This window comes from Gymnogyps californianus, chromosome 1 (assembly GCF_018139145.2).
Source record: "Gymnogyps californianus isolate 813 chromosome 1, ASM1813914v2, whole genome shotgun sequence".
NCBI classification, from domain to species: Eukaryota; Metazoa; Chordata; class Aves; order Accipitriformes; family Cathartidae; genus Gymnogyps; species Gymnogyps californianus.
Window position 1 is genome coordinate 1,169,519 of NC_059471.1, and position 140,725 is coordinate 1,310,243.

Consider the following 140,725-nt stretch of genomic DNA (forward strand, 5'->3'; position numbering starts at 1 on the left):
ACAACCTCAGCATCGCCGGCAGCAACCTGAGCGTGCTGCACCGCGCTGCCTTCGCTGCCCGCCCGCTGCCAGACCTCCGCCTGCTCCGCTTGCGCCACGACAACATCCAAACCATCGAGGACATGGCCCTGCAAGGGTTGCCCGCCCTGCGTACCCTCGACCTGAGCCACAACCCGCTGCTCTCGGTGGCCGCCGGCGCTTTCGCCGGCGTGCCGCTGCTGCGTACGCTGCAGCTGAACCAGGCGCTGCTGGCCGCCCCGTTGGAGGAGCAACTCACCTTGGCCCTGCGCAACCTCAGCCTGCGGCGCTTGGAGCTGGCGGGCAACGCGCTGCGGGCGCTGCCGGCCACCCTGCTGCCCGCCGGCCTGGAGGAGCTGGACCTGCGTAACAACTCGCTGCAGCGGCTGGTGGCCGCCGAGCTGCGGAGCCTGGAAGCGCCGGGGTTGCGGGGGCTGCGGCTCACGCTGGGGGCCAACCCGCTGAGTTGCGACTGCGCCCTGCGCCCGTTCCTCGCCTGGCTGCGCACCGCCGCCGCCCGCGTGCCCGACGCCCGCAGCCTGCACTGCGCCGGGCCGCCCCTGCTACGCGGGGCCACCCTGCTGCACCTGCGGCCCGAGGGGCTGGCCTGCGCGGCCGCCGAGGGCGGCGAGCCCGGTCGGCTGGAGACGGCCTCTTACGTCTTCTTCGGCATCGTGTTGGCCCTCATCGGCATCGTCTTCCTCATGGTGCTCTACCTGAACCGCCGCGGCATCAAGCGCTGGCTCCACAACCTCCGCGAGGCTTGTCGCGACCAGATGGAGGGCTACCACTACCGCTACGAGCAGGACGCCGATCCCCGCTGTACCAGCGCCGTCGGCACCCCCGGCCTCTGACGGCACCCTCGGCATCCCACCCTCGCCCCTCCGGCATCTGCCCGCCATGCCGCCCCTCGACGCCTCCGCTCCTGACATCCACCTCGCCCCAGCCCCAGCCCCGTCCCCTTGCCATGGCACCGCCGAAAATTAGTTTTTGAGGACGAGCCGGCCTCAGGGATGGGTGCTGGGGTGCTTCAGAGTGGGGTGCACCCTCCCTGGAGGGCTCTGGACTGGCTCTCCCTGCCCGTGCCCTAATCAACCCTGTAGCGCTGATTCCCGCAGGGGACCAGGCTGGATCCGTTCCCCCCATCCCAGCGCCCACGGGCAGGGGGAAGCGCATCCGGATCGGCCCCGCGGGATGCCGGCACGCGCAGCCCCGATGCTCCCGGGAGGATTACGAGCTGCTTCCCGCGCCTCCTCTCCAGCGGCGGGTTTCTTCGGCGGACTGCGGGATGCCAGGCTGCCGGCGGGGCTCGGCACCGCACGCACGTGAGTGTTTGCTTCGCACATCCCGGGAAGCAGCAGGCAATACCTGAAACTGTCCTCCTGGATGTTCCTGGAGCCTGGACTTGACTTTGACCGTGTACAGCTCTCTTTCCTATTAGATTTCTATTTGACAGATGCAAAACTTAACTTGATTTCTTTTTCTTTTTTTCCTTTTTTTTTTTTCTCCAAACACAGAGGAAAACACACCATCCGGCCGCTCCCCCCGAGAAGCGATGTGCTTTTCCCAGCCCTTTTATCCATTTGGTTTTGTTCGATGACATTTCCAGCTCTTTCCAGGCACAAAACGATGCAGCTGTGTAGGAAACGCCTCCGCCGGCTGCGTGCATGTTCCCCAGGGCACGCAGGGGTAGCCCTTTTCTGACTCTAAAATATATCCTAGACTAGGCTGTCTCAGCACTTTGTAATTTAAAACGAGCAAAGCAAAAGCTCTCGACCTAGTTCACCCGCCCGTGTTTGCTTTAGAACCGTGCCTGTTACTATATACTAGAGCAAATATATTGAAAGCTGCATCCACTCTATCGTCTATTTTCTATAAAGCTTCTTGCAATGATTTCCGAATATCCCCTTGGCTGAGGCGATGTTACTGCGGTTGGTTTGCCGGAGGAAGGCAGCTGTGGGCTCCTCTGTAGTTTTGCTGGTGCTTAGAAACTTTTCCTGGACTGGGTTGGTGGCCAGGGATGCAGAGAGGTTTTGCACAGCTTGTGCAGAGAGCTCAGGCTCTGCCGGTCCTGATCCTTCCCTGGTAGTGGGGACAGGGGCTCAGGAAAATTATCCAGGTAATAGGTTTCTAAAGGAGTTTTTATCCCCTGGGTGTTTTGGTACCTAATTCGTGAGACACCGGAGTGCTGAGCATCTACAGATGCGGAGAGAGGCAGCGCGGGGCTGCGACTCGCAGCATTTCCCGAAATGAAGCTGTAGCTTTTGCAATGTGGCATCTTAAAATGCTGAATTTCAGTGCCGGGCTGAAAACTTCAGTGTTGCGTTTTGATATGTCTGTGTTTGCCTTTCTCTGTACTGGGAGGCTGACACGGGTGAGCCGGGCAGGGGTGAGGACGGGGGCTGCATCCTCGCTGCCCCGCAGCCGTGCTGGGACCAGCGCCGGTGTTTGCCCGGTGCTTTGGGATCCTTGATGCGGGGAGCAGCAGGTACCCAGCATGTTGGGTTTGTAAATAAGAGTTTTGTGGGATTTATCGTCCCCTGAGCCTGCGCATGTGTGCGTACTCAGCTCCTGCACTGGGTGGAAAGCTCTGCTGGGGGAAAGCCCAGTTATTTCCATCCCAGGCGTGCCCGGAGGCCCCGGGAAGGATGCGACCTGCTGCAAGGTCCTTTGCATTTTACCCCTTTGCTTTTTCTCCCGTTGCATTTTCCCCCTTTGCATTTCCTCCCCTTGCAAGCCCGGTATCGAGGTGGGCAAGCCGGGAAAGGAGAGCTGGTGCAGAGCCATGCGTCTGGGCTGTATTCAGGTAGGGATATGGCACTGGGAGTCAAAATGAGTTTCCTGGGTGCTCTGGTCTGGTCCTGCTGAGCAAGGAGCTGGTTCCCCACCGGAGCCGGGTCCTGGCTCTGTCCCGGTTCCCAGGGAAGCCCCAGAGACCCCCACGGCTCAGCTCATCAGAGATGAGTTGCTCCGGCAGAAACTTCTTGTCTTTCAGGGACCTTTTCCTGAGGTTTTCTCCCCATCCTAGGAGCTTGTGGGCTCCAGCCCCACCTCGCCACCCCATGCCATGAGTTACCGGGCAGGTTTATGGGAGAGAAATCTCAGCCTGCCCCTCACCCTCCTCCAATTTCCCACCTCCTCCCTCCATTTCCCACCCCCGTGCAGCCAAAACGCAGCCCCCGAGCATGAGAAAGGGCAACGGGGTGGATTTGCACATCTGGCAGCCACATCTGGCAGAGCACGCCATGCCGGGAGCGAATGCTGCTGAGCATCCCGGGTCGTTCCGGGCTGCGACTCCACCGGAGCAGCATCGATTTGTGGGGACGATGCTGGGAAGTCCTGGCGAGATTTAACATCTTGCAGCGAGGAGGAGAAGTGCCTGGAGGGCTTTGCGGGCAGATGGGTGGTTGTTGGACCAGGGAACACAGCATCTGCCTGGCAGTGGCCGCCGGTGCCTGGCGATAGATAATGGGAAGGAAATCATCTCCGGGCAGACAGAAAAGCGGCCAAACACATCCTGGTCCCGAATCCCTTTGGCAAAGGGGGCGGCCGGCATGGGCAGCTGGTTGTTCCGGCTTTCCTGAGGCCAAAGGGAGGGATGCAGTGACTTTTGGTCCCCAGGGATGAGGACACTCCTCCTTTCGCAACCGAGCAGTGGGACATTCAGAGCACCGTGCTCCCCATCTTCGGTGGGTGCACCGAGACCCCGGGGTGCGTGCGCTGACCCCCTCCGGGGAGGCAAAGCCCCGTCAGCCCGGCGAAGGTGACGTGCGAGCGGTCAGATGTGGGTGGCTGGGTAGATAACCAGCTGTAGGAGCGTAATTCTTGCGGCTTGTTAACGTTAATATTATTCTGTACAGCGCATACCCCATGCATAACAAATCAGCAGGATTAGGGAACCTCTGGATTAGTGAAACCAAGACTTGTCACCGAGCCGAGACTCAAAATGTGCTTTTTGGGTTCCCAAAGACAGCTGCGTGTTTAGAGAAACCCGGCTGCCGTCATGTTTCCGTGCGGTCCCTTTCCCGAAGGGCTCAGCGAGGGGGACGCGAACCTCCCGGCGCCCCAAGCCTTCGGCAGCGAGCTGCTGCCTGAGCGGAAAGTTATCCCGACGGCTCCTTGAGCCAAATGAAATGCAGGATATAAACAGCATCTGTGATACGAATCAAGCGAAGGATGCTCAGAGCCCGCTGCGGTGGCTCGCCACCAAAAAACAGGGGAAAAACCCAAAAAGGGCTGTTTACATGCCCTGTGTATGAGATGCTTTTAAGCCACCGGTGCTTTGCAACCCGCATGGTCTTTCAGCTCCGCTTTTCCTTCCTTCTATCCCAAAGAGCTCAGCTGTTTCTTGGGCCAACCCGGCCAAGAGGCAAGCAGTGAGATTTAGCCGAGGAGGTGGATGTGAGTGCAGCCGGAGTTGGGTCAGGCAACCTTGCCTGCCCTGCCTGCATCTATCCTCCCCCTGCACACGTCCTTGTGGGTTTTAGGTGCTCGTGTTGCTGGACCAGGGCATCCCAGGTGTGTTTTGAGAAGCATTTTTGCTCAAGTTTGGTGGAAGTTTATCAAGATTTATCAAGTGGAAGTAACTGGGCTGGAGCATCGTCCTCATCGCCGCAGACCGCGGGGCTGTGACACCCCGGCACTTAGGCAGGGAAGAAAATCAGGCACCGGCTGCCTCCCCCTTCCAAAAATACATAGAATTAATAACAATTAATTCTCCCCAAGTGGCTTCACCCCTTGGAAGCTTCAGCCCAGGCTCCTTCATCCTCCTCCTCTGTTAGCAGGGATTAACCCAAACCACCTCCGGAGGGAGGAAAAAAACCCCTCTGCTTTTCATTTATTCCTTTAGGAAGAGCAAGTGGGAGCTGTCACCTTCATGCATTGGGGAAACTGAGGCACAAACAAAGCAGGGCCAAGTTCCTGATAGCAGGGAAGGGTTTGGGCAGAAAAAAACCACAGAAATGGATTTCAAACCTCAGCAGGGTTCACTTAAAACTCTGGGCAGCTTTGGGACCTCCAAGCCTGGGACAGTCCTCGCTTTGTTTGTCCTTCCTCGGGCTCAGAAGTGACCCCTGCACCTTGCCAAAGAAACTGGGATTAAATAGGATCCCACCTATTTATCTGTGAGTGCTTCTCATTAGCTGTGTTGGGATAATGCTGGGGGACGGGGGGCTCACTGTGTGGCTGAGCACTGACCCACTGGGCACAGCGATGAGCCCCCAGTGGCGGGGAGGGGGGCTGGGGAGCTGACCTAGGGGTGAGAGGCTGGTGGGGAGGAACGCAGCCAGGGCACAGGGTGGCAAGTTAAAGCCCCCAGCATAAACAGCGGTGTCACCCTCCCTGCCTGCAGCCTGCCCTGGGGTGGCAGGGACAGGCAGGGCAGGGACAGGCAGGGCTTGTATGGGCTGGGATGGAGAGAGCCAGGCAGGGAAAGGATGCAGAGGCAGGGATGGACAGGCTCAAGGCGGGCAAGGGACAGGCAGATCAGGGACCTGGACAGGCAGGGACAGGCCAGGTCAGGCAGTGGTGCCCAGGCAGGGATGCACAGGCAGGGCACCTAGGACTGATGGGAGCTGAGCTGGAGAGGAGGTAGCTCCCCACACCCTCCAAAGGGGTCTGAACCCCGGCAGCTCACCTCAACAGCCCAGGGCACCCCCAGAGGCTGCAGCCCCATGGCCTCCTGCCCTCCCTGCCACACGGGTCCCCAGTGTGGGGCCACCTCATCCTCCTCGGGGTGGTTTCTCCACCCTTGCGTGTGTCTTCGCCCAAGCCTGGCTCCAGGCAGCCCCGCGGGGCATTGGCACTGCACAGCCCGGGCAGATGGGGAAGGACGTGTTTCCCACTAATCTGCCCCAATCTGGATTATTTTTCAAAATAAACCTGCTTCCCCAGCTGTTTGAAGCAAGTTTTTGGCATGCTGGGGACAGGTGGCATTCTGGGGATGGGGGAGAAGCTGGCAGGGGTGGAGGTGATGGAAGGGAGAACGTGGCTGCTGGGTGTCCCCGTGCCACCAGGCTCCCATCGTTTGCTTGGACAGCGGGGACTAGAGCATCTTTGAGGTGGTTTTGGCAGCGCATCACCCGACGCGCAGGGCTGGGATCATCCCACAGTGCCTTACTGGAACTTCTTCACTGAAGTTTTCCCCTATCAAAAGCCACTAGGAAATAACTTACATTGAGGGACATGGTGTCAGCCCCGAAACCCATCTCTCCCTACCCCATCTCCCATCCAAAGCAGAGCTGGGATCTGCTGTAGCTCCCGTCGGGATAGAACAGCACAGAAAATGCCTCTGGCCACGGAGGTCCAGGATGACCCATGTCAGCCAGTTTCTGGGGGTTGGGGGGTCCCGCAGAGAGCCAGGGTGAGCAGGATCAACCCAGGGCAGATCAGTATTGGTCCCTCATCCTGCATAAGGATGCGCCGGCACAGATAACCCCGCAGAGCCGCTCCATCCTCCCAGCACGTTTCCCAAGCACTTGCCAGCCTGACATTTACAAATACCTATTTTTAGATGATCTTCATCACTTCTAATGGTTCAGGCTCCTCAGCCTCAGAAGACACATCCTCAGCTTGGATGGAGACAAAACCAGTTCCCTCCCTCCCGTCCTTCCCCTCCCTGCGGTTTTACACCGGTGTGACTGGCCCCAGCCTTGGTAATGCTGCCGTGTTACATCTGCTCACAGCTCCGTTCCCTCCCCACCATGGTAGAGTTTGCACAAACCTTCCTGTTTCAAAGGAAGCCCCTGAGAAGGACCTTTCTGTGATGCCCTTTTGGGGGAGGTTTCCATGTTCTTCATGAAGAAGAACCCAAATCATCTCTGTAACGTGTAAGTGGAGAACCTGCGCTTCAAACCCATGGAGATGCTGCTCTGCATGGGCACGGTGAGCCCCAAACCCACAGAGATTCTGCTTTGCATAGGCAGCATCAGCCCCTTTCCATCCCCATTCCCTTCGGGATGGCCCAAACTGACAGCCACTTGCAGCCATCTGGCTCAGGCTTGAGAGAGGAGAAGAGCTGGGGACCACAAGCACCCCAGGAGCTCAGCTGGGTCCTGCCCAGCTCCCTGTCCCTTGCAGCACGAGGGGACATCCCTACAGTGCAGCAGTCACTGGGTGACATTGTGCCATTGGGGTAAGCACCCTGAAGGCTGAGGGGACCCAAGGTTGCAGCGATGGTCCTGGGGGTTTCACCTCCTGCCCTGTCCCTCTCAGCTCGGCAAGAGGGAGAGCTGCCCAGGCTGCCTGTGCCTGGCACGGCGGTGGCACCGAGCAAGAAGCATCACTGCCGCCCCTTTGCCGAGGACCCCGTATCCCACTGGTCAGTCACCCACAAACAAGGTCCATCACCCGTGGGACCAGAGCTGGCGCTCAGGGGACATGGGCTGAATTTGGCTGTACCGCTGGGCTTTTGGGTGGGGTTTCTCTCTTGCTCTGTGCCTCAGTTTCCCTTTCAGGGAGCAGCACAGTTGAGGGCCTCCCCTTGACCCCAGGGACCGGGTTTTGGGGGCTGCTGGCCCCGCTCCAATCTCAAGTCCTTTGAAGGGACTTCAGGTGCGCTCCACCGAGTCCACTAGAAAGAACTGAGCCCAAGGGACAGGCCACATGGGCTGGACTTGTCAATTTAAATGTTAATTTAGTAACTAAATTAATTACCAACATGCCAAGACCTGAACGTGAAGCCAGGCACTGCTGTCTGCCGGGATGCACCAGCCTCCAGCGACCGTGGCTGCTCCCAGCCTGGTGTCCCTGGGTCCCGGTGCTCGGCCAGCAGCACAGATGAACCCCAAAGCTTCCACGCGATGCTCTGGTCCCCCAAACTGTGCACACGTGCCCTGGAAGAGGCTGTGCCGGCCCGGTCATGCTGTTCCTGGAAGAGATGTCCCTGTTCATCAGGGATAAGGGCAGCAGAACCCGGCCCCGGGGTCCTCCCCTCTCTGCTGAAGCACGCCCGGCTGCTCTGCACCCCAGCCCCAAACCCCGGGGGTGCCCAGCCCGTCCTTTGGTTGTCCCCGCACCTTGGGAAGGGTGCTGGCAGGCCAGCTGCAGCACCCACCGGGGCTCCGGTCCCTCTGCACGGGCTCGTGGTGACATCCAGCGCCGGTTCCCGCAATTACAGACCGATGGAGCCAGCGGAGGCTCAGCCATCGCTGACCTCTCCGGGTCCTGTCCCCCCCCCGGTCCCTGCCCTGCTGTGTCCGTGGGTGATACCGCTGCTCCCCTCACCCCCGGCCCAAATAAAGCCCTCCATCTCCACGTCCTTCTGCTGTTTTCTCATTTAACAACCAGTTCTGCAGGTTTCAGGGGTTACGGTCAAGTCTCTCCCTGGAAAGCAGCATCCATTGCGCTGTCAGCGCAGCACGGGGGATAATTCAGAGCCAGTTCTGGTGAGCTGGCAGGAGCAGCACAGCCCCGGTGTGCAGCAGGGGGGCTCTTCAGCCTTGGCAAGGAGAAGAAAAAAAAAAAAAAAAAAAAAAAGCCGACGATTCACATGCAGACCCCCCCGGGATGAAGCCTGCAGCCATCGCTGGAGGAACACGGGAACCCTCCTGGACACACTGCTGTGCCCCCAGGAACCATCTTATATCAACCCTGCCAATGCTTTAAAGTAGCCTTAAAATATTAAAGCCAAGCTGGGGTGAAATCGACTCTTGTCTCAGAGTTTAACAGTGAGCATAAGAACCCCATAAAATCCCGAGCAGAGGGTGAGCCCCTGAGGAGAGAGGGACCAGCAAGAGGAGGGTCCCCCTCCCTCACCACCTTCCCCGGTGGGACTTTCTGTATGGAGCTGAAACCTTTCTGTTGGGTGAGTGTCACCCCGGGTTGGACCCTCTGCTCTAGACCCGCTTCCTTACCTGCACAGCACCCACCTCAGCTCACCTGCAATGACAGCCGCTCCTCTCCCCCGGTCCCCTTTCCCCCGCCACGGGCTCACAAAGGGACCCTCTCGCCCCCCTCACCTGCTCCCTTCTAGGCTGTTGCTTTTCCCCGAAGCAACTTCATCCCCCAAAACTCCAGCCTCTCCTCATTCTGGCTTGTGCCCGCCCGTCCTATGGCCCCAAACATCCAACACTCTTCCTGCCTGCTCCGTGGTGGCATCAGTGGTGACTTCAGGTCACAACTAAGCCCGTCAGTCCTCGGTGCTCTGCCCTGGGAGACCTTCAGTGCTGAGCCCTTTGGAAAGGGCATCACAGTTTGACAGGCGAGATCTCATTTAGCGTCATCAGAAGGATGAGCCTCTGAACAGCTTCTTCAGGGAACGCTGTTGTTCCTGGGGCTTTAGGTATCCACATGGCACACGGTCAATATTCCTCCCACACCAAGTCAGGAACAGTTATCCACCAGCTCAGCTTTTGGGGCAATAGTGTTTGACTAAAGACCACCGAAGAAACATGAAGGATTGCTACTACGAAGAGAGTATTTTATTACTTATAACACTTCATTCAACTAAATCCACATAGCAATACACACAGAAATTCTTCAGAAAAGTGCAAATTCTCACTCTGTATTTGTAATATGCCCTAGTTTTACAGAAGAACAGACATCGGGTAAACAGGAGTACAGGTCCAGAACTCCCCAGGATTCTAGACAAGGAGAACGATGCAACTTCAGGTACTTCACTCACCTCGTACAAAGCTACTCTTGCGCACGCAAAGGGCGGGTGAGGATGGAAAGTGTCCTGGGTATCAAGATGGACTCTAACCATCCAGGCGTCACCATGGAAAGAGCCCCCCCTCTCTTACCTGGGGAGAGAGGAGGGCAAAAAAGGGGGGGAGGTGGGAGACAAAATGAAGTGATGACAATATTAGTTTCAAAATTACAGAGAACATCCAAGTGCTTTCTGAAGCAGACCACGTTCCACCCTGCCCCAAGTGCCAGAAGCCATCATTCCACCTTGTGGCTTCTCCCTCAATACTCTGATAGTTTCACACACACACACACTCCCTTTAATAAGACAGGAGCTGAAATCCCTAATACTTCAGGAGCCAGGCAGAGAGGGGGCACAAAGTGCTACCTGAGTACCGCTAAATCAGGGAATAACGCCAGAAATTTCAAGACGCGGGTATCCTCCAAGCAAAGATACAGCAACAGCTTGAGATCAGTCAAGAACTGCCCAAGGCAGGTAAAGGAGCCCCAGGCAGTGTGTACTGCATGCTGTAACTCACCTCGACGTCTGAAACAGAAACACGTAGAAAATTAATTCTTAATTTACTCTGCGGATGACACAAATAAGTATTTCCCCTCCTTAGAAGGAAGAGCTGGGTATTTAAAATTAAGGAAATGAGGAGACCTACTCAGGAAGATCCCAGCTCTCCCGCAGCCCAAGGGAAACCTGGCTCCTTCGAGTTGCACTCTGCTGGGGATGCAAGCGAAGGGAAGGGCAAGTGAAGCAGAACTGGCTCGCCACCTGAACAGGACACCGCGCCAATGGCAAACACAAAGCAGGGGCTACGCTACTTTGGGCTATAGCTAGAGTTGTGCTTGAAGCTTCCAGTCAAACATGCTCCCTCCTTCTCTTCCGTGCAAGAGTTTATGATTCACTCATGCCTTTAGAGGTGCAGGAGGAGAGACATGAATAGCACTTGAAGCTAATTAAACCACAGACTGGACTCTATATCACAACTAGAATAAAAAATTCGGCTCCAAGCTCTGTATTGTAGACATTCAACCTTGCCTGGCAAGTGTCCTGTACTTACAAAGGTCCTATCCTAGGCCCACGGAAACACAACATTACCACATATCTGAGCGAGACAGAGATGAAGCCTGTCACATCAAAAAAGGGAAGAGACAAAAACAAGCCCCCCTAATTTTATCAAATGCTAAAAACAAATCATTGGCTGTACGATTACAGTTTAAGCAAATGACTTGCTGTAGACCAACCTTTGAAAAGGCATATTTTAACTGGAAGCGCCTAGTAAACAACATCCACAGCGTACTTTGATCTATTATCTGCTTCCTACTCAAGTCTGAGAAGCCTTTGTTCTTATCTGAGAAGTAGTAAAGAACAGCTGACAACTGAAAGGAAGTTGTGCACAAGCCCAACAAACTCTAACACAATGCATAACAAAGTTACAGGGCGATGAAATAAGAGAATTCCAGTCCTTCACAGTAACAGAAGTAAGGGAAGCAAGATCAGAGGGAGGGGATAAAGGAAGAGTTCCACAAATGGAACAGTATAAATATAATCAAACAGTTCAAATACAGTAGGAAAACAACGGTAGCAGCAGTTTAAAAACAGCAATAGCTATTATACCCTTAAAATACATTCAACACATTTGTGCCTGTTGCTGTCATTCCAAAAGCACTACTACATCTATAACTTACTGCTCAAATCTATTTACGAGAATCCCAGATACTTAACTCCCCGAATTTGTTTTTTTATTAAAGATATTTAGACTATGAACAGCTACCAACTTCTAAGAATGCTGATTTGAAAACATAATCACGATTTTCTTCCATACTGCATTTGTAACACTTGCCTACTGATATAAAGCAGATCTCTCTGGGAAATTGCGGATTCCTGCTCTTTGTAGGAGCACAAAGTTAACTCACAAGACGTAACTCCTAACGCTAACTGCTACAATATACACACAGCTGGCCTCATCACACACGCTACGCTTTTTACAGTGTTTACCTTTGTTCAAAATTATGTTCCAAGTCACTTGTTCTCTTCTGTACTACTAGTAGGCTATTTAAAAACAAAATCCAAAACCACCTAAGGCTTTAATCTGCCGCCAGCAGAACAAACGGCAAGACCTCCTTCAAATTCAGTGCAGTCGGGATCCAGATCTGCACCTTTTCGTGAAAACTGAAGACAAAGCAGCAGTCAGAAATGCCTTCACACCTTCCGAGACCTACCCAGCACTGTACACTAACATGAGCGTACTCTAAGTGTAAATGCTTTCACCCATTTTCCTTACCACATCAGTCAAATGTACAATCACGGAAAAAGAAAAAAAAAAAAAAGAAAAAAAAAGGTTTTTGGCATTAGATACATTTCACTCAATTGCAGAACAATTTGGAAATATTTTCTCTTAACATAAAAAATAAATAAGTCTCAGTGGCAAATAAGAATTTGTGCAACACAGACCTTCTGCAGTACATGTACATTCATATACAGCAAAATACTTATCCACGGTTATAGTGCAAAGCTGCTGTCAGCATGAAATACCCAATACCCGCACAGACACAGAAAACTTGGTGCTCTTTAAAGCCATCTAGATGCAACACATACAAAAACACTCTGCAATCCTACGGCATCAAGCTGTAAGGGTATAATAAGAGGGAGGACAAATTGAGAGATTTAACAATAGTGGCAAAACAATGGCTTTAACTTAAGTGCATCTTAGGTTCTTCTCATGTAACCTTCAATACAGCGGTTAAGTGTTCAGTTTTATCTATTTCTTTGATTTAATTTCTGTAAAGTGATAGCGGGGAGGTGTCCACAATATCACTGACTTTATTCTGAAGGCTTATATTAGGAATTTAGTAGCTCACATTAACAAGTTTTATTCTCAGTTAATCAATATGCAGTTTTTCTTTTAGTGTTGTTTCAGTTAAAGTATCTTCCACAGCTTTTCTGTGCCAAAAACATGGCTTTTATTTTCTGAAATCCTAGGTGTCTACCTGAGAATTTCTGTATCAGTCTATTTTTTGGAAAAATGATTAGCAGTATCACTTTCTACTCAAGCAAAGGTAGGAAACAGATAATGGGAAGTTGTTAAAAATTTGCCCTAAAAGAGAAAGAATACTAGTATTTGCAAACTGCTATTCTAACAGAAATTAGCTTATAAGGCATGACAAAAAAAAAAAAAATCATGATTTAGTAACTAAAAAAAAAAAATAATGGTGTCAGCATCTCTCCTCCACTGTCTTCCTTTTTTTTTTTTTTTTTTTTTTTTAATACCCAGACAGTATGAATTCAAGCCATCAAAGCCAAAAAAGCCACTAACTGGAATTTTCATACAAAGTTACTGAATTTCTGAAACCTTCATTAAAAAAAAAAAAAAAGAAAAAAGCTTAAGACCTTCCAGAGATGTGGGACAAAAAATGGTTACAAAGCCTATAGTAGTTAGAATGGGCAATTTAACCAAGGAATGAACAAGTTTCTACTCCTTTGGAAGCCTCAGAAAGGCACTACGGAATACAAAACCCAGACTGCAAGTGGAACTGCATGTGTTGCCACTATTGTTTCACTGTCAAGTAAATATTTTAAGATACACACAGGAAAGATACAATGCACCAAGAGCACCTTTAAACAACAGAAGGATACTTAAGTAGCTGAAAAATATCATATTGAACAACTTGCCTAAACAAGAAATGCTAAGCACTGAACTCTACTTCAACGCTTTTGGAAATTAAGACCTGTAACGATACCTACATTCACGCACAACAGCTAGGAAGAAGCAGGCTTTTTTTGTCAGTTTGGAGTGATCGCTTCCTTCAAACACTACGACTACCCGATTTTAAAACCTTTTCATACAAACGGTATTGGGTACCTGAAATTAGTTTAAGACAAGATCTAGTGGCTAAGATCAGCTGCCTTAAACCTACTAGGGTAGTTCATTTGCATTGGTGCGGGTTAATTAGTCTTTTGGTCAAAAGGACAGAAAATTATAATAATAAATTCCATCCTTTTCTCTCATTTCCTCGCCTTATCCCAATTTTCTAGCCCAGACTTTGGTGAAAAGCCTGACAAAAGAATGCTTCTTCTTTATAGAATAAAAATGTAGCTGTTTAACACACATACACACACGCACACATATTAAACTGAGTTCTGTTCTTGGTTCCTTTGTTTCACATGACGCAGTGCAGGCAGTCACTTCTTTGAACACCAGTTAGAGGAGATCTAAGCAGAGCGCCAGATCAGTCCATTCTTATCAGGTTCAAGAAAATTCTCAATCAAAGCTTCAATAAGCTTCTGAAGTTCTTCTTCCAGCACGCTTCTGTCACTAGAAAGAGAACAATACCGTGTCAGAGGTTTGATAAACATCTATGTTAAAAAAAATAAATAAATAAATAGCAAGATCTGATGTGATGGGCTAGCTCCGTTATGTTTCCTACCAGCATCAACGTGTAGAGACTCCAACCTCCTTGCTTTAACAAGCTACTTTTCGGTAGGGACTATTGCAATATTAATTTAAATTAATTTAATTAAAGAAAAAAAAAATCGTCGCCACTAGAGGGCTCTAGGCTAGCAGAGGGGACGCAAGAACTAATGACTGCAAAACCAGTGCAAGACTGGTCAGACACAGACTGTAAAGGGATTAAACAGTAAGAATGAGCTACTAACAGAAGAGGTAGATACCCTATATTCTTCTCTACACGGCACCCAGATGCCCATCTAGGGTATCTGATTGTATTTTGACTAAAGTGCAATTTAAGGGGATTGAGTAATCAGGCACAGTGTCACGGCTCACGAGAGGACACAGTAATATACTGATCCTTTCCCCTATTTAAATGCCCAGACCTTCATTTGAGCAAAAATAAAACATCCACATGCACAAACATTAATGCATTGCAACACTCCTTTAAAAATGCCTAATCCCTCTTCTACCCCAGAAGTCTCACTGGAGGGAGAGGAACTCAGTCTGTTTTTAACACAGAATAGGCAAAACAGGCTTATTTACATTTGCTTTGTTCATTTGTGGAACTGGCAATATATCATTGCCCTTCAGGTCACCACTTCCTTTTAAAGAAAACACCCAAAAATGCTGCAATAAAACTGACTTTCCTGATGTTCAGCTTTTAAGAATAATCAATAAACAGCAACTCAAGAGAAATATTTGCAAAGCTATTACGGAGAGGAATGCCTTTTGAGGTTCCTACAGACCATTTTATGCCTTGAACCAGGGAAGCTTGAAAGCTTTTCAATTTCATGTTCCAGATAATAATTGCCATTAGCCATACGTATTACTCAAATTAAAGGTCGATGTATTTTTCTGACTTACCAGAATGAACAGCAGCAGAAGCCCAAATGATGCATCAAAGCATCCTCAGGTACTTTGTTGCTCTCCCCACTACTCTTACTTGTCTGGCCTTCACTTGTGTTACGATTAGATTAAGGGCAATATTTCTAGCATTGATTTCTTCCTTGTTGGTGCAGCCGTTTGCCTCAAGTATATCTTACCTTTTCTTCAGCATTTACACCAAATGGTACCTTGCCCACTCCCAGGTTTACGGAAGCATGTTCTAACTGAAGTGAGAATTTCCGTACCCATGTAACAAAGAAGTGCATTCATGTGCCAGACAATCAGAAAGCTCTCTGACCAAATAAACACAAGCTTCTGGCAAGAGCTGCCATTCAGAAAACTGGGATGTAGAACTCCTACCACTTCTCTGACCTGCTGTTATTCCATGGTCAATTCAGAACAAATTAAAAACATGATTCAAAAGATGGGCCGTACCTGTGTTAATACACTTCATTTAGCAATAAATTATGTTTTAAAGAACACTTCAGCAACCTGTGGAAAGCTGTCGAGGCATGGATCTGTGTAGCTCCTCACGTGCACATTTTACAAGCAGAGGCAATCTACCGCTCACTATCCACTGACTGCCTAAATCTGACCAAAACATTCAGTGATAAAAATACGCTCCCCCTGAATTCCTGCCACTAAGTAGAAATAAATACCGAATCAGAAGCCTCTGTTATTTTCAACTCTCTGCTCCACAGGAATGTTGGGACACGAGTGTAAAAGGAGGGATACTCATGCAATTTAGGTTAGGAATCCAGTTCAAGAGCCTGCTTCTCTCCGTTAGCTACGCTGAGAACCTGGGCTCCTTATTTGCACTCCTGATTTCAATGGTGTAAACATACCCTGTATTTTTTTTTCCCTTTTAAACTGGGAGAAGCTCAATCCAGGTGGCTGTGAAAAGGGGACAGACCTCTTGTAACTATCCAGTAGCTCAGAGCAACACAGCAGATTCCCAAATGCAACAGGAATCCACCTGGATTTAAGAATACTTGCCAGCAGCAGCACAACTTCGTCACTTTTTAATTCTAAGTGAATGAGGAATTGGGTTAATAAGAGAAGTCTCCTACTGTAGCAGATGCTGAAAATTCAATTCTTTGTTTTCTCCACTACAGAGAGGATCCCTTATGAGCAGGAATGTGTGTCACTCTGGCCAGTTTAACAGGCTGGAACAGTTAGCTGAGGCTCAGGTCTCCAAGGAGGCAGCAGAGGAATCCCCCACCAGGCAGGGAATCAATTCCTGCGTACTGACCTTTCAGCCCAAAAGCATCTGGCAGCGTGTGCGTGCAGACCTGCTACTGACCTCTGTTCGGGCAGCGCGCACATCTCTGCGTAGTACTTGATCTTCGGTTCTGTTCCACTTGTCCGAAGGGTGGCAACACAACCATTTTGAAATGTGAAAGTGATCATCTGACTGCTTTTACTCACTGGCAGCACCTACGTAAACAACAACATTTTATTACAGAACACCCCAACTAACACAGAAGTAGGGTTTGTTTGTTTGTTTTTAAAAATACAACATTCACTACATACAAAGCTAAACAAACATGCTCAAATCCCCTGCAGTATACATCCACCAGCCAGTGCAACAGACTGGAACAAGTCATTTCAGCCTAACAGGCATACCCAATCAGACCCAATATTTCAAGATAACGGGACTGCCTCTTACTCCCATTGGGATTCCAACATCTGGAAGCCTGCTAGACAGCTTAAGAGTTGCAGGAGCATCAGGCCCACTTCAACCAATGAAGTTCATTCATTGTTATATCAAAATAGTCAACACAATAGCCAAGCCATTTCACATTTAAGCAGTTTTCTCCCCAGTAAATGTTGTTAAGCAATCTTAATAGATGATGGTAATTATACTGCCATCTTAGTTGACATAGTACATCTTTCTGCATAGTTCTTGGTGTATTTAACTTTCAGTCTCTTCAAAAACAGAACCTCTCCTGCAAAAATACTTTGTAACTCACCGATTTCTTATTTGGCTGGCTGCTATCATAGCCAGTGGTAATGTCTCGTACATGTAATATATTGTAAATACCACAAAGTTTTGGGTAAGACTGAGGGGCATCAAAGTTCCGAAGTTTCTCAAATATCCTTTTGATAGTAGGAGGATCATAGCACAAGAAATAGGAAGTCTTTGATATGTGATATCCATACCTACAACAAGCAGATTAACATTTTCAGTTGTAAGATTTGGAAGTTTTCTGCACATTTGGTATCAAAGAAAGCCCCTGCTTGGAAAAGCAATAACAGAAAAAGAATGCAGTTCTCACAGCTGTGGAAACAGGTATTTATAGGCAAATGTTTGGACTCAAGCAGATTTCACTGCATTACTCAGACCATCTTAAGCTATTTTTAAATTCAAGCAAAGGTTTCAGTTCCGAAGAAATAAAAGCCAACCATTTGGCTAAGTGCAGCCTTGGTAGGCCTCAGGAAATTAACATGCAGTATCATTCCCACACCATCAAAAATTGTCTGCCATAGCCACACGAGCAGCCACAACAACAGATTATTTCAACCACCTCTGAGGAAGGCGACTGATTATTTCATCCAAGTTAAAACTATCATCCCCAATCAGACCTAATGCAAGCACTTACTAGGTGCAGCAACCATGTTTGCACCTTGGAATTTAAGTTGTTCTTCATTATATTCCACCCACTTCTCATTCTACAGAGACCCTTCTCTGCAGCTTAAAAAATTAAGCGTGACTGGAAGATTAATCCTTCCGTTATCACTATCATCGACAGCTTTTCAATCCAGCTGTGCAGAACTGTTTTTGCTACGGCTTGCATATGACAGAGCAAACCCCTGACTGCCGTAGAGATAAATGCTGACCATCGTTTGTGCTTCCTCGTTCCAAGTTTAAGGGCCACACTCTTTCTGCTGGGCCAGCAGGAAAAGGAATAGCATATATGATTTGCTGTAACTGTGCCACCAGTTCCGTTAAAGCACAGGAACTTCTGCTGATGAACTGGGCTTATCACAGTACATGACTTAATTCTGACATAAACTTGTTCCTTGTTTTATTGCCGTGAACTGTGTCCATAGCTGTTGAATGCAGGCCATTCCTTTAACCTCTGTTCTGTTACAAGTCTCTGCAAGAACAGCATGTGATCTTCTAACAATCCCCAGAGCATGCTTAAGTGAAAATAGTAAGCGTTTAAAAAGAGGCACACAGACCATAACTAAGATATAGCTACCCATCAGAGGTAAGAGAAGTAACATAACATGACTCAAATAAGAGAGGAAAGTTTGCCCTGGTGGATCCATATGCAAAATTCTACTCTTTCACAATTTATTGCGCAAACACGATAGAAAGGGCCTCTTTGGTCCTTTGGGAGATATGGTATTCAAGTGGTATCTGTAATACTGAAGACTGTAGTCCATCATAGCATCAGAAAAAACAACTTACAATGAGAAAACATCTGAGGGATGCATTAAAAATATTTACTAGATTATTCCCAGCTCCAAAATAGTTAAGTAGAACATACTAATGAAAAATACAACTTACGTTTCATATATCTCAATGAGTTTCTGTGCTAGTGTTAGGTTCTTGCCCTCCAGGTAGGTTGCCATTTCAGCTATGACCACAGCTGCGCTTACACCATCTTTATCCAACACTGATGTGCCACACATGAAGCCTAGAAACAAAAAATTGACCGTGGAAAAATAACCTGACATACTGTTACACTGATTTACTTGATTGAAGTTTTAACCTTTTTCCTGTAAAAGAAAATTGGCCAATACATGTAAGCTGTTTTTTATTACTGCACATGCATTCCCCTTTTCTAAGAAATCTAATTAACTTAGGGGTTATAGGGCTGGAAAGATATGTGCTATAATCAATTAATTTCAGATTGATAACATCAGCTCTCTGAGGAGATCTCTCATATTACAGTGCTAAACATAAAAATTTGCTATTTTTGTGCAAGCACACCAATACTGCAGAGTCTTGCCAGTAATCTGAATCAAACTAACCCAGACACAGCCTTGGTAACCCATAAACCAGTGCTCCACAGGACTGCCAAGACGCCTTCTTTCTGAAGGGATGCATGAGCAAGATCTTAACTCCTTATGGTTAAAAGCTTCTTTAATTTTATGAATGAAACTGGCATGGACACACACCCTCTTCAGCGTGTGCTTCACTTTCAAATGCCGTATTATATGTGAATATGCTGTCCCAGAAAGCTGCCATTTATCCTAAGAAGTGGAGAGTTCCTACAGCTGAAACATTCACTACACAGTTGTCTATACATCAGTGGTGTCAGCAAGATTACCAAGACAAATAGAGTGCCCAAGGCAAGGTCAGCAGGAATATTCACACACTTCCATAAGGTATTTAATGCTATTCCTGCACGTCTGGATTCCTCACATATTGTTCTGAAGTATGAGGGGACGGTGTACAGTTCCCGGAGGAACTGCAGTACTGGTGCGACGGACAGCATGACCGAAGCAAGCCACCTCCTAGTTCCACACAGCCATTAACAGTGAGCCCTCACAGAGAGGGCCTGTAAGATATTAAACTGATTAAGACTAGATCCTATGCTTAATCTCAGCTAAAAGGCCACAAAGCAACAGCAGTTTGGCTCTGGCATCTCAGGACTTTCAACCTGTATCAGAACAGGTTTGTATCAGGAAACTGCACAAGCACAATACCAGAACCAGAAATTCATATCTCATTTATTATGACAGTTGGCAAGTTGATTTGATGAGAGCAAAATACCCATACTAGTAACTACAAGAACAAAAATAAAGTACTTGTGTTTCGTTTCGTAACTAAGACCATTTCTTTTTAGTCGCATTTCCCCCCCACAGTGCATTTCCCCCCCACAGTCCGCAACATTTTAAAGTGATATTAACATACATACCAATAGACTCTTCAAATGCAAAGAGAACTTCTTTTCCGTTATCTATGAGATCTTTTACTCTACTTCCAATCCATTTAAAACCAGGGAGTGTTTCCTGAAAGGGAGGGGGGAAGAGTGCATTAAATACACATTTTCTATTTAGTTTCAAGTCAAAGAAGAAAGTGTAGCCACTATTCCCTTCACTTGTGGGATGCTTCAGACTTAAAGAAAGGAAAAAAAAAAAAAAAAAAAGATGATGCATTCTGAATTTTAGGTCAATGGGAAAGACTGTTGCAGAGTCAAAACACTAAATAAGGACAATTTTCTGATTTTCTTGAAATAATTTCCCTGAATTTAAATCTAATCAATTGACAAACAGAATAGGGACAGTAAAGACAAACATTAGACAAGTCACATCTTCAGTTTAGATTATGAATCTAAGGCAGAGTCACTGGACAGCATTTTACTAGTCAATACTCAACTAGGACATGAATATCAAATCAAGGAGTAAAGCGTACTTGAGAGACTGTGGTTATCTCTGAGATCAGATAAGATCTTCCGTGGTGCTTATCAGATGAGACAACAGTACAAAGTTATTCAAAAGGAGAAGTCACAGAAATATAAACAGCAATTCTGGGTGATGGGAGGGAAGAGCACTGCTTGTGCTCTTCAAATCATGCAAAAGCAGTCAAAAGCTTAGAAGCCGTCCTTCTTGGAGAGAAGGAAGGTACAAAGAGGGGAAGCTTTTAGAGGAGACCAAGGGGTTCTGTAAATTCCTAGCTTTTTTTTCAGTCAGATGTGTCCCTTTCCAGGGAAAAGAAAAAAAAAAAAAGGAACAGTATTTAGTGAGATAATGAAATTCCCTACAAGGCAGTGATATTCAACCTGATTAAGTATATCTGGACAGTCACTCAAAATGGTTTTCAGAGTTGCTTTCTATTTTAGTTCCTCATTGTTTGGCAAAATATTTTTTCCTATCGCACGTGGATTTAATTACGACATGTATTAAATAAGACCTGGATCTTTGTATGTTTGTGCTAAGCTTTAGAGCACTTGCATCTCTTACGGCTAACATCCAACAGTCTCAGAAATCAGAGCAAGTACTTAATTTGAATGCAGGACCTAAAAATCATAACTGTCAGTCTGCAGGGGCACTCCCCATTTTCTTTTTTAGAAAGTCCTTAATAAAACTACATTAAAGATCTGAACGTAAGAGTTCCTCTGTCTGTCACAACTTGAAGTAAAACCAAATTTAAAACCTACTAGTGATCTGGGCACCTGAAGGAACATCGTGTAACCTGTAAGTGTTTGTTACAAATCCATCAAAAAGTACTCCATTTTTGTAGTAAACACACCAAGTTGCACACACTTTCATTCTCTCACACAGAAGAATTATCTCTAGGAAAATAACCAAGACAAAGGCATTTCTCTTATATGTAATTCAGGTTTTCACTTGTTACAGCCTCCTTGCAGCTTTGCTTAAGTTGATCTCACAGTCTGCATTCACTGTGAATGAGAAACACCGCAGATGCTGAAAGCAGCCTTGTCTAGGTAAAACAGCATTCTCTGCAAGTCGGAACACATTAAAAACTCCCAGCCAAAAGACTGGAAGTCATCTGTCTGTTTTTCATTTCGTAAAGTCATAAGGGGGGGCGGGGGGAGGCCTAGGCGGAGAACATGGCAATTGGATTGTACTCTCCCAAGGCGACATCATAAAAGCCACGCTTACTTCAAAGTGAAATCCCTCTTTAAGTGCAATGGCCCTCAAAATTTTCGAGGAGACTGTGGTCGCCAACATGTAAACATTCTTCACATCAGCATCTTCGGAGCAGTTTTCCTTCCAGCAAGAAAACATCCACCACCCAAACAAAGCTGCTAGCTCGTTGCCAGTGAACACCTTCCAGCAGCCACTGCAGACAGGACAGAAAACGTAAAAGCTTTTTCAGGTTTCCCAGGAGCATCCACTCAGGGGGAGATGTTTTCTGCAGTCACTAGAACAACAGGAATCTGAGCACACTACTGACAAGCTGCTCTATACAAAGCCACCATACTAACAGGACGCCACATTTATCATGTCTCCATGATTTACAAGCCCAGTGCATTCTATTAGCAAGCAAAGATACCAATTAAGTATCCTTACTGTCAAAACAGTTTAGGTCTTTTTAATTTATCGAACAGAAGAATAGCAGTCTATACATTGCAGTCAGGCAATGCCTGCGCAACTGCGCATTACAGACAGTTACTTACACAACGATCAGAATTTTGGCCTGTTAGTGGGAGAAAAATAATTTCTATTCAATATGAAGAAACCAGGGGGGGGAACAAACAAAAAACAAACAAAACCCCCACAACAGCCAACTGTCCCAAGGTAGAATTTGTTTGCCTAATAGAAGTGAAAAAACAGTAACAACAAGATTTTACTGTCTTTAGCAACCACTCAACTTTTCAGTTAAGTTTTATTTGGCCATTTACTGTAACACTGGTAAGTATTTAATCTTTTCTGAGTTATCAACTGATTTTATTCAAAATACATTATTTCAGGTGGAGCTATACCAAAAGATGAAGCTAGCAAGAAAAATACCCAAATAGCTAAGTCACAACAGGAAAGAGTGGGCTGAAGGTGTGTGCCCGTGTACCATTTGGGGACATTCTGCAATTTTCACTACCTCTTCTGCAGAAAGAGATAAAATAAAAGGCCTCATCACTTACTCTTCCTGCTGTTCTGCCACTGCTAGTCTATCTGCGTCGGGATCAGTAGCCACTACTACTCTAGCATTTTCTTTCTCCGCAAGCCTCAGTGACAACTCCTGCTCGGAGAAGAGGGAGGGGGAAAAAAATAAAATCACAAGAGCAAATAAACCCACAGTCTTCCTACTTACATATAACATGCAGTGAAAGAAAATCTCATATGGATTGCCCACTGTATTAACACAGCTGAAAGCCAGGTACTCCCTGTTCTCTTCCTTGATTTGTTTTTCAACACAGTATCATATCCAAACAGAGGAAAGCTCATAGAAGTCTGATGAAGTAGAAACAAAAATACCAGCACAGATTCTCCTTCTTCAGGATTTGGGCATTTGACAGTAGAGAAGTCTGGATCTGGATCTTTTTGTTCAGGTACTGGAATGGGGGGCTGAAAGCCAAATGCTTTGAAAGCCAACTGCACGTAGTCATGTCCAACTCCATGAAAAGAGGTATGAACAAACTTCAAATTTGTTTGCACATTTAGCTCCCTGAGAAGGAAAAAAGAATTTCAGTAAGATTTTAGCTATTTAACAAGACTACTTTCACATGGGAAAGCTAAAGCAAAAGAAAATGCAATTACACTTTGTACTATTCTGCCGATTTCTGCATTAATTTCAAAGAAGGAATGAGTGAAAAGTGCTCATTTGGACTTTCACTAGAAATTGCTGGTTTAAAGCTTCTTCTCCTGGAAAATGAGATATTTACCTTCTGCTGAATCGGCTGAAAGTCCCTCAAGGATGAACTGTTAATTTCTGCATCAAACTTGAGCTCTTCCACCACCCTGAAGATCTTACTCTGGCTCTACTCTACCCACATTATTCATCCTCCTCCTTTTATTCTTGTCTTCTGCCCCATCTAACCTTTAAACTTAATCTTCTCATCTCTATTCCATGCATGTACACCTCATCTTTACTCTGAATTTCTGCATTTCATTCAGAACTCTTTGAGCGTATTCATTTGCATAAAATGGTTCACATCATGGTGCTTCACTGTAGCCTAGTGTCCAAAGGCAGGCTGCTTTACTGTCAAGAAGTATGGTTTAGTCCTAATGATGGTGACCATCTAATTTAATGACACATTAGAGAAGGGATGGGGTGAGACAGAATGGGGAGATGACCAAAAATTATTCCCACTATGAAGAGCACAGAGCAATGGCCTCAAGCAGACAGTGATGTCTGGCAGAGCAGAGCACCCAGCTTCTGTGAACCGTAAAGACAGAAATCAAGTCAATAATTTGTGACGATAAAAATCACCACAGGCAGGCCCGAAACTATTACAATTTTGGAAGACAGCCCAATCCCTATACCCAAATCAAAAATGTTTATATGGCAGTATCGCATGCTTTATTATTGAAATCTATCTGTCAGCAGTTTTCCACATGTAACCCAGAGCTTACTTAAAAACATAATTTAAGTACATTTTGTTTCATACAATACCTATGATAACAGATCTTTTTCAGATCCTCCATGTAACAATCACAAATTTTCTTCAGAGGATCCTGTCTAAGGGGACTGGTATCTACTAGATTCTCATTCCAAGAGCCGTTCCATGGTTCAACGCACTCTTCTATACATTTTATAATTTCCTTATCGTGAGGAGAGGTGATCTGTGCTCCATTTTCCCAATAAACCTGGTATAAGTTCAAGGAAAACAAGACACCGTTTATTTACAAAGATTATTAACTTGATAAATTATTTTAGCTATAGGATTCCACATACTTCCTGCTTCTTGAAGTCATACAGAAAAGGCTAGTATCAGACTGGCTTGATTCTCAAAAGTCATTTGGAATCACAGTTTATTATTTCAGTTATGTAATGACAGCTACTCAGCAACACGACCTATTTTCAAAAAAGCTGGTAGTCAACTATTACAACTGAAATCATCAGGACGTGAGAAACCGAAACTGGGCACTTACATTTGAGTGTTGTGCAAACTGTAACAGAAGAAAAACATTATCTTCTACATAGTCTGGCATTCCTTTTGAAAAAGAAGCACGACTTGTTTTTGAAATCAAGGCAAAACAGATAAGCAGTGTGCCAAGGTACATGTTTTTCCGTAACTGAACTGTAATCTTTCAGCTGGAAACACTATCAAACCCTGCACTATAAAAAGTCTTTGTTAAAGAATTATTTAGATGCTAGTTTTCCCACAGTTTGTTTCCAATAACATGGTTGAGTTCACAGTGCTGACTTTCTACTCAGACCAATCTGTCTCTCTTTTCTTGTCCACTGGCTTTCATGAAACCAATAGGTACTCAGTATCTTCAGAACTATGGGTTTGTCAAGTTTGGTTAAAATTGTCCAAAACCTTCAGAAGCTCCTGAATTCACAGGGGAAATAGGAAAAGATAAAACAATTCTTGTGAAAGACTAGAAAAAACAATATCCTGACAAAAGTAAAATGCTTCGTATCAGAAAACACAAACGTAATAGCTTCTTGATAAATGAAGTACTTGGAAAACTGATGTGGCTTATTTTCTTATTCATTGCTGTAGCTAAGCAAAAGTAAAGGCTGGTGAAGTACTTTACAACTTGTTCCACAGAGGAAAAGTGCAGTACAATCACCTCCGAGAGTTATCTCTGTGCAGAGTTAAGGCTGGTTTTCCTATCATTGCCATTACTCACTGACCTGTTACTAAGCTTCTAGAATGCTAAGTTTAGTTAAAGTTTAGAGTTTAGTTTAGATTCTTATAAAGTTTAGAAAGGAAATAGAGTTGCAATACTGCATAAGCAGCATTTGCTATTATGGATGGTTACACTGTTCCAAGCTTTCACAATGAAGCCACCCACCTCTCTCTCAATGCCCAGAAAAACAACCTTACAGGGAGCAACGCTCTACTACAAAGTGTTATTAATCAACTCTTAAACTGTCACCATCTTCAGCACAGTTACCTACTGTGTGGACTAATTCACCCAAGTTGTAGCTTAGTTTTAAACTCATTTTTAAGTCTAAGAAGTGAACACATAATAAATTGCTTAAGCATTTCTTCAGCTGCTGATTAGACTCTATGGAATGTCACAACACACTTGTGCTCAAGATACATAAGCAGTGTGGTCTTAAGTTCTAGTCACAGAAGAAAGTGTGTGTAATTCAGGTTATAGAAGGATGAATTACTTGAAACCATTTCTCCTTCTAATGTACACGCACACGCACTCCAGAAGCTGCTAAATGCCAAAGACACGTAGGCAATACTGGAGAGCAGCTGGCTGTGACGTGCTACAAACTTCAAGTTCAAGCCTTACCTTGTATCCGTTGTCCTCCTTCCGGTTGTGGGATGCTGTGATCATCACACCAGCCACAGCTTTGAGCTGCTGAACAGCATAGGGCTACAAAGGAAACCCAGAAATGTCGATTTAGTCGAGAGATTCGCAGCTGGCACAAATAAGATTATATTACTAGGCCAGTTATGCAATAGGATGCTACACGAGAAGTGGCTCTTAATGTTTCACCAGTTTGTTTGAAAATTGTATACATGAATGCTCATCATTCTGCTTCCTGTAGCTAGTAATAGAGAGAAAGCTTGTTCTATTCTGTGGCATAGGAACATTATTCTATTTACCAGTTACATAAACACAATTGTCAACTGGCCAGCTAAGGAAAGTCTACACTCAATCACACTAGTATTTGAGAAGAGAAAACAGGTTGAAACAGAATGAAGGAATTCACCAAAAGGCTCGTTGAAAAACAAGTTACAGGTATTTCCAGCTAAAGAGCATCCAGTCCTTTCAGTCCTCCCCTCAAAACAAGATCCACAGCATACACAGCACACTAGAAAAGCTTGCAGAATAGAAAACATGGATTTAAAACCCTGCAAGAAAAAGCTTCTGTGACTAGAACAGAAAGCTCTATTTTTTGAGATATTAAAAGTAGAGGCAACCCTTCATTTATTCCGCTCTAAGCAGAGTCTTATGTCCAAAAACACACAGTCCCTATGTATGTGTATATATTCACACGCATAAATATAATCTTTGACCCTTATGACACCCAGGTGTTTAAGCACAGAGTAAAAGAATAGCAGAATGCTTCACCTATAACTAACAGAGGGAAGCCTGGACTGCAATAACTATTGCCCTCACATAGCAGCCCAGGGTGAAATGTGATTCTGTTGACTATCTGCACACAGAAGAACTCAGCGACATTCTTGTTACAGCCTCCTTGAAGAGCCAAGTGTACCAAGCAGCCTCTATTTTTCTGTTTAAATAATGGAATTTGAGAAGAAAATTGCTACTTCATATTTTTACTAAACTTGCAAATACTCCCTTAACTGCATGCTTCAACAATATAAAAGAGAAGATGACTCACCACAAACGGTGTAGGGACATACGTGGAAAAGAAGTATACAGGTACATCTTTAGCCAGTAGGACTGCTGCAGTGAGCTTTGCAAGTCTACCAACATGAAAAAGAAAACATTCCCATTAAATCCCTCTATTGTTTTTTGGCTTACAATAAGAGTAGTATCCTACAGTTTGTACAGTCAATGTAATACAGTTTTCAGGCTGTAGAATCCGAGTCAGCGCTTTTATTCGTTGCTTGAAGAGCACAAGGCACTTCAGTCAACCATGTAAATAAACCAGTGATATCAAAAACAAAGATATAGAACCTACTGGTGTGGCACTTGTCCTTCATTCAAGGACAGAAGCAATCTCCCAGAGAGTTTAAAGTGCCAGATGTCTGCAACAGCAGGTTTGGAAAAGGATTCAGTATCCCACACAGCAAAGCTTGTTTGCCAGCCTTGTTCAGCAGCTTCAGACAATATCCACGAAGCAGATCTATTCCTAAAATACACTTCTGCAAACCAGCACACTCTTGTCCAGAAAGTTTAGAAACATTAACAGCACTCATGTTTTTAAACCTTGCCTTATTATAAACTTTTCCTTTCAAGCAGCAGGGAAACTCATTCTCTTTCAGGTAACTGTTCAAGTCGGGTACACACAGCTCAGCAGTTAATGGGAAGTCTCAGAGTCAAAACAGATGAGAGATTAAATAGCGTAAGTTTGCTTTGCTCACTTTGTTTTTACAGACAAGCATTAATACCTGCTTCCTTATCTCCCATGATGAGTATACTGTAGTCTAAGTTTCAATTACTCAGAATTTCACTATAGCACCTATCAAATGTAACCTGAAACCACTTCAAAGAGTTTGAGAGCTCAGCTTGTAGCTGAAGCTACTGAAATTTTGCTCGTGTATCACAATGGTTGATGTCAACTTAATTACGGGATACAGCCAGACGGTCTGCCACCTCCCTCGGCACTGGAACTGATGCAAAGAAAGGGGTGCTCCTGCTCACATAGTGCTGGATAAGCACGCTGCTCCAATTGAAAACACTCTTCTGGGGAGGTTCAATTTGATTTTTAGTGCTACTGTAACTGTGTGCCATCCCAAGGGGACAAAAGAAACATGTAGTCGAGAACTGATTTGCTCCTTTGACATGTGAAACACGACATCTGCGCTGCCATCAAGTCTGAATTCCAAGCTTTGTGTGGCTGAAAAGGAGTGTTGTTCTTACGCTTCCACATTTTTAAACTGTGCATAAACCAGACAATCTGTGTAACAGCCTTGCAAACACAGTGTAACAGATGAGTTTAAAACCCTTATGCCAAAGTCTGGTGGATAATGTGCCACACATATCTGAAGACCAGACAGGAAGGCGTGGAGAGGCAGACTTCAGGGGGACGGAGAAACTCTTAGAAGACAGTCACTAGATTCTGTGCTCTATTATACCAAGAACTTTTACATCCCTAGAATATTAAATGTTGACAAAAATAAAAAACTACATTAGGTACAACAATTAAATACAGTAACTACATTAACTACAACAATTAACTACTGATTAACTAAATAATAATTAGCTACTGGGTTGGCTTTTTTGTAAGGCATGCCATTACAACGTGTGTTTTGCTCCCCGAATGACAAGGGATTAGGATTCCTTATAGAATTCAGAAAGCAGTTCCTTTACAGATCCTCTCTCCCCTTTCCTTGCAAAGAGCAGCATTTGGCATCACTGGAAGCTTACATTTTAAGCATTCCAGGTAAAATATTCCCAAAGTAGAAATACACTGAGATCGCAGACCAGCATAAGGGTACCAAAATACTGGGTTACAGCAGGCTGCAGGTAGAGTTCTTCTCCCCCAAGCAAGCTGACATCAGATGCGTAATACAAAAGAACAACAGTGTTAACAATAGTTAATATTTAGTGATTTCAAGCTAGATGTTAGTATTCTGAATTTACCTTCACATTCAAATTTCTCTCCGGGCATATCAACTTCTTAATGTCTGCCTAATGTTCTTGTGCATTTAGACTGTAAATTCTTACATTCCACATTTGCTGGCAACTGGTATTATAAAGGCTTTAGTCCATGCCTCTCTTCATTACTATTTAAATGGACTAAGGGAGGGGAAAGAGTGTCTGCAGTTCATGACAAAAATATTCTGATAGAACAGAATGCATTTAAAGCCACAACTTAATTTCTAGTCTTGCAAATGTAATCAATACTCATACTTCTTACTGCTGCAGTTGCTGGTCACCTGACCTCGTGTGTCATATCCAACAACAAAGCCTCTCTGCTTAAAGTCTGAAAAACACCTCTCAAGATACTTGTAGATCCCCTGGAAAGAAAAAAAAACAGAAGAAAAAAAAAGTAGGGAAGAATTAGCTCTAGTGCAGCACACACAAACATTAAAAATGATCTTTCACATAGGATGTATAATGTCAGTAGGCAAAATACAGCTCAGGAAAAACATCAATAATGATATTCACAAAAGCAGCATATTTATTTTTCCCCAAAGTGTTCACATAAACAAAGAAAGCAAACAGAGAAACAGTTGTGGGAAATAAAAGCCGTACAACAGTAAGTGACCAAACATCATAAACACAAAGCTCGAGCCAGCAAAATCCTCAAGCAGCAAACACTTGTTTGCAATCCATACTGTGCTTTTATGTATTCAAACCATCTTAAAGACCCAATTGAGAAAAACCCATTTTTTGAAAGTCCATCCACTCAGGCAATACAAGGCTAGTGCTAGTCAGTGCTAGTCTTTATCCTTGTGTTCACAGCACAAGTCAGACACCTTTTCAGCACTGCTTCCAAAGCATTCGTTCTAAATTTGCATGAAAAGGATGCTTCATCCTTACCCACTTTTTCAAATGGAAGTTTATTACTAGTGACATGCTCCAGGTGGACAGATTAAAGTCCTTGATTTATATACTATGCAGATACAATAGCACAAATAAAAGCTGTCTTCTATACATCAAAGTAGAACATTTCCAATGGCAAGATATCAGAGAAGACCCCCGTGCAGGGAGAAGAAAGGGGAGCAGATGAAGGGAGTAAATTTTTAAAACACACTGTGGGTGAGGAGAAACATGCACCGAAACATACACAGGAGAAAAACAAACAGCCTCTCAGTCAGCCACTCCTTTTCAAAACAGGAGGCGATAGGTGCTCTCTGAAATAGTGCATTACATGTGTTCCAGCTTCACCTTCCCTGTGGCCTTCACATCCACTCACTTCCCAGTTCAAATCTCTCTGGAGATCCATCACAACCCAGGATGGATCAGCGGTTTTAAACAAAAAGATGGAAGCACTATTGTCAATGGAAGTTTCCAGAGGCTACAGTTCACCACAATCAGAAAGCAGCCTTCCCTGAGACAAACACAGTACTGTGAACTATCCTTTTGATAGAAGGAGTGGGGGTGTTTTGTACTAGAATTAAACAGATTTTTCCTCCAGTATTAAATGCAATTCTTTGCAATGTCCTTATCCGGATCTGACTCAATATCACCAATAAGCAATCTCTCAACTGGAAAGCTAGCTTGGCTCCTACCCATGAAATTCAGTTGAGCTCAAGTCTTTTGATGGTTATTTCCCTTTCCACCAAAGAATGTACTTCAAACATGAGCAAGTAGATATTAGCTTCTCTTTGGAGAACCATTTCAGCCACAGATGTAGTGTTTCTATAGAGGGATTCACAGAGAGCGAAAAACTTCAAAATAAAAAAAATCTTTGAATACTGACAGAACTGGAAGCTGCACCATGGCATGATCGCCAGCTGAAGTCACCTTCACACTGAACTGAAATGTGTTGATACACAAACATGTTCACACCGCCCTGACAACTTCAAGAACTTTAATTCACAGTTTTAAAGCGATACGAGACAGAGGAATAGGAAAAACTTGTGCAAGTTTGACTTGAACAGGCTGACTAACATTTAAAGTGATGAACAACAGATTTCTTATCAACAGATCCTTATTTAGGCTAGCGGTATCTTGAGATTAGAGGACATTGCGGAGTTTTAGCCGTACTAGTTCCTCAAACATCAAGAAACTGCACTTAAAAAAAAAAATTTACAGAAGAAACAGGACCCTATTAGACAAACTGGTACTAATTAGAAGCAGAAAACAGGGGCATATAAACTTTTTCAGAAGCAGCGTGAATCAAGGTAAGTTCAGATAGAACAACTAACACTCCTGTTCACATAAGAAAGTCAACACATTACAAACAACAAAACACTCTTTACAAATGTAAAAGCATTACACACGATTTCTATTTCACATCTACCGCCCAGGAGCTCTCCCTACACAGCAGAGGCATCCCCTGAATGTTCTGGCAACCTGGCATCTCTAGGATTCTGCACATCAAATTTCTTCTTCACCCCTTACTTCCCAGTGACAACCGTCATAGCTGGTTTGGCTTTTTGGCTCTAATGCCCGCACCCTTATACATCTCCCAGCTTTCTATTCCCTCCAATCCTCAAACACAAAAGAGCTGATTTATTTTTGTTGCAAGGTAAGGGCCTATATTGATTTTTTTAGTAGATTTGATCTTCTGTACTTTCTCCCCTGCACCTCGTCCCAGCTATTTCTGCCTGAGCATTTTTGGCAGCTATTAGGTGCCACTACAATCTAAGTAACACTCTCGTCAAGGGTGAGGCGAGATTTTTCCTAGGACATCCTCTTAAACCAGCTTCACTGTTTGACAGAGATCAAAGATTTCATATGAAGAAAAATAGGAATCTCTTAATTTTAAGCAAAACTTCTCCATGGCAGAAAGTAAAGACAACGCGATATGCAGTACAAGAACAAAATACCTTAAGCTTAGCCAAAGATCCCACAGCTGAAGTTAGTCCAGCCCTACTGGACTTGTTTACTACCCAAATACCTTTATTAAAGCTGCAGGAAATAAAAATGAATTAAAAAATGACAGTGAGAGGAAGTGAATGCAGAGTCTCTCCACTATATGAACCCTCTACTCAAGTTCACACCTTTTTTTTTTCCCAGGTGTCATTCTCCCTTTCTCAGAGGGCAGTTAGTAACTCCAGCACCTCTTGGGATAAGTCCTCTCTTTAATAAGTTTCTCAATTTAAAGAATTTCTATTTCCTTTTTACAAGACTCAGGTTTTGATAGTGTCCACTTCTAATTTTTTCTGGGATAGCTACTGCTTCTAAGTTGAAGATATCCAAGTCAATATCTTGCCATCACATACTTGGTGATAATTAATAACTTATTAGCAAGTGTCAGCATACAAATGTATAACCACCTCAGTGGATCTAAACCAAAATTCTCTTTAGGTGCACTGAAGTATTACAAATATTACACCTGACGTTATCTACCTCGACTTGTGCAAAGCATTTGACACTGTCCCGCACGACATCCTTGTCTCTGAATTGGAGAGACATGGATTTGATGGATGGACCACTCGGTGGATAAGGAATTGGCTGGATGGTCACCCTCAAAGAGTTGCGGTCAACAGCTCAATGTCCAAGTGGAGAGCAGTGACGAGTGGCGTTCCTCAGGGGTTGGTATTGGGACCGGTGCTGCTTAACATCTTTGTCGGCGACATGGACAGTGGAATCGAGTGCACCCTCAGCAAGTTTGCTGACGTCACTGAGCTGTGTGGTGCGGTCGACACGCTGGAGGGAAGGGATGCCATCCAGAGGGACCTGGACAGGCTGGAGAGGTAGGCCCGTGCAAAGCTCATGAAGTTCAACAAGGCCAAGTGCAAGGTCCTGCACACGGGTCGGGGCAATCCCAAGCACAAACACAGGCTGGACGATGAGTGGATTGAGAGCAGCCCTGTGGAGAAGGACTTGGGGGTGTTGGCTGATGAGAAGCTCAACATGACCCGGCAATGTGCGCTTGCAGCTCAGAAAGCCAACCATATCCTGGGCTGCATCAAGAGAAGCGTGGCCAGCAGGTCAAGAGAGGGCATTCTCCCCCTCTATTCCACTCTGGTGAGACCCCACCTGGAGTATTGCATTCAGCTCTGGGGCCCCCAACATAAGAAGGACATGGACCTGTTGGAGCAAGTCCAGAGGAGGGCCACAAAGATGATCGAGGGCTGGAGCACCTCCCCTATGAGGACAGGCTGAGAGAGCTGCGGTTGTTCAGCCTGGAGAAGAGAAGGCTCCAGGGAGACCTTACAGCAGCCTTCCAGTACCTAAAGGGGGCTTGTAAGAGAGCCCGAGAGGGACTTTTTACAAGGGCATGTAGTGATAGGACAAGGGGTAATGGCTTTAAACTGCAAGAGGGGAGATTTAGATTAGATGTAAGGAAGAAGCTCTTCACTGTGAGGGTGGTGAGGCACTGGCACAGGTTGCCCAGAGAAGCTGTGGATGCCCCATCCCTGGAAGTGTTCAAGGCCAGGTTGGATGGGGCTTTCAGCAACCTGATCTAGTGGAAGGTGTCCCTGTGCATGACAGGGGGGTGGAACTAGATGATCTTTAAAGGTCCCTTCCAACCCAAACCATTCTATGATTCTATGAAATATTTATACCACTGCACAGTTCAGGTGATTTCCCTATATAAAATTCACGGACAGATCTAGTCTGCTTCTACAGCCATGTTTTAAATAATCCTCTTGCATGTCCAGTCCCTTAAGATCAATTTCAAGAGAGAAATGAGGGGAAAGCAATGGTATCAAGAATGGGATGGAAAGATTTTTGGCTGATGGAATCAAGAGAGATAGTAACAGCTTTATGAAGTCCAGTATTTAAATTTTTCAACTATTATCTTTAGCTTTGCTTATATAGCAACAGGAAACTCATAGCCATGATGCAAAGATGACTGGTTTTGTCATTGTGGAGGTCAGGGACAGGTTACTTACCTATTAATAAAAGCAATTGGTTCAGCAGGACAGAAGCAATACTTAGGCAAGAAAAATCTAGGCTTTATGCCTAGGTTACGTACCTACAATCTTCAGAAGAGTCAAAAGCAGAAGAGTCTGGATATTCTGTACCTTTCCAGATCTGACTTTCCATGATATCAATATAATCATGCAAATGAAGAACACAGCATGTGCTTAAGCATGCAACTTAACTAAGGTTTATTTCAATTGAAGGAAATATTTTAATTACACTGAAGTCTACTTTTTTGAATGACCATTTATTCCTGTAGCAGGTAAGGACAAATATAGACAGACAGGGTTACCCATTTTCAGATTAGGTTCAGCAAAACTGCTAATGTCATTAGCTTCTGAAACAAGAGTACTCAAAGAGATTAAATCTGATGCAGTTTACTTCAGAAACAAGTTCTAATCCGCTTCCCAGAGATTGCTTTTTCTAACTGGATATATGGCTTTAATAAACAACTAAAAATAGAAGCTCCACAGAGGGAGCAAATGAGTACAACCCAGTTTACTTTCAGAAACCGGTAATGCCCATGAAACTGAACTTGCAAACACATTCCCTGCTGACCAAAATGAAACTTTTCACTTTCTGCCAAGAATGCGTATCAGTCAGCCGATCCAAGCTCAGTCACGCTTTCACGAGACTGGAAACACAAAGGCAGCATGCAATGTTCAGGCGCTCGGAGCACGAGCAACTCCAAATTCAACAGACTGCACAGGCCAAAAAGTAAAGTGACTATTATTAACTTCCTCTGCATTATCAAGATGTTTACTGTGCTTCAAAGAAAGGTGGACTTGTTTAAAGCAACTTTGCTACTCTTAACAATTACATCACTGGCAACAAACTACTAGTTTTTAAACTATTTTTTTCTTAATCTCTTCAGCTTGTTCCCACTGGATCAGTGGGGACCACCTATACCACATCAGTAAGTTTTGTTCATACCGTTACAGTATTTGTAGCAGATGAGTTTGGCATACTCAGATCAGTAAGGCTAGAATTGAAGGAAGCATCATTCCAAGGTGTGTCCAGTTTACAGGTTAGAAACCGAAAGAAAACTTTATGTTAGACCCAAGACAAAACTGAAGAGAAAAAATGGGCAGATATACGGCTGGGTTTCAAACGCTACCAGTGAGCTCCAACATGTTACTTCTCTTCTTTTCAAAGCCTGTATAAACAGCTATTGGAATTTGGTTTCACCGCAAGAGTTTGGGCTCCAGTTGTACAAGTCAGACATTAGCAGTGTCAAACAGCTTAATAGAGTCCCGGTTGTTCCAAGTTTTAAGCACACCACTTCATCCTGAGCCAACAGAAAACAAATTATTTCAGTCATGTCTACTGAGGGACTTCTATCAGAGCATTAACCTGCAAAGAGACAACTATTTTAAAATGTTTAAGTATACAGTATTAAATGAGAGATTTTAATCAACCTTTTGTAAATCATGTAATAAAACACCTTTTATCATATGGCTGAAGCTCCGTTTATAAAAAAGTACTTGACAAAGTAGATAGGATTCAGAAGGTTTGTCAAAACAAAAACTTTTTATTGATGTTCCAAGTACAATGGTTACAAATATATCAGCTCATTATATTTTCAATAGTCAAGACTAAAGGTGGGAACAGATAAGATGTTTAAGTATATTTAATATACACAGTCCAAACCCATTTGTATTTTATATGTTCATAAGGAAAGGAAATAAGGAACATCCATTTTCTGACTCATGCTCTTCATTTTCAAAAGGATTCAACGCTTTCCTTGCCTCCCACTACCTTCACTGGGGTGAGAGAAAGCTGTATTTTGCAGATTAAGAATCCAACTGCTTTTTGCTTAATATTTACCATAATAAAGTATGTGCAAGAATGACTATCAAAGTCAGGAATGATAGTTTAACAGGACTACAACCCTAGATAAATCAGTGTTTAAATTCAGGCTCTTCTTTCACATGCTCAAAGTCTGGATAATATCAGATCAGTTTCAAATGTACTCTCAATTAATTTCTTCTGAAGTTTAGTTGTGAAGAGTATTATGTGAAGTTATTTAATCTACTTGTTTCGGGGAAAAATTGATAGAGGAACACACCAGCTGAAAAGCACCCTGTTACTGTACAATAAGCAGATTTAAGAACAAATCCACTATGAGACAGCAAGATAGAAAAGGAGCATGGATCACTTTTGATCAAAAACTAAATCAACATCAACTGTTCCTTCCAAAGGTGTTTATCAAAAAGGTGGGGAAAGAAGTGAGACAACTGGGGACCAAGTTCTTTGAGAAAGAATATATCATCTGCCCTTGAACAAAACAGCGCTTCAAAGAAAAGCAGAGATGATTACGCCTTATATTAATCAACAGGTTGATTTATTCAGACAATCAACACACATACAACTCATTAACATGGCTTGAAAGAGAAGCAGGGAGGGAAACGGAGAAGAGTGATCATTTTCCAGCCCTCTTCTGGCATGCAAGACCAAAATCAACAGCAGAAAAAAGGAGGGTAAAAGATATTGAAGAAACAAGTCCAGAAAACTGTATTTCTGGTTGTTAATCAACTTAAACAGTTAGTCAAAAGAACCTAAAACGTGGTTCAAGGAAAAGATGTGTCAAGTGAGGAGTCTCTGCCACCAGTCTTCCCCACCACAGCACTGATGTCATTCATGCCCCCATGGCAGCCTCTACCCAGCTCCTCAACTCCACATACCAGCTTCTGTGCCCTTCTAAAAGTACATCCAGCAGTGCCACCAAGCAGAGCCTAACCTCCGGCAGAGGAGCAGGAAATGAGGACTAAAGCCTCTCTGGCCAAAACTTTACCCGACATGCACACCCATCCCATCAGACTCTTTCCAACAACACTAATATACAACTATCAAAATGGCAGTCAAGAGCTACGTCGAAGTTCCAAGATCTCCCTGCCCGTATTCAAATCAAGAAGTCCATCTCAAAATACTCCAAACTTCAAAGAACTAGTCCTCAAAAAGATCAACATCTGTTTACAATGTTTTCTTAGCAAATAATTCCATGATATCTCTAACCCAAATACACAAATATTAAATCGTAGATAAACCATGAATCATCGACCTCTCTGATGCAATATGTAACATAAGATTTGCAGTTTGAGAGTTTAAGTTTGTATCGCAAATTACTTTCTTGCATCTCTACTTTAAAAAGTGTCAAGAGCTACAGACAGAGCTACAGTAATGCCAGTGCAATTAACCACAATATTTTCTACAACTATCCAATCCAGTTGTAGGTAACACAACCAGTGTTACTGGAAGGATTGCCCAGAAGTTAAACAGTTTACAATACAGATGTTCTTCACAGTCAGTCTACATTTGTTTTTTCATCTTACTTCCCATTCATTTTCTTAGCAAAACCTGCTGGTTTTGTATAGTTATTCACAACTTTGGCTAAAAATGAAAGAAAAGGCTTGTTTGGTTGGGGGTGGGTTTGCTTTTTGGGTTGTCTTGTTATTTTTTTGTTTAGTTTTTGACAAATACTAAGAGTTCTTATGACAGCTAATGATTTCCAACTACAGAGCAGTATAATAGACTTTAACTACTGGCCAAATTCCAGCCTCCTAGGATGCCCAGTTAAACCTGTTCAAGCTACTTTATTTTCTTTCAGCACTAAACATTTCATGCTATCACCTCTACTCTTGAATGGCTGCTGTGTTTCACCCTCAGCTTGTATTTCAGTGGTACACTATATAACCCAAACATTTACTGTGAAACCATTCAGTCCTCTCCTACACAACTATTCAGCTTACCTGTGTTGACTGGATCACCGTAAGATCATTAATGTAGCAAAAGCCTGCTCCCATAGCAGAGCGAAGCCCGGCAGTCCCAAAGGTCAGCCTGCAGCAGAGACGATCCCGTAACTCTTTATGCTTTCCATTCTGTAACAAGCTTTCAATCTGTTCTTTTGTTTTTTGGTTCTGCAAAAGAAGATTAAGGTCTTCATTTAGTTCTTGAAATCAGGATCTGAACTATATGGTCAGTGTTTTCAAATAATTCCTCATTCCGCAGTGCAACAAGTTCTTCCTATCCCATAAAATGCCTGTCTGCACAAAGTAGCCTTCATTGTAACTCTCATTTCTATCATATTCTCTTTTCTGTATCATCCTTATTTATAAAAGATTCAAGAGCTCTTGCTGCCATTGATATGCTGATGTGTTTCCCTAGTCGTTAATACACCTTCCAGCTACATGAAGCCTGTAAGTGAAGAGCACAGACTTTAGAACAGGTTTTTCCAAGGCAAGTAGCACAAGTTAATTCTCGATCTGTGCTGCTGGAAGACAGACAAAAATCCTAACTTCAAAGCAGTATTTCCTTCCTCCCCATCCGCAGGAAAAGTCTGTAAACAGGCACAGTAAAATAAAGCTGACATTGTAAAACCAAAAATAAAGCTTGTCTTTTCAAGTGACATTAATCGTTAGTGAGGTGGGTACAAGAGAGTCAAAGCCCTTATTTACCACAAACTCTCAAATAAAGACAGGTATTTCTGTCAGAAAATCCCAGCCATTTTTGACACTTTCCCTTCTCAGTATATACACCAGATACAAGTGGGTTGAAAAAAAAAAAAAAAAAAAAAAGTCCTATTCCTGAAGGTAAGTTTCACATGCATCATTATAACAGCCACTTTCACTACTCTCCAAACTTAGATTTTTAACTGTACTTAGGAGGGTCTCAAGAATCTTGTCAGCAAAACCCAGAGAATTAGAAACAAATTTCCCCCATTGTTTAAAAGTTCAGAAAGAATGCATTTTACACACAGTACACGATACAGCCACCAAACAAAGACTTCTCCCAACAAGTCACTGGATGTATCTTTAAGAGCTAGCATCTTCCTGAAGAAAAGAAAAAATCTGCTCCCAAAAGTAGTACTTATGTTTCACTGACATGACTTTATTGTTGGTCTTAGAGAACACAAAGATAGCAGTTGCTTTATGATTTGCCCCCAAAACCAGCAAAATATACACCTACTAAGCTACTCAGAGGAAATATTTAAAAAGAAAATACTATGTAAATCAGTTAATTTGATGTACATCAATATATAAACAGTCTTACGGTTCATATGGAAAAGCCAGAGACATTCTCCCTTTCTGGTATCATTGTTAGCCAACTGTTAGGCCACTTCACCTACGCTTGCATAGCTTATTACAACCAAAAGCTCCCTGCAGTTACGTGCTAATGTTTGTACAGTACATATCGCAGCAGAGACTTGCTTGTCGGCTGCTCTGCCATCACCTGAAAGAGGCTGCACCAGGTCAGACCAAAGGGCCAGTTAATCCAGCACCCTGACAGCAGCTGTCAGCAGAATGATTTGGGTTGGAAGGGACCTTTAAAGATCATCTAGTTCCACCCCCCTGTCATGGGCAGAGACACCTTCCACTAGGCCAGGTTGCTCAAAGCCCCATCCAACCTGGCCTTGAATGTTTCCAGGGATGGGGCATCCACAGCTTCTCTGGGCAACCTGTGCCAGTGCCTCACCGCCCTCACAGTAAAGAACTCCTTCCTTACATCTAATCTAAATCTCCCCTCTTGCAGTTTAAAGCCATTACCCCTTGTCCTATCACTACATGCCCTTGTAAAAAGTCCCTCTCCAGCTCTCTTACAAGCCCCCTTTAGGTACTGGAAGGCTGCTATAAGGTCTCCCCGGAGCCTTCTCTTCTCCAGGCTGAACAACCCCAACTCTCTCAGCCTGTCCTCATAGGAGAGGTGCTCCAGCCCTCGATCATCTTCGTGGCCCTCCTCTGGACTCGCTCCTTCTTATGTTGGGGGCCCCAGAGCTGAACGCAGTACTCCAGGTGGGATGTCACCAGAGTGGAATAGAGGGGGAGAATGCCCTCCCTCGACCTGCTGGCCACGCTCCTCTTGATGCAGCCCAGGATACGGTTGGCTTTCTGGGCTGCAAAAAAGGCATAAGGTCAGCGCAATCATGGCAGGAAGCTGGACAAAGATGCAAGGGCGATCTCAGTATTTCCTATGTAGGGAGTTCCTGGTCTGCACAGGAGGGCTCCTTGTACCAACAAAAGGGATACAAACACCACACAAGTCAGGACAGAACCTTTTAAAAAAATGTTGTCATCCCATGCCTTTATCGTCTAAAACCCATGACTAAAATGAACGGCCACCTGACAAGGAAAAAGTTTGGCTAAATAGAACAGTAGGAAGCAATTCTTCTGATCTGAAACCCATTCCATCCTAAACAGTCATTGCTTTTATGAAAGAATATCTGTTTGTCATTTCCATGTATAGAGAATACATTTACTTTCACTCATAGTTCAGCTGAGGGAGTGATTATACACATCTCTGAAAGGCTTAATTCGAGTATTTACCTTAAGGTAGGAAATGCTACAATCCTATGAGTGTTTTAAAGTCAGTCCTACGCAGCTCACTGTATGTTATATAGCATGGTGGATAAGAAACACTGATTACTGAAATCTCCCTCCGTTCGTTCAGTATTTTCTTCAACTTGCATCACTGCCGAAGCTATGAACTTCCAAGTGTACAAAACGCACGTACACACACACTATTTGTTCTTCATAGTTATTCTGCACCCTCAACTAATACTGAGGCTAGGAAACAACGGGACAAAATAGGGCAACTTTAATATTAATTACCTACAACGATTAGAATTAGATAGTCATGGTAATACCAGCCACACTATCCTGGACATGCCTGGGGAGACCTGGGGGAAAGCGAGAGAAGGCGAGTCCAGTTTGACAAAGAAAAACAACGACAGAAGAATATTGATGCCTGTCCTTTTACAACATGTACTAACAGGGAGCAATTCACCCACAGGATGCTGTTTTGAAAGAAGTGGATGAGTAAGTACCCACATTTTATAACATAGCGATTTTGAAGGCTCTATAAATTCATTTGGTCACCAAGAAACTCAGCCTGTCTACTGACATCCAGTTTGGATAAGACACTTCACAGATCCTATAAACAGAGCACAACCCAGACAGGCTTGCCAACACCACAGACAGTGTAGAAGGCAATCGATACACAGCTGTAAAAAACAATGACTCCAGCTGTGTAACAGTACAGCTCAGGCTGCACAAGTGCTTCTCTAAAACGGCATTGCTTCAAGCAGGGTCCTAAGGAAGGGTTAAAAAAGGCAAACGGAATCTGAAAGGCAAGGGTGAAGCACCTCTGACATTTAAAATAGAGGTCAGCCAGCTTCAGCTCCCGCACTGCCTGCCACAAGGCAGCCTCTGCAGCACTGGGAAACGTGCTCTGCACAGAGGGAGGTTCTTCAGGAGGATTTGAAAAATGCTGGGAAAAGCACAATGGTACGAGCTGCACACTTTCATTAGGAAAAAATACTCAATAAAACTTGTTGAAAAATCTGAAACTATTTCCACAGCTTGACAACAGATCTTGAACACTAGCAGGACGAGACATGTGAATTTAAAATAAATTTTAATTTCTTTGCGCCTTAAAATAAAGAGGCAAACTGTTATTGTTCAGGCTCTCAGATAGCTCTGCAACCGAAGCAAGCCATTACTCACAACACAGCTAAAAAAAGGCCTAAAAATAAAATTAAAAAAAACCCAAAACAATGGGGCACAACAAATATTAAATCCCAGAAGCGAAAGCTTCTCTTTTAGTTGTTCAAAGGCAGTCAACCAGAAAACAAATGACTAATCTGAAAAGAGTCTGAGGCAAGAGCACATGAAAACCTCATTTCACACTATCATAATTCAATACATAATTTTGCTTTAAAATAAGGTTATTAAATTACACAGCATCTTTAATAGCTTTTTAGGATACACTGTATTGCTTGCCTGCAAAAATAGAATAACGTATAGTACGTTACACACTTTACGGTCTGGAGTTTTGCAGAACTGAGGCAAGACTTTCCTGAAGCAATAGCGCAAACATTTATTTTACAAATAGATTAACATGCATTTTTGATTGAAGCTACCTTATTTATTTCCTAGGGAACAAAAATGAGTCAGCCAAAATAGCGTCCAAACAACATTTTAATTTGCTCAGGTCGCACTTAGTTAGCTAAAATTTCCTGCAATCAGAAAAGAAGAAAGGAGAAAAAAAAAGTTACCAGCTAAAGAAGAAAATCTCAGCGCTTTCCACAGATGACCCAAAACTCCTGGGGCAACAGAAAGAAGGAATTTTACAAGACTTGGTATAAATTCAGATGTGGTGACAGTCTGTCTCACGCTCTGGGTTATGCATTCAACAGCATTAGAAGACTGATCTCAAGCCAGCTGTTACCACAACCATCTGTGGCACAATCCTTACCACTTTTCATCGTTTCCCGCTTTTCATTTTTTCTCCAAGTTGGAGCTTCAAAGCCTACGGACCAGTTTAGCTTCTTGCAACATACCGCTTGGGTATGAACACCATTTACCATACTAAACTGAGAAATTCAGAAGGCACTGCAGTCAGGTGGGGCTAAAAGATGATGATAGCTTCCACCGTTAAAGTTCAACCCTATTGCAAATTCTCAAAAAACAGGGGTTTTTTGCTGTTTTGCTTTACAGTTATGAAATAAAGTAATATATCTGAAAGTTTCACAGTAGCTCTTATGAAGGTTCATTTTTCAAAGCAGAATAGTTGTAATGTTAACACACACAACAGACTAACATTAGAGACTGGGATTACGAAGAAGAAAGTCTAGTATGCCTTTATGCAAAGCATGTTTTCTGAAGTCATTAGTATCACTGCATAGCCACCCTCTCCATCAACACTAACTCTCCTGTCATGTGAAGCAAGACGCACTAGGAGGGTCTATCAGATTAGTCAAGCTATGCAGCACTCATTGTATTTCTAAATTCCAAGGAAATACCATCAATCCCACCTATGGATGCAATTACGTGACATTGAGGAGAGAGGCTCACTAGCAGCTTTAAGTAGTTCACCGATGTATTCAAAAATAACTATAACAGATCACTGCTTAGAAAAGAATTTCTCAAGCTTCTGAAGGCAAGCAAGGCAGCAGCGTGGTGTTAGCACCAAACTCAATTAGCTTAGAAACACAAACTCAGAACAACTGAAGTGCCCACTCTTAACCATTGCCTGGATTAGTAGGTCAGTAAGCCCCGTTAATCACAATGCAGAAGCCTAGCATAAGCAAAAGAGAAATTCCTTAGAGATTATCAACTACAGTGTTTGGATATTATTTTTAATATCCTTCAAAAAAAAAACAAACCCAAGCCACAAGACTGCCTAAAGCTTCCTATCTTAAGCAGAAATGAACTAGGCTGTTTCATACAAAACTAGTCATTTCTTAATAAAAGCAATGCTCTACGATATGCTTGCATCCCCAATGGCTCTAACAAAACAATTCAGATTCTTCTCTGGATTTAGTGATTTGAAGAGCCCACAGAATTTACTGCTTCACCTAAAGTCAAGCAGTACGTGAACGTCAATGATATGAAAAGAGCATTTATTTCAGTACCCACCAAACACACCAAACCTCCGCACTGCTGGCCAACAAGCCTTTCTGGAAGAGCAGCTGAAGCAGTCACAGACAGCAGCGCAGCTCAGGGAACGCAGGTCGGGGTAGGGACCCCAGCCACTCTGCCAGCAAGTGTGGCATCACTGTTGGAGGCACAGAGGGTGAGAGATGAGGGCAAAGGTGCTGCAGTGAGCTCAGTGCCTGCAGCCTTACCCCACCAACGTGACTTGTGCTCTTTCCTAGGGTCCCCCAGATGCCCCAGAAGCACTGGTGACTCGTCTGGTAGGAACACCCCAAGGGGTTCAGGGGCTGCCTGCCAGGTACTGGTTTCTCCTTCATTGCCCTGTGAAGCTGAGCAGGGAATATCCCAGTAACTAGGCTGCAGTTGCTATCCCACACTAGAAAGTGGTTAGGGAAGGGGGAAAAAGAAGAGGCTGAGTCCGTTGCGGTACCATGGCTTCGGCGGGGTCTGCCTGCTGCGACAGGAACGCATGTGCACAGGCCTGAGCCCAGCACCGGGCTCAATGTCTGGCAGAAGCAGCACTGATTCTCCCCAAAGAAGGGAGAGATGGACCCTTCAAAGCCTCTGAGCCCCACGCTGCTACTGGCTTTCAGAGGATTACTTACTGGTGGAAAAAACATCTGGCAGAGAGCGGGGTCCTTCAAGCCCACAGGGACCAACCCCCCAAAGGCAAAGAGGGCAGGGAAGAGGGCAGCATTGGGGAGGGAGGCAAGACCCACACACAGACCCACATCCTACAGGGAGGGAGAGACCTCCGCTGCCAGCCAAACAGCTTTCCATGCCTCTGACAAGCAGCCAGCACGCCATAGGGCCCCAGCCCTTGCAGCCACAGACACACACACACACGTATATATAGGTCAGGAGGCAGGACGAGGCAGCAATCAAGAAGCAACAGATGCTGTTCCTCCTGCTCTGGGTGGGGAAGGGGTCCTGGCCACTGCCAGCAGTGTGCAAGGAGGCAGCAGATAAGGTGACAGCGGCCAGGAGGGCCCCGGAAGAAGAGGCTCGTGCTACCTGGACATACACTGTTGGGGCCAGAAAAAGGACAGGGAAGGAAAGAGGTGCCTCTGGCTGGTGACTGGGCTAGAGTTGGGTTGCTGACTGTGGCTCTCCCCTTGGTCCAGCAGGGAGAGGGTAAGTAAGAAAAACAGCACCAGTTCCCTCAGTCTCACCTCACAGGGTGAATGCTCCAGCCCTCTGACCATCTTGGAGCCCCTCTGCTGAACTTGCACCAGTTTGTCAATACCTATCTTGTACTGGAGGGCCCAAAACCAGACGTGGTATCTGGATGTAGGCTAACAAGTGCTGAGCAAAGGGAGATAATTCCTTCCCCACAATGGCCCAGGCTGCTGTCGACCTCCTCCGCTGTCAGTGGGGCCGCTGGGTCCTGTTCAGCACGCCGTCTACAGAGACTTCAGTGCCCTTTCAGCAGAGCCCAGCCCCAGCTTGCATTGCACAGGGGGTTCCTCTTTCTCCAAGTGCAGCCTGTCCTCACTGACTTTAACTTGCATGTCCCTGCTGGTCCACTCCCCCGACCCATCTACTTCCCCCTGAATGGCAGCTCTGCCCTCACCTGTCTACTTCCCAATCTGGCAGCACCTACAAACAGGATGCAAGTGCCCTCAGAAACATTAATCTACCATTTTAAGATGTAAATTCGTGAAGCGTTCTTAATTTTTAAATAGCTTTGAGGCTTGCCATTTGAAACGTGGGAAATAAAGAGCAACCAGAGGTCAGGCAATGTTTTCCTATCCCATTTCAAGTAGACTCTACCAAGTACATTCACGGAGTCCTCTCATTCTCACAGAGCACGGGGTTTTGCATTACTAACAGGCTGGGAGGAGAGAGAATGAGACTATCAGAACCTCCCCTTCAGTACTTCAGATTCACTGTCACAAAGAAATGGAAACAAGAAACATTTGGGACAGACAGACAAGCTGCTGCATAGGTAAGAGTCTAAACATAGTTCTGCACTTACCTGAGCACCAGAATCAAAATAAGTTCTGCATTATTTTTTCCTATAAAATTATTACACTCATTATATACATGCCATCTCTAGAAAGCTAGTACTACTTCCTCATAAAATGTTTTTTTGCAAGTTACCCGTGTTGTTTCTGACTTTAGTTCTCAGTCAGGAACTTTACATAACCTATATTAGTGGTCCTGCAGAGTTAAATTTTAAAGTGGTTATAATGGCTTTTAAGAAGAGGGAAGGGGATGAGCCTGCTGAGTATGCGAGATATACTTTAAACAACTACTTATAAAAATTTACTGCCAGAATCAGGTGTTGGGCAGAACTGTGGGGTCATATCCTGCAGCAGTCCAACGTAGCAGTTGAGACTCTGTAACATCAAAAATGTTGAAGAAAGGCTTGAGGTTTTATTAAACAAAATATATTCTCTGCTGAATTCAGTGTTATGCTTCTTCATCTTCAGTTTTCCATGTACTGTACAGTTGCCTACTGAGACAGAATGACTTTTTTTTTGTAGCTCATCAGGATACATCATCTGAACCAACTGGAGAATTAAACTACAAGGGCATCACCTGAGTATTTCGTACCGGTTCTTTCACTCTCAAGCATGTTAATAATGTGCACTTACTGCCAGAGTTAGGTTTCAAAGCTAATATCCTGTCAAAATAAGTGGCAGTTTATAACTCTCATAGCAATCATTTCTTGTTTTGCAGACACTCCTTGTGTATGTAGCCTGGGAGAAGGTGGGGGGGGAATCTCAAATTTGCTTAGAATTCGGCAAATTTGACAGCCACGAATTAAGTGCATCAAGCTTTGCCAGCCAGCCTTTGCTTTTTAAATCAGCAATTGTTTTAAGCTTTTTTTTTCAAATAAAATCAGGGTCAGTCACTAAGATCCAAACACACCAGAGTATCTATTTGTAGGAACTCCTAACAAAGAGAAACAGAGCATTGTCCGTAGCATAGCTAATCACCTTATACACACAACTTAAGACCAGCAGTGGCACCTGCATCAAGTTTTCATTTGCAATTTCTCTTAGAAATTGTAGGTTCTCATTTCCTCTCATTAAGCAAGAAATGTTTGTTTTCTAGTCAGTAATCACACCAACCTTTTTATGTGAAAATCAGTTGGGTAACTGCAGGCAAGCAGTTACTCAGGCTAGTTACTGCAGTGGGAGAGGGAAAGGTGATGGTAGAGCAAGTCACAGCCTCTATATATTGCTGTAGGTACTGTACTTGAGAGGTAGAAGGTTCCCTACAGAACATCCCTTGTCTCTGCCAACCCACTGGGGGCACATTTACACTGCGAGTTTGTCTTGTTCTGTTTTCTTCCCAAATCCTGGTCCCTCAATGAGCCACAACGCCTCCGTAACAGTCAACTTCTTTTGGTAGAGAGCCCATAAGAGTGGAGGAAGCCAGGCTGAAAGAACATTTTTAGGTACAGTCTACATCCATTCTGCCTGTCTGGAGTGAACAGTGGAATAGTTTTGTTCCATGCACCAAAACCAGTCCTCCAATACTGTCCCCAAAGGCCCTATACCTTCCCCATACATCATGCAACCCATGTACAGAGGACTTAAGTCTTCACGCTACCAAAACCACCACCCCACCAGCACTTTGAACTAACAAAAGCAATGAGTTTCTGAGGCAGAGAGGTTGCATGTACCATACAAGATGGGCCTCAGCCAAGCACTACGTAGCATTAATAGTGCCCATCCACCCTGGAGGCTACGAGGCCACAAACAGCGTGACTACAGCCACACTGTACTGCAAAAAGCACATGCAGACTGCACTGCTGACGTGCTACTTCCCTCCGAGAGAGGGGGACAGGCACATCGTGCTGTCTTTTCAGAAATGCTAAAACCTGGAAATCTGTATCTGTGAGGAAGTATTGTAAAAAGCTCCAAACTAGCAATTCTCTGATTAGAGACCCACAGTCGCGTTTCAGAAAAACGGACAACACAAGACCAAACACTAATGGCAAGAGGAGCAAACAGAAGTACAGCTCAACATCCTTTAATTTAATTCTGTGGCTCAGTGTGCAAAACACAAAGAAGTCACAGGCAAAGCAGGTCACATCACTGCGCTGTTCAACAACCTGAGATAGTTCACAGCACATGGATTTCACTTGGTTCTCTGCTCTTCCTGAGGGTCATGGTAAGATTGCATCCAGTAAACAAGAGAATATCTTTCTGTTGGCATTCACTGCAAGACTTCTATTTTTGTGGAAGATTTTGTACAGTTTATATAAACAAGTTAAAGCAGATTTTTGTTTCTGTATTGGGTTTGCGTGGCAAGGTTTTGGTAGCGGGGGGGCTACAGGGATGGCTTCTGTCACAAGCTGCTAGAAGCTTCCCCTATGTCCGATAAAGTTAATGCCAGCGGGTTCCAAGACGGACCCGCCTCTGGCCAAGGCCGAGCCCATCAGCAACGGTGGTAGCGCCTCTGGGATAACAGATTTAAGAAAGGGAAAAGAAGTTACAGGGGAGTTGCAGCTGCAGCCAGAGAGAGCGGAGTGAGAAGATGTGAGAGGAACAACTCTGCAGACACCCAGGTCAGTGAAGAAGGAGGGGGAGGAGGTGCTCCAGGCGCCGGAGCAGAGATTCCCCTGCAGCCCGTGGGGAAGACCATGGTGAGGCAGGCTGTCCCCCTGCAGCCCATGGAGGTCCACGGTGGAGCAGATCTCCACCTGCAGCCCGTGGAGGACCCCACACCGGAGCAGGTGGATGCCCGAAGGACGCTGTGACCCCGTGGGAAGCCCACGCTGGAGCAGGCTCCTGGCAGGACTTGGGACCCCATGGAGAGAGGAGCCCAGGCTGGAGCAGGTTTGCTGGCAGGGCTTGTGACCCCGCGGGGGACCCACGCTGGAGCAGTCTGTTCCTGAAGGACTGCACCCCGTGGATGGGACCCACGCTGGAGCAGTTTGTGAAGAACTGCAGCCCGTGGGAAGGACTCATGTTGGAGAAGTTCGTGGAGGACTGTCTCCCGTGGGAGGGACCCCACGCTGGAGCAGGGGAAGAGTGTGAGGAGTCCTCCCCCTGAGGAGGAAGGAGCGGCAGAAACAATGTGTGATGAACTGACCCAAACCCCCATTCCCCGTCCCCCTGCGCCGCTCAGTGGGAGGAGGTAGAGAGAATGAGGAGTAAAGTTAAGCCTGGGAAGAAGGGAGGGGCGGGGGGAAGGTGTTTTAAGATTTGGTTTTATTTCTCATTATCCTGCTCTAATTTGACTAGCAATAAATTAAACTAATTTTTCCCCAAGTCGAGTCTGTTTTGCCCGTGACGGTAATTGGTGAGTGATCTCCCTGTCCTTATCTCGACCCACGAGCCTTTCGTTTTATTTTCTCTCCCCCTGTCCAGTTGAGGAGGGGGAGTGATAGAGCGGCTTTGGTGGACACCTGGCATCCAGCCAGGGTCAACCCACCACAGTTTCACAGAATGGGACCTCCAGAGGTCATCTTTTCCAACCCCCCTGCTCAAGCAGGGACACAGAGCCAGATGCCCAGGTCCCTGTCCAGACAGCTACTGAATATCTCCAAGGATGGAGACTCTACCACCTCCCTGGGCAACCTGTGCCAGGGCTCAGTCACCCTCACAGTAAAAAATTGTTTCCTGGTGTTCAGAGGGTACCTCCCGTCTTTCATTTTGTGCCCATTGCTTCTGGTCCTGTCAGTTAAAGGGTATGTAATACTTCTGCAGTGAACAAAGGAGACAGAAGTTAATTTATGTATTTTGTTCCAGTGTCTGAAGTGCATAGCATGGGACAGTCCCTGGCAAAATCTCTGGTTCATGCCAGGGAGAGAAAGAAGTGTGAACCACAGGACTCGCAGAGATGTCCTCAGTGCCGTTAGCAACTCATGGATGCAGGGTTTGGCACTGGACATGTCTTTAATCTCAAAGATGTGAAATACTACCTCCAGTCAACTTGACAAGCATTTTTCTTCCAGAATTTAGCCTTCAAACCCACAAATCTCAGCAGCACAAGTCTTTAAAACTGGGCAATAGATAGGACTTGCTGCTTTTAATTCTATTTTAACATTTGTTGAGTTGCTGTTCTTTAAATTGCTGCTACAGCTACTCAGTTTCCCTCCCCAGCATTATCAGTTATTACTATTTTATTAATATTTGTTTCTTCTTGCTTGAATAGTCTATGTCACAGTGATGCACCAGCCCTGGTGATGTCACAGCCATGTCACAGCCATGTCACAGCAGGCAGAACATTGGTGGTGGCCCATGTCACAGGGGAGTTGGTGACACAGCCAGCGCCAGATGGGCACACCAAGGGCTGTGCCAGGCAGGGGAGGGCAGGCTGGCTGTCCCTCCTTTGTTGCTTCTCCTGTGCATCACAGCTGGACACCCAGAGAGGGATGGGACCGGACCACAGCACGCTCCTGTCCTCTCCCTCCAGAGACAAGTATCCTGCCTGTATCCCATCACAGTCAGGCAGGGAGCTGGAAGCTCCTCACAGCCATGGGCAGAGGGATCTCCACACCACCTACCACCTCTGTATTCCACCACCTCCATACCTCATCATTGTCCTACAGGCAGCTGGAAGCCTCCCAAAGCCATGGACAAAAGTAACCTCCCCACCACCCGCCGTCTCTGTACCAGCAGCTAGAGAATCCCCACAGCCATGAACAGAGTAACCTCCCCACCACCCACCTTAAGTACATACAGTTCCTCAAAATAAAGTTTCTGATTCATGAACCCATTGGCTGGTTCTTCCAGTTTGTGCTGTCTTTTTTGGCAACCTTTTGTGGTTGTTCCTTGCTGTCCTTGCTTCCTTATATTTATGCATCTTTAAATATGTGTGTGTATATATGTATGTGATATGCACACATATATAAATATACATATATAAAGTGTACCTACAAATAAATCTGAGAGCTGCACAGAGGAACCCGGGTGGGTGGAAGGCACCAGGGCTGGGTGCTGCAGGGCTCCCCACGAGCCAGCTGCACAGGCCAGCAGACAAGCCACCTCTTTTATATTGGCCCAATACAAAACAAGAAACAAAAAACCTTACATAACTGCTTTTTTACAGTCATTTCCGCATATCTTTTTAAATAAACTGGATTGAAACTTATAGCAGTAATGCTTTATAGCTCACTGCTGCTGAAGGAGGCAGTTTGCACCTTCCCAGACTGCTCCCACTAACGTGCTGGCCCCTTTCTTGTGTCAGAAAAAACATTTATGCAGCTGCAGTGAGTCTGATCAATACCAAATCCACTCCCTTCCCCCCACCACCCTGGATCCATTCCCTGAACAACTGCATGAAGATTGTGCCAGCTCAGGCAGGTAGCGAGGGGGAAGTATAGCAACGAGAAAGGGTGGGACTACCTTCTTTCTGCAATTCTCTCCTTACGATCTGATGCAGAATAAAAACCATTTCTCAGAACATTTTAAAATCATTAAACCACCCAAATATGTGTAGACCAGCAGTTAAAAAAACCACAAGAGATCCTACATCACACAGAATACTTACATTTATGAACTCAGAGGTACCTAACAAAGGGAAGTAACAAAGGGAAGTTCCAAATTATACAAAGCAAGTCTTAACGCTCAAGTCTTATTTCTGATATCTGAAAGTTAGAGTGTGTAAACACAGAACAGTGATACCCTTTCCTGCCTCCATGACAACAACACAAACAGCAACAGAGCTGATTTATCAATACAGACAGTAATGCCATGAAGTATAAGTTTCAAGACTATCCTGACAGACTTCATATAGTTTAATGTCTCAGAACAGGCACTAAACCACAGTACTTGTGTTATTTCAGAGCTTCTCCCATTTCACAAAGTTGTTCACGCACTCTCAGTAGTACTGGCTGTACCAAGACAGGTTTTGTGCCCCAGTCTACCCAGAATCAACTATTTCAATAATTCACAATTTTATCTTCCATGTTTTAATGTTAGAGCTTGCAATGTATACATGTAATTTTGAAGAATTTCCTCTTCTCACTTGTGGCCAATTCCTAGAGTTTATTTTCCCATTTTTAGTCTTAAAAATTCACTTAAAAGTCTTAATAAGAAAAAATATTGCAAGCTGAATGACAGGAGCAGGTTATTCGTCTCTAACTACCAAGTCCATTTCCTCTTGAAACGCATCTTAAAAGCCACAAAAATTAAAAGAACACTGAGGGGCACTCCAAAAAAGCCCTAAAACCAACCAAGCCACCTTGTTAGCAAGTAGGAAGCTATCCATGCTACATTTGTGTACTGACAACAAGCCTATGAACTAGTAAAATAAAATGAGAGTACAGTGAAAGGGGCCTGCACAAACAGGTCCTGGAGAACTACATCAAGTCTTTCCCCCCATGTGATGTTTTAACAGTGCCTTTGTAATAACCACAAAGCATCCTCTTCTCCCAGGTACACTCCACCACAACAACCACAGCCCATGAACAGTTTGTGTACAAACACTCCTCCAGCTCTTTATTGAAGATGGCAAAGCTACACTACACTGAGCATGCCCAGGGAACAGGAGTCTTGTCAGTGATCCTACAGGGCTAATTAATAAACCAACAGCCAACAGCTCAAGCTTAGGCTTCATTTTTACAGAGTGAGGACTTACTGAGGGAAAGCAAGAGGGTACCTGTTATCTACTCTGACTTTCAGGCAAAGCTGTGAATCTTTCTTTGGGACCAGGCTTTTGATTAAGTAGATCAGGATCTTAATCATACTGTTCTCTCCCACCAGCTGCTGAGCCAGTATCTGACCCTCAGACACTGAAACCTCCTCTGCTGCCACATACAACAAACACTCGGCTACTGCACTGAGCACACCTCATTTTTATGCCACTCTGTGTGTGGCACGTTCTTGCCACTCTATAAAACCACCTAAGACAAGCACACAAAGTCATTACTACAACCAAAGTCCAAAATTCTAACATTTGCTCTAAAGAGAAGCAGTTTTCTTGGGGACAACTGCTCTGACACAGCTTTCTACACAAGCCAGACTCCCTTAGGAGACTCAAGGCAGATGTGGAAGTACAATAGGAAAGTTGGAGTGTGTATGAAGAGGAATTAAAGGGAGAAAATATAGAACAATGACTAATCGTTCACATAATTTACCAATGAGGACCAAACAAAAGGCGGGTGCCTTGTGCCTCCAAGACTGTCTCAAAGAGAAAAGCAAACACACAGCAATTAAGGAGAGAGAATGGGAAAGGAGGGAGATTTAGTTAGTGAGCTTCCTTTAAGCCAGTTGCTAGAAGCATTAATGAAGATGCAGGATACTGGTAAGAGAGAGGAAGAAAACAGAAAGATCATCATATGGTCAGGTTTCCTTCACCCATCCACTTCCCAGCCCATAATCAGTTACAGTTTTAGAAGAGGTTAGCATGTATACCCAAATCAAAAAGGACGAATAGCACAGCTCTAAGAATTAATTACAGCAAGTAATTTTCTATTAAGTTAGAGGACAAAAGCTCCCCACAGCTAAATACAGCTGTGACTGTAGCACATAGATTTTTTCCTTGGTCAGAGGCAGTGAAAGCCCCTACGGCTCAGGAAGCTGGGGGGCAGGGAAGGGGTTGGACAGAGACAGCTCCCTGTCAAACTGTTTGATAAGCAGCAAACCTAGAGATCTCATTTCCTAGGTTTGTGGTGAAATACAAGGGCATCAGACAAATAATCCCTCCTCATGCCGTACTTGCTGGTTTCTCCTCGCCTTCCAGTCCCACACCACCTTTACCTCTTTTGTTTACATCCTCTACAGAGCGACTGCAAGTGCTTCTGAACCATCCATGCCCCCAGCCATGCAGCCCCCACTCCTGCAGAAGCACCGAGTCCGCCTTTTCCAGGCGATTTTGAGTTTTCAAAATTCACAGGAACTCTCTTTGAAATCTCTCCAAGCAATACGTTTAAGCAGCTTTGTAGGAAAAGTCATGATCATCACCCAGGGAAGCAAGGGTAAACAGGTACAATCAAACTGACTCTTCAGTTCGTACTTTATTGGTTAACTTCAGCCTTAGAAGGAGCTATAGAAACTGTAATATTTCACTATTGCTGGTTTTAATCAAAGTATTTTTCCCCAGTAACCTTAACATTAAAAAGTGTAAGTTCTCCTACTTCATCCATTTTTAGGATAAACATATATTAAACTGTTTTTAAAAAAAAAAAAAGCCACACACCACACCTTTCAATACACTCACCAGAAGTTATATAAAAAACCCCAAAACTATTTACCAGAGTTCAATCTGGGTTATCAAGTGTATCATCAGGAATGCTACTTCCCTTTTCCACTCCTTCCCTCCCCCATGCCACTATTCCCAGACAGTTTCACAACAGCAGCTCTGAGCGCAGAATGTGCAGATGGCAAGTGTTAATTCCTGCAAAAAAGAAAGAAAAGAGCGTATTTCCAAGTAGCAGAAAGCTCATCTAAGGGCTGTCACATAGAGCTTACTTGTAGCCCTCCTGCTTTGATCCTGACAAGATGAAACTAAAGGGGAAACAGTATAAACACATTGACAATCACTCTCATTAAAGTAAAAAGAGAAAAAAAAAAAAAAGAAAAAAGAAGCCACAGACAGAAATCTAAACCACCGGTGCACTGGTAGTTCACCCTCCCCCGTTTCCAAGATATTTTTTAAAGCACAGGCCACGATGTTTGGACAAACCAGCTGAAAAAAAAGTAACCCTTTCAAAAACAAGTTAAGCAAAATAACCTCCAGTACCGTATTATTATTGTCGCCCCAAATTTGCTTGGATGGTTTAATCAGAACTAACCAAGCCTGCAGTCCTCTTGACACCCTGTTGGAGCTGAAAAGGAAAGGAGCATGCCAGAACTTAGACCTCTGGAGCCTGTTTCTTTCCTGGGGAGGGTGTTAAATTCAGGAAGCTAAGGAAAACAAAATTACGCCATTCGACTCTAACTGCATTTTAAGCCATTAAACAATCCTTCCTTGAATCTGATTTCACAAGACGCACGTTTCTGTCTTAACGAAGAAGCGGCAGCAACACGGAGCAGGTGCCGTACTCCGTGTGCCAGTAAGATGACATCATACCATCCCTTCGTCAGATACAGCCCCTCGATGGCCGCATGCCTCACCTTTCCCTTCTCACAGGTTAACAATTTCTCAGTCACGGCAGCCTTTTCAGATTTGGCCGGATCCAGACAGCTGTTTTTTGAAGGGGACCTGCCACCCCCGATCTCGGGGGCAAGGGCCCTGCCGAGGGAACACAGAGGGCCCCAGGCAGGGAGAAGGGACCAAACGTCACCCTCGGCACCGGGCGGGATGGGAAGGAGATGGCATACGCGATGGGACCGATGACAAAACAACCCTGGGAGGGCGGAGAAGCCCCCACCGGGTGCGGAGGGGCGGGGGGGGGGGGGGGGGGGTTCCCCCCGCCGCCGCCGCCGCCCCCCGCCACACACCCACCTTGTCCCAGCTCAGCCACTGCCACACCGCCTTGTCGAGCTGCGCGTCGCCGGTGCTGCGGGCGACGAGCACGTTGGAGTTGACGTCCCCGGGGGCTCCGCACTCGCCCATGTCGCCGTCTGCGGGGGTCGCGGGTGGAAGGGGGAAACGACGACGACGACGGCTTCGCTTCTTCACTTCGCGACGCCCGCCGCGGCACGGCGCATCGCCTGAGGGAGGGGAAAGAGCGAGAGGAGGCGGGCCGGTGCCCCGGCGCAGGGGGAAGCGGGGAGGCACCCGGGTCTGCCCGCGGCGGCCGCTATTTACCTCAGCTCAACGCTCGCAACGGCGAGTAACGGCGATCGCCGCCTCAGCCGGCAACGCTCGGAGCGCGCCCCCGCCAGCCGCCCCGCCCCGCGCGCGCCCAGGCACCGCCCGCCCATCGACAACAACCGCGGCCCCGCCTCCGCGCCGCGGCTCCGCCAATCCCGCCTCGCCCACCCCACCGGAGGGGCGGGGGGAGCGTTCCCCCCCACACACACTCACCCACCCCGGGCTAGGCGCCCGGCAATGCATGACGGGAAATGTAGTCCGACCGCCGCCGTGGGCTGCGGAAGGGAGGGTCTGGCGGGCGGGGAGAAACTACAACTCCCGGCAGGCCTCGCGGCGCGCCCAATTCGCCTCAGGGTGAGGGGAAGCGGACAGGGCTGAGGGGGCAGCGGCTTTGGTTCCCTCAGCTGGGCCAGCTGTGGGGGGCCCGGCTTCTCCCGCCGCATACCCTCTCCGGTAGCCGCGTCTCTCCCGTCAGAGAGGCCCCGGCTCCGGGGTGGTGGTACCGGCCCCACGGGCAGGCAGCCGTCGGCGATCAGTGTCACGCAGCGCTTGGCCCTGATGAGGCCTGAGCAGGGTCAGGGTGGAGGCAGAGAGGGCTGGGTGGAGGCTCCCTCCTTTCACTTGATGCAAACAAAAATGTACAGTGTATTTCTTACCGCCCCACTGAACAGGCACTCTCTGCCTCCTGGGTGATTTAGGGAAAAGCTAAAAACCCTCCTGGTTGTGCCCCTCCTTCAGCCTCTGAGGCAGACTTCAACACTGCCGAGTGGGTCATCTGTTCCCTCTGAAAGGATAATGGAAACGGCACTACCCCGGGTGATGAACTCATCGTTCAGAAGCATTTCCAGATGGGCTTCAGCAGCAATTACATTGCCATTAGGAGGAAAATCGGAACCCTCATCTCCCCTTCCCAGGCTGCTTCAGTTCTAATTGAGTTGCCTGTCCCTGAGCAGAAGGCCACAGCGGTGACCACATCCCACAGAGCATCCTCATCCCACAGAGCATCCTCATCCCGCAGCATGTCCTCATCCCGCAGAGCATCCTCATCCCGCAGCATGTCCTCATCCCGCAGAGCATCCTCATCCCGCAGAGCATCTTCATCCCCACAGAGGTTGCCATAGTGACAGCAGGCACTGCAGAGGGATGCGAGGCTTCTGGAAGATGGGCAGAGGGTGGTGGGACTGCTGCCCAGGGGACGCTGGACATGAAGAGAGGTATGAAACACCGGGGTTATGAGCAACACAGGCTCCTGGGGGAGGTAGAAAGAGAGACTGAAGGGAGAGGAAGATGCAATGGAGGGATGACAAAGATGTGGGGAGGTGGTTTGGGGTACCCAAGCAGCATAGCAAAGGATGTTGTTGAAAACTGTAAATACAGAAGGGAACTATTCATCATAAGAAAGCTTAGAAATCTCAGTTTAATCTCTCTCCTCTTCGAAGCTCTCAAGTCGGTGTCCTGAAGGGACCTCTTTCTTGGCTGCAGATGTAAACAAATTCTCTCGTCCAGAGGTCTGACTCGGGTGTGTGGAAATGAACCTTTAAATTGGTCTGTTACAGTAAATTACTGATAGAAGTCAACAGAAGATAAAGATAAGAAGGAAGTAAGTCAACATAAGTCTTCTGTTATCACTAAAGGACTCTCCTAAGGTTGTTTCTGGTATAGAAGGAGAAGAAGAGTCTGGACACTGATAAAGTTAGTGTGAGGAAATCAGGCATAATAAAGGACTCAAACAGTAAGTGGGATACTCCATCTCCGGATAGATTTGGGGGATCCATCCTTTGGTACTGATGCTCGGAGAAGGAGTGAGCCTGTGGGGCAGCAGGGAAGGGCCCTACAACCAGAGCTGTCATGTTGTGGGCCTTGCAGGACTACGAGCCAGAGGTGACCCTGCCAGCCCAACCTGAGAGTAGGACTACGCAGCTCCACGCTTCCCACCAGCTCTGGCTTCACCCCATGGGCTTCTGTACCCGATGCCAGCCACCCCCCATGTTATTTCCTCTCCCATTCTTAGTCTTTCTCTTTCTTGTACACCTCCGCATAAAGAGGTGGCATCTGTAGCAGCGCTGATGCCATCCTGAGCCCAGCAGTCTGATTAAAACCATGTCCCAAACAGCCAGATGCCGGCACATTTCTCCAGATCTCAGAATAGCTGATAAGGGTGGCTCCTGCAGTGAATTTGCACCTGAGAGTCAGCATGAGGTACAGCACCTGCTTTTCATACTTTTGCTGCTCTTTTCTCCTCCTTTGTGTTTTGTCTTCAAGGAAAGAAGGCCAGAACCCAGCATAAGAGGAGCTCCAGCCCACAAAACCTTTGTTTTTCCCCCCAAAAAGGACAATGGCCATGTTAAATACCTCTCCAAAGAGCATTTCTCAGAAAAACCCTGTAGCTATTTGGAAAGGCAGTAAGAGATGTTGTTAAAATGAAACTTCATACTTCAAATGCTTCAATTCTTGCGTCCTTTTTTTTCCCTATGTGCTTAATGAAAGCTTTAAATTATTCTGAATGGTGATTTTTTGCCATCAGAGCAGGCAGGCTCTTTCTGTACCTGAAACTTTGAACCTCATTAAGTGGTTTCATGCAGGACACTGGCATCCATATCCACACCCTGCATTATCAGCGCTCAGCTTTGTAGCCATGATTAAAAGCAGGATTTTCCTTTCAGATACATAGATAGGAGAATTATCATTCTCTCGGATGTCAATGCTCCTCCATAAGTATTTCCCTGGAGAACAGATAAAACAGCCTCATAGAGGGTAAAAGTCTCCTCCTGTTATTTCTTTACCAGGAATAACCACAACGTGGAGGGTTTGAAACTTCGCAGGATCTCGCCAATGCATCCAAAGTCAGAGAGTGACGATCTGGCTTCCAAATATTTCGCCGTGAGAGGACTTTGGTTAGCTAGCTCCGAGGCACCACACTGCATATAGCAGATGCCAGGCAGCCCGAGCAACTCCGGAGCGGGGCAATCATATAAAAAGATTATAGGTGATATTGCTTAGATCACGCTTATGGAGATTTGCTGTGTTCGCCTGGAGAAAACACTGACCTCATGGGAGATGACAACTAAGTCCAATGTATCTGAGGGTTAATCAGCCACCAGAAGAATTTTTAAAGCTGATTATGTTGCTACAGCAAAGTTAAACTGAGTCCCATCTGCTTTCGTGCTGTTGCAGAGAGCAATAGCGAAGAAGCCAGTATGACTCTGGACTGCGCTGCGCTGGGGCCCGGCACATCACAGCTCTCCCAGGCACCTTGGGGTGATTGCAGAGTCTCCCCACACTCACTGGGCATGCATGTTGCCAGCAGAAGTCTCTATTTTCATCTATTACTAATGACAAAATTTCCAGTCCTTATGGCCGTGGAGGAAAGCCAGAAAACAGGAAATTAATCTGCAAGTGAAGGAAAGCCAACATTTCTAAGTTTTCACCCTCATGTATCGTTTCGCCTAATTGAGGCACAGCATGCTCAGACCAAACTGAGCAGCAGCAAACAGTCTGGGGGCTAAAAATCACGGGAGAGGCCACATTGCCAGCGATGAATACGAGCCAGGCTGGGAGGAGAAGGGCTGACAGGCTGCTGCCAGAGCCAGCGGGGACCGTAGCGGGGCTCAGCTCGGGGGAGTGATTTCTTCCTAGCCAAAACCAGCATGTGCATCCACATATGCATATGTATGACTGTGTGCATGCGTTGCTCCTGCTTTCAGGGAAAGGCCCTGCTCTCTCTGCTGCTGTTATGAAACCCAGAGTGCCCACATGTAGCCTAATTGCAACTATGAAATGGCAGATAACTGTTTGTGCCCCCCAAATGAGAGTTTTCTTCTCATGTAAACAAAATCATGTAAGTTAATAGGGACTCGTTAGTAACACATAGCTCCTGTTTAGGATTTGCAGTTATGCAATGCGGGGGTAAAGAGCGTATCCATTCTCCTTTACATGGTTAAATGTATCCGTCCTCCTGGCAGGGCTGGATTTGCAGTGTCTCAGTATTGTACCCCGGAACAATGATGCACATATTTTGTTCTTACCAATGTGTTCAATGGTTTTTTCCGCAGAAGAAGGGCTAAGCACGCAGTGATGTCACCGCACATCAGAATTAAAGAACATCTGTACCGTCACATCAGCATCCTCAGCAATCTGATACCGCAGACCAAATCCTCAACCACAACAAACCGGATTAGCTCTGTCGATCGCACAGCTCTGCCCAGCCCTGCGCCAAAGAGCCTCGGGGCTGAACCCAGCCCGTACAGTGTTTCCATGGCAATTTTACCGCACACAGTTTATTCCAGATCGCCTGCAAACAGCCCAGGGCTCCCATGATATTCCAGGTTGTTTTTCTGCCCCCAGTTTCTGCAGTGAGCCGGGGTCACGCGGGATGAACCAAGCACATCCTTCGAGCTCGCTGCCGAGCCTCTCAGCAGGCACTATGCATGCCCTTGCTCTGCGGCACATCTATTTGTTTTATTATTTATGTATCCTGAACAGCCTGTTCTCCTGTGCCTCTTGGGTTACCTGGTAATAACACAACAACCCCCATCCTTTCATTTCCCTCTCTCTGAGTCGCGTATTGCCAGAAAGGCAGTGCAACTCTAAACGCAGGCAGTAATGACATCCCTGCCAGTTGATAGCGTGCTGCACGGGGAGGGGCGGTTGCCTTTTTGGGCCTGAATGCTGTTTTTAATCTGATCTGGGGTTAAAGCAGCCGAAGTGCTTTGTCCTGAAGAAGCGCAGGCGCTCTGCAGGCAGAGCACGAAGAAAGGGAGCGGGGCTGGCAGGTGGGAAGGATGCAGCAGGGACCGCTGAGATTAGGAAATGGCTTTCAAATTCCGCAGCTGCCCCTGGCTTGGCGCTTCACGATGTCAGCCCTGGGAGGGCCTGATCCTGCACCCTCTGGCACTGACAGCACAAACCTTGGCTTCCTCAGGAGCATAACACCCTGAATACCCACGCTTTAAAAGCAGTATGTAACGTGCAGCTCAGAGCCGCTGGAAAAACCTCTGCTCTCAGCCCAAAGGGAGGGCAGGGCGCAGCTCTCCTCGCCATTGCCACAGTCTCAGCTCTCCGGTTTGCGGGCCCTGCCGCAGCCGGCAAACGCAGATGGTGAGATCTTTCATAACGGGCAGCTTGGAGCCAAAAACACAGCACAAGTCCAATTCTGCCAGCGGGCACGTGTCTGAGGCAGCAGCCCCGAGCCAGCAAGCAGAGAGGAATTCGGGCTCATCACCTCTTCCCACCCTAATCTTTTGTCCTAGCTGATAAAAAACATATTATAGGCTTCGGTGACTAAACATTTAATCTAGGACTTAATCAACTACTGCACGTAGGGATGACGGTATTTACTGAGGCTGAGTAGCGCAGTGGGTTAGTGTGCCAGGCGTAGGTGTGGGAAAGCTGCGGTGAGCATCCCCGTCCCCAGCACCCCGCTGGAGTAGGCAGTGATCCAGCTCTCCACGTCCTCCCTTCGCTCGGGGCACGGACTCCTTCCAGGGCTGCTATTTCACAAATTTCGGCACCTCCTGCTCGTTCGGGCCTCGGCACTCCGGGGAAGCTGGCTTCAGTCACCAGTCCCCTCGTATATCAACGCCTGTCCTTTACAAACCAGAAACCAAACACAGACCTGGTTATTTTTAATCCTCCCCTCTAGGTATTAATAGCGCACGCGCGTGCTCTGCTGAGCAGTTGTCCACCAGCTGCATCCATCTGCAGAAAAGAGATGTGATGGGCCCGTTTGCTCTGGTGAGAGAACAAGAAAGGAGTATGGATCAGGCTTTTCACCCCAATTTATCCCCTCAGTTAATCCCAGAGTACGGGGTAAATTGTGTGGAACTGAGAAAATTTGTACTGAAAACTTTCTGCAAGGAGAGTACGTGAGATCCCGGGTGTCTGGGATTTCTTGATTGTCAGTAAAAATAAACGATGCTTTGATCTTTATTAAGAAATGCTGCTTTTTTGTACCATGTGGTGCAAGTTTTGTAGGTACCCACAGGGCAGTCAAGCTGAACTGAACTGCCCCGTGATTGCCCAGTCCCAACAATTAAGTTTTATGACCAGACCTTTGATAACATTGCTATAGCTTATCGCCAGCATGTGCGTATCATCCTTCAGCTGGACTGACCCCAGGTCTCCCTTTCCCCTCACCTGGATGAGAACAGGGGAGGAAAAGGAAAAAAAGGAGCAGAAAATGGGGAGACAGACAAACTTGCGTTGCTGGAAGAGCTGTGGTGCAAAGGGGGTCGGGGCCAGGTCTTACCCCTGAGTGCAAGATGTCATGTAGAGAGGGTCCAGTGTAGCCCCCAAATCCAGACTCTGCCTGCTGAGGGCTCCTCCGCTAATTAATTTGGCAGCTCTCAGTGCCAATTTGGCAGCTTTCAGTGCCAATTTGGGAGCGCACGCAGGCAGCCGTGCCATCGCACGTGCGGGCCACGGCAGTACCGGACACCAGGGAAGGAAGATGGTGCTCTGCACAGAGGCTCAGAAAGCCAAAGTCTCCTGAACGCTGCATTTTTCCGTTGTGTGCTTTAAAAAAAAAAGCTTGTAAAATGAGTTATCTGGGTTAGGCAAGAGTGGGAGCTGCGCCCAGTGCTGCTCGGTGAAGGGCTGTGAGTGAAAAACGCTGCAGCAGCAAACATCAGAGCTGCTTTAGGGAAGAGGGATATGTCAGAGGTGGGTTTTGTGCTGAGCATCCCCTGGAGAAGCACCGTCAGGAACCGGTGCTCCCTCTGCCGCCGCCGAGATGCATCCTACACTGCCAGCAGCACGCAAACCCGACCTCGCAGAGGGGCTAGAGGGGGCTAGCTCAGACAGGCAGAAAATTGAGAGGGGCAGAATAAATGTTTTTCAGGCCTGCACAGAATTAATTTGGTTTTGCACATCTTTATCTAAAGCGTCTGATACCAGCCCGGTGTGAGAGAGGCGACTCAGATGGACAGACATCCATTGCAGCAGGATGACAGAAAACAGAGGAGAAGGCCCATGGAGGACTTCAAGCAACTGACCCTGCGTGGCAATTCCTGCAGAGCTTCCGAACAGGTCTGGTTCTTTGGTTTCAGTCACTTTTGTTTCTCTCGTCCCTCTGAACAAGGGTATTGCTCCAGCCGTGATTGCCACAGGGCTGTCAGCAAGGCAGGTTGTAGGAACAGGCTGCGTCTTTGGTGAGAGGAACTGATATACTTAGAAGAAATGGATGTATTTTGGACAGTGAGCGTTTCTGAGCTGAAGGAAGAGCTTGAGTGTCCAGGAGCGGCCCCGTTCCTGTAATAATGACCTCGTCACCTCCCAGAAAATCCTTTTAGGGTAGCACAAGCAACGGCCAACCCCATCTCCGAGCAAGGCTGATTGAGTTACCTCACAGGAGGACATCACCTCTGCTCTCCCTCCGGAGGGAGATGGGCAATAATGAATAAGTAATGTCACTGCTTGAAACCGCTTGTGTTTCCGTAGGGTGCTGTGAGCTGTGCCGCAGGGCTTTTGTCCGACACCCGCAGCACTGAGCCCCACGGCCTTGCACCTGCACAGCCAGGACACCGTTACAGCTTCATGTCCGATTTCTTGTGGGTAGCAATTGCCACTGATGCATGAACTGCCCTTAATCCCCTCCCCAGCTTTTCCACCCCTCGCTTTGTAGCATTTAGTTGTAGCTCTATGCATGGGGCAAACAGAGCTCGTTAGGACTCCTTAGTAGCTAACAGTCATTTAATTAGCAAATAAACATCACCCAGTGGTATCTATGCACCAAACCTATCAGCCAAATCGTGCTGCAGCATCTGCCCCAGATCACAGCGTGCTCCAGCCAGCAGAACGAGCATAACCAGCAAGAACAGCTGACAGGGAGGGCGAGAGGGGCCTGGGGAAGTGACCCCGGGAAAGCACAAGGGAACCCCCTGCTGCAACGTGGAAGATGCTTGTCTGGCATCCATCCGCTGCAGTGCAGGGGATGCTCGTCCAGCACTTCTCTGCCCTGCCATGAACTGGGAGTGCTTTCCCTTTCCCTTCCCCTTCCCCCCCTTTTTTTTTTTAATATTTCCCAAGATTAACTTTCCCCATCATGACCCCTGTCTACCACGGGCTGCAAATAAGCATTCGTGCGTGTGAGCCTGGCTTGGCACACCTGATGGGAGAGCAGCATGCCCTTCCCAGGCCAGCAGCCTGCTCCTCCCCTGCATGCCCGCCCCGTCAGCAGCACAGGATTCCCACCGAGAACTGACAACTGTCTTGGAGAAGCAGCTTCCCATACCTCAGTCCTGCTGTGCCCCATATTCAAAACCAGTATACCACAAACTGCTGGAGGCACCTCATGCTGTTAGCTAAACATTCACTGATACCTGCTGGCATCGCGCGGCGATACCATCGCTATCAGTCCCTGCACTGCTGCCGTTTCACCTTGCACATTTCTTATCGAAATGCCCAGCATCAAAGCAGTTCCAGAAACAGGCCTCTCCGATTCCTGTTGCTCCCACAATCCTACCATTGATTCACTAAGCCAAGGTCAGCCTGAACTTCCCATACACACAACATTTCAATATCCTTTTCCAAGCACCAGGCAAACTGCTACAGACATCGTCTCACCTGTGACTCATTGCTGCATGCCAAAGAAAAAAATCTTAAATAAACTGGCCTCCCATGAGCCCTATTTTTTTTCCTAGCTGCACTGCTTAACACCCAAACGTAGTCAGCTACAATTTGCACAGTTGGATTTAGTGATTCAGCCAAGGCCAGCGCTTCCCCAGCTCTTCTCTCGGTGTGCCTGAGTGCGTCTCCTTGCTGTTAAAACAAACTGCATGAGCATTACCCAGAAATCGTCTGCTCCTGGGGCTGCAGCACAGGGAGGGAGGCCAGAGCCCCATCAGCTTTGATGAGGAATCTCTGAGCTCTGGGATGAGCAGCTAATCAGTCTCGAAATCATTCCTCTGGCAGCTGAAGCAAACCCATTTTGGGAGGCTCCCAAAGCCATCCTCCCTCGTAACCCCCTTTTCCCATACCCCTCCGAGCATCGTCAGCAGCCCAGCGCAATTCCCTGCTGAGGACCAGCTCATCGAGTCGACCCGGAGCCGTGGGTCCCAAGGGGACACCAGCCAGCCTGGAGCCGTGGGTCCCGTGGGGACACCCAACCAGCCTGGAGCCGTGGGTCCCAAGGGGACACCAGCCAGCCTGGAGCCGTGGGTCCCATGGGGACACCCAACCAGCCTGGAGCCGTGGGTCCCAAGGGGACACCAGCCAGCCTGGAGCCGTGGGTCCCGTGGGGACACCCAACCAGCCCGGAGCCGTGGGTCCCAAGGGGACACCAGCCAGCCTGGAGCCGTGGGTCCCGTGGGGACACCCAACCAGCCCGGAGCCGTGGGTCCCAAGGGGACACCAGCCAGCCTGGAGCCGTGGGTCCCGTGGGACACCCAACCAGCCCGGAGCCGTGGGTCCCAAGGGGACACCAGCCAGCCCGGAGCCGTGGGTCCTGTGGGGACACCCAACCAGCCCGGAGCCGTGGGTCCCAAGGGGACACCAGCCAGCCCAGAGCCGTGGGTCCCGCGGGGACACCCAACCAGCCCAGAGCCGTGGGTCCCAAGGGGACACCAGCCAGCCCAGAGCCGTGGGTCCTGTGGGGACACCCAACCAGCCCGGAGCCGTGGGTCCCAAGGGGACACCAGCCAGCCCAGAGCCGTGGGTCCCGCGGGGGCACCCAGCCAGCCCGGAGCCGTGGGTCCCATGGGGACACCCAACCAGCCCGGAGCCATGGGTCCCAAGGGGACACCAGCCAGCCTGGAGCCGTGCGTCCCGCGGGGACACCCAACCAGCCCAGAGCCGTGGGTCCCAAGGGGACACCAGCCAGCCTGGAGCCATGGGTCCCGTGGGGACAGGCCTGGCTGCTCTGGCCCCGGAGATCCCAGGGTGCTCTGGGGAAGGAGCAGGTGCCCATGGCGCAGGGACCCTGAGGCAGCTGCCACAAGGTGGCACTGGCACCCTGTCACCCAGCCTGGTGGCATCCAGCCAGAGGCCCCAGGGTGGGGGCACCCAGGGCATCCCCCCAGCCCTGCTGCAGGCTCTGGTCTGAATTTAACTGTGGGTACGGACAGGAGGAGCTGCCGATGGATCGGAAATGGGGTGGATAATGATCACCGCAGGAGCTATGTTTTGCAGGAGGGTTTTTCCCCCTTAGGGTCTTCTGGATTAGGGAAAAGCAGCATTTTAAATTTTTTTTATGACATACCACCCTGTAAGAGACTTGTCCCACCCGGTCACGGCAGCAGGAGGGACTCTGGGGTCACTAGAGTCATGCCAGCCTCCCCCTCTCCTGGGAGGGCTGGTGGCCATCAGGAGAGGCAAGAAGACCACATCACTGGGGGGGGGGGTTGGGGTGCCACGCTCACCATTCAGCACCCGTCCCATCATGGGGATCGCCATGCTGGCTCTGGCGTGAGCGCCTGCTCCATAGCTCATCCCACCGGAGGAGCCGGTATTAGAGGAGGACAAAGACCGGGGAGGTGGAGAAAACCCAAGCATGGTGTGTGCTTGCACAAACGAACCCGGCGGAGGGTTGCTGTCTCGGCTGTCCCCGCCTGGCCCGATTCCCCTGATTTATTTGCAGATAAAGGGTTTATTTTCCTTTCCCAGGGCTGCAACCGCAAGACAAACACGGTGAAGCCTCTTGAGCTACTTCCCGCTTGAGCCAGGTGCCAGGAGACGTTGGTGGCGTTTGCCCCCGTGCCCCCAGAAAGCCCTGCTGGCACCACGTGCCCGGCTCAGAACTCACAGTGGGCTCAGCCCCAAAGCGCGCAGCCCCCAGGGGCTCCCCAAAACCCCCCTACCTTGGGTTCTGTGCCCAAGCCGAGGGCATGGGAAATCAGGAATTGGTCGCTGAGCTGCTGCCGTTCTGGTGCCAAGGTTTCCAGCCCTACCCCAAATGCGCTCACATCCAGTATTATTTTTTGGATTAGGGTTTGGCGTCACTGTTTGGGCTCAGGCATCGCAGCCGTGTTTAACCTTTGAATGCAAGCGGAAAGGGCCCTATGGGCCAGCTAATCTAGCTGCAATTAAAGACATTAATTATGCCATTATTAACAGGTTAAGACGTGCGAGGGACTGGGTCACCGGCGCTGCCCCACAGCCTGTTTTGAAGGACGGGGACATTTACTGTCCTGGACACTGGCCACTCCACGGGCCAGTCCCAAACCCGGGCAGCTTAATAGCAGAGCCGAAGCCAAGGAGCCCAGCAGGACCCGAGAACATCCCCTTCCCGTCTGCCGCTGCGCCCTCGCCCCCTGGAAAACACATTTGGGACCTGCGGTACAAAAGGCCAAAGCTACAGCTGACAGCAGGAAGGAAGCAGGAAAAACTCCAGCATCACCGTCCGGAGCCCGGAGAGACCTTCAGGGACGCGTGGAGCCGGATGCCTCCGGCCAGGCTCGGGCCATGCTCACAGTGTGTGCCCGTGGCTCGAGCGATGCTCCTCGGCTGGCAGCGGGGAGGAATCATCTCGTGTCCTGGGATGGGAGCTGCGATGCCGGCGGGAGAGCTTGCTCCATCGTGGGGGATTTGCCCCACTGCAATGCTGGGGGCTGCGATGCCACCAAGGAGTTGCCCTTGAAGCCACCTCGGCAGCACACAGGGAGCATGTTTAGCCCTTACAGCATCCCCCGGGCTCCGGCAGCCGGGGCAGGGCACCGGCACAGAGAGGTGCCCCACGGATCGCCCCCAACGCTGAGAGAGCACTTTGCTTGGAGAAGAAGCAAACGCAACCCCACTGGAAACCACCACCTCCTTTAATTCCCCACTAGAAAAGTGGAGCCCAGCCCGGCTCAAAAATTACAGGGTTTTAGCACCAGAAAAGCCCGCTAGCCTGTGTCACGAAGCTGCTGGGAGCCCATGGAGGTCAACGCTGGCTGATCTGAGTGGGGAAATGGTGAATTTTTCTCCTTGAAGACCCCTGCCAGCCTCAGCAGGCCACAGTGAGAAAGGAGCTGCCTCTGCCATCCCCGTCCCCCCAGGGCTCAGCCGAGGTGGGTCTGCGGGACCGGGACCTGCCCGTGGGTTGCATCCTGCCAGCTCCTGCCAGACGGGAGCCGTGGCCCGGCCAGGACGTCCCCGTGCTGCTCACATCGGGGCTGAGCACCTCCATGGGGGCACCGGGGAGGGGTTTCCCAGCAGCTTTGGGGCTGGGCTGGCCGGTAGCGCTGCCCCATCCCGCAAGCAGCGGGATGCACAGCAGCAACGTGACCCCAAACCCACCGGCTCCCGGGGGACAAGGCGTTGGGGCCGGGCTCAGATCATGGAGACCCTGTTCTTGATATAGACGTGGTACGGGTCGCTGCGCTTGTCCACTTTGCGGGATCGGGTGTAGCCCAGGATGAGGCTCCCCACCGTGGCGGCGAAGAGGGTCATGACGAAGAGGATGTACATGTAGGCATTGTCGTTGCGGCCGGAACGGCTGGCGCGGGCGCTGGCATTGCGTGCGGCAGCGGTGGTGGCAGAGCGGTCAGTGGGGCAGAGGATGACCCCGTGCAGCGTCTGGTTCAAGGCATTAAGCACTGCCTGGAGGCTTCGGTGCCAGGTCTCTGTCCGGTTGTCCTCCTCCATGACCTCCTCCAGGCTGCAGGGAAGGACAGGGAGGCTCAGCCGGGGCTGCCCTCGCAGCGGCGGTGCCCCTGGCACGATGCCGGGGATGTCCTGCCAGACCTAACAATGACCCCAAAGTGGTCCTTGAAGCGCCTCCTCTGCCACACAGCAAGGGCAGGAGCGGGGGTGTCCAAACCCTTTGCATTCATGGCAGCCCCCTCCCTAAATTTCCCTCCTTCCACGGAGGGGATAAACCCCCCGGAGCTTCAGGGCAGCTGCCTGCCCCACTCTCCTCCCTGGGGCTGGGGACAATGGAGGGGGACAGCTGTCCCGGCGGGCTGGGATGGTTGGATTCAAAGCCTGCTTTCCCCAGGGACGTGCAGGGACGGTGGGCACCAACCCGTGTCCTGCACCCTTGCAGGGTGCAAAGCTGGCATGCAAGGGACCCTGGGGGGGCTGTCTGGGGTCCCCCATCCTAAATAACAGCTCCGGGCCTGATCCTGCCATGCATCGACCCCACTCGCTCCAGGCCAGGTCCCCCGGTGTGAGCGGGGACCCCCTTTTCTCCCCATTGGTCCTAGCCCGGGCCAGGAGCCGTGAGCGCCCTGGCAGGGGGCACAGCTCCCCATGCAGCCCTGTGGACCCATCCCGAGGGGTCACTGCCCTAAATCACCCCAGGGATTTCCCTCCCCATGGGTCCCAGACCCCCTCTGACCCCCGCCCCGGGACACGGTGCCCCTCTGCCAGCCCACCCTGGACCCCCATGTGCCCTCAGCACCCTCGCATACCCTCGTGCCTCACCAGGGCCTTGGAGCAGGCGCAGACGGGAAGGGACACAGGGACACGGTCTCCCACGTGTGCCATCCTTTGGGACACACCAGCCCCACAAACCGCCGTCATCCCCTGGGGTATCCACCCCAGCCCCCCCTGCTCCCGAGCACCCCGTGCCTGCAGCACTGGCAGCTCTGCCCCATGCACAGGCAGCTGACCCCCCCCCCCAAAAAGGGTCACCCCAAACCGGTGCACCTCCCAGGACAAGACCCCAGCAGCAAGGAGGAGGAAGGGGCTGAGCAGCCATGAAGCCATGGGGATGGGCTCGGACCCGGCTGTCTTCCTGACTTAAGAGACAAGTTTGAAGCAGGAGGAGGCTGAATTTGGGAGATTTAGGGCAAGATCTGGGTTTATCCCAGGAGGGGACCCACAGATGGGGTGAGGCATGGGGGCACCCGCGTTGTGTGTGTGGGGGGGGGGCTTGGGGCCAGGGAGGGGAATGGGGGACAGAGGGGTGGGAAGGGGGGATCGCACTCACCCAGGGTGCCCTCCCTGCCTGCGCTGCTGCCAGGCTGAGCCGGGACTGGAGCATCGCGGGGCGGTGGCGAGGGATGCCGGCCGGGCTGGGAGTGCCGCACAGCCTCCTCCCCTTCCCGGGGCAGAGCCACCTGCCAAAGCCACCCAGCCCCGACACAGGCCACCAGCCTGTCCCCAACCCCACGGGTCCCACCACGGCCCCCTCACCCCAGCCGGATACTGGAGGCCTTACGGGGCCGGGAGAGCCGGACCCTGCATTTCCCTCCCGGCACACGCTGCCGGTCACGCTTTCCTGTCCCTCCTCCGTCCGTCCCCGCTGTCCCCAAGCCCTCACACCGGGCACCGAGCCTGCCCAGGGCGTCTCCGTCCCCGCTCACCATCCCCTCTCGGAGCTGAGCCGGCTCCATGAAATGGGATTTCCCCCCAGCCAGTGCCACCCCCCTCAGGGCCCTTCCAGCCCCATTGCTCCCAACTGCACCCTTTGCCCACCCGAAACCCCGGGGGGATGGGGGCCCGTGGGCAGGCACCCACGGGTGGCTCATGGGGACCCACCAGCACTGCGCAGCAGCAGAGGTACCCCAAAGCTCATGAGGCAGAAAGAAGGCCCGGAGCAGCAGTGAGGGGCTGCGGGTGGGGGTCAGGTCCTGCTCCGAGCAGGGCGTGGGGACTTTATTTGCCATTTTCCATTTCTCCTGACCCCAAAGCATTCGTCTGGCTGCGGGGCTGCTCCCAGCTGCCTGTGATCCGTGCCTCCGGCACAGGCTTTGGGTCTGACAGCAACAGGGGTGACTCAGAAATGGCCGTGGCCGGGCCACGCACCAACGGGGGAAGGTTTTGGGGTGCCCAGACCGGGCGCTGCCCCTCCTGCCCACACACCGGGAGAGCCGCGAGCATCCCTGAGGGGTGGCAGGCAGCTCCGGGGAGCTCAGTCGCAGGTTGGCTTCTCACTCCGTAAGAAACCTGTCGATTAAAATCACGTTTATATGTGTCTGCCTATAGGTTTGCATTGATGGGCACGGACCTCAGTGCCATCGCAGCCCCGGGGTGGCCGTGTCCCTTCGCCCGGGCTGGCTGCTGCGAGCCCACGCGGATGCTGCAGCCAGGACAGCGATTTTGGAGGAGCTAACGCCGCCTGCACGGACCACGGCAGCAGCTCATCCAGCACCATGGACCCAACGGGAACAGGTCTCCATCGCCCAGCCGGGACGCTTGACCCCACGCTGCATGGTCCCACGGGGTCCGGGACAGCCGTGGCTCCTCTCCTCGCACACCCTGACCCCTTCCCGTCCTCCTCCCGCTTCCCCACCACGCCGGCATCGCTCCGGCAGCCTTTTAACCACCGTTTACAGCCTCTTATCAGCGATTTTCCGCCAGCCCTGACACCAGTCTTCGCCGTGTGAGGATTTCTCCAGGCGCAGGGCGAGAAAAAGGTCATTATTCATAAAGCCTTGGGGTAAATGAATGAGCAAAGAATCAGCAGCTGAAGTTCCCAGCAACTCTCTTTATAGAAAATCTGCCTCTTTTTATGCGGCAACGAGGGAAGGATGCTCAACCAACCAGTCCCTCCTCCTCTTGTCCAAAGGGCGCAGGAGCGTTCACCCGAATTTCGGATTTTTTGGGGGGGAGAGGTAGAAAAAAACAGACAAAAGTGCCTGTTTGGGCATTTCCCCAGCGAGTGATGGGGACGTGGTACCCTTAGAGGTGTCAGCCAAGGGACAGAGACCCGCGGGGCTGGGGAGAGCCGCCCCGACGGAGGTTTGGATGTTTAAGCAACAGCCCGAACCTCTGTGCCACCGTTCACGCACCGTCTATAGGCAAAGGCACGAGAGCTCTTGTCTTGCAATAAAGCCCCAGGCGGCTGCCGCGCTGTTCGTCGGCCGTGCCGAGGGTTTGCCGACACACCCAGCCGAGGCGCCGCGGCTCTCCTAGTCCCCGGGGTCTTCCGAAAAGACCAAGGTGCAGTCGAACACCTCCTGGAAGGAGTCGAGGAAGGGCTCGAGGACATGGTCGACGGTGACGTGCCGCCCCAGCTCGCGGCTCAGTGAGGTGACGCCTTTCCCTTCCAGCCCACAGGGGACGATGTGGTCGAACCAGGTGAGGTCGGTGCAGCAGTTCAGCGCCAGCCCGTGGGAGGTGATGTGGTTCCCGCAGTGCACCCCTGCGGGGGCCAAAGCACCCACCCGTCAGCACCCATCCCCAGGGATGCCCCAAGCGTGAGATATTTAGTGACCGCGCTGCTCAGGCTGCTGTAAACCGTCCCCTGCATGCCGTGTTCCCCGCTTCTGCCAGGGAAAACCCCTAACCCACAGGCAGTCTCCCCAAATTTGGGGCAGATGGGGTGCAGCATGTCCAGCTCCCTCCATCCCGGCCCTGCGTCCCCCAGCACCTCCCAACCACTGGAGTTTCAAGTGGTGGGGCTGTGGTGCAAAGGGTGGTCCGGGCTGCGGGACCCCAAGACCAGGCTGCAGAGCCCATTTGGGGGTGCAGGGCTCCAGGAAAGGGTGCAGGATGTGGGGCTGCAGTACAGGGCCTGCCTGGCTTGCAGGGGAACAGCACGGGGCCTGGGGAGGGGGGCAAGGTTGGGGACCAGGCTGCAGGCACCCAGCCATGGGTGCAAGGCCCTAGGTGCAGGGGTGCAAAGCGTTGGGCCCTGGTTCTGGGTGCAAGGCCCTGGTTCTGGGTGCAAGGCCCTGGCTGGGCTGCAGGGGCCCGAAATTGTGCTGATCCCCCCCCCCCCGGTGCATACTCCCCCGTGCATTCCCATAACATCCCTGGTGCATGAGGGCATGCAGCACCCCTGCCACGGTGCATGCCCTCTCTGGGTGCATGCCCTCCCCGGACATGCATCTCCCTGCGTGCCCCCCCGCCCCCGTTGCATGTCCCCGGTGCACCATTTATCCCCCGGTGTCACACATACAACCCCCCCCGAGGTGCACGCCCCCCCCGGTGCACGCTCCCCCCCCCCCCCCCCCGCCGCGCTCACCGATGGCGCAGAGCTTGCTGTCGCCCATCCAGACGCCGGTGAAGGGCGGCGGGAGGGCGCGGGCGGCGGGCAGGCCGAGGCGGCGGCAGAGCCGCAGGACCAGGGCTTCCAGCGCCGCCACGTAACCCCGCAGCGGGAGGCGACGGCGGCGTAGGTCGAGGACGGGGAAGGCGAGGAGCTGCCCGGGCCCGTGGAAGGTGATCTGCCCGCCGCGCCGCGCCGCCGCCAGCCCCGCGCCCCGCGCCCGCAGCCGCGCCGCCACCTCCGCCTCCGGGGCCCCCCGCAGCCCCCAAACGTAGACGGGCTCCGCCGGTTCGCTCAGCACCACGCTCTCCCCCGGGACGGGGACGGGGAGCCGCGCCGCCCGCGCCGCCCCCACGCAGAGCTCCTGCACCCGCAGCGCCTCGGCGTAAGGCCGCAGCCCCAGCCGCAGCACCCGCACCGGCCCCCGCGACATGGCGGCGGGGACCGGCGCGGGGAGAAGGGAGCGGGTAGGCCGCGGCCGCCGGGGCCGCCGGGAGGTGCCGGGCGGGGAGGGCGGCGCGGAGCTCCGCGGCGGGGGGGGGGGAGGACGGGGGAACACGCTGGCGGGAGCCCCGGGGCGGCGGGGGAGCGGGGAGGAGGGGATGGGGATGGGGACAGGGGGATGGGGACAGGCAGGGGGGATGGGGAGGGGGGACGGCGGATAGGGAACGAGCAGGGGGGGATGGGAACTTGGGGGGGGATAGGGAACAAGCAGCGGGGGATGGGGAGGGGGGACAGGCACGGGGGATGGGGACAGGGATGGGGGAGAGGGGACAGGCACGGGGGATGGGGACAAGGGAGAGGGGACAGAGATGGAGGATGGGGACAGGCACGGGGGATGGGGACAGGGGTGGGGGAAGGGGGACAGGCACAGGGGATGGGGACAGGGGATAGGGGTGGGGGAGGATAGGGGATGGGGACAGGGGGATGGGGGACAGGGTACAGGGATGGGGGGATAGGGCAGAGGGGACAGATGGAGGATAGGGGACAGGCACGGGGGATGGGGACGGGGGATGGGGTGGGGGGAGGGGGGACAGGCACGGGGGATGGGGACAGAGATGGAGTACGGGGGAGAGGGGACAGGGGGATAGAGGATGGTTTGGGACTGGGACATGGGGGACAGGGCCCAAGACACGGGGGTACCGGGGATGGGGCCTGGGGTGGGGGATAGGAGATTGGGGACAGGAGGATCGTGCTTGGGGACAGGGGTTGGAGATAGGGGACGGGGCCTGGGGAGGGGTGATGAGGCACGGGGATGAGGTGAGGGGCCTGGGGGTGGCTGATAGGGCCCAGGGCTGCAGAGGGGGCATGGGGAGGAGAGATAGGGCCCCCGTCGCCGTAGGGTGTAGGGCACAGGGCACCAGGGTGGGGGACGGGGCGAGGGGGGTGACAGCGCAGCGGTGGTGGGTGGGAGACAGGCAGGCGGTGAGGGGACGGGGCGTCCTGGTGGGGCTGGGTCGGGGTGGGCTGGGCGATCACAGGCCTGCTCAAAATGGGGTAAAATTGGGATTCTGGGGTGGCATGTCAAGGTCGTGGACGGTAAATAAAGTTATTGTACTGCTGAAGCGCTGATGTGCGCTGCAATTAGTCACACTGCGACTCTGAAAGCGATAAAACGTTCCCACCTCCGCTTTTTATTCCAAATGTAGAAAATACACAAGTCTGGTCGGACTGCTAATGAGTCAACCATTAAAACCCGAGCAAACCGTTCCCAGCCCGCAGTCCTTCCAACTTATCGGCCAGATTAAGCGTGTGAAAGTATGTTTTGATTTTATAGAGCAATCGACTGTGTTAATAAACTGCTGTTTTTATCAAAATTATGCCTCGCTGGTAATCTGCCCTTGGTTGCCGCAGGTAATTCAGCTGGCATCTGACAACAGCGTTAACTTCTGTGCGGGTATTTGCAAGGAAGGGAAGGCACTTCCCTTTGTTTACTCATTTTCTTGATGAAAAGGAGCAAGCCCTATAATGGCTTATAAAATTAATACAGCCTGGGGGAAAAAAGAAGAGGAAAAAACCACCATCAACCTCACCAGGTCATCGTGTCAGCTCGTATTCGAGCACACGGAGCAGCACCCACCTTGCTTCGGGTGGGATCATCGCCTCACCCACCAACTTCAGGAGAGCTGCTCTGGGTCTCTGCCCTTGGCAGGAGACACTCGTATTTTGCACCAACATTGTGTGTGTATCAAGTTATTTCCTTTTTTTTATGATTAAGCATCAACTTCTTGCTGGAGATCAAAGCCAAATGCTCTTCCTTTTTGGCTTGCCGCAGCGCTGCATGCGTAAGATGAGGAGAGTTGTGTGTAATAGGTCTGGGATCCTCGTAAATAAGACGACAGAGATGAGCGTGGTTGTGTCGCTGAGGTATTTACTGTCGATATCCTGCTTTTGAAGCACGGAGGAAATTTGTATGGAAGGGAGCCACAGATGGCTCACGTTTTATCCTTCTGTCAGGGTTTGAGTATTTTTACAGTGGGGTTTTTTTTTCTTCACGGTATGATAATTTGCTGTTCTGTCGTACCTTTTCCTTTGGCTACCTTAAATGTTAGCCAAGTTTCTTGAATCCTCACCAATTCCTTTGATTGCAGAGCCCGTTTTTCTGGCACGAGAGCCTCCCTCGGGGAGCTTTAGAGCTAATGCAAGTCAGGGCTTAATAGCAGGAAGGGGAGGGGAGGACAAAGGTGGTGGCTGTGAAACAGGTGCCTGGCAAGAGGGACTGTCACAGCTCACAGAGAGCTACAGACGGATGCGAAGGGCAACACCTTGGCTCCTGTGAAGTCCGGGACAAAATTCCTGTTGGCTTTGGCAAGGCCTGGATGTCACAGAGAGGTGACCGAGCTGTCCCGGCGTCACAGGCAGAGCCAGGAGCGGAGTGCCCAGCCTGAGCTGCCCCTCGCACCTCCAGGGCCGGCATCCCCCTCCTCACGCAGCCCCAAGCCTTTCAGCAAAATCCCTTTTTTTTTTTTTCCCCCAAGTGAATTCTACTCGAGGGCCACAGCAGCGATGGGGCTAACCGCTGCTCTGTTTGCGTGTACCAATTGCATGAATTATTTGAAGCATGCAGGAGTTCGGCGCGTGGGCTAGAGCCCAGCTGTGCTACGGGCTGCACAAGCTCAGAAGAAAAAGCCTATCCCAAAGACATCGGAGCATCCCTGGCTGTGTTTCTGGACTCATCGCTGTGTGCCTCCCTTCTCCCATAGGGCTGGAAGGAGCTCGGAGGTCACCTCCTCCATCGCCCTCACCCTGGCAGGGTTTGATCCTGGCTGGCCCTCCCTGCTGACATCCAGCTGGATCTCTAAGACCTCCGGTGATGGAGAGGTCTCCTGCCTTGGTGCCTAAGGAGGTGGTGCTGGGAAGCCTTAAGCTATGGATTTATTTTTCCTTGATACCTATTACACCAGTTGTATGCCCACAGGTTCCCGTGCAATACCTTGGAAGGGTCAGCCAAATTCCCTACACAGGACACCAGCATCAATCAAGTCCTGCAAACACCAGCTACCAGTCCTGCAGTTATTTGGAAGGACAGACATTTTCACTGCATCTTATTCCATAAAAAACCTTTCCCTGAGGGTGTTGGGAGGGAATCGTTCGGGCTGAGATCTCCATTCAGGCAGGATCTCAGTGGATGTGACCCATAGCCAGAACCTCTCCTGCCCCCCGATCTATTCATTGACTCAAAAAAAAGCACAATCCCGAGGCTGTGACAAAGGGGAAGAAAAACAAGGAAACGCACGTGAAAGGCTGTGCCGTGGGCTGCATGCACTGCGGGGTGCATTAAGGAAGTAGTTAAGGAAGCTCCTTGCTGCGCCTGGGGAGACGGGTCAGAGCCGGTGTGAGTTTCTGTGCTGATTGTGCTTCTTTTGGCGGTTGTCATCTTTTGACCCATCTTGAAGCCAACGTGGCAGGCAGCTCCGCTCCTCCGAGCTTCTCGTGCCGCCGGGAGCTGGTGTTTCCACTCGCGAAGCTCGGATGCATTGTTTGGCCTTCATCGATCCCAGCAAAGGTGCTCTCATCTCTGGTTTGTCCCCAGCTGCTGGCCAGCCACCCTGCCAGAGGTCACCCTTCCCTCTGGTCAACCAGCACAACTTCACAGACCTGCTGAAACCATCCCGGTCAGGTTAAACACTCGTCACAGCATTGTTTTTAAGAAGGATCCTCTGGAAGAGCTCAGTTAGGGAGCGGGCTGGCGTGCAGTGATGTTGGCAGGTCTTTGGGGACAGCAGCCCCAGAAGGGACACTGGGGACACGTCCAGATGAGACCCCACCTGCAGCACTGCGTCCAGCTCTGGGGTCCTCAGCACAGGAAAGACACGGACGTGTTGGAGCGTCCAGAGGATGGCCACAAAAATGATCCGAGGGCTGGAGCACCTCTCCTATGAGGACAGGCTGAGAGAGTTGGCGTTGTTCAGCCTGGAGAAGAGAAGGCTCCGGGGAGACCTTATCGTGGCCTTTTAATATATAAAAGGAGCTTCTAAGAAAGCTGGGGACAGAGTATTTAGCAGGGCCTGTAGCGACAGGACAAGGGGAATGGTTTTAAACTGAAAGAGGGAGATTCAGACGAGATAGAAGGAAGAAATGTTTTACGCTGAGGGTGGTGAGGCACTGGCACAGGTTGCCCAGAGAGGTGGGAGATGCCCCATCCCTGGACACATTCCAGGCCAGGCTGGACGGGGCTCCGAGCAACCTGATCTAGTGGAAGGTGTCCCTGCTCATGGCAGGGGAGTTGGACTAGGTGACCTTGAAAGGTCCCTTCCAACCCAAACCATCCCCTGATTCTATGATTCTATGACATCTCTCCAGAGCCGCAGTCCAGACCTGTAGAGATCAGAGCAAGGCCGGCTGCAAGGGACGGCCATTTTAGTGCACCGAGGGCATTTTACCTCCGAGCTGTGCTGATTTGAAATCACTGCCAACTTCATCTGTCACCTCAAATAACGTGTGTCTTGGCTACCTGACCCGAATGCCTCAGTACAAGTCATATGTAGAGCCAAGCCTCAAATTGTCCTAGAATTAGAACTCTCCAGTGCACTTTCACACGGCCTCTGACTCAAGAGGCAAGAGCAGAAGTTGCTCCGATGGGCTGTTACTCATCTCCGACATCCGGGAGTCAGACCTGCTTGTCAGTGTGTCCTTTAGGAACTCGGCTCTTTTGAAGTAACCTTGTTTTGTTGACTCTCTGCTTTTCATACCTTGGAGGAGCTGACGCTTAAACTTCAGAGTTAGCACAGCAGAGGAAGAAGAAGGCAGAGTGAGTGCGTATCGATAGATCTCAAAATCTTTTACCGAGGAGATCAGGATCCATTTTACCTGTGGGAAAACAGGCAGAGAGAAATCGTACTGGAGCCATGGTTGTGCCACAACCCAGGACCGGGAGGAGAGCCCAGTCCTGAACCCGCTGCCTGCAGCTCTGTGCACCACTGCAGATGCTGTGCCAGACTACACTGCTCTGGCAATCACAGTACAGGCAGGGACTGGTACAGGCAGGGACTGTTGCAGGCAGGGGTTGATGTGGGCAAGGGGATTAATAAAACGAGTACAAACTGGACAGGAGTTAATGTTACGAAGACAGAAGTGTGTGCTCGTGGCTAGCCTAGCAAGGCTTGGTGCCACCATCCTGGTGAGTGAAGTTCTTCACACCCCAGTACCGGCTTCTTCATTTTTATCTCTACCCAACATGAATTTTGAGCTGCCTTTGATTTGATACTGGTCTCTTTGTGCTCTATGCAAAGATATGTGAAAAGTGACAGTTGGGATGGTAAAAATTGCTATTCCTTCTGTCTTCTCTTTCTGCTGCCAAAAACCTGCCAGTTCAGAATGTTTTTTCAGGGATTAATCTCCAGAGAGAAGTTATTTCTGCTTTGAAGCAGTTGTCTCTTTTAAAAGGTCTTATTTCAGACACCAGACTGGAAAAATGATCATTTATTCCAACTGTCAGACCTGGTGCTTTTGCCTTCCGTGACAAGGAGCAGATGAACCCGTAAACGTCCATCCGGGAGCTGTGAGCTGCAGCGGCAGTAAGGGAACCTTGTTTGAGAAGACATCTCAGAGACCCACTCCATTTTTACTGGCACACATAGATTTGCAGCGGTTGCTGTTCTAGTTGTGTTTAAACCAATAATATTCTTTTAAAATATAAAAGAGTGGCTGAATTCAGCTACTTCCAGGCGCAGGTTTGCAGTTTATACTGTCCGTGTACTTGCTGTTTGAGCGTCACTAGAAGGAGAGCAGGGCTGGCATCGCAGGGGACAGGTATGGGTCAGGCACCGCCTTTTTCCCCAAATCTGAGCTAAAGCAGGACTTAGGAGGCCACGAACCCGCCACAGCATCCCTCCAGATAGCAACGCGATGGCTGCCTCTGTCTTACCAGCTCGAGATGCTGATTCCTCCTGTCTCTTCCTCACCCCACCAGGACTTCTGCAGGTCAGGGCCGGCTCCTCTGAATTACGGCCACCTCCTCCCACCCTCCCTGCTCCCCATCCTCCCTCGCTGGCAGTTTGGGGTGATGCAGACAATCTTTTCACAGACATCCGCCGCCTCCCCAGCAAACCACTGCTTGCTCTGCCTCCACTGAAGGAGTCCATGCAGCGCTGGGGTCCACAAGAGCCCCAAACGCCATTGGATTTACTGCAGAGCCGGCAGGTCACTCTGGTGTTACCCCTCTGGTGCAGCCAGCCGCAGGCAGAGGCTGTGCAGCAGGGAGTCAGCTCCTGCGGGAAGCGCTGGGATGAATCCCTTTAGGATGACTGTACGGCAGATGATCTTTTTCCTCTGTGGTCTGTGACCTTCTGTCGGAGAACGAGCCAGGAGAGGTGTGAGCTGTGGGAATTTGGGACGCAGTCTAGGCAGGAGACTAGTTAGGAGTCAGAAGATGCGAGTAATCACGTGTGATGTGGAAACAACTGTGTTTACCTTTATTTGTTAAATGCTTTTAGATTCTGAATGGAAAGAGTTTTAACATTTTAAAAATGCTGTTTAGCAGTGCTCGGTATCTTCAAGGCCTTTTTAAACTCAAAAGCACAAGTCTTCAGGCATTAATGAAGTTCTTATCCTTTCTTCTCTTTTCTTCCGTACTAGAGACCTGCTGCTTCTCTCATTTCCATGCTGCCAAGCAGGTATCACAGAGGTTCGTAGGATCATAATTCAGGTTGGAAGGGACCTCGGGAGGTCTCGGGTCCAACCTCCTGCTCAAAGCCGGGTCAGCTCTGAGATCAGGCTGGGTTGCTCAGGACTTTATCCAGTCAGGTCTTGAAAACCTCCGAGAACAGCGATGCACAACCACTTTTTTTCCACTGCTTGACCATCTGCATGGAGAAAAAGCTTCTCCTTATGTCCAGTCTGAACCTCTCTTGTATCAACTTATGCCCATCTAGTTAACTCAGAGTATAAAGCAGGTATGAGTGAGATCAGAACCAGATCCCATGGCATTTTCATAAACAGAAAAGAAATCCTTAGCTAAGAACTTCAATAAATTCATTCTTACCCTCAAGCCAATCTGCAATACCAAGGCGCACACACATTGTGCCCTGAAGGTGAAAACTGTGATTTTACAGTTACCAGGCACGTTAAGCCAGGACAGGAAATCATCCAGAAAGCTCAAAGCAGGAAACTTAAAGGAGGAAAAAACAAAAGATGAAAAGAGACTTTTTAAAAAAAAAATGATGAGTAAAGTATAAAGACTTGCACACTCCTTCCGTAAACCAAACGCAAATGTCAATCCAGGAGCAAAATGTCGCAGTACAGGAATAGCTACAGTGAAATAAAGAAAAAAGGAGAACAAAAGTGTGAGAGAAAGTGCACGGGACTGCAGGAGGAAGAGGATATATATAATTTTGTTACCAGCAAAACGAACACGATGCCAGCTGAGTAATGCGATTGTTGTGATGACTAGAAAAACGCTGTAGCACACTGCGGGGCCATGTGCGTCACATGAGTTTATTTTAACACTTATTAAATGTGCGCAATTTCCATCCCCGACCTTTGCCAGGTAAAAAATCGTTGCATTCAGCTGGGGATCTGTACCCACCTGGAGTTCTCGTGGAGTGAGTGACTTCGCCCAAAGCAAGGTGCACTCCTGCTGAACGTGGCTACTGTCGGGTGGCATCGCTGTGTGCCCTCCCCAGCCAGTGATTCTTCTTTGGGGCTCTGCGCCTGTTGGAGCTGTGCAAGAGCACAGTTGCTCCTGGGATCACGCAACCCGGTTCACCCAAAAAAACAGGTATTTGTTTATAATTGGTTATTTTTCAGCTTGCTCAGCTCTCTAAGGCATTGCAGCAGGTGATTTCCGAAGTGCCGGTGCACGCTATGCAGTGGGGATGAAGGGGAGGGGGCCCATCTCAGCCACAATTTGCATGAGCTGAAGCTGCTGTGAAGCAACAACTGTTTGAGGTTCACCAAGGCTCAGTGCCGGGTCCTGCACTTGGGTCACAACAACCCCGTGCAACGCTACAGGCTTGGGGAAGAGTGGCTGGAAGGCTGCCCGGCGGAAAAGGACCTGGGGGTGTTGGTCGACAGCCGGCTGAAGATGAGCCGGCAGGGTGCCCGGGTGGCCAAGAAGGCCACTAGCATCCTGGCTTGTATCTGAAGTAGTGTGGCCAGCAGGACTAGGGAAGCAATCGTCCCCCTGTACTCGGCACTGGTGAGGCCGCACCTCGAATACTGTGTTCAGTTTTGGGCCCCTCACTCCAAGAAAGACATTGAGGTGCTGGAGCGCGTCCAAAGAAGGGCAACGAAGCTGGTGAAGGGTCTAGAGCACAAGTCCTGTGAGGAGCGGCTGAGGGAGCTGGGGTTGTTTAGTCTGGAGAAAAGGAGGCTCAGGGGAGACCTTCTTGCTCTCTACAACTACCTGAAAGGAGGCTGTAGCGAGGTGGGTGTCAGTCTCTTCTCCCAAGTAACAAGCGATAGGACAAGAGGAAATGGCCTCAAGTTGCGCCAGGGGAGGTTTAGATTGGATATTAGGAAACATTTCTTCACCAAAAAGGTTGTCAAGCACTGGACCAGGCTGCCCGGGGAAGTGGTTGTCAGCATCCCTGGAGGTATTGAAAAGACGTGTAGTTGTGGCGCTTAGGGACATGGTTTAGTGGTGGACTTGGCAGTGCTAGGTTAACGGTTGGACTCGATGATCTGAAGGGTCTTTTCCAACCTAACTGATTCCATGATTCCATGATTCTATGATTCATGCTGCCACTCCATCGACACTTTAAAACGGCATCAGCCTGCACGCTGTCGGACACAGCAGTGCCACCGTCCCGCCGCTCCTCAGCAGCAGTGTTTGTGTGACAGGGTGTCGAGCTGGTTTGGGGGGATTGATCCAGACTAAAATTAGTGCAGGAAAAAGTTTGTTTTAACCTAAGTTGGTTTTCCTGACCCAGTTCGCAGCATGGCTGCACGAATGCTCTTGCTGGCAGTAAGGAGGAGACGGTGGGTGGTGAGAGGCAGGCAGGGAAGAGCAGCAGAAGCTCTGGTTTGCACAAGCTGAAGAGTAATGTAGCTCTCTGGCTATTCCCAGCAATAGCAGCAGAGCTTCAGCGCCCAGGCTGGCAGCCTGCAGCTCCAGGGCTGCCAGGCAAGCGTGGTGTCCAACTGTCACCTGCTGACTCAGACAGGGAATTGCACAAGAAGAGATGGTTTTGGAAATGCGGTGCCCGCGCCGCGATACGAGGTCGATGCGTTCGCAGACCGCATCAGCTATCGTTGCTGTTCGGCCGTTTGCAAGCTCTGTTAAGTAGGTGACCCCTCTCATGACTGTAGTGGGTCTTTTTTCAGAATTGCTGTTTCTTGCTGCCAGTTATCAGCTCTGTTATGGGTTATTTTCCCCCAAATCTACTAACCAGCCTTTTCTTGACGTTGAATCTCGCTAGCAGTAAAGTCAAGATGTACGGAGACATCAAAGAACCCATCTTCAGCCCATTCCTAGAGCTCAGATCTTGCAGTGGAAGGAGTAGCTTAAATTTTCTTATTACTTTCATCGGCTAGGGTGTAAGACAGGGAGGAGGGAAGGAGTGGCCCTGTTTTCTCACCCTGGGCACACTATGTGACACGGCTGAGCTGACGCCTAAGAGTTTGCTCCCGGTATCTCCTTGCCTGCTTGTCCCCGCGATGCTGTAGCTGTGCACTGCCCTGTATTCGGGGAGATGCTTTCCTGCTCATTCTCATCTCTGCTTTATCAGTAGTCATTCTTCAGAGGATTTTCATTATTTCCTAGCTGTTGCTCTTGTTTATCTTCTTTAATAGCCTGTCTGCTTGCGGAAACAGATCCGCATACCTGCTAGAAAACAAGCTGTTCTGCCACAGCTCCTTCTGTGCCCATCCTACTGTTGAATAAATGTCAAATACTCCATGCTGAGGCACACTAATTATCTTGAAATAAAAGACATCAAGAACAGGAGTCCATGGGGGAATTATTCCATCAATCTTCCCATGCAAACAGCCCCGAGAACATGCTCAGAATGAGATGTGGGTATTAGTTAATAACCTGAAGTCAGAAATGCCAGCTACTAATGTGACTCAACATGGGAAGACGTTCACGTCACTCATCTTTGTTTAGATGTGATAACGTGTACTTGGTGGTAGCAGAGATTATATTCTTCTGGCTCATACATTCCCAGATGGCTACACGTGCCTTTTTCTACTACAATGCTTAAACCTTGCATTTTTATTTTTCGAGAAGGGACTCGTAATACAAAAGTACAAGAAATCTTGGCACAAAAGACTGTACAAAGTATAAATCTATCTGCTCGTACCGTTAACAATGCAACTTTTCTCTTCATGAAGGCACGTGGCACTGTGACACACCACAAAACATGTGAGGGGACTGGGAACCAGCTCCAGATCAAGACACTTAAATTTAGGTGTCTCCACATATGCTGGGTGTCTAAAATTCTCCATGTCGCTAATGGAGACAGTAGTCAGTACCGTCAGCGGTGCCAGGAGAGATTTGGCTAACTAAGATAGGCAGCAACCGGCTGTCAGCAGTCACGCTGCTGTTCCCCGCTGGCTGTCAGAGGGGAGACGCGTTCCTTCTCATATATTCTTCTTCCACCTGAAACTTATCTTATTAGTTTCTTAGATGCCTCTCCCTTGTCGGCATTATTGCTGCCTCAAATCTTTGAGCATCTCAAGATTTTTTTTATTGTGAAAGCGCATAGAAAAGAACATAGAAAAGACAATTAAGCCGTGCAAACATATGCATCTGTCTCAAATGTAGCTGTCTCCTGTGATATCAATTTTTGTTCTAGTTTATGAACTCGCCTGTACTGATTCTGACCCTTGCAAGCCTAGAAGCAAATTAATTGTGTTAGGTTTACGGTTGGACTCGATGATCTCAAAGGTCTTTTCCAACCTAAATGATTCTATGATTCTAATTCCCACTGTTTTTCTGATAGTGTTTGATCTTAAGTCTTCCAGCTATGCTTTTCCATTTTGTATAGTTAAGGAAAGAGTCATCGCCTTGACTCCTTCCTTAGCTATGACTCGCCCATCACACAGGTTTCCTACTGAAAAGATCCCACTAATTCTACCTGGTTATTTGTAATTCATCTTGGTGGAAGAAAGGAGGAGGGTCAGGCTCTGTATCTCCTTACGTATCTGTCTTACAACTTTCATTTTGTAACCAAAATCCTCCACTTCTGCTCAGATGGGATGCATTTCTGCCCAAAAACTGGATCTTCAGAAGCCTCTAATAGATTTGATGAGCTCCAAAAGGAAACGGGTGCCAAGACCTAGATGATTTTTGGACACGTTCAATTAACTGTGCTTTGACACTGGGATCTCTGTGTTTCTGTTCTCCCTTCAGCATTGCTCGGTTGCTCAAGGAAGTCCCCCCTCATAGGGCATTAATTAAAATTTCCACAGAACTCCTTTCACTCAAACTCCTCCTCAGGCAGATGCTTGCCAGCAACTATATATAATAAATTTCCAGAGACTCTGCCCATTCTTTTTTGGTTTTTGGAAAGCGCTTGTGAAACAACCATTATTATGAGCCCTTGGGCTCAGTTTCTGCTGGTGCTGGTGGTTTTGGCTGTGGGCAGCTGTAAGTACAAGACATTTTGTTACTAACAAGCGACCTTTGAAAGAATCCTTTATAGTGCTTTGAGAAAAAAAGTTTGGGAGTTGGGATACTTGGGCTTTACACCTGCGAGTATTGAAAGATTCTTGGACAAATCACATAACCTCTCTGTGTCTCAGTGTCGTCATCTTTGAAATGGGGATAACACTTCTCTACTTCTTCAAAGAGGAATGTACGTTTAATGTACTTTTTTCAGGGCCTCATATGGGAGTACTGCAAATCCGATACAAAAGAGTATTGTCAGACCTTTTAAGGGAATACTCCCAAAATATTTTCAGATCCTGCATTAGGATTCATACACCCTACCATCTCCAGCTGTGCAAGAGACATCCCAGGCACATACTCTTCAGCATCTGTCAGTTTGCTGCATTACAATGAGATTATTTCTCTTGTTCTGATTTTTCCTTCTTTTTAAAATTACGTATTTTAGCTGTGAAAGATCATTTACAAGTGTTACCATCCAGGGAAAGGAGACAGGGTGGGTTCTAGTCTTCAGCTCCTTGTTCAAGTTAACGAGCCAGTCTGCAGCTACACGGCTCTACTTTAATGTGCAACAGTAAGTAACATTCGCTACAGACCATAAGGATCTGTGCAGCTCCCTGGGTTCACTAGTGCTGTTCTTGTTTCCAGGATCAGTGTAGCATCTGGTAGATTTATGATCCAAAAAACCCGACAAAGTCATCCAGGTTGCAAGGAGATGTTTTAAAAGCCATTTTGTACTTTGACAGGTGTTGGTGCTGGCACTGGAAACTGGGCTGCGCGTACTACCAGGGTGATTGCTGCACACTCCGCCTTCCTCAGGAGAATTCGCTGGGACCCAAGGACTGCTCTGCGGGGTTTGTGTGAGTCCCCACTGCTGCATCTCTTTCCAGATTTCCTTTTCTGGCTTTTTCACAAATAAAAAAAAAAAAAAGAAACCCCAGATTCTCAGAGAATAAACTGGGACTCCCAAAACCACCAGGGCTGAGAAGGGACCTAATTAATTTACAATGAGATTGCTGCTGTCTACAGTGATATTGGGGAGATGCACCTGGTTTACACCTTGGATCTAGTACGTACAACCTGAGAAGTGGCAATATGTGCCAGGTTGAAGTGCAAGCAGAGATACGATCACAAACAACAAGCCAGGTTATCACACACATCTCTGGTTAGCTTAGCTGGAGTATGAGGTCCACGAGTGTTCAGTTACCAAGCTGTCTGATCTCCGCTAATCATACAATCACAGAATCACAGAATCACAGGATGGTTTCAGTTGTGTCGTGGCTTAACCCCAGTCAGCAACTCAGCACCACACAGCCGTTTCCCCCTCCCAGTGGGGTGAGGAGGAGGAAAGCAAAGGAAAAAAAAGTAAAACTCGTGGGTTGAGATAAAACAGTTTAATAACTAAAGTAAAATATAATACTAATAATAGTAATAATGAAATATAATAATAATAGTAATGAAAAGGAATAAAAAAAAAGGGGGGGGGGAACAGAGATGCACGATGCAATTGCTCACCACCCGCTGACCAATACCCAGTTAGTTCCTGAGCCGCGATCTGCGCCTCCTGGCCAACTCCCCCCTGCTTATATACTGGGCATGACGTTCCATGGTATGGAATAGCCCTTTGGCTAGTTCGGGTCAGCTGCCCTGGCCGTGCTCCCTCCCAGCTTCTTGCACACCTGCTTGCTGGCAGAGCATGGGAAACTGAAAAGTCCTTGGCTTAAGATAAGCGCTACTTAGCAACAACTAAAACATCAGTGTGTTATCAACAGTATTCTCACACTAAATCCAAAACACAGCACTGTACCAGCTACTAAAAAGAAAGTTAACTCTGTCCCAGCCGAAACCAGGACAAGTTGGAAGGGACCTTTCAAGGTCACCTAGTCCAACTCCCCTGCCATGAGCAGGGACATCTGCCACTAGATCAGGTTGCTCGGAGCCCCGTCCAACCTGGCCTGGAATGTTCCCAGGGATGGGGCATCTCCCACCTCTCTGGGCAACCTGTGCCAGTGCCTCACCACCCTCAGCATAAAACATTTCTTCCTTCTATCTCGTCTGAATCTCCCCTCTTTCAGTTTAAAACCATTCCCCCTTGTCCTATCGCTACAGGCCCTGCTAAAAACTCTGTCCCCAGCTTTCTTAGAAGCTCCCTTTATAGATTAAAAGGCCGTGATAAGGTCTCCCCGGAGCCTTCTCTTCTCCAGGCTGAACAACCCCAAGTCTCTCAGCCTGTCCTCATAGGAGAGGTGCTCCAGCCCTCTGATCATTTTTGTTGCCATCCTCTGGACGCTCCAACACGTCCGTGTCTTTCCTGTGCTGAGGACCCCAGAGCTGGACGCAGTGCTGCAGGTGGGGTCTCACCAGAGCGGAGCAGAGGGGCAGAATCCCCTCCCTCGACCTGCTGGCCACGCTGCTGGTGATGCAGCCCAGGATACGGTTGCCTTTCTGGGCTGTTAGCGCACACTGCTGGCTCATGTTGAGCTTCTCACCAACCAACACCCGAGTCCTTCTCCACAGGGCTGCTCTCAATCCCTTCATCCCCCAGCCTGTACTGATACGGGGGGTTGCCACCACCCATGTGCAGGACCTTGCACTTGGCCTTGTGGAACCTCATGAGGTTCGCACGGGCCCACTTCTCGAGCTTAGCGCAGCTGATGACTGCAATAGTTGCATGGGAATCAATGCATTCAGAGCATAAAGTCACAAACGGGATCAGCGCACCTTGGTTCTCCTCCTCCTCCATCCTGACCTGATGTACAACCTCAGGGAAATCTCGTAAGTTACCCCAAGTCTCTTTGTATCCCTCTCTGCGGTGCTATTTCAGGAGTTTAAGTGGTTCTGTCACATCACCATTTCTTTTTACTTTAACTGTAAGAAAAATGTAAAAGGACATGAATATTAAACTGCTCCACGCTTTGGTCACGGGTTGTAATTTTTATTTCTTCGTTTATCAGCTGCTGTGTTTCAAGCACTGTTGGATAGGAACATTTTTGCCCAAGGACTTGATTCACGAGATGAAATTGCATAATGATTCTTCACCAGCTCTGGGCAGAACTGGAGACGTCTCATACTAGTGACAAGAATAACTAGCGAGTCCCAGAATCTGCAAAAAAATCATTGCCTTTTTGTAACGAAGAGTAGTGTGGGTAATGATTTTGACCTTTCTCCTGCTCATTTTGAAATCAGAAAGAAAATCTCTGCCTTCACGGAGTGAAAGGTTCTTGCTCAGCATTTGCTAATTAAATGTACACTTTGCAGCATCACTAGCATTAAGGCTGGTGTCATGACCTCGGGTACCCAGAGGAAGATTACTCCTTTGAGATGTTAAGGCTAATATTGTGATCTTTCTTTGCAAACCAGCAGAGTCTGTCTCTCTACTTCTCCTCTGTTACAGCTCTCAGGACCAATACAGGAACACATTCATCTCACACACCCAAATTTCATTGGAGGTTCTCCTGAGAGTGGTTCAGTTCCATAAGCCGCGGCGCTCCATTTCGACTTCTCAGTTTCCTGAAGCCAGTACTCCTAGAGACAATATATAAATGAGGAGAACACCTAGTGCTCATAAAGGTAATGTTTCAGTGATCTTTTCATCGGAGGAACTCACTTCTGACCCTAAAAGCACATTTTTCAGCTCAGCACTGCGGCCCACCTGAAAACACAGAGAGCAGAGGAAACACGCATCAGTTCTCTGCCACGGAAATGGATGTTGTGGCAGTGTTAGACACTAAGAACTTATTTCTTTTGTGTTGCCTGTACTTAACTGTCAGTAAAATGAAGAAAGCCACCTGCGTGCAGTGACAAAGGAACAGGTCCCGGCCATAACAGTTTTATTTTCCCAGTGAAGGGAGAGGTCTGTGGAATTGATTCAGGGTGGTTTCATATGTTATAGACTATTCCCGACCATTTAAATATTAGGCTCAGTTTGTAGGCAACATTTTGCTAACCTAACTAGATTGTATATGGAAAATCAATTCATTGAGCTAAAACAAGCTGATAAATGTCCTGGAGACAGAGGGATTCGGGCCGATGAGGTCCAGGGAGGGTGGGAGATGCCAGACATCCCTCTCCCAGCAGCAGCAATCTCTCAGCCCCAGCCAGCCCCAGCCTGGGACCATGCTATAAACCAGCCAGGACAGGTAAATAAGAAACATGACCAATAAAATTTAGTATAATTCACACTGAAAGGAAAAAAAAAACCAAAACCACCTCATAGATTTTGTCAGATTTTAAATTGACATGGAGAAGTATTTAGAAAACAATATAGATATATCAATGAAGTCCTCAGCTTACAGTGAAGCTGTATTAAAAATGGGATGCAAATGGGATGGGATTGGGAATCAAAGATTGGGAATCTTGTGTTCCAGCGTTTGCTATTTATCTCAAAAGAAAAAAAAAGCGTAGAGTAATATTTAGCAGGTGCTGTGAGAGCTGCTGGAAGTGGTCACCAGAGGAAATATGGGGACAGTTTAACTGAGAATAAGAACAGTTTTAAATAACACCTCACCCTGCCTTTTAACAACAGCAGCATTTATTTGAGAGAGGGACCGGCAAGCCTCCAATGCCTGGTTTGCCACCGCCATTCCGGTGAGGATCAGGCAGGGCTGAAAAAAAAAAGGAAAATCAGAAAAAGGGAAAATTGGTGATTCCCAACAAGTGGGTGGTTTACCCTCCCTTGCTCCACACCATGGCTCATCCTGCCCTGGATGTCAGGCACAAGGTGCTGGGTCAGCCCACGGACGGGACGATGGAGGCGAGGAGTAGCGGGATGGCGTGGGGCTGTGGGTCTGTGAGGGGACGGCGTGGGGAAGTGCGAGGGGACGGTGTGGGGCCGTGTGAGGGGACGGCGTGGGGCCGTGGGTCTGTGAGGGGACGGCGTGGGGTCGTGTGAGGGGACGGTGTGAGGCCGTGAGTCTGTGAGGGGACGGCGTGGGGTCGTGTGAGGGTATGGCGTGGGTGTGTGAGGGGACAGCGTGGGGCCGTGTGAGGGGATGGCGTGGGGCCGTGGGTGTATGAGGGTAGAGCGCGGGCCCGTGTGAGGGGACAACGCGAGGCGGGCGGGCAGAGCAGAGGGGCACGCCCTGGCCGGAGCAGGGCGGGCACAAGGACCACGCGGCGGCGGTGCTCCCAGCGCGCTCCTTTTTGTCCCTGCGCGGCCGCCGTCGCCTCCACCCGCGTCTCGGCGGGTTGCTATGGCGGCGGGCAGGCGGCCGCGGCCCTGAGCTGCGCGGGAACCTTCCCGTCCCGGCCCTGCCCTGCCCTATCCGGTCCGCCCCGCCATGGAAGACGAGCTCTACCTCGAGAACATCGACGAGTTCGTCACCGATCAGAACCGCATCGTGAGTCCCGCCGGCGGGGCCGCGCGGGGTTGCGGGAGGCCGCCGCCGTTGCGCGACCCCCTCAGGAGGGAGCAACCTCCCCCTCCCCTTTCTACCCTCCCCCCCCCCCCAGCGTGGCTGTCGTTGGGGGGGGGGGTGTCAGCCTGCATGTTTGGGGGACCCCCTCAGGCTGGGCCCCAAACCCTGCTCTGGGGGGGCTGGAACCGGGGGGGCTGCAGTGCCAGGGCCTGGGGTGACACCGGTGCAGGGCCCCCCCCCCCCCGGGTTTAGTGAAGCCCAAACCCGCCGGGAGCAGCTGCTTTCCGTTGGCAGTCGGAAGGTGAGGCAAAGCCAGTGCCCCCCCCCGCCATCACACCCACCTGCGGGACACGCGTGGGTGCCCAGCCTCCTCTCGGCAGGCGCAGAAGGAAGGAGGCCTCCGCAGCTGTAGCTGCCTTGCCCCTCAGCGCTGTTTGCTCAAGGTTTAGTCGTCTTTGGGGATGTGTGTGCGGTGCCTGGCTGCGCTTGTGGTGTTTGCTTTTCTGCAGGTCACAATGCAGAGTTAATATGGACTTTCTGTCAAGCTGGACAGGAGATGCCTTTCTTGTCAGGATTTTTTTCCACCTTTGACGTTAAATTAATTTAATGTCTCTGAAGGGAATTGGTAATGGCATCATTTATATCACAGGAAAAGCAGCTCTCCCCAAATTCCTTATGCTCCCTAATAAGTGAGCTGTTTTTCCTCAAAAAAAAAAAAAAAAAAAGCACTGTAGTGACAGCACTGTTTAGCTCAAGGTATAAATGACAGAAGTGTATGCAACAGTGTTTTTTTCCATGAAAGGTTGAGGCGGTCTGGACCACTATTTCAGCTTAAAAGTAAAATTGCTACTTACTGTCTGTAGCTTCTTGAAGCCTTGCCTTTTTTTTTAGGACAGTTCAGAAAAATGGTAAGCGTGCGTGTCTGTTTTTTTCAAAATAAAGATTTTTGCCTAGAAACTGGTACAGTGAAGTTGGTGCATCTTGTCTGTCAAAGCGGTTGTATTAACATGAGCTGCCTAAGTCGTTATGGTTTATTTCAGTAAACTGCTAGACTAATAACAATTTAATTGTTGTATTTGAGACAGGAGAGGCCCTAGCCTGAGGATTAGTTTAAAAAGGGAGAGCAGGAGGAGAAACAGGGATAAAAGACATGCCTTGCCTAAATAATACAGCAGGTCAGCAGCAGGGCTGGGTTTAGAGCTGTAGTCTCCTGAGATTTGGCACACTGTGCTGTCGGACTTGTGATGCAGCCGGAGATCCCCGTGACAGGTGAGGGTGGCAGAAATCCAAGAACTCCTCAGTGGTTGTTTGGGAGAACAATAAGAGCTTCTCACAATTAAGGACTGTGCTGTTTAATTTTTTCTCTCTGTTGTGAAGCTAAGCAGTGCAGGCATTTCAAGAAGGCGTTCCCAGAAACACACCTTTCAGGGTGGGTAGTTTGTTCAGGTCTCAGGGATCTGATCTACTCATTAAAGCGTGGGTGGGTGTCCGTATGCTCTCACTTCTAACAGGTTTTGCTGTGGGTTTCTTAGAGGGGGGGGCAGGTCTAAAGAGTTTGACTTACCCATGAAACAAGCAAAGGATGGGAGGTTTAACAAATCAAGAGACCGAGGTTTGCTTACTAAAGTTTTTTTTCCTGTTACAGGTAACATACAAATGGCTAAGCTATACTCTGGGAGTTCACGTCAACCAGGCTAAACAGTAGGTATTAGTGCATCCCACAAACTTTTTGTTTTGTGGCATAGCCTTGTTAATTACTGTTTTCATGATTGTGGTTAATGCATTAAAATTATCTCTCTGGAAATACTTAAAAATCCTGCATGTCTTCTCAGGTACAGTCGGTTATGTTATTCATCATGCCTTACTCCTCCTGTAGGCAGGTCTTGCCTTGACTTTGGTGGGAGTTGTGCTTTAGATAGTAGCGCCTCAGCTGGACACCTTATGCTGCTTTATGTCGTAAATACTCAGTCAGAATAGATGTTTTAGCATTACATTACTACAGAAATCTATGTAGCTCCTTTCATCTTGAAATGCGGATGTGTTTTTTGAACTTGGCTGCAGTCCTGCGAACAGAGCTATGCCTCTGAGAATCTGCCACTGCGTATCCCGGTGTGCTGGGTTGACCCTGGCTGGATGCCAGGTGCCCCCAAAGCCGCTCTGTCACTCCTCTCCTCAGCTGGACAGGGGAGAGAAAATAAAACGAAAGGCTCGTGGGTCGAGATAAGGACAGGGAGATCACTCACCAATTACCGTCATGGGCAAAACAGACTCGACTTGGGGAAAAAAATTAATTTAATTTATTACCAATCAAATCAGAGTAGGATAATGAGAAATAAACCCAAATCTTAAAAACACCTTTCCCCCACCTCTCCCTTCTTCCCGGGCTTCACTTTACTCCCGAATTCTCTACCTCCTCCCCTCCAGCGGCGCAGGGGGACGGGGAATAGGAGTTACAGTCAGTTCATCACACGTTGTTTCTGCCGCTCCTTCCTCCTCAGGGGGAGGACTCCTCACACTCTTCCCCTGCTCCAGCGTGGGGTCCCTCCCACGGGAGACAGTCCTCCACAAACTTCTCCGATGTGAGTCCTTCCCACGGGCTGCAGTTCTTCACGAACTGCTCCAGCGTGGGTCCCATCCACAGGGTGCAGTCCTTCAGGTACAGACTGCTCCAGCGTGGGTCCCCCGCGGGGTCACAGGCCCTGCCAGCAAACCTGCTCCAGCCTGGGCTCCTCTCTCCACGGGGCCACAGCTCCTGCCAGGAGCCTGCTCCAGTGTGGGCTTCCCATGGGGTCACAGCGTCCTTCAGGCATCCCCCTGCTCCGGCGTGGGGTCCTCCACGGGCTGCAGGTGGATATCTGCTCCACCGCGGACCTGCATGGGCTGCAGGGGGACAGCCTGCCTCACCATGGTCTTCCCCATGGGCTGCAGGGGAATCTCTGCTCCGGTGCCTGGAGCACCTCCTCCCCTCCTTCTTCACTGACCTGGGTGTCTGCAGAGTTGTTGCTCTGACACACTCTCACTCCTCTCTCCGCTGCAGGTTGTTGTGCAGGTTTTTTTTCCCCTTTCTTAAATCTGTTATCCCAGAGGCACTGCCACTGTCACTGACGGGCTCGGCCTTGGCCAGCGGCGGGTCCGTCTTGGAGCCGGCTGGCATTGGCTCTGTCGGACATAGGGGAAGCTTCTAGCAGCTTCTCACAAAAGCCACCCCTGTAGCCCCCCCTGCTACCAAAACCTTGCCACGCAAACCCAATACACCCAGCTTAGGATGCCATACATTATCCATGGATATTGCTGGGAGCAGAGTCAGGAAAATGCAAACCAGCACTAATGGTAACTGCAGCTCACGTGTATGGCAAATGCTCATCCGCGCTGATCACCCTGCTGCGTAGTGCATCACCCATTATAAGTACCTACTTACCAGGCTTGATGGGCACAGGTAAATGTTTCAAGGATGGGGAAGTCAGCTGTGATGTCAGAATGTTTTTGCTTCTTCAAATTTAGCATAAATGTGTAACCTTGTCTTGGTGTATTTTGAAGAATAAAGATTACTGTAACCTTTTAATTATCCTATAAAACAAAGAATGAGCTCTCAAGGATTCCGGGGCTGTTGCTACACAGCAAGGTAAAGTTAAGCATAAGATTTGAAGGCTCCGTAAAAGTGTCAAGTCCCATAATACAAATATTTTCTCTCCTTGTTTCTGGCTATAGCTTGGACCTAAAGGGGCGTTTGCTGCGTACTCAGCTGCAGTGTACTGAGCCCAGCTTCACCTGTCTTGTCCAAACTACTAGAATATCAACTCGGGCATCTAATGTAATGAAGAGATTGTTTGGTCTGTTTCCTCTGCGTGTTTGTGAACAATTTAGATGATGTGTAAATCTGAGTGTGCTTCAGTGATGGCGTAGACCTGACTGGAGAGCTCTGCTGGGAAAGATTCTGGTCATACAGTAAACTAGAAGGAGCCAGAGAACTTTTTGCTGTGAAGAAGATGGCCCAGGTGAAATGGAGGCACCTTCTCATACCCTTGAAAGCAACCTGGAGATGGAAAACTCCTGTGGCATCTTTGTGCTTAAAACTCTCTCCTAGAAGCTGGAAAGTGCCTGATAACACAAGTGAATTATTTTAGTGATTGTGCTGGCTGTGGCAGCATGGTAATTGCAGTCTGTCTCTGTAGCAATAATGATCTTCAAGTATCTTTACCAGATAGCATCCTCATGGAGCGTGCGGTAGTGTCTCTGCCCAGTTAGGTGGGACAGTCATCGTAAATCAGTGGTATAAGCAGGAGCTTATATAAGTATACAGCTTATACTCAAGCTGAGCTTGAGTCTCAGCTCAGTCTCCTCATCACTGGTCATCCTCTTTCCTCCTGTTTCTGGTTACCATGTCAGTGGATGTAACTGGGATTGTATATATACACCCAGCAGTGTGATCACGTACCAAAAATCATCAGTTCCTCTGTCAGGTGTTTCAGAATGCTGGGCTGTAACAAGGGAAACAGCCTTTCTTGAGGGGAGACTGTGGAACAAGCCGCCCAGAGGATGCGAGACCATCTGCAACCAACTGTTAAAGCTTTGAGAGCTTGTATTCATTTCACCTTTGGTTTATGTAGTTGTTGGACTGAGATTCTCCAAAGTGGCAGAGGAGGAAGGTGTCTCAGTAAGATTAATTTAATCCTGGTTAAAATAACTGTGCTTATGTGAAAAGTTTCCATGTCAGGCTGGCTTTACTTTTTTTTTTTTTTTTTTTTTTTTAATGTAAGCTTCACGGAAGGGGTGGCGACAGGCTCTTTCCTTTCTAGGTGATTAACACTGGTTTCTTTTGTGCAGGATGCTGTATGATTATGTAGAGAGGAAACGAAAGGAGAATTCAGGAGCTCAGCTTCATGTCACCTACTTAGTAGCAGGAGACCTCATCCAGAATGGACACGTTGTGAGTATTTTATTTCTCAAAGGTGTCTGTGAGCTCTTTGTTCTTGTGTCTTCCATCTTGTTTTGTAATCTTTGGGTCAAAAGCTGAACTTGCTCTCTTTTTCCAGTAACAGGCACAGTGTGCTACGTCTTCTGTACATGTGCAAAATAAGGCACTGTCTCTGTCCCAGCATACAAATGATGGGGAGGAAAGATCAGTTGGTCGTGATTTGGTAATACAGTGCTGAATGAAGCACCAGGGGTTTTATTTAATTAACTTAAATCCTGTTACCAGTCATCTCTCAATCCTATCACTAATAGTGGGCAGCAAATTTTCTAAAACAGTCTGGAGGGACCCTTGTGAAATCAGCTAATCCATTTCCCAGGGTCTGCTGTGGAGTGGAGAGTAGTGTTTGGAGAGAGCTTGGAATTCTGTTAGAATAGAATAATACTAAATAATAAATAGAATAATAAATAAATAGTTGAAGTTATCTTGTTAAATAAAGCAACTTTTTTATCCTGGTATACAAGAGAAACATAAATTTATTAACAGTATTTTGTATTTAAAATGCATTGACTTATTAAGCAAAGGAATCCCTACTTGCAGTTAATGTATTTATTTTTTCTCGTTGCTGCTTGTCAGATTTTCAAGAATGTCATCTAAAACTTCAGACAGGTACCTCAGGGGTTTTTGAAAGAAGATGAGCAAATTGAGTGCCCATTTCCCTTTGCTCTCAGAAGAATTCAATAGCCAAACAGTAAATGCCTTTGATATTCTGCTAGGTACCTATTCATATCTTTAGATACCCAAATATCTCTTACAATACAATCCACAGACTTCATTTAGAATTAGTACATCTCAGGGTGTCCTGGCTTTTGTGTGTAGATTGGACGAAAAAAACCCAAACAAACCACAAACCTTTTTTGTTTTCCTAAATAATAAAGTGGTTCACATGCATAGAATATTCTCTTTAAATCTCCAAATCTGCCTGAAATTAAAGGTAATTATTTATTGCATTATTTCTGTATAATGGAACATATTTATTTAAAGCTGTACAGGTAGTGTCACATTTATAGCCTAAATTTAACAGGTTTTCCCCCCGATTTCTTTTGGAAATAACAAGGTAGCATCTCTTGGCTCACTAGAACTGGCCAGAGGTTTGTCAACGCTTTCTATTATTTTTAAATTTGCCATAATGTATTTAAAACAAACAAGTGAATTCTGACATAGGAACAAATAATTATTTTTTTTAACTCTCTCTTAGCAGCTTGTATATTTTTAAAACAAGATCTACCAAGGTCACTTTTTTTTTTCCCCTTGTTTTTAAATATCTTATTTTTGAATACTGCAATAGCAGTGCCTGCTAAGAAGGGTGACCTGCAGGTGTAGAAAGTTGTTAGGGGCAGAGATGAAGCAATGCCAGGGTTAGGAATGCCACACAGGAGGAGTTTAAAGTTCCTCCAGCTGGGTGTCTGAGGGCTAGCCACAGCAGGTGGGAGAAGAGGTCAGATCTGGAAGATACTTCCAGAAGACGGGCAGGCATTGGAGTAGCTGGTGGGTGATATCTGGCACAAGTCAATTTTGGGTAGGAAAGGGATGCGAGTGCTTCAGATGCAAGCCCGTGCTTGCTGGTAACCCTGCAGTACTGTCTGCGGCCGGTAGGTGTAGCCACAAGGCTGTGGATTCAACTGCAAGACTCATCTGAAGGGAGATCTGAATAGAAATCAGTCACAAATAATTCTCATCGGTCTTAAGCAGTGCACGGTCTTTCCTTGCTGCTTTTTATCAGCCTCAGTGAGGGACTGAGACTCTCAATCTTTATTTACCGTTTCAGGTTGCCTACACTTTCTTGCCTCTTTTGTTGGCTAGTCTGTGGTATCAGTTAAACACAAAATTAATGGCTAGGTTTTGTCCAGTCTGTCTCTTTGAATACTCTCTGTATTAACCGCAGCCTGTTAAATGTCATAGAGCAGGTATAGTCCTTGAAGACTGGCTGTAGAGCACATTTCCAGAAACATTCATTTCTGGCTTTTAACTTAATGCTTAATTTCTCATGGTGTTTTGCTTCTCTGGTGCCCTGTCTGTGCTACGGCTTGCTATGTTAGAGTTTACTGGCAATCTAAATATACATGGGTGATGTGGGCTGGTGTGGCAGATTTCTAGCAGTTGGGTCATCAGCTGCGTTAGTTTGCTTTTCTCCACTGTGCTGCACAGTTATTTGGTTCTCGTTTCATCTGTGTCTCATCTCCCAGTGTCAGGAATGGAGGACAGAGGATTTCTTTAGGGTTGTAGTGATCTGTGAAACAGTCTATTAGAAAAATAGGAAGACAGAGCTTTAAAAACTAGTCGCTGATGACTGTTTAAAGGCATTGGCAGTGTTCTTTGCGGCTATAAAGCTGCACCTATAATCGGCAGGCTTTCTTATTCAATAGATAACTGCAAACATCAGTCTTATGTACAACAGAGCTTTTCAAATTTTAAGAGTGCAACTTATTCATTTTTTACAGTGCCACAAGGTTGCAGTAGTGAGAGAGGATCAACTTGAAGGTAAGCAGATCGTGAAAATTATGTGGTTTTAACTTTTTTCTTTGAAAGAACAGGAAAGTGAGTAAAGCTCAGAACTTGCCATCTGCACGTAAATGCCTAGTCAGGCTGTTGGGTTCAGGTGTGTACTTTTTGTACTAGCTTTTTCTCAGAATTTTGAATATCTGAGCCAACAGCTGTGTAACTTCAGACTTGTGATTTGGGTCTGGGTTGTTTTGTTTTGGGTTTTTTTTTTTTTTTTTACGTTGAACATTTTAGTCAGTGATTCGTTTCCACCTCCCTGCTGCTGGCAGACGACTCCTCCTTAAAGGCAACAATATCCGAGTAGTGTACAGCAGTGTCTCACAGTGTTTTAGAACAATTGTGAGCCTTCAGGCTCCCAAGGATGCTGAAGCAGGTAATTCTAGTTATTGGTTAAATGCAATTGCAGTCTTTGTTTGCCCTGAGTGACGTGGGTATTAGTTAAATCTCCCATGAGAACGTTCTCGCTTTTGTCTGGGGTATTTGCTTTCACAGTAAAAGGCGAAAAAACCCACCAGTATAACACTGCTTCCTGCAACTGCTCTCCATGCACTGTCAGTTGTCTTACCATCTTTCCAGGTCTGGTCCTGCTGATGAGATCTGATCTGTAGCAATTGAAACACAACTGCAGGCTCTTCGTTGTTTTCAAATAACGTCTTTGGCATTTGAGAACATACTGTGGCATTTGTGACCTTAAATATCCATGCTAATGATCTAACTTTGTTTGAAAGACTTGCATTATTTTCCTTTTTGAAATCTCAAGTGGATTTCTAGCTAAAGTTGTCTTCGTCAGGGTAGTAGATTGTCAAGCAGTGCAACTACTATCTGTCATGTTGAATTATGTGTGCTGCGTACTGTTCTGTTTTGCTGTGGAGGAAAGGGTTGTTCATGTTTTTTGTATTAGAAGACAGGCCAAAGGTATGACTTACATTTGGAAGAGGCTGAGATTTGTGATGGGAGTAGGGCTGCATAGTCTAGGACTGGCCCCAAGAAATGATTACTGTGTATATTTTTACAGTACCTAGAAGCTCTGTCTGAGACCAGGACTGTGTGGAAAGAACACTATAAGCAATGAACAAAGAATTCCTAAAGACCAGCCCTTGTCGCAAGGGGGTTACAGTCTAACTAGCATAGAAGAGACAAAACACTGATTCCAGCAGACTACTAGAGAAGACACTGTGATGCTAGTTGATACGGTGGACTCTACCTTAATGGCAGAGAGCAGTTCCAGCAGGGTAGAGTTATGACCATCTATTTTCTTCCTTAGCTTTAGGTAGTCATATAGATATTCTGGATCCCGGATGCTGGATATTTTGAAGGTAAACACAGAGAGATTGCTCTTACTTCAGTTGTGTAAGAACCAAGTGTGTACAATGGAAAACATGTTTGACAGGCTTGTGGAGTCTGTTACCTTGAATTCTCACTTAGTGAGCATTGGAAGAAGGTACAATTATACACTTTTATTTTCAGGTCCTTGCTGTCAAGTGGTCTGTCGGTCTTTCTCCATGCTTGGTAAAGCCTGATACTTAAAGTTGCCACCTGATTCTGTAAAGGCTGTGCTAACAGAGGACTTTTTTTTTCTTCTTTTTCTTCCCTTCTTCTTTTTTTCCCCCAGCAATGAAGTCTAAACTAGCCACGATTGCGAGTGTGCATGTCTACAGCATTCAGAAAGCCTTGCTCAAGGACAGCGGGCCTCTCTACAACACAGACTACGATATCGTCAAAACAAACCTGCACAACTGCAGCAAGTGAGTTGCGTCTTGGTTTTTCTTCTTACGCTAGGTGATTTGAGACTGATGAGATGTTGCTACATAGTGCACTTCAGCAGAAGTCAATGGTTACCAAATATGCCTGGATTTTTAGAAAGCTAGAAAAAGGTATCTTCTAAGTCATGGCAGACCAGTCCCCAGATAGCACATTGTATGTGTGTTTTGTAAACTGAGCAATTTCCAGCTTACAGTTGGTTCACTTGCTCTGTTACTCCAAGGGCAGCCTGTTCCAGTACCACCTTCTCTGATGGCTAGAAACCTTTTTCTCATTTCCAGGCCACACTTCATCACCATTTTTATCCAGTTCTCAGTCACACGGGAAGAGTAAATTGAAACAGACTTATAAAAACATGAGTGATGTGCTCAGCAAAGCACTAACATGAGTTTGCCTTCTGTTTTGTGAGACTCTGTTTTCATCCACTGCACTCATCCACCTCTCTGAAGATGTCTTGCAGGAACTCATTCTCCATATAGAAGGTGAGAGCCTGAGGTGTAGGGGAAGCATACAAAACAGACCAAGCAGCACAAGTGTCCTTCATAGATGAACTAGAGAAAGGTTGTCCTAGAATTCAGAGGGACTTCAGTCTCCAGGGGTCATTGTCTCCCCTCCTGAACAGTGCCTGGCAGCTGTGGCTTTTCATTTATATGTTGTTTCTACCATGACAGCTTCAGCTTGATGTAATCAGGATGTACAGTGCCATGACCAATCTGGTTTAGGAGGGGGATGCCTGAATGTTGTGTCATAGAAAGAGTATAGAATTTGAAAGTAGAAACCTAGCTGTCTTCAAAATGTTGACAAGAGAGTGGCTGAGAAAATAATGTCCTAGAAGCTGTGTGTTTCAAACGTGAGTGTCAATACCCTGGTAAGTTCTAGAAAACCCTGCTTCAAGGAAGACGTGTGCCATAGGTTTGGCTGCAGTTGCCTTGTTCCAGTCTATTTACTCTCAGGCACCCCTGCATGGCGATACTTGTGTCTTAGAGGAGTCTGCCTTTCAGACTTGTACGTCCAGACGGTTTAGACAATTCAGATTCTGAAATTGCTTTCTGAAGCCTATGTTTAAATTCCTGCCTGGCTTTGGAGCAGAATTTCCCAAGCAAACTGAAAAAAAACCTCAGCTTCTTCGTTTGTGACCTGGCTGAACTAAATTCAGACTGACCATATTCCCTCTCCCTTGTCAACTACATGAGTTGTCTCTTACTCTTGGGGCAAACTTCCTGCAGTACCTGTAAAGGACAGAGGTTTAACTATGTGCATGTTTATAGCAAACAGAACCTACTGGCTTCTTATACTTTCCTCTCAGTCCATATATCTCATAAGCTCTGAGGCAAGGATCCTTATTCTCTTCTGTGTTTGTATGGGACCTGTTATGCTGTGAAGACGGTGGAGGTAGCTAGATGTACTAATATAAATAACTGGATTCAATGCATGTTGCTAATGTCAGCTTTCCAAGCGGAAGCAGCTCCTTGTTTGCAGAGCATAGTCCAAGCATTGCTTGTTTTTTCAGTGATTATTTAGTGAATTTTGGATCAAGCCCATAAACTATAGTCACACAGCAGCATTAAGGCAAGCTAATTTCCCAAGCGCCTGGAACGTGTGAGGTTTAGATGTGCTTGCTGCACAGTTAACATAACCGTTGACGATAAAACATTATTTGTAATCTGGAGGGTTGTTGGTGTTACTTATGTGTATGTGTGGAGTAGGAGTGAAAGCTGTCCAGACAGTGGTGTTGACCATGTTGAAAAGAGATTGAAAGTAGAAAAAAAAGTAGGAATATTTTTTCTTCAGTGTTTTCTTTCCTTCCTTTAAAGGTTTGAATGTCAAGAGATTGCTGCTGCAGCCTAGAAATGCTGTAGAGATGGTGGTGTTTTGTTAATACGTTACAGTTCCTGATCAGAGCAGAAGTGGACTGTGCATGTGAGCCACTAATGCTGAGGCACAGAAATTAATTGGCAGAAGACTGGTTTATTTCTTATGCAAATAAAAATACACTGTGTAATTCAGTGGATTGGAAGGCGTGAGTCTGTGCTCTTTTGTGGCATTTCTGTAGGAAATCTGGAAAGCCTCGCCTGTGATTTGCACAGTGGGGAGTGGAGTTCAGTTATTTTTGGGTACTGCTATTCCTGACTGTCAGGGAATTGTATTGTAACTGTGAGCACATCATTTAGTTCTTATATCTCCGTATCCCCAAACAATCACGTTTCAGACCGTTACAAGCTGAGATCTATCTCTGTCTACCAGTGATTACATGGAAATGACTTTATATAGTTAAGTCTGAATGTCACGGATATCTTCTCAGCCATTTAAGTAGTTTAGCTTCAGTTGTGATTTACTTACCTGGCCGGTACGATTGTGGCTGCTTGTTGCAGCAGTAGTAGTGGACTCTGTCAAAGCATCTGAAAGTTGTAGATGTCTTAGATCATCAGACAGACATACAATTTATGCTGCAATCTTTAGAGAGCGTAACCCATTTAGGAATAATATGCAGTCCGCTCCATCTCCACCCTGGGTGTGGAGACCGGCTTTTCTCCCCCCCTTCATGAAATCTGAACAGCTTGTTTAGCATTTGAATGCTCTGGCTCTTGCTGACAGGTTCAGCTGATCTTTTCAGTAGAGGTCTCCATCGCTCTCGTTCTGTGCCAGCCTTTCTTTCTTGTCCCATGCACAAATTAAATTGCTCTCTCCCCTCCCCCCCCCCAACAGGAGAACACAGGACTAGAGAAGCAAGGCGCTACCGGGGACAAAACCGAGGTGAAAAATAAGAAGTTAAAAGGCTAATTAAATCTTTCACTCCATCACACAGGTTTAGTGCCATTCAGTGTGCCGCTGCGGTCCCCAGGACGTTGGCCGAAGTTTCTCAAGCACAGACGTCTGTGCAAGCTGGTTCCCAGACACCAAGTGACACGAATGCTGTCAGCGTACCTGTGGTCAACGGCCACGCTCCATTGACTGCTAAACAGACCTCGCAGCAGCCCAAAGGGATCATGGGAATGTTTGCAGCGAAAGCGGCTTCCAAACCCCAGGACACAAATAAAGAACCTAAAGCAGAGGCTAAGGAGGCCCCAGGTGTAAGTTACCTCAGACCCTTTGGCAGCCCTCTGGGTTAATAGCTTTAATGAACCGCTCTTCTAGCTTCGCTCTTACTCGACCTAAATAACCTTAACCACCGTAGTGCAGCCTCGTCCACTGCTTCTAGTGCTAAACTTGCTGTCCACTGGGAATGCTCACTCATTGTTTTGTAAGTATTTAACTGTATAGTACAGACGTGCCTTCTGTCAGTCATCTTGGGCAAAAATATATTGTGCCACACTCTTGATCTATCCACAAATGTGTATTTGCCATAACGTTGACGCTTTGACATTCCTCCTTGAGCCAGATCTCCAGCGAGTATAAACCAGCATAGCTGCATTATTGAGACAATTGTTCCATTGTCTTCAGTTATGCCAATATATACACCGGTTGACGATCTTGCTCTCTCCATTGTGCTTAAAAGGATTTGTTTTGAGCAATAAGTGAAATGTGAGAAGTCCAGGTCTTAAAAGTACCAAGGTGTTTAAACTTGGTCTCTGAGGGAAGTTTCAGAGCTTGACCTGTGCAAGACTAAATGATTTATCTTCTCAACTGCTGTTTTTTCCAGGATAGGATTACTTTTTAATTTTAATTAGTATAATTGTTTTTAAAGCAATGTGGGAAGTAAATGGGTATTAAAATGGTAATGTTCCCTGCATATGGTTTGGCTTTTTTATACGAGCTGAGTACATTTTGGTTCATTTTTCTGATTTTTATATTTAATTTAGAAGTGGTGAAATATGCGTGTCTGAGTGTTTTGGGAACTTTAGCGTCTGGTTGCCTTTTTTTTTGCATGAAAATAAATGGGATTAGGAGGCCAAGCTTCCTTGGGGGGGGGGGTGGGGGGTTGTGTGTGTGTGTGATTTTTCACTTTGATGGTGGCTATATTAATGGAATAGAGCAGTGATATTTTTTGCAAACGGCTCAGCGGAACAGTGTACGTGCCAGAGTAGCTGGATAAAGTCTTCATGGTTTGGCCAATCTGTGTTCTTTCCTCTGTCGGTTACTGTGAATTGAGGCACTGATAGTTTGCAAAAAGAACAGTTCTTTACTGGGAACTGACCCAAGTCCCAACCACTTATTTCAGTAACACTGTCAGCCATCAGATGGGAATGTGACCCAAGTTAGATTTGAAGGCCTAGCTAAGGAGTCGTGAGTAACTTACTCTTGACCCTTTGATGCATGTAATATCTAGTATCTTCAAATTCTCCTAAACAGATACTGAAATCTAAGACACTGGCTAGTCAACGAATTACACATATTTATTTTGCTTGTCCAGAAGCAGTACTATGCATTTTGAGGGCTGTGTTGCATGAATAATTCCTGTGGTTACTCCTCTGTTTGCTTCTAGGTGTCTGCAGTAAACAGCAAACCACCAGCAAAGGGCAACATAATGAACAACTTCTTTGGAAAAGCTGCCATGAGTAAGTGCTTTATAACATGCATCTGTTTTCAGAAACCATTGTGGTCAGGGACCAGCCTGCTGTAGTTCAAAAAAAAAAAATCCTGAGGGATATTGGAAATCTCTCTCTCTCTCTCTCTCTCTCTCTCTCTCTCTCTCTCTCTCTCTCTCTCTCTCTCATATCAGTGATATCAGGCATCTTGTTATACAGTTGTGATGGGAGGCATAAACAGAAAGGAGCAGAACTCTTCCTTCCCACCCCCGCCCCACCAAACTTGTTGGATTTTCTTTATATCCTCTCTTCTCTTATAGTTTTCCATACTATTCTTCTACTCTTTTGGACTCAGAGGGGTTAATGTTTTTGTATGCAGCTCTTAAGGCAAAAATTAAAAGTTTTAAGTGGAATTTTTCAGACAAAAAGTTTGCTGGATGGAGATCAATTGAAATGACATATTTGTGCAGACTAACCCAGGAAGGATTTTTAGTGCAGAAGAAATCTGATTTAAAGTGAGTACTTCTGGCTGGAAGATTAGCTATTGGTGAAATGTTTGCCAAAACCTGTTACGCAGGGCGTGTTAATGATGCTTGCTTTTCATCACAAATTGCTGAGGAGTCTATAGTTAGATTTGGGGTTGATTTCTTTACTGAAAACTGAAGGGCTAATAACTGGAGGATAAAAATGAGGGGTGGCTTTCCCCTTGGAGCAGGGGTTTGGACTAGGTGGCCTCTGAAGGTCCCTTCTGACCTAAATTATCCAAGTCTAAAGAAAATAGGCTGAGGCTTTTAAATAGACACTGGAAAAGGACTGTAGGACTTTCTTCAAAGATGCCCTTATAATAACGAGTACAAGAGGATTCAAAGAAGAGTTACTGGGAGAGAGTAAACAGCAAAGTTCACTTTCTAACAGACATCTGTCAGAGTTTGCAGGGTACAGTTCCAGCATTGAACACACAAGGCACAGTACTGTTGGGCATCTTTGAGTTCCTGTTTTTGTCAGACTGAGGGAGCTGAGGATGCTTTCAGCCTAAGCCTCACAAGCCTAAGCACAGTTACTACAATGAACTCAAGTAAATTCTTAAGAGCTGAGGAGAGCCCTCGACCAAAGTTCATATGCTGAAAACCCGAGAAGTTGAAATTGCGTGGTAAAGATAACTCAGCGGTGATGGAGAAAGCTTTGTGGATGCATTTCCACGATTTCCAGTGGGGTTCACTTCTCTGCTGAGTCCTGTCAGGGAGCACTTCAAGGAAACCTGTGAGGTGGCTGCAGGGAAGGAGCAAACTGAGCAGAACTGGAAATTATTATGTGTATAGAAGAGATAGTGTGATTCCAGGAGTAAGATTTATTCTCTACGTGTTGTACGTCTCTCCTGGCTTCAAAGATTTCACCATTGCCAGAAAGTCCTGAGTTAACAATAATCGGGTCCTTCGGCTTTCTGCTATTGATCATAAATAAGAGAGCTGTCACTCACGTTCTTATGTGTGAGATATTTTGCCTTGCTCAAGGAAGCAGCCAGCCTGTTTTCCAAGCAGTGTCAGAAAGGTGTTGGCATGAAGTCTTAGCCCTGTCGGCAGCCTCTGTTCCTATTGACAATGTAGTTAATCTCGTTGTTGAATACTTTTTCTTCGCTGGGGCATCTTGTGCTTGGGGTGTGTCCTGGTTTTGGCTGGGATAGAGTTAATTTTCTTCATAGTAGCTAATATGGGGCTATGTTTTGGATTTGTGCTGAAAACAGTGTTGATAATTCAGGGATGTTTTCGTTATTGCTGAGCAGTGCTTACATAGAGTCAAGGCCTTTGCTGCTCCTCACCCGATCCCACCAGCAAGGAGGCTGGGGGTGCACAAGAAGCTGGGAGGGGACACAGGCGGGACAGCTGACCCCAACTGACCCAACGGATATTCCATACCATAGGACATCATGCTCAGCATATAGAGCTGGGGGAAGAAGAAGGAAGGGGGGGACGTTCGGAGTGATGGCATTTGTCTTCCCAAGTAATGGTTACGCGTGATGGAGCCCTGCTTTCCTGGAGATGGCTGAACACCTGCCTGCCGATGGGAAGGAGTGAAGGAATTCCTTGTTTTGCTTTGCTTGTGTGCGTGGCTTTTGCTTTACCTATGAAACTGTCTGTATCTCAACCCACGAGTTTTCTCACTTTTACTCTTCTGATTCTCTCCCCCATCCCACCTCAGGGGCAGTGAGCGAGCGGCTGTATGGTGCTCAGTTGCCGGCTGGGGTTAAACCTTGTTGCTCTTCATCAGTCCTGATTCTCCTGTTTCTGGGCACTTTTGTGCTTGACTAAAACTCTAATTTAGAAGGGATCAACTGACTATAAAGGTGGATGTGGTGTTATGCCGAGGGGGCTGTCTAGAAGAGGGGCTCCCAACCCTTCTGCGATGCCTTAGGTCCTGGTGACTGTCAGGGCTTCTGCCACTGCCTCCTGGCCCTCTTCTGTAGAGTTTAACTGCTGCAGCACACTCGGCTTGCAGTGTGCTTGGGCTGTGCCATCAGGAACAGAACCAAACTGGTAAATCAGCTAGAAATTTAAGCGTGCTCTTTTTTCACGTATGACACAGCTTGGTCAATCTAGATCCCTTAATGCTTTTATATATCATCTGTAGTGTTTTCTGTATTCTTGGTGCACAGTGTTTTGTTTAGCCAACTCCTTTGTAAGTTGTCATTCATACTGAATGCCCAGTGTTTGTTCTTTTTTAATGGTTTATTCATAGATAAACTCAAAGTGAACTCTGTGCCTGAGCAGCCCAAGGAGGAGAAAGAAGTAGTCAAGCCTTCGGTTCCTGTAGCAGAACCAGAGTCATCCCCTAATACTGTAGTAGAGAAACCTGGGAAGAAAACAGAGTCTGCTAGAATTCAACAAAAGGACAAAAAAAGGTGGGCCGTGCCATTCAGGGTCCCTCTAATCTGTTAACCCCCTTGTTGATGACCTGCATGGAGCTGGCTGGTCATACAATGCTGGCTCGCCTCCTGTTTCCAGCTACTAAATTGCATTAAACTTGGCTAAAATTATCTCTCTTAGAATTCTTTCCTAATATTTCTTTTCCATTTAGTGCTGTAGATGCCTCAGGGCCATTTGTGCCATTGCAAATGGGAAGGGACACAGGCCAGGTAGTCTTCAGTGGGAGGGGGTGGCTTTCCATGAGACAACCTCACGCTGTGAGCAGACTTAGTATAGACCCCGCAGGCGATCTGTGGGGGCTGGCAGGAGCACCTGTACTGCACGGAAGGTAGTATATTCCCAAGCTTATATGTACACAGCTTCCAGCACACAAAGTTCTGCTTGTTGATTTCCATAGCTAATGTACTGCTGCTTTCAATGCCGCTGGTTTACTTTGGGCTGAGACTCCAAGTAAATTTTAAGTTCAGCCCTTTGTGTTTAATCCAACCCAAACTGACAGAGACAAAAAATCATTACAGTCTGATGGCTCTCTGGTGGCCTATGAGTAATTAATTGGTGGTCTCAATCTGTTTCTAACTAAATAGGTAAGCACACCGCCCAGCCCACCATCGCAGTTAGTGCTAACTGGTCGTCTTATTGATAATCTTACTCAAAAAGCCAAGGGCCTGGAAACTGCATGTTGGCAGTGTGGTATTGGGAAGGCCACTTGGGCTGTACCAGCTCTATGAGGCTACGTGGGCCTTTAGCCTCCAGGCTTGTTAGTCTGACACGTCTCGCCAACATTAAAAAGAAAGAAGCTATTTTATTTTTCCAGTAGTCTTTAAAAATGGCTCCAGGATTCTGAGACACTACCTCATAGTCAGTCAGTGGCAAGCAGTCTGTCAAAAGAGCTTCTGAGCAATGCTGTTGGGGACATTAGTGTTTGGGAGCCTGAGCTATAGAGACAAGATCAGAAATGCGCTCTTGCCAGGTTGCTGTGGCCAAGCTAGGTGAGGTACTGAGCAAAACGTTGAACTGCAGAGGGGCTAAAGAAATCCTCCTTGTTTTGGAGAACTGGATGTGGGTAAGGATGAGAGGCTTGAAAATGCTCATGCACCTATGCCTGATTGTATAGGTGAGTATACTTCAGCGTATGTGATGCTCATGTTTAAGAGGTACAGAGGTATTCAATTTCCTTGCTAGCAGCACTTCTATCAGGAATGTGCTCATCTGAACATGCGTGATGCTTTCATGCACACTCAAGGGATAACACGTGTTCGTTCCTTTTTTTCCTTTTCTTTTTGTGGCAGTAAAATGAAGAGGGTGGACAAGTCGGATAATGAGGAAGGAGGAGATCCCGAAAACCTAAAGAAAAAGAGGAAACGAATCAAACAACTTCAGTCTGACAGCAGTGACGAGGAAGGTAAAAAGATATGTAAACAACGAGGCATGTAGGTCAGGGGCCTGATTTCGACAATATTACTATCCAAGGCTGCTGGTCAACGATTGAGGGAATAGTTTAGAGGACTAAAGACCGTGCAAATGGCTGTGGCTTGAGCTTTCTGTTTATCTTGTGCTGCAAGCACTTGGGCATACAGTTGAGATGCCTCAGTCATTCAGTCTTTGTTTTAGCTTAGCTCAGATCTGGCTGTCTCCTCACCAAGTGTGCTGCCAGTCACACTGACGTGTGGGAAGGAGGTTCTCAAATCTCTTGTGAAAGATACCACGCCTTCCAGAATCGTAGGACTGGTCGTAACCAGTTTATCTGGTGAGTAAACACTCACAAAGTGACCTCCGCCCTCCCAGGGTCATTTTTAGTATCTTTATTCTGTCTGTTTATAGAAATGGTTTGGAAGACAGCATTGGAAGCAAGACTTCAAAAAAAAAAAAAAAAAAAAAAAGATAATAGAGAAACTGGAGGCAAAAGAGTTGAGCCATATCCGATGCGACTCTGCGTCTCCTCGGTGGCTGTTGGCTTTGATAGGAGTAGGGTGCCCAGAACATCGCAAGATTCGGGCTTATAATGAGGAACAGCAGGGCCAAATTCCAAAGAATTTGGATAATTGAGGTGACAAATGCCGTTCAATATAGATAACTGGAAAACAAGTTGGGATTGAGCTAGGCAGTATGTGCTAGATGGAACAGTCATCCAACAAGCTGATCAGGAAAAGAATTCGGGGATCATTATGGACAAATAATTGAAACCACCAGTTTGGTGTACAGCTCCAGTAAAAGAAGGTAAAACGGTAAATAGGTTGTATTAGCGAGGAGGTGGACTCCAGCAGGAGAGCTGAAGCTGTTTGCTTATTTAGTGTGGCTAGCACATCAGAAACAACCACGAAATTACGAGAATCTCTAATACAAGTTAGAGGCAAATACTGTTGGATATCTTAGCAGTCTCCATGTCACCTTAGGCCTATTTTCATGGTTTCTCTTCTGGCCAGCATAATTTCAAGTGATCTCTGTCATCAGGCATCCATCACTTCTACTCAGACTATTCCACAGGATGATAAATCTCTCAGGAAGCTGTTCTTCATGATCAGCCTTAATTTCCTCACATTCCTGTGTGCAGCTCCTTGTTTGGCCATAAAAAAAAATATATATGCCCACACTCTTTGGTATTTATTTCTTTAAATGTTTGTAGGCTATTTTCTGATCTTTCCATTTACTCATCACTCAGCCTACTGACAAGCTGCGTTTAGCTCTGAAGAGGGAAGATTGAAATCAGCCAGTTTAGCCACTTGAAGTGCCCCTTGCTGGGCTGGAATCTCTCAGCTCATCCGTTCTCTGCTAGCGAGAGCAGGTAGAAATGAGCCCTGTCTTTCAGGCGCACGGTAAGGCTGTGCGGAGAGGCTGCTCTTTGAAACATGAAGGCTTGTTGGTTCAGTCTTCCTTGTGCTGCTGTGAGTTGGGGACCCCCCAGCCTCCTGTGTTCACGACAGTGCTCTGAGCACACAGCAAGCCGAGAGGTGACTGCACAGTCTGTTTTCCTTATCTATTTCTGTTAGAGCTCTTTTAATCTCCTGAGACTAAAAGCAGTGCCATAAGACTGTCCTAAATTGAGGAGCACTTTCTATAGAGAGTACTGCAAACTCCTGCTTGCTGCATATCCACTTTTAGTTTTGAATATTAGAGCGCTCTGGTCTCTTGTTGAATACCTGTATTACCTTAGCATGAGCTGAATAGTTAATGCCTTTGAATGTGGTGCGTTCTGCTTTCATTTATTCCAAGGTGTGGTCCAGAGTCTGTGTGTATACTCCTACCTCAGTGCATGCAGCAGGTCTGTTTAGTTGTTGTGCCATGTTTCATTTGTGCTCTTAAGTGTGAGTTAACTGGATTTACAGTTAGAAACCATGGGTCTGGTCCTCCGGTCAGGTTGGGAGCCCAGTTGTCTTATTAACCTCATTCTCAGTAGCTTTAGACATTTAAAACAGTACAAGTAAGGCTACCTACCTACTCGTCTGTTAGGGAGGGTTGGTTTTTGGTTTACTCCCATTTAACCTGCTGGAGATGTATGCAGAAAGTTTGACTTTGTTTGGAGAATTTTCTTGTCACTGCTGTTGCTCCTCCTGCATCGTAGTCCTCTTTGTTCTGTCCGTTATCTCGAGAACCGGCTTTGTGTTCTGTATTAGAATTGTAAATTTATGCAAATTATAGTGTGTGTATACAGATTTGTATATTACTCAGATTAGCTTAGTACTATTCCCTCTCTCAGAAGGGAAAGATGAGAATCGAGAGAGCTTCTCTCTTCTTTTTAAGCTAACAGCTATCTAAACTGCCCTGATGAGGTCTGCATTCAGCCTTTTGGTTCTGCTGCTTGCCCTTCTAAATGCAACCGGATGAAAGAAGATAGATTTAAATTCTTTGAAATATTCATACTGAATGCAAACTGGTAATGTAGGCAATATTACATTCTGTATTCAAGTATAAGAATGTAAGTTGGATGAAACAAATAATTAAAAAAAAAAAAAAAAAGTACAGCAGCTGGACTTTGAGAGCGTTTACCCTTGGAAAGGTTGGAAACAGGTTTCTCCAGAGACCAAGGGCAATTTTAATCGGCAGCATCAGTGAGCAAAATGGGGCCTGGAGTGACATTGTTCCACGCTGCATCCCTGTGGGAGCAGGGAGGAAGGCACCATATGCTGCACAGCATTTGGAAATCACTGCCAGACAGGGCATGGTTCATCCACCACCTGCATAATTCACCCGCAGATGATCGAGGGGTAAGTTTTAAATATGCAAAATGCAATATGGGAAGCTGCACCACCAGAGCAGATATCAAAGGCTAACAGTCTAGCTGCTGCTTATGCTAACGTGCCACGCTAACCTGGCTGACCTCCGCTCGAAGCAAACGAGGAGGTGCTTGCACAGGCTGCTCCGCACAGCTCGAGGAGGTACGGCCTCAGGCAGGGGTGCTAACCTTTCCTGCGGGTGCAGCTGCAGATAAAAGGGGACGCTTGCCCGCAGCCATTGCTGTGATTGAGTGGCGTTCAGACAGGCCTCCACCTGTGTAACTGCTAGTAAAACCACTGCCCTTTTTCAGGCAGACTTAGCGACGTTTTGTGGGTTTGAAACTAGGTCCGTACGACTGATGCGAAGCACTGTATGGGCGCTTTTATGTCAGGGCAAGTCTTTTGCGTTGTTCTATATTAGTCTGCTCTTAATGTACTGAAATTAGCCCAAAATAAGCTCTTCTTACACGAGTGTCAGCACATTGTACCAAGTTGAAAATACAGAGAGGGCATAAGGCACAATCCTCTCCATTTAAATGATTTTTCATTAAAAAGTTATATTGGTATGAGGGTGCCTTAGTCACTGCAGGTTGTTTTGCTTCCAGTGCCAGAATAAACTACACAAGTGTGTCTACAGAGGACAGGAGGTTTTGGCAGCTTCAGCTATACCAACACAGGCAGCATTTCGCAGTGTTGACAAGTGTTTTACAGCCACTTTGGAGGGTGATTTCAGTGGCACTGTAACCTACAAACTATCGGTTTCGGAGAGCCGCAGCAGAAGCACTAAAGCTTCTCACAGTTTTTCCAGGCAGGGTCAGAGCAAACCGAACAAAGCCAGGATTTACATCTTTGGTACATGCAATTGCCCAACTTGTATCCATTTCATGCAGCTGTTGCTGTTGAGTAAACTGTGGGCAGCAGCTAGAGGTTGACTCAGGAGTTATCACATGTCAGAGGGCTGTGTTGGCTAGAAGAGGATAATAAAGTAATAGAGACGCAGCTTGATGGTAGTCCGAAACACTCTGACGTGGGGAGAAGGTGCCTTCTGCCTGCCAAAAGCTGGGGGAACTTGTTTGAAGGAGGCTGAAAAAAAGCCCAAATTTCCCCCAAGCAAGCACAGTGAAGTTGACACGCTGAAAATACCTTCAGCAGCCTCTGCTCGAGCACGGCGGAGGTGGCGGTTTTTCACCAGGCTGGTTTTCAGCCCTCTTAGCCTATGCTCTCTTAAAAATATTTTTAAATTGATGCAGCCAGCCTGGGTAGCCTGTGAAGCAGGTTTGGTGCTGTGCAGTATATGGGTGCTTCAGCCTGCAGTTGCTGTGAGACTATGATAAATATTGAGAATTTTGAGTTCCCTGCAGCTCCTCGGCTGCGGTCCCGGCTGCCCCAGCAGTTAGCACCTTAGAGCAGATCCGTTGTTTGGTTTTATCTTTGCACAGCTGCCAGACCCAGCTCTTTGGAGCAAGGTGAAATACCGAGTCATGTTATCCCACTCTGTTTGCATTTCTGTGCCTCGCTTACTGAAGTAGTTAGGAGGCTGAGTCCTTGTATGAAGAATGTAATTTATTATTTAGCCTTGGCAGCCAACCACTGTTTCACTTGAGCCCTTCTTAACCTATGAAGGTCAGTTGGCCGTATGCCTGGCACAGTCATAACTCTTAACACTGACCTAATTGGTTGGGACAGCTACAGATCCAGAATTTGTGTTACAACGACAGCATGAATGCAGCGCTACAGCCAGCAGAGCTGGGAGGAGAAGCCGAGCAGGCACTCTGTCCTCCCGTCCAGCGGCATCATTGTTATTATTAAGCAATAGGTCAGATGAAGAGTTTCTTCCCTCACATTCCTAGCTCTCCCCCACATTTGAGGACTTGCAGGGCAGCGTTTCTCACTTGGATTTGGAGAAGATTCCGTAAAGCCATTTAAATTAGTCACGGTGCCTGCTGCGTGGTGCAAGGTGCTGCTCCTTCCCCTCTTGACCTGCACTGATTTTTCTTCACCGTCACGGCTCTGTCGCTCTGCCAGCCCCACCAGAAGAGTGACCCTGGCTTTCTTGTTTGTCTGTAAGCCCTGCTAGTCTTGCTAAGGCCCTGTTTGACATCGCTGGTAGAGACTCCAGAGCTGGTTTTGCTCTGAACAAATTTGTGAAGGTGACCTTGACTATTTCAGTCAGTTTTGGCATTGAAAGGATTCCACTCTCTCTGTCCTTGCACTCGGAGGAGAGCATAGATGACGGCAGATGGGAGAATGGGCTTAGTTTTTGGGGGTGGTTTGGGGTTTTTTTTGTTTGCTTTTCAAATGAAAGGTTGGGGTGTCCCTTAACAATCTTTTAGGATGGATAATAGTATATTGCACTTAATTCTTGGATTAAGGTAGTCCCAAGCTAGTAGGATGGATTGTTTGGGATGTGGAGCACCACCTGTGAAGCAATGACTTTTTACCAATGGGGAAGAGGTAGAGAAACTAAGGTCATCCAGCATTTTGGGAATATGTAGTCTTAAACCCTGACTCTTTCAATTTCTAAACAAATTACAGTTCCTCTTTTTAATGAGCAAGTGAAATATAAGGCTAAAACATGCCAGTTTCTGTGCCTCTTTTTAAAGTTTCATTTGGTGGAACTGATTCTGGCGTACCAAAAATCCCAAATGCACTTCTCCCATCCTATCCCACCCTCCACCCTCCTTCCTTTGGGAACTGCAGCACACAGCACCTTAGCACAGGGTGAGCCATCTGGCTGGAGACCAACCGCTTCGGACGATTTGTCCTGACTTGAATTAAACAAATCTGAGTGAGAACTTGTAAACCTTGATCTAAATACAGGTTACAAGCAATTGCTCAGAGTTAAATGAAATGATCTGAGACAAAAGGGTAGCTGCAAGGGGGCATTAGACCCGTGTACTATCGAGATGTTCATCTTCTTAGCAGATGTCCCACTGTCTCCCACACCTGAGGAAGAAAAAGCTCCATCTCCACCTCCTGTACCTGCTCTGAAAAGTGAACTGGAGCCTGCATCCACAGAGGTAAGAGCATATTAGGGTGATTAACTTCTGGTTTTATCTGACTCGATGGGGATTGCCCAGCCACGTTTCAGATGCTAAGGGAGAGGTCCTGTTTGCCTGTCAAGTCCATCGCGTCATCCTGCTTGAAAGAATCCGCCATGTTCACTAGTTCATTCATTTTCTAGACTATTATTTAAACTCTAGCTTTTCTGCTGGCGTAGCACAGTTTTCTGTCTTCTTCTCTTTTTCCCTCATAATGGTTCTATGAGTTGTGGCTCGTATTTGCATGCTCTTCCCTCTGAATCTTGGCCTCAGGAGTCAGGGCAGGGCCAGAAATGAAACCAGAGACTCTTGGTATTCAACCTTGTATCACAGGGAAGCTGCTGCGTAAGGGAGGTGGGCTGCGATTGGCAAGAAGTTAACCTCTGAGCTGAGAAAATACGTGTAGTTTTACTGAAAGTGCAGCTGTTTGTCACAGCAGGAGTTCTGATGTCTTGCACACCTTGTTATTTCCTTGTTCTTCGGAGGTATGACGGGACAACCCTTCACAATGCTACCTTCTCGCATAACTAAACACATTTCAAAATGTCACATGCCTCAGAAGAGGAATGTGCCCGCTGTGCTGGCAGACGGGAAAGCTTGCTGTCTCATTGAAGTTGTATTTTTTTGTCTCTCTGAAATTTGTCCCGGTAGGATGGGGAGAATTGTGGCATTAGCAAAAATGAGACTAGGGTATCCTGGTAAGGGACAGAATTAGTTATCAAATCATGCTCAGCTTCATCAGAGAGACTAGATTTCACTCCTGGGGCTGATGCTTTTATGACCTGTGTACGTGCATGGGGCCTTAACTCTTGATTTCTCACAATACTACAATGTCCTTTAGGTTTCAGCTGGAGGGAGGAAGAGGAAACGGAAGCGTGTGCTGAAATCCAAAATGTTTATTGATGAAGAAGAAGGCTGCATGGGTAAGACACCTCAGTGGAACTAACTTTATTGAAGATGTGTTGAAGATTTTACAGGCCGGCCTCTCCCAGGCTTTGAAAGAGATTCACAAAATCGCTTTGTTATTCCCCTTCAACCTCGTGCTCCCAGATTGAGATAACTGCCCTTTTGGTGAAGGCCTGGGTAGGAAGTCATGGAGCTGTGGCTGAATCCTTATTCTTTTTTGGTTATTCACAGCTTTTCTTTCAGTTCTTCTCCCTTCCCTCCTGCCAGCGTGAGCACCTCCTTCATTTGCTCTCCTCTCCAAAGATACAAACTTTTAACAATGGTGCAGAGAGAGGTCTGGGTTTTGGGATAAATTCTGGGTGAGAGAAGTTTGGTTTGGGGTTGGGTTTGGTTGTTTTTTGTTTTTTTTTTTTCTTTTGGGGATAAATCCAGAGCTGTGCGGCAGAGCTTGATATTATATGTTAATATAAGCTTTAAATATCCCAGATAAACAAGGAATAAGTTGAGGCTTAAGTTCTTGAGAGGGTTTCTGATAAGGACGGCCCTGCTTTCAGGAGGGAAGAGAGTCTCTACAGAAGTACCTAGAGCCAGAGGCTTTGAATTCCAGCCTGACTGGCCACTGCTTCCTCCTGTGACCTGGAGAAAACTACGTAACACCGCTGTACTTGTTTCGTTCTCTATGTCCTGACATTGAAGTAGAGCTGCAGGAGTTCAGAATCTTTTTCTTTTTTTCTTTTTTAAAGGTTTTAAAAATTTAAGAGGGTGGAATGTGTGTGTGTTTTGTAGCGCTGTTGTCAGCTCAATTGTACGGGATGCTTAACGTTGTCCAGCCTTGCTGATCTGAGTAGAAGTCAAGGGAGCTCAGCCAGTTCTAGGAGAAGGTCTGTTGCTGTTGTACAGGTTTGTCATTGTGCGTAAGGGTGGATAGATACAGGCTTGCTTGGCCCGGCTTTGGAGCTGCCTGGACCTGAGTCAGCTTGTGTCTGTTTGCACCTGCCTGTATAGTTGTATCTTATGTTTCCTATTAACTTTGTGTCTCCTTTAAAGAAATATAAAGCTAGCACTCAGCAACTGGCTATGCTAGTAACTGAAATCTTAAGTACTGGATTATTGTCAAAGAATTGGACTTGCACAAAGTTATTAACTGCTTTGGCTAGTTGCGTTATGGGGTGTTTTGCTCTCCCATCCCAGATAGAACCATTAAAACACTTGGAAGGAAAATGGAACAAAGAAGCATTAGCTAGGGAGTTGAGTTGAACAAGGTCTGTGTCCAGAGCTCGCAGTAATGACTGTTCCGGGTTCAGCTTCCAGCAAAGAGTGTTCTTCTCTTTCTGTTTAGCCTTTTCCAAACGTACCAGGGCTGGGAAGATTGCCTTTCTTTCTCTTCTCCCCACCCCCAAAGGGTTTAATAGCCTCTTGTGACATCCAGACCTTTGGTTTTACAGTTCATATCCACTACCATTTTATGAAAAGGGAAAGGCAAGCCCCTGTTGTGCCTTTTGGGAGACAGATCCTCTAGGAAGGAGGGAGGGATGGAGCTGGGATACTGACGAACTGGGTAGGGAGAAGATGCTGCTTTCCGTTTTAAAAACCTGCCAGTCCGTTGCGCAGAACTTGCTGTCTGGTTATTGTCCACTGTCTCTCCACCCTTTCCATGCACAGGCCTAATCATTTAAAGTCTAAATAACTTGCAGATCTCCCGGGCTAATGTAAATTGTTGTTATTCTTTGAAATATAGGGGCTTTTTTCCCCTCTTCCTGCTGTCTTTTTTTTTTTTTTTTTTTTTGAAACAAGGACTAGGTTTTAAGAGATGTTAAATCCTAACATGAGGATTAGGCTGTACTTCATATTTCTCCATGATGTTAAATGATTGTTTTCACAATAGCTGCAATAGCAAGGAATTGGTGTCAAAAAGCAAAACTAATTTAGGGATTAGCCCTGAGGGAAATTGAGCAATTAAAGTATCTGTGGAGTTAAGCACAAGGCATGTTACCATGCATCAACTGGGACTCAGTCGAGTGAGTGCCTGCCCTTAGTCTATAGGAAAGGGGAATTACTGAGGTTTAAGCTAGCGCATTTCTACCTTGCACTTTCTAAAGCTTGAAGGGACGCACATGGACTTGTATATTGGAATATATGTGTGTACTTTGTAGGTAAATTCATCTTACCGCACTGGTTTAAGTTAGAGCTCACATAATTTGCATTACTGTGATTTAGCGAGTCTGGCTGTGAGCTGAGCATCAGTAACTATCTATCTGTGTGCCCGTAGCTGCTGCAAATACAGAATTTTTAAGTTCATCTGAGATCTCAGTAAAAGAAAGTTGATCTAAGCTGTGTTATTTTGCAATTGGAGGGGGTTAAGTGCATGCTTCTGGAGTTACCAACAATTACTGACGGGTGACAACGTGATAACTTTTTAAAGCTCAGTAAGTGGCCAGTGGTCTGTTAAAGCTGCTCGCTGAAAAGCCAGTTGCCTCTGAAGGGAGGTTAGCTTGGGTTTACAGTCTCTGTTTGAGCATCCTCTAGCACTGCGGAGCAGGATTTCATACCATTCCTCTTCCTGGACTCTGGTTACATAGAAAACCTTATTTAATTTGATGCATTAATACAAGTGAAAGCCAATTTCCCAGAAGAAGGGAAGTTAGGACATCTGTTTAAAAGAATACAGTTGCTAAAGAAAAATGGTTTACTAGAAGAATACCAGAGCACTGCTGGGAAAGCTGATACAACAACATTTACTAATACCTAACGATAGCTTACATCAGTGGAGCTGACTCCAGTTTAATTTCCGTGAGCGTTGTTTTATATCCCTTAGCTTTCCATCACCGGACGCTGACAGCAGTGAGCTGGCAATCCCATTCAGTCATAGTCCTTGATTTCAGTCATGGGTTTGGTTTTATTTTTTTAAGGGATTTCTTTATATTTGCCCTGCGTGCCCACCTGTGTAGAAAGAAGCTGTCCCCAAGGTTTTGTGCTCCTTCTCTCATCTCTGAGACGTGCTACGTTTGCTTCACTCTTCCCTGACCGTCTGATGTGCATGGTGCTGGTGAGGGAAGGCTGGGTCTGTCTCTGGATTGTCTTGTGTGGATTTCAGGACAATCTGATTGCTTTGGCCCCTGCAGGAATCAGACTAAGTCAGAATGATGGGGTTTTTAACGATAAAATAGATGTCCCATCTTCTAGTGCTAAACGATGGATTCTGATCTTGTTCAGATTCATCACTTTCTGATAGCTGCTTGTCAGCCTGTGCAAGACGAATTGATGGCTGCAGGCCAGTCCCTGGTAGAGAACTGTTTTAGCTGTGGAGGTCTTCAGCACAGTTGGGCCTTGTTTCTAGAAGAGGGCAACACTTGAATAGGTTTGGAAAGGGAACTGTCCTCTTGAGGGCCCTTCCCAGTGGGGAGCCTCGGGCTGCTGCTGTTTAAAGCGTGCATATGGTCTGCGAATGAATGTGTGTGGTGACACCAAGCCATTTTGAAAGAGCTGGATGACATTAAAGCTCCCGAGTCGTTAACCTGCCATCTTACCCTTAAGAAAGAGGGGAGGCAATTTGACTCAGTCTATGGAAAGCCAGTCCAGTCATCTGCATCTACTGCATAACCTTGAGCAACGGACTTAATTCCTGTGTCTGGCATGTACTCCTTGAACCCAAAATGCTCATTTCCAGAAATGCAGCGGGAAGGCTGCAGTGGGGAGGTCTCTGCTCTTTGGTACACAGGCTTAAGCATCATTATCTGTTCTTCTTTTCTTTTAACCAGTGACAGAGAAGGTTTACGAGAGTGAATCCTGTACAGATAGCGAGGATGACTTCACCAAGTCCAAGCCACCAGCTGCACAGAAACAGCCTGTGCTGCCTATGAAGAAAGAACCAAAGGAAGAAAGGAAGAACCTGAAGAAAGGGGCAGCTGCTGCCAACAGAGCCAACAAACAGGTCTCCATCATGGGGTTTCTTCAGAAGAAATGAACTGGGTCTTTCTCCCGGTCCTCTTGACAGCTTGGGAGTCTTGCTCTTTTTGTGTGGCTCTCTGAAAGCTGTTGCGTTGGAGGAGAACAACATGCAATCTTCAGTTACGTTAGATATCTTGCTTACTGTGTAAGTAAGCCATCTGGACTAGATTTTGTATCGGAGAACAGTTTTATTTGTTACTGCAATAATTTCAATCGTCTTTACTAAGCAGTATGGGACACACCAGCTAGAAGCAAAATCTAGAGGAACTCTTGAAAGACTGTTAATCTATTCACATGAAATTTTATTTTTTTACTATGGCCTTTCACCTGTTCAGTGCTGAAGTCCTGTTCCACAAGTGGTAGAGGGACTAAAATAGGAGTTGAGTTGTGGCATTTCTTTTTTCCCCTGTTTTTACACCCCCAGCTCTCCAGATGGATCTAAATGTTCATGTTGGTTAGAAGCTGTAATGTAGCAGGTCTTCAGGCGTACACACAAATATTGAACATCTGCTTCAGCTTTAACTGAATGAAATGAACTTAATTTTCCCCCTAAGACTGGTAAATAGTTTTTGCTCTGCTTTTCATAATCTTTTTTTGGTCAAAGCAGTGCATATAAAATTCTCTTACTCTTTTCTTCCTTGAACATATCCTCTGTAAATTGCTCAGATGCCTAATTATAGACCAGGACGCTGTTGGTGCTCTGTCTTTGCAAAAACATCTTTGAGGCTTCCCACACAATTGGCTCCAGTGTAATTGGGGGAAGGCTTCGCTGTTAATGGGAACGCAACCTTATCTTTAACCTTGAAAGTTAATGAGTCAAAGGGAAGGGTGATGAGAGGGCACTTCTGATAACACCAGTCAGGTACCTGCTGTCGTTGTCTGTGAAGAATTGCACGCTGCTTTTTGGTTTTGTAGGTTTGGGTTTGCCTGAAGTTTTTTTTTACAGGCGTAAACCAGACAACAGAAGAGTTGTTTTCTAGGACATCGCGTCATCTGCCTGCTGAAGGAAGTGTGTCACAGCAAATGGTCCTGAGGAACCAGTTATTGGAGATGAATAAAGCACTGCAGTCCCGTTAATCAGAAATGAGTCGTCGTTTTGGATGCCTTCTGGTTTTCCGGTGCTAAATTTGATAGATATATGTAAAAGGCCAGATTTTCCAGAGGATGGGTGCTGAGCACTTCTGAAACTTGGCCTGGTGAGGGCTCCCAAATGGGCAACTGATGTCATCAGTGGTTGTTCCTGAGTGGTGTTAGGCCAACATATGTATGGATATGTATGTACATATTGGTTTATAAAGTGTTTGTGGTTGGCAGAAAGGTAGATAAAGTCTGAAGAGTGTGAACCAAGGAAGAAATGTCTTCAGGCACCCAGCTGAAAGTATTCCGACCTGTGGGCGGAAGAAAAGGGCCGACTGAGTGTATTTACACAGTCGTTCCGACCAGGAGATCAGGTTGGTGACTCGAGAAATCTGAACACGCACCTAATAGTGACCAACAGTTGACGCGATTGAAGTCGCGTCACCCTAGGCAGCTTGCGCCCTCCAGCAGATGCGAGAGGATCTACTTAAAACCAGCAACGTCTCTGGGTTTGTGCCCGTCCTTGCGTCCTGGCTGGGTGGATTCAGCTGCTCGCTGCGTGGATTGCTGCTCATAGCTCAGCACCCTCCCCACGTAGCTCCTCAGAATTGTTAAGAACTTAAACTCTGGGCTTTCTGAATTGGAGACTTTTATAGGAAAAATAATGGGAAGATGGGTGAGGGAAGGCAGAACTGGCCTCCAGACGCAGAGCCTGCTGCACAAGCTGAAACAGGTTTCATGCTCTCGTGGTGTGTTGGAGTGATGCGGGCAGCAGAGGTCCGTGGGGAAAGAATGAACCACCTTGTTCTGACTTTTATGAAAGAAACCTTAACTGTTCAAAAAAAGTACTGCCGTAGTGTTTCTGGTTTTTCTTGGTAGAATTGAGGGTGTAATTTGAAAAGTAATAAGTAACAAAACCCACTAAATAAAGATTTTTTCTTTTGTCCTTGCTGTTTATTAAAAGATGTGCTACATCCTGGTTTCCAGTGGTTGCTGTGACATTTGACGGCGTGGAAGAATATCACTGGTGAAACCATCGAAACCAGGGCTGGAAGCATTAAACTGAGCATCTTAGGGCATCTGAAATGTGAGTGAGAACATCTCAAACTATCAGGATCTGTATTGAATTGACCCCTTGAGTCTTATTTCTACGGCAAATGTTGACAGGACATGGTGTCCTAGTGCTCTTGCACCTCACCTCTACCATGGCCTCGCTGGAGCTCGCCGCTCCACCCCGACTCCCTCTGTAACCAGATCAACGTCATATGCGACTTCCTCAGGAAAATGACTTAATGTCTGAAGAAGCAGGACATAGGCGAACTTCAGACTTCCAAAAAATCATGATCTAATACTCCCCGCTCCTGTGCTTCATGGGCTGCCAGCCCCAGGGGGGCCTCAGGTCCCTGGATGCCCCCTTGGCGAGGCTGGAGCGTCCCCAGGCGCTGCGTGGGAGCGAGGAATGGGGCTGGGTCCCCGAGCTGCTGGTTAAAGGGAGAAGGTTCCCTCTTGCTGCCGTGGGCAGATGTCACCCATTTGGCACCCGGCGGCTGGTGGGGGGCGAAATGTCTGGGAGGCGGCGGCAGCTCCCTGCAGCTTGGAGCCAGGCACCGGCTCACGGAGCAAGGAGCACATCTCCTGCCTCGCAGTCGGCTCAAGACTTGGTATTGATGGTGTTCAGGGTCCAAAACCTCGTCCTGGAGCACAGAAATCGCCTAGGGATTTCCTCTCCTCTTCCCCCTGCAGCTCCCTTCCAACCACGTTTACACCCTCCAAAGAGTGATGCTTCAGCAGAGGCTGTGGGAGAGGGTGTTTGTTCATTTAATATTCTCTGCTAAGTAGCATGTTTTACACTGTTTCTTTGCTCGGGCTCCCTGAAAGCCTTTTTTCAGACGGAGGGAGCTATATCCTTGTTTTCCAGGTGGGATGAGAAGCTGAAGAAGTTGCGCCGTCAGATACTCTGGGGTAAAACTATTGATGCACTGGGCTCCTGTCGGACAAGGTGCCTCTGAACCAGCAACTGCGTGTGCCCTGGGAAGGGGCTAGAAACGCTGCTCCTAGGGATGAAAAATCCCCGTCCCTTGTTCAGGAGACAGCTGAGCTGATTTATAACCCTCCTTCCCACAGGCCAGAGCCTGCTCGGAAAAAAAAAAAAAAACCCAACCCTCCGCGTTTCCCGCTCCAGGGCTGCCTGGCCTTTATCTAATTAAAGAAAAACAGAGGAGGGATCTGAGGAAGCGCTGCTGGATGCTAACCTAGGATAACAAACAGCGAGCGACACGGCCGAGCCGGGCAGGAGGGTGTCCCAGTGGCGTGCGGGGAATTGTTTTGCTCTCCGAACAGGCGATGCCAGCTCGGCCGCAGATACCGGGGAGAGGAGCGCGGAGCAGCAGGGCCTTATAAGGAAGCAAAACTCGGCTCGGCGAGGCCGAGAGCCGGCGGAGGGGAGAGCGGGCGCTTGCCAGGGCCGTATGTCAGCGCCTCGCTTCTCCCCGGCTATGGGGAACGGGCTGCAGCACCCCGGGGTGGGCTGGATTCGGGGCACCCCCTTACCACCTTTGGGGTCCGCTTCGGTGGCAGCGGGTCGTGGCATCTGCGGCCCTCGATGCCGAGATCCCTGTGGAAGCTCGACGGCGGCTCTCGCCCCGTCTGTCCTTCCCAAGCGCTGCCTCGTGCGGTGGCTGCTTCAGCGGGGGAAGGATTTAAAAAGCATTAAAAGCAGTGGTTCAAACCGGCCCCACACGGCGCGATGCTGCTGGCTTTATCTCGCTTTGGGTTGGGTTTTTTTTCCCCCCAAGGCACACAGAGCTGAAGGGAAAAGGGTTTGTACGCGTGGCACTGGGTAGACAAGACCCAGCGTCCCTTCTGCTCTGCTCTCCTCCTGAAATCGGTCCCTCCTCGCTGGCACAAGGGTTTCACCCGTCCTCCGTCGGAGCAAACAGCAAAGCAGCTCGTGGCCATAGCCAGCGGCACGGGCTGCTGCCCCGAGGAAACTGCTGCTGAATCGGCCGACGACGGCTCCTTTGAGCCTTGGAAAAAGGCACTGGAGACACAGGGGGCTGGGATAGCACTCCCATCGTTTCCAGCCCCTCAGGGCTTACCATGCTTTAAAGACCTAAAACATCCTTCCCGGCACCAAGAGCTGGCAATTCACGATCCGACAACTATGCAAGGGTAAAAGCAGGCAGCTGAGATAAATTCAGGGTTACAACTTGCTCGTATAGACTGATTATTTCAGATAGTTTGGTGGCTTCTTTCGAGAAGACGGAGATGGTTCTGCTGATCCCACTTGGCCAATGGGCAGGGACTGGGTTGAAGGACGGGGTTAAATGCAGGGCAGCGGGGCTGAAGAAAAGTGAGTTTTGGAAAAAAAAAAACCCAAACCATAGGAGACTCTCTTCATCCTCGTCTCAGCTCCAAGCGTCCCACGAGGGCAGGGAAGAGCGGTCAGTGCTGTCCCTGGACCAAGATGGGCCACGTTGACTTCTGACAAGGTCCAGTTCATCACCCGTCCCCAGTCTTTGACTATTTTAAGGAAGGTTATGAGTGATTCTGCCCATGTTCGTGTCCTCTGGCTGCGAGACACCAGAGATGCTGAGTTTCAGCAGAACTTCTTCCAGGGTTGCTCGTGCCATTATTTGATCTTTTCAGCCCATGTCCTACCAGGAACTATGCACAAATTGCATGTCTTAATTCATGATTTGATTTTTTTTTTAAGAGGTTTCCCATCTTAAACCTCACCTTCTGCAGGGCTCGGAGGAGGGGGTTTGGTGCCTGGAAGCTGCCTGGAGCATCCCAAAAGCTCCCAGTTTGGAAACCGGCAGCACACTGGGGCAACTCACCTGTGGGAACCCTGAGCCTCTGCTCTCATTTTGGAGCTGGATCTCACATCGAAGCTGGCCCTGCTTTGGGGCTCGGACCGGAGACCTCGAGGGGTCCCATCCAGCATCCGCGAGCCTGGAAATTAAACTGGCAGCTGTGCAAAATCGCGGCAATAATATTTAAGCCCCGGTGTGGTGTTCTCCGAGGTGGAGCTCTTCCCTGCGGGGTGTCCGCTGAAATAGCCACTCTGTTGGGCTGCGATGTGGCGCGTTAGGTGTCTGCAACAGAAAAACACACAGCAAATGGCGCCCAGATGGGGCCGAGGGATGAGTACAAGGGGCACAGCCGCTAACAGAGCCAGCCCAGAGAGCATCACCAGGACCTTCAAGTTGGTAGAGAGAAGAGGGGAGCAAAGCTGCAAACTGCAAGGAGGAAAAGCGTCTGGGATTTTGGGGATGGTTTTTCCGCATCCCCCCTCCCACGGTGGGTACCGCATCCCGCTCCTGTGCTGGGTACCACGTGCAATAGCCAGGCATCCCATCCCACTCACTGACTCATAAGGGCACCAGGACCACAATGCTGGGGGAGATAAGCCATTCTGCCTGGGTGCTGAACATCCCTCCTGGGTGCTGAGCATCCCCCAACCTCAGTCCTGAGCACCCTGGGGCCCTCAGGGCTGAGCATCCCCCTCAGGTGCTGAGCATCCCCCCTGGGTGCTGAGCATCCTTCCTCAGGGCTGAGCACCCTTTCTCGATGCTGAGCATCCTCCACGGGGGCTGAGCACCCCCTTGGGTGCACTGCATCCCCCTGGGTGCTGAGCACCCTTCCTCAGGGCTGAGCATCACCCAGCCTTGGTGCTGAGCATCCCGCCTTGGTGCTGAGCATCTCCCTTGATGCTGAGCGTCCTCCCTTGGGGCTGAGCATCCCCACTGGCGCTGAGCCCTGCAGCCCTTTTATGTGACCCCGCATCTCCTCGCGGCCACGTCCGTGGCTCATGGTGGCCCGTGATGTCCCCGTCCCCACGAGCATCCTTGGAGCCGCGGCTCCCGCGCCGCCCGGCACGTCCCAGCGCTTGTTTACTCCTCACGTCCCGCCGCGTCGCTTCACCCCAGCGCTTCCTGGGCTGGTGTCTGAAAATAGATATTTTTAACCTTTTAAAAATAGAAAGTCTCGCAGAACAGCAGCTCCTGTTTTTCCATTCCCTTCTCATTTCACGTTACGGTGAAGGAACCCAAGCCGGGCTGCGCCGGGGGTGGCGGGAGCCCGGCCCCGTAAACAGGCTCCTGCAAAACGGGCGCTGGGGAAAACACACGTGCGTCTTGAGAACGAAAAGAAAGGAAAAAAGAGAAGGGGAAAAAACCTCAATAGAAAGGCCGTCCACCTTTCGCACGGAGCCTTATTTGGTATTTTCATGAAAAGTTATATCTTCACACTGTAAAAAGTGCCACTTATTACTCATGCTTTACTAGGTAAGTGTATTTTCCTTGGCATCAAGTGCATTGGGGTTTTTTTTTTTTTTTCTTCACTACTCCCGTACAAACTATTTCGAAGGTCTCATTAGTTTCTCCATCAGAACTGGCGCTTTTTGCCGCTGTCTGGAGGACCGCTCTATTAAACCCGAGACAGAACCGCTGTTTGTTCGGTAAATATTAGGCTTGACTTCGCGGGACCGTAAAATTACAGCGCGGGTGTCCCGCGACGGCGCGCACAGGGCAGCCTTTCAGCCCCAGTAACCGGCCGCTCCAGTGCCGGCTGCTGCAGGGACATGGGTGTCACCCCATCCACGGACACACGGATGTCACCCTGTCCCCGTGGCACTGCTTGTGCATGGGCATCACCCATCCCACGGTCACGACATATGCGAGGGTGTCACCGTCGCTCCTGCACACGCAGTCCCCTTGGTCACGACGTACACGTGGGCATCACGCTGTCCCCGTGTCACTAGTGCACGGACATCGCCCCATCCCATGGTCATTACACGTGCACGGATGTCACCCCGTCCCCGTGGTGCTATGCCCATAAATGTCACCCTGTGCTCGTGGGCAGTATGGACACGTGGATGTCACCCTCTCGCTGTCGTCACTGCAGACACACGGGGATGTCACGCCATCCCTGCTGTTGCTACACACACGTGGATGTCACCCCATCCCCATGGCACTGCTTGTGCATGGATGTCAGCCACCCCCTGGTCCGTCCCTCGTGTGGGTGTCACCGTCACCGTGCACACACAGTCGTCACCTTGTCCCCTGGGTCACAACATACACATGGACATCACCCTGTCCCCGTGTCACTAGCACATGGACATCGCCCCATCCCACAGTCACCAGATACGGACGGGTGTCACTGTCACTGTGCACACAATGATGTCAACCTGTCCCCGTGATCACTGTGCACACACGTGCACGTCACCTTCTCCCAGGGTCCCTGCACACGCATGGACACGACCTTGTCCCACGGTGTCTGCGTACACGTAGGTGTCACCTTGCCCCCATGGTCACTACATACACAGAGATGTCACCTTGTCCCAGGGTCCCTGCACACACAGGGACATCACCCTGTCCCCAGGGTCACTACATGCACGTAGACATCTCCTTGTCCCACTGGTCCCTGCACACACATGGACATCACCTTGTCCCAGGGTCCCTGTGCACACACAGACATCACCCTGTCCCCGAGGTCACAACATGCACGTGGACATCACCTTGTCCCGTGATCCCTGCACACACACAGATGTCACTTTATCCCCATGGTCACTACACACCCATGGGTGTCACCTTGTCCCAGGGTCCCTGCATACACATGGACACCACCTTGTCCGAGGGTCCCTGCATACACATGGATGTCACCCTGTCCCCATGGTCACTACATACACATGGACATCACCTTGTCCCAGGGTCCCTGCACACACACGGACACCACCTTGTCCCCAAGGTCACTACATGCACACAGATGTCACCTTGTCCCAGGGTCCCTGCACACACATGGACACCACCTTGTCCGAGGGTCCCTGCACGGACACCACCTTGTCCGAGGGTCCCTGCATACATGTGGATGTCACCCTGTCCCCATGGTCACCACATACGCATGGACATCACCTTGTCCCAGGGTCCCTGCACACACACGGACACCACCTTGTCCCCAAGGTCACTACATGCACACAGATGTCACCTTGTCCCAGGGTCCCTGCACACACACGGACACCACCCTCCACCGCCACCCATCCCGGAGCCACGCACCCCTCCTGCCCTGCCATGGGGAAAACGAGCAGCCGAAAAGCCTCCCCGCCAGCCCCGTGCCCGTCCTGCCGGCCACCACCGCCTGCCTCCGCCGCCCCACGGCCGCCTGGCCCCGGGCCCGGGGCTCGGCGCGAGCCGCGGTTCCCAGCCGCTCTAAAAGCCAGCTTTGTGTTTTACAGCCAGGCCCTCGCTTGGCATACGATTTTAATTAGAGTCTGGTTACACGGCTCGGCAGATGTGGAATGTATTTCTTAGCCCAGGTGGAATAAATCTATTGCCATAAAAACCAACCCCCCTGTTATTAAATTCTCCCTTCTAAATAGCCCAGTATTGAGATGCACGGCCCCCCCGGCCCCCCGCCCACACCCCCTCAATGCAAACCCTTCTCTAAGTGCTTAATGAGCTTTAATTTTATTATATTCCCCGGCTGTATGAAACGGGCTTCTGGTCCCGGTGCAGGTTCCCGGCTACCGACCCTGCTGCGAGAGGGGGTGCAGGCTGCCGGGGAGGACCCCGGCACGGGAGACCGGTCAGCCCCACGGCCAGGGGGTGGCTTTGGTGGCACAAGGGTGTCACCCTGCCCTGGACCTAGAAGGGGATGCTTGAGGCTGGGGCTGGCAGAGCTCAGTGCCAGCTGCTGATGGACCATCGTGTGGTCCCCAGCGACAGGGATGCTCGTGGGGACTTGTCCCCCTAGTTTGGAGACCCGTGTCTGCTGGGGGAGGGGGACACAGAGACTGGCTGCGAGGTCCCAGCCACCCCAGGGACATCTCTGCTCTTCCCACGTCCCCTGTGGTGCATGGAATGGCCACAAGCATGTCCCTGGGGCTGAGCCCCATCCCCATACCAAGGCCCATCCACGGCCCTTGAAACACCCTGGCGTGGACAGCGATGTGGGCAGACCCACTCGGGCAGGCAGGCAGGAGATCTGGCCCCCCCAAATCCAGCATCTCAGCCCTACACCCGCTCTAATGCCCCTGCATCCCAGCCACGGTCCCCAATGGCCGCTCCATTGTCCCCAGGCCACCCTCTGCCAAGCCACCCCCAAGGAGGGGACGCAGCCCCTGGACAGGGTGCCCGGTGCAGCCGTTGCCGGTGCAGCTCCTTCCTCGTCCTTCGCTGCGGGCATGGCATCGCAGAGGGTCTGGCTCAGTGCCGCGCGGTGCCTGCCCCGTGCCAAGGCAGAAGATGCCAGGAATGAACTCACGGGGATGTTACCGTAACTGCAGCAGCGAAACAGTCGCCCCGCGCTCCCAGGAACGGGGCTGAAACGGGATGCTCCATCGCTGCTCCTGCTCCAGGGCCTGCTCACCCACCACCACAACGTCTTCTGCTAGGGCGGCCATCCTCACCATACATTTTAAATAATAATATTCAAATAATAAGATTATTCCTACAATGATGGATTTCTGGTGTTCCTCCTGTCCCACACAGCCACACGCAAGCCCAAGGGACCGCATCTCTCCAGCCCTTTACCAGCACTCCCCGTGTTCCCTGGTGCTCAGCACGGGGCTGCACTTCTCAAAGGACTTTAGGAGTCGATTTGGGCGGGATGGGACCTGGCTGAGCTGGCAGACGTGCTGCAAAGGAGCCCAACAACATCACCCGCAGCCATCCTCGCCTGCTCCCATCCTTATATCCCAGGGATACCTTCTGTAGGGGTGTCCCTCTCACCCCATATCACCCTAGTTTTGGCCATGAGGACGCTAGTGGAGATGTTGTCAAAAGCTTTGCTAAAATCCCAGTGTATCCCATCCCTGGCTCACCCCCTGGCGCACGCAGCTGGAGGTCGGGTCGGTCCTGATCCACGCTGGCTGTCCCCATCTTCTTCTCATCCTTTGCCTGGAGGTGACCTTCTCCAGCTGGATAAAGCAGTGGTGGCAGGAGTGGGATCTCCGGTGCTTCGGCCCCAAACGCAAACCCTCTGCCCCGCTCAGGGATAGAGCAGAAAAGGGGTGCTGATGTCTGTGTTTGGGGGCACACAAAGCCTTGCCCCCCCAAAGGAGGGGACGTGCCTGCTGCCGCTGGCTCTGCAGCGCTGTCTGCCACGGTCCAAGGATGGTCCACCTGAGTCCATCCCACACCAGCATTGCCAGTTGGGTGGATAAAGCGCTCTAACCCTGGAAAAAAGGCTTTGCCATGCCCGGACTGGCTGGATCCTGGGTCAGAGCTGAGTGCCGGAGAGAAAATCCAGTTCCTGCAGGGTGGGAAGCAGTGTTTTGGTCTCCTGGGCTGGTCGGCCATCCCACCATGATGCTCCACCGAGCTGGAGAAAGCCTCTAAACGCTTCCTGAGATGGAAACTCAGAAACATTGTTAAAAAAAAAAAGCGGCATTTCTAACCAAATCCCCAAGTGCTGGGGGTCTCACCCGCTCGGGTGCAAATCAGGAGTAATTGGGGGCCAAAGGCCTTCCTGCAGGTCTGCAGCAGTGAATTCAGACCTTCTGCAAGACCTTGTGGAGGCCAAAATTATGGGTGGGTTCAAATAGGGACCAGGTGAGTACATGGGGCTGCTGGCGGCTATTGAGCACGATGGGTTTGGATGTGACATCCACCTCCAAGCCCTGACCCACCTCCTGCCAGGAACGCGGGGGGAGGCACCCCAAGGAAGGGGCATCTCCCACCCGTCCATTCTTGGTTTCTTGTGTTTTTCCTTAATTTGGGGAGACAAGGCTGGTGGGGGGGGGTTGTCTGCACGCTCCCCTCCAGCGGGCTAAGCAGCGCCATGGCCAGAGCTTGGCAGCTTCGAAATTCACTGCAGGGAAAAAAAAAACCCAAGAAGCAGCATCTGCTCCCCAAGATCCCACCTCTCCCAGCAGGGACCACGAGCAGGAAAGGGGAGCAGACTCTGCCCTGCCGGCATCAAAGCAAGGGCTGGAGCCCACGTCAAAGCCAGGAGAGCTTCGTGAACCATCACAACACTCTGTTGGGCCTCTCAAAAAGCTCTAGGATGTCTAAAAGAACAGAGGAGAGAGGGAAGAAGAGGAGGACATGGAAGAGGAGCATGCACAGAGTCACGGGCACCCCGGCCCTGCTGAGTCCATCCCATGGGGACACCAGGATGTCATTTCCCAAAAATCTTCCACTGACGTATACCCCACTGCACCATCCCAAACCAGGATGTTTGAAGAACAAACTCCCAGGGTGTTTTGGTTGCAAGAGATGCTTCCTCCCTCCCCTTACCTTGGTGTAAAGGGGATAAAACTGCAGGCTCTGTGAAAAGCGGAGCCTGAGCCCTCCCCACCAATTCCCGGCTGGGAGACTTGGCGCTGGGCTCACCCATAAGTTTTCCCCCAGCTGGCCTCTCTTCTGGCCTGCTGGCTGGTATTTTGCAATCGCTTTTGTGCCAAGGAGCTGCGGATGACGTTATCCCTCTTCCCCAGACCAGGTGTGGGGAGCACGGCTGCTCTCCGGGGGTGCGAAACTTCATGGGGGAAGGAGGGACCATCCCCACTGGGAACGGGGACTCCGGGGCTGGTAAGAGCATCACCCAAGGCTTGTTTTGGAGCCCCACGCAGAGATCGGGCTACTCTACTGCTCGTCTCACCAAAAGAAAGAGCAATGAGCTACAACCGAGCTATGGCTGCGAGTCCCAGCTCCCACCACTGCTCCACGTGCAGCCCATCATCTGTCTTCTCCTAGGACCTGCAACATGACCCCCAAGGGGCACCAAGTCCCTTGGAAGCTAGCCGGCAGCCAAGTCAACCCAGACATCCCCATCCCAACCAGCACGCATGCTGCCTGGCTGAGGAAGAGAGGTAAAACTCAAGTTTTGGGTCATGGGAAAATGATTCCTCCAAGGCAATGACCAGCTAGAAAGGGTTAAATTGCCATTTCAAAGACAAAACCTCCCTCAAAATCCTTTTGGATGCGTAAAGGTTAAACCCTGGCCACGCCAACCTGAAGAACAAAACTCTCTCCAATTCCAGCCCTGATTTTCCCCAGAGCTGCTCAGATCTGCAGGGCAGGTTCAAGGGCAAGAGGCAGCCAAACGCCTTTAGGGATCTGGTCATCTTGGGCTGATGGTTGGTGAGGCTGATCTGGAAATCCAGCGCCCGTCATACGATCTCTTGCTTATTAGCAGGTCAATGCTGTCTGGAGTAATTTTCTAGTAATTTTGGGTATCTATCACAGGCTGGTGGTCGTTTAGATGAAGGGCCAAATTATATTCACCCCTAATTGATCTTTTTTGTTGGTTTCGGTGATTCACATTCGGCTTCAAATGCCAATAATCCATCTCGGGAAGACAGCAAAGCAATTTGCAGTTTTCCCCTGGAAACCCCTTGGCCCAGGTAGCGATCGCTAACAGCCGCATCACGTATTGATGCAGCTATCAGCACGTATTGAAAGCCGTCACCCGTTGTGTAACTGGGTCTTCCTGACTTCCAAGGAAGGTCATCGAGGGAAGGACAATGTGCAGCTCTCCTCTGTGTCACATCTGGGCTGCTACGTCAGTAGGCTCCAGATTCCCTCGACACCGCACCGGTGTCTGCGTAACTTCTCAGGACGTGCTAAAAGCAGCCTGGAAGGGGATCAGTGTTTCTGTTCATTATTTAGTGCCGATCCTCCTGCCACGGAACGGGAGCTGGAAGCCTGACGGGGTTCGGAGGAACCTCAGCGGGTCCCTCTGCAGCCCCCTGCCAAACCCCGCTTGCAAATTGCTGTCTCGAGCAGCCCACCGGTGAGCAAAACGCAGCTCTACCAGGTTTTCCTGTGCAAACTGCCGCCTGGAGTAAACTCGGTACCCAGCAAAAACCAGCCATAGAGACAGGCAGGGGAAAAAAAAATTGAAAAACCCTAAATTTGGATGGACATTGACATGGTAGGTGGTGGTGGCAGGGAACGCTGGTGAGGGACACTTGCCTACATTTCCCATCTAGACAGGTTTCTTGGAGACCTGCCTGTCCATCCCACTCTGGACCTGGGGGTTTAATATCTTGTGGTTCCCTTTGTTTGCACAAATGCCTGGAGGTCGGAGGACTGGTTGCTGAGGTTGTCCTGGAGTTTAGCCCTTCCTGCATCCCCGACCCATCTCATGACAGCCATCACTGGGGGAATAACCACCCTGGGTCTCCAGCAGCCAGTGGCTGTGCAACCCAGCGTGGGAGAGACGTGGAGACAGGCAAGAAAGAGCTCCCAACCATGGGAGCGGGCTCTCAGGACGTTCCTCCCCTGGGATGAAAGCTGGACTTGTGGTTGGGGCTGGGAACAGGCCATGGGTTCCCACCTGACAGGAGCCAGTATGCAAGCCCACGGTGACATGTCCGGCTTTCTCCAAGCAGGACCAAGTCCTGGAGGGCAACCGGACTGGATCCTTCCTAAAATGCGGGTCTTCACGCCATGCAAAAATGAAAGATGCGTGGCATAGCAGCAACAGGACCAACTGATGAAAAACGTCTCCCACCCAGTCCTCAGCGGTCATCGCGCTGCTTGGTGGGAACCCCATGCCAAGAGCACAGCCTTCTCCAACCCCTAGCAGTGCTTGGGAGAGCCATCGCTGAGCGTAAACAGCAAGAAGCACCTCATTTTCTGTTGCAAACAGGGATCGCAGACACCATTTCGGAGACGGAGGCATCCCTTCCCAGCGCAGCAGGACTCCTGCTGATATGGATCACTCACACACACGTGTCCTTAGCATGGCCACTCCTTAAAAGACAGTTTTTTCCATCTCACAGGAGGAGAAGAGCTACCTTGCGCTGCCAGGCAGCTTCAGGATGGTACAAGAGGGACAAGGGGTTGGGAACGATGTCGTTCATCCCCCTGCGGAGGAGAACAAGCTCATCCCAAGGTTGCTGGATGAGGCTGGTGAGATGCAGTGCTACGGGGGAAGGAAGCCATCGGGACAGCCATGCCACGAATCAGTCCCCAACGCACACTGCAGCATTCGCCCTGCTGCTCAGGGCCTGGGAAGACCCTTGAGGCGTGGGTCCCCTGCCTCGCCGGGTGGCCTGGGACACCATGAGTGGGGTCACCCAGCCAAAAAGCATGCCCAAATGCAATGTCCCCTCCCAGGCCGGTCACACTGGCTTCCCCCAGTGACCCGCAGGGAGAAGCGGTGCTGCAAAGGGCAGAGCTCGTGCCACTGGACGGCCACATTTCACAGCAGACCCTTCCGTCATTTTGTCTCTGTCCCTTTTTGAACTCATGTCTATATTCTTGGCCATCGCAAGAAGCCATGGTGCCCATTCCAGCCCATGGGTTCAACCTCACCACCCCAGCCCGACTGGGACCTGCACCTTCCCAGGGCAGAGAAGGTTAGTTGCCTTCCTCTGACCACCCAAAATCCACCCCTTTGGGCCTCCAGACCAAAAATGTGTCACACTGCCACATTTCAGGGATGTCCAGTCTATCCTGAGGAGATGTATGGGTGCATGATCAGATCTGAGCACGAGTCGTGCTGCCGTCCTGTCATGCAAGTGATTGCCCCGTTGACGAGAAGAGGTTGATGCATCCAGCTGGCACAGCTCCTGGTGCAAGTTGTGATGGCCACGATAGTGCACCGTGGAGGAAGATATGCCCCACGTCAGTGCTCCTGTGGCTACGTCAGGGTGTAGAAAGCTGGGTGCCTCTCTGCAGAAGACATGGCAGTGTCCGTGCTTAGCACAGCCTCCACCAGGCATGGCCGGACACCCAGCTCCCATGGGCACGGCAAGCATGTTGCACAGCAGTGATTGCAGCAAAACCAGGGCTACAGATCCATGCGTTGTTCCTCCCCAAGGCTCCATCCACACCCAGACCCCCCCCAGCCTGGGGGAGACGGGGGACAGTGCATCTCATGTGGCTGGTACAAGGTGGTGGTGATGGGGACGCAGAAGCCCATGGTGCCACCACTGCCTCTCCCACGATGCAGGAAGGGGTCGATGGGCCCCGGGATGCATTGTCCAGGCATGAGGATGGGGGAAGGTGCTTGGACCCCAAGGGAAGAACATTTGGGGACTGTAGAAGACAATGTTGAGGGGATGGACCAGCGGTGGGCAAAGGGAGGGATGAAGGGAGTCTGGGGAGGAACAAGCATGTGAAAATAGAGGGATAAGGGGATAAATGGGCCGGTTCTGTCTAAGCAGGTGGATGGTCACCGCACTTGTTCCCAGTCAGTGCAGTTTGTCTCATTAATTAGACTCTGTTTCCTCATCAAGCTCCATTTCTAACTGTTTTCCTGGTTGAGGCTCCGGCTCCCTCCTGCGTGTGCACGTGTGTTTGGGGGTCTGCGTGCCAGCAACACGGTCAGACCACAGGTCACAGCCAGGTGTTGGAGAAGCTGTCAGGCTGGGACAGATACTGGAGAGACTGCGAGGCTGCGAGTTGGGACTGGTGGGATTGGGAGGTCCAAGCCAGCTACTGGAGAGACCGTTGGGACCTGGAGGCTGGCTGCTGGGAGGGCCATGCAGGGTGTACATGGGCTACCAGATGTGGCATCTCCTAACTTACACGATGTGGGGAGCCTCATTTCTCAGGTGGCCACCCGGGATGGACTATACATGACTGTCCCAAATTTCCAGCAGGCTCTGAGCCCCTCTTGGGGCAGCTTTGGACATGGTGAGCAGCCACTCATCCTTAAAAATCAACGGTGCTCCCCTCTGCCTTCCCAGCTTGGGGGAAGCCCAACTTGGCAAACCCTCAAATCCATCTTCCAGCACGCACAAGAAACTGCCTGATCTCCAAAGCGCTCCAAGTCCTTCTGAGCACCAGCAGAGACCTCTGCAAACCCCAGCCTTTCCATGGGGATGACTCAAACTCAACCCCCAAAGCTTGAAGAGGAGCATGTCCAGGGCAGAACTCTTTGCTATTTGGCCATGTGGCCAAGCTCTTCTCCCCTGCTCCTTCCAAGGCCACCACCTTCCCATTTGGGGACACCGACCTGCAGCTCAGAGGGGCACGGTGAGATAGAGGGTGATGTTTGCTCCGCAGCCCCTCTCCCTGTGTCTAATGGGTCCATCAGGATTATTTTCATTGTCTGTGCAGCTGGGAGGCAAAAAGGGGTGTCCAGGCCAAGCAATCCTTCTTACTTCATTTTCAACTGTTTTCAAAGCCCCTGATCAGACGACCCAGATGGTGCTAAATGGCCATGAACAACCTTTAAACAGTGGGTTATTGTTGTGCTCATTGAGTTAGATAATTGTGATGGGCCTGAACTAATTAATTTCTACCCAAAAAAAAGCACTGAATCATGGTCTTTTGGCAATGCTGGTGAGAAGGACTCGTAAGCAGCTTCCTTCGGATTTATCGAGCCCGCACAAACAGGACTCTCCGCCGGGGCCTGCGTGCTCCCGTGGGCAAAAAATAGGAAAGCAAGAAACACCACCCCGGTGCACTGGAGAGGGCAGGCAGAGGCGGCGTGGGTGGCTCTCCCGCATCCCACAGGGCAGGAAGACCACGGGATGCTCCACCGGCTCCTTTCTACCATCGGTCTGGCCTACCTCCCCTTTTGGAAACCCCACGTTTGGGGACGGCCACGTAACACATAGAGGGCACAGAGGCCAAGCATCACACCGGAGGAAAGGGCCCCCGGGGCTACGGTCGTGCTGCGCCGGTCATGTTTCCTCCACCTCCCATCCTTCCTTCGGCTCCAGCCGCACCAGCCACGGTCTCCGTGGATTTCCCTGTTTTTCTCATCACCCCTTTCTCGGCACCCGTCTTCCAGGCAGCTGGGGGCTTTTTCCAGTGTCCGGATAGTCCTGACTCGCTGGCAAAGCTTTTCTCTGCAGGGATTTTTTTGTTTCCCAGTTTTGGGGGTGTCAAGCTTCGACAAAGCTGGAGGCAGGGAAGTGCAATCTCGTTTCCCCAGCAGCTCGGACAACCCGCCAGATTAGGTACGTCCTGAGCTGCTCCGGCATCCAAAAAGGTGCAGAAACAGGAGAAAAGAGTGATTACAGGCACATTTCTATGTGAGAAGAGACAGGAAATATTAGGACTGTTTAGTCTGGAGAGGAGACAGGTCCGCGGTGGCACGAGAACAGCCCGTGAGCCGTGCAGCACGGACGATCCTCTGGTTTCTCCATTTCTCATTGCCGAAAAAGAAAGGGATGTGCAGAGGACAGCGGATGCAGGGGAAACAGTCGCCCGACACGGCACGTGGGTCTCTATGGAGAGCTGCAAGTGCCTTTTTAAGAGAAATCCTATCCCTTTGGGGAGAAATCCCCCCCTTTGGCTGGGGGAAGGTGGTATGAGAACATACATCCCAATTCATTGGGAGATGCTTCATCTACGAGCCAAAAATTCAAACCACCTCCAGAGCTGTGGGCTTCATACAGGACTTTCAGGGCAGCACCAAACCCAACAAAACCTTCTTTTATGTGACTTAATTTCCCCATGGCAGAGCCTTAATGGTGCAGTGACACCCCAAATCGAGTGGTGCACGTCACCAGCACTGGCTCTCCCGTCTTGCCCGGTGGGGAACGAGGCTCTGGCGACCATAGCCGAGAGGTGTTGGCTTCCCTTTCGCTCCTGAACCGCCTGCGGGGAAGGGGGGCTTCATGCAGATTAAGGTGAAAGTAGATATTTTGCATGACTGAAAATCCGATGCAATGGAAAACAGCAGGAGCCAAGGAAGTGAGTGTAGCTGGCAATTATATAGACATATAGTTTGGAGAAGTGTTTTGACTAACCTGATAATAGAGCATGAAATAGCATGGCTCTGACGTAAAAAAACCCTAAGACCCCGGAGGTAGAGCCAAGATTTCTGATGGTGACTTGCTGTCCGTCCCGGAGCACGCAGCCACAGGGTAATTCAGGTTGGACGGGACCCCAGGAGGTCCCTGGTCCAACCTCCGGCTCCAAGCAGGGACAGCTTTGAAGTTACATCAGGTTGCTCAGGATTGCATCCAGGCAAGGGCTGAATTTCTCCAAGGATGGGATGCCCCTCCTTTCCTTGGTCCCTCTTCCAGCATTTGATCAGCCTGAAGGGGAAAACTTTTCTGGCGTATCTTCCAGCTGGACTGTGTCCAGCCTGTCCCTGCCTGCCTGGTACTGGGGACCCAAACTGGACCCAGTGCCCAAATGCTCTCTGCAGAGTCCAAAGGTGTCTCAGCACAGGTTGCACCAGCCATGGGATATCTGATGCACTTATTGCACACAAAACAGATCATAGCAAGAGAAGAGAGGGAGTGCAGGAGGGCTGGCAGGAGATACAGGTCCCATAGAAGAAGCAGCAGGAGATGCGGGTCCTGCAGAAGAAGTGGCAGGAGATGCAGGTCCTGCAGAAGCAGCAGCAGCATGCAATTAAATCACAACCTCTTCTCCCTGAGGTCGAGAAGGGACTGTGGTGAGGGGACAACTGCCCCAGGCAGGGATGCTGCATTAAACACCCCTGTGTGTTGCTGTTGCCAAATCCTTTCCAACAGGAGAGATGCTGCCGTGGTCCAATTGGATGGATGCACCTGCAAATACCCTGAGGAGCCCACAGCGAGTTCCACGGAGCAGTTACCCAGCGGTGCTCAGAATTAGTCGCATTTAACCCACATGCAAAATGCTGGCAGAGGCCAGGCAGATGCAGGCAGGGTGGCAAAACCCATCGCTGCCACCTCAGCCCTCATGCAAGAGCCCTTCTCCTTGCAGGGCTGGGCGCGCTGATGTCCCCCTCTCCTCCCGGCTCAGGCCAGGGCCGGTATCTGAGTCCATGCCAGGTTCTCTTGGACAGGACATTTGAAGCCCCAAAGCCCTCGGTGTCATACAAGCTGCATTTGGGTGTTTGCTCTGAGTTTTTTTGCTCTGAAGACATCAGGCAGCCTCTGTGTGACAGCATCAAGACCCGTGCTGCTCTCCTCTGGCTCGGTGGTGCCACCAACGGGTGCTGGCTTTCTGCTCACGGGTTTTATCCACGTCAGCAAAGGTCTGGGCTGGCTGAAACTCCTTCTCATGCTCTGTGGCTAATTCAAGGGAAACATGGGGAAGGCAGTCCAGAGCAGGGGGACGTCAGCCAGGTTATGCAGGGAGGTCTCGGAGAGCTCCATCTTTCCCAAACCGTGCATCATCTCTGCAGCCACAAGCTGAGGTTTCTCCTTGCTCATAGATGTGCAAACACAGTCAGGATTGCAAGGTTTTGTTCCCAGCCCTTGAGCAGATCAGAAATGAGTCACAACCAGCAAAACTGGACGATGACAGGGCTGCAAACCCTGTTAAGAAGCTGCAAGGAAGGTGGCCCAGCTGTAAAGAAAGACTACAAAGGTGCTGAGCCACCTCGGGGTAGAGGCAGCAAATGCAATCATCAGTGAGGGTTCACGGACACTTGGCTCCGTGCATGGCAGGGAAGGGCGGCCTCAGCCCTGCACACGCCGGGAAGGACCCCATCCCTGCTGGCCCCCCCAGCCATGGTGGGACGGGCACCCACATGTCAGCAGTGGTGACAGTGAGACACGTGGGATGTCCCCAGAGGACATCCCCTGCAGACCCTGGGAGCAGCCCCCTCAAACCCTCCGCAGAAAGCCCAGCCCTGCCCTGCAAACTCAGCGTCGCACAAGATGAAAGGTCCTGCGGCGCTGTGCCAGCTCTGCCCCCAAATCAACCCCGTCTTCACGGCTTGGGGTGGAAACGGGGCGATTCCTGCAGAGGCAAACGGACGCAGGGAGGAGGAGCAGGGCGAGGGAGGCGATGCCACCGACCGCGAAATGTTGGCTTCTGATCTGTGGCTGCTGATCCAATTAAAAGGATTAATCCCCAGAGATGCCCCCGTGGGAAAGCAGCCTCTAAGAGGTTCCCCGCGGGGAGGTATGGTCATTAGGGCAGGCTCCTGGGACGGACGGGTCTGGCGTATCACTGACACGATTGCAGGAGGCTACCCACCGCTTGCAGCCCCCTCCAGCCCCACAGCAAGTCCCTCTGCCCCTCCTCGGCCACATGTCACCAGGCAGTGCTACATGCGGAGGTTGGTTGCCAGCCCACGTGGCCCCAGCACTCCTCTGGGATGGCTTTTTACAGTCCTGGGAGAAATGAAGGTCTCTGACACTGGCCAGCATTCGGGATAAACCAAGGTAAAGCTCATGTCTTCTCCCTCCCATGCCACTGCAGGGAAGGAAAAGCCAGAGGGCCCAAACGGTTATGGTTGGAGAAGGATGGATGGGGAAGGATTGGATGGATGGATGGATGGATGGATGGATGGATGGAGGAAGGATGGAATGGAGGGAAGAATGGATGGGAAAGGATGGATGGATGGGGATGGATGGATGGATGGGGAAGGATTGATGGGGAAGAATGGATGGGAAGGATGGATGGATGGGAAAGGATGGATGGATGGATGGATGGATGGATGGATGGATGGATGGATGGATTGATGGGAAAGGATGGATGGATAAATGAACGGATGGATAAATAGATGCATGGGGACAGGTGGATCGGGAAGGGTGAGGAGCCCACCTAAGAAACCCATGGTTGCAGCTCTGCCATCTGAAGGGAGAGCTGAGCCCACCCCTCATATCCCTGTTGGCTCAGGGATCACTTCAGATGGGTAAGAGCCCTTCCTGCCTCACTGCAGAGAGCAGAGGAGAGGCTCTTGGGTCTCCTTGGGTGGAGACAAGCTATCTTGTGCCACCTCTGGCTGTGTCCCTTGGCAGGGGTGCCAGGCAGCACCCAGGCAGACACCGGTGCTGCTCCAGGACCAGTGCAAGGCGAGGTGCCTCCAGGCTTATTCCTCCAACCAAACCAGCAAAAATCCATGTCGTCCCAGTTTTCTCTGCCAGGAGCCAGCAGCCGAGATACAGCGCTTGGCTCCTGCCTAACTGGAGCTCGCCCCTTTGGTCTGTGCTGCTGCAGCGAGTGAGGGGGAACAGCAGCCAAGGTGAAAATGTTTTACTGTTCAATATAAAATTTATGGGGTGCCTTTTATGACAGCATCCCAAAGCAGGGCTGCAGTAAAGGGATAACTGAAAGGCAGCAGAAAGCCTGACTCGCAACAACAGAGAGCTGGCAGTGGCGTAATGCCTGACGGCGGGTGAGAAGCTAAGACCGGAGAAGACGAGATGCTGCTCGGAGGCAGCCAGGGCCAGGGGTGCAATGGGTCTGGGAGATAAAGAAAGTTATGGGAGGATGAGACAGTCACATCGTGCAAACGGCATCTTTGGAGACTTCCACGTGTTCCTTTCGTGGTGGGTATGCGCTCAGCACCAAACCCTGTTTGCTAGGACCAACTTCAGTGCAAGGACAATGGCGGCAGCAGGAGCAGAGCATACCCAGTCCACCTCGGAGCATTTGCACCAGGGCAATGCCATCCATGTTTCCCAGGAAGGGACCATGCAGCAGCATCATCTCTTGGTGGGAAGCTCCTTGGGATGAGGCTGCTTCTCCATCTCCATCTTGTGTCTCCACGAAACCTCTCTCCAAAGAAACTCCCTCTTGCACATCACTCTTAATCTCCAAATCTCCCTGCCCAAGGCAAAGCTCAGCCAGGGGTCCGGGGCGATACGGCACAGGGGTGATGCAGCTCTGTGGTTACTTCAAACACGCGGCGCTTTTTAGAAGAGACATAATGCACCATGCTCTGGGTCGAGATTACTCAGTGAGGGAAGGCAGGGACCTCATTCCATGCAGGTCCCTCTGTCGCTGCTCACCAAAGGGTTTCTCCTGGCCGTGGAGCAGCCGGCAGCATCCGCCACCCTCCTGGACATGGTAGAGGAGCTCTGTGTGCATGGCATTCAGCTGATTTGCACCCAAGAGGTCTCCTGCCTGTGTCTGGGCTCAGTATAACCTATATGGGTCTGTATAACCTATACCGGGCTCAGTATAACCTATACCGGGCTCAGTAATCTCTACGGGGCTCGGTAACCTATAGATACCTGCAGGAAACCTCGTCTGGGCTGGGCAGTGCAGGGTTTGTGCTGGTTTTCTCCAGGTCATCCCTAGGAACCCAACCTAGGGCAGCTTCATTTCAAACGCCTGCCGCTTCTGGTAAATGAACGTAAATTGGGCCTCAGCCCTGCTTCAATTAGAGCACGCAAGAGCGAGTTAATTAGGCTGACGAGTGAGGGGTCGGGCTCTGCCCGGGGACTGGCAGCATCCTCCCTGCCAGCACGCAGCTACAGTCACGCACGCGGCCGTGGGGCGAGAGGGTGGCTTCGCCCCTCTCCCTTTGCCCCACGTCCACGGGGGACACTTCCAATGCTCAAAGCACCACTGGGATTTTTTCCTGGATAAATTTAACCAGATTGGCCCTGTCGCCTGGATCATCGCACGGCTCCGGTGAGCGGTACCGGGTCGGTGCTCACCAGCTGCTCCCGGTAGCTCCTTGCTGCCGATCCGCCGGAGCTGCGGCCGCTTTGCTTTCTGGCTTCTCTGTCCTTTGGCCATGTACAGACCTGGTTTCCATCCACATCCCGAGCGCGTGGCAGCAACCGCTGTTTTTTGGGAGCATAACGAAGAGAGAAGGGGAAGGCACGGCCGTCCCCGGGGTGGGAGCTGCTCGCATTGATCCTTTTATAGCCCCACGTGAGCGGTTGCCTGTCCAAGAGAGAGCACCTGCACTCACTTAGCAGCTTGCTTGGGCGCCCGTCCAGCACGCCAGCACCTCCCGTTTCCTGGCCCGGGTTTGCCCCCAGCCTTCGCCTGAGCCCCGTGCCCACTGTCAGCCCCGAGCTCCGTTTTTAGCCCCAAACCGGCTGCAAGTAAGCAAGTGGGACGGGATGATCCCCTGATGATGAGCAAAGCACCCGTGGGATGCTCTCTGCACGCCTCGATCCCGCATCCCAACCCTGAGGACGTTGCCTGAGTGAGTGCAAGGGGATCGGACCCCACCGGGATGGGGGTCCCAATGGAGCCCCCGCCCCGAGTCGTAACACGGACCCTGCGGGGAAAGGAGAGCCGGCA

The 140,725-nt window shown here is 48.9% G+C and overlaps 5 protein-coding genes across 6 annotated transcripts in view; 2 read left to right on the forward strand and 3 right to left on the reverse strand.

Moving 5' to 3' along the window:
- TPBGL (trophoblast glycoprotein like) overlaps positions 1-872 on the forward strand; it is a 1,074-nt gene extending 202 nt beyond the window's left edge. Inside the window, exon 1 of the mRNA XM_050915347.1 lies at positions 1-872. This exon is cut by the window's left edge and continues 202 nt beyond it. Coding sequence (XP_050771304.1) covers positions 1-872 — 872 coding nt within the window.
- A 12,421-nt stretch (positions 873-13,293) lies between these two features.
- On the reverse strand, positions 13,294-68,732 carry PGM2L1 (phosphoglucomutase 2 like 1). Of its 2 annotated transcripts, none has more exons than XM_050903569.1 (14): positions 68,664-68,732; positions 37,469-37,636; positions 29,085-29,191; positions 26,887-26,971; positions 25,827-25,910; positions 24,022-24,215; positions 22,884-23,073; positions 22,550-22,647; positions 21,570-21,750; positions 19,862-19,955; positions 18,505-18,634; positions 16,961-17,150; positions 16,291-16,424; positions 13,294-13,967 (listed from the first exon to the last, which is right to left on the reverse strand). In XM_050903569.1, the coding sequence occupies exons 1-14, from the start codon at positions 68,715-68,717 to the stop codon at positions 13,865-13,867; spliced, it is 1,812 nt and encodes a 603-aa protein (XP_050759526.1). In that variant the 5' UTR covers positions 68,718-68,732; the 3' UTR covers positions 13,294-13,864. The 2 variants fall into 2 exon arrangements, with proteins under 2 accessions (XP_050759526.1, XP_050759518.1); XM_050903561.1 differs by lacking the exon at positions 68,664-68,732 and adding an exon at positions 54,503-54,709.
- On the reverse strand, positions 66,556-68,701 carry KCNE3 (potassium voltage-gated channel subfamily E regulatory subunit 3). Its single transcript, XM_050903581.1, has 2 exons — positions 68,664-68,701; positions 66,556-67,388 (listed from the first exon to the last, which is right to left on the reverse strand). Exon 2 carries the CDS (start codon positions 67,373-67,375, stop codon positions 67,061-67,063), a length of 315 nt encoding a protein of 104 aa, XP_050759538.1. The 5' UTR covers positions 67,376-67,388; positions 68,664-68,701; the 3' UTR covers positions 66,556-67,060.
- Positions 68,733-70,143: 1,411 nt separating the features above from the next.
- LIPT2 (lipoyl(octanoyl) transferase 2) lies at positions 70,144-72,106 on the reverse strand. The gene is made up of 2 exons (XM_050907302.1): positions 71,646-72,106; positions 70,144-70,820 (listed from the first exon to the last, which is right to left on the reverse strand). The coding sequence occupies exons 1-2, from the start codon at positions 72,100-72,102 to the stop codon at positions 70,588-70,590; spliced, it is 690 nt and encodes a 229-aa protein (XP_050763259.1). The 5' UTR covers positions 72,103-72,106; the 3' UTR covers positions 70,144-70,587.
- Positions 72,107-88,997: 16,891 nt separating this feature from the next.
- Positions 88,998-119,822, forward strand: POLD3 (DNA polymerase delta 3, accessory subunit). The gene is made up of 12 exons (XM_050915116.1): positions 88,998-89,057; positions 90,721-90,776; positions 93,900-94,002; positions 96,489-96,528; positions 98,162-98,294; positions 101,117-101,381; positions 102,734-102,806; positions 105,510-105,672; positions 106,987-107,099; positions 112,834-112,928; positions 113,791-113,872; positions 117,614-119,822. The coding sequence occupies exons 1-12, from the start codon at positions 88,998-89,000 to the stop codon at positions 117,817-117,819; spliced, it is 1,389 nt and encodes a 462-aa protein (XP_050771073.1). The 3' UTR covers positions 117,820-119,822.
- The last annotated feature ends 20,903 nt before the right edge of the window (positions 119,823-140,725 follow it).

Bases quoted from the DNA above. Each gene is read 5' to 3' on its own strand.
- PGM2L1 (XM_050903561.1), bottom strand. From the start codon at position 54,613: ATGGGCGAGTGCGGAGCCCCCGGGGACGTCAACTCCAACGTGCTCGTC. The intron at 29,192-37,468 runs GTAAGCTGAATA...TTTTCTTTCCAG, and splicing joins CGGTGATCCAGTCAACACAG to GGGATCTACAAGTATCTTGA. The intron at 18,635-19,861 runs GTATGTATGTTA...TTTTGTTTCTAG, and splicing joins TGCATTTGAAGAGTCTATTG to GCTTCATGTGTGGCACATCA.
- KCNE3 (XM_050903581.1), bottom strand. From the start codon at position 67,375: ATGGAGGAGGACAACCGGACAGAGACCTGGCACCGAAGCCTCCAGGCA.
- LIPT2 (XM_050907302.1), bottom strand. From the start codon at position 72,102: ATGTCGCGGGGGCCGGTGCGGGTGCTGCGGCTGGGGCTGCGGCCTTAC. The intron at 70,821-71,645 runs GTGAGCGCGGCG...TGGCCCCCGCAG, and splicing joins CAGCAAGCTCTGCGCCATCG to GGGTGCACTGCGGGAACCAC.
- POLD3 (XM_050915116.1), top strand. From the start codon at position 88,998: ATGGAAGACGAGCTCTACCTCGAGAACATCGACGAGTTCGTCACCGAT. The intron at 94,003-96,488 runs GTGAGTATTTTA...CATTTTTTACAG, and splicing joins TCATCCAGAATGGACACGTT to TGCCACAAGGTTGCAGTAGT. The intron at 105,673-106,986 runs GTGGGCCGTGCC...TTTTTGTGGCAG, and splicing joins CAACAAAAGGACAAAAAAAG to TAAAATGAAGAGGGTGGACA.